Here is a 144,179-nt window from a genome sequence, read left to right as displayed (position 1 = left end):
CACCCATCATGTAAATATTGTGAAGATGGAGTAATAGTGTGACAAAAACAACTTCCTCCATTAATGATAAACAGATTACTAAACAAATCTACGAAGAATACGGCATCAACAATAAAACATTACATCAACGCATCATGATTGAGAAAAGCCTGTGTGTAGAATACGCAACAAGATGTGAAAAACCTACAGCCCTCAGATGCATCACTTAAAACCTGAATGCCCAGGGCATCAATTAAAACCTAAATTGGCCCAGGGCATTCCTATAGCCATCGTGTGCTTTCTTATATTCTCTCCCTACGTGAATCTATACGTCTGTGGGCTTATCAGGCAGTTTCTTACCAGCAATGAGTGAGTTTAAATGCAAACAGGCTATACAAAAAAAGAAAATGTGTATCTGTCACCTTAAGAATCTAATAAAACGCAGTAAGTATGTGGATGCGCCGCACGTGCGTATCGCTAGCTGTTTGCTTCCCTCTCTGCTGGATTCTTGTAATCCCCACTAATCTACAGTTTGTCCATGAAAGTGTCTCGAAGCATAAATGTGATCTCCAGTCTCTTTTCACGCATGTTGTTCTCACGCTGGGGTTTGAGAGCACATGAATCTCTGCCAATTAACGTATAGATCTATAAATCTCCGCCCGCACAGAGTAAAACCATATGCTGAAGAAACGGGCTCATTTTTCCAACTGTCTGCCAACGATACAAGAAAGACATCTAGGAGGAGGGAACAATGTTGCCACGGGGTGCCAAATTTGCAGGAGAAAACCCTATAGGCTGCTGTCACACAAACGTTTGACGAGTCTCGCCAAATGGCTTTGCAGGCTGCAGTGACTGGGCCCTTTGTGTTCCAGTAGAACGCTGCAGATGGAAAGGCTGCTGCTAGAATACGGGGAAAAATGTAACCGCTGGTTTCTCTGCATGAAATTTTACATACGCAAGAACTCAGCCTTCTCCCCATTTACAGCATGACAGATTCAGAGATTTAAAACAACATGTTATTGGAAGCTAAAGATGAGACAGAAGAATATTGCATTCTAAGATCTGGTGTAAACATTATATATAACACACTAATGATCACGTAAGATAGCATAGAACATCGTGGTTTACTGTTTCCGTATTTTTTTCCCCATTATGAGAATATTCATATGTATCTGAAGCGCTGAAGGATAAATAATGGAGAGTAGCACACAGTTTTATTTTGGGGCATAGAAGAGTACGAAGCAAAACCCCTCTGCCCTTTTTTCTTTGACACCGAGTTACAGATATGTGTATGCAATACATTTTGCTCAAATAATCACACATTTCATTAGCATGAACTCTCAGTGCTTAATACAGAGATAGGCAACAAGGCCTGTGGCTTTTAGCGAGCTGTCCACGTGGCGCAGATTAGGAGCTGCCACTAGCACGATAGGCTCATTGTTGGGCCCCTAACGCAGCATCTCAGTCACACACCCTGCACCTTTCCCAGACGGATCTTTGCCAAGCAGGGAACACCTTTAAACCTGCACCCTACAGATGGGCTTCCCCTAACTTCCAGAGCTCTTGCTAGAAGACACTACATGACGACTCTGGAGGTAAACTGGGGTAAAGCTCCCAGATACCGTCGTCTCATGACTGCTATCAACCCAACTCCGCAAGCAGATTATCGGTGCAAACCTTCAGCATATAAAAAAAATGGAACACTCACAAACTCAATTGCCTTTGAATAGTAAATAAGCGATTACAGAATGTATTCTGAGTGGGTTACACTCTACTCTACAAGAAAAAGATTACAAGTAATAATTCTTATATGTAAATGTTTTTAGATGATATGTCAACTTTAAAAGGCTCCACATTCAGCTAGTATACATATGGCTGGCTAAACTAACCCCATTGATTGCAAAAACTGAAGTACAACATAGCACCATATGCATTTCACTTAAAGCTGGAGTGTTCCTGTAACAACTGCCCCTTCAACAGCTATTCTCCTTACCTCAATCTTGTCCGTCTTGGCATCCCCCCAGTAGAGTTTACCCTCCTGTAGGTCCAAGGCAAGACCATTAGGCCAGCCTAAGGAAGAGTTTACGAGAACTGTCCTTTCTGTACCATCCAAGTAAGCAGATTCAATCTTAGGGTTTTCTCCCCAATCTGTCCAATACATGTATCTAAAGAAATAAAACAAAAATCTTTACTTTACCAAATATAACATTTGGATCACTATTTAATGCACAATGTAACAACAGAACTGGCCGCCCATATAGAATTCACCCACCACTGCTGGTAAAAATAAATAAACATAATACACCACTAACCCTTTACAGACAATGGATATGGATGGATACTCAAAGGCTACATAGGTGGCAGAAACTAGTAATAACTTAATAGGGGAAAAAATCATACATCCGTTGGGTACCAACTTGTCAGAACCCCTACGTAATTACATGCATAGTAGAGGAATAAGACGCAATGGTCGGATAAGCCCCCAAACCATTGTAAAACGGGAGTCCCTTTGGTACACACCTTAGGCTAGCAATGTCGTGCATCTCGCTTGTGTTACTGAAGAACAAAATACAGCATTTAACCTTCAACCCTACAGAATCATTGCCAGAAAACAATTACCAAAACGATAAAATATCTAATTGCTTTGACGTGATCACTGCAGACACGTGAATGGAGAAAGAATTCCATCACCCATTTTGCTGTTGAGTTTGGCTCAGCCTTGGATGCTGATGCCAGAACAATCAAGACAAGTAATCCTGATTGGAGTAAACTTACCCAGACAGTGGGTTCAACACTATGGCCCTTGGTTCATCCAGGTTTTCAGATATCAAAATCTTCCGAGATGTGCCATTTAACCTCGTAACCTCAATACGATCTGTCCCAGTGTCCGTCCAGTACAGATTACCAGCCACCCAATCCACTGCTATTCCATCTGGATGCTTGATCTCTGTAGTCACCAATGTTTGTGCTCCTGAGCCGTCCAGGAAGGCACGTCGAATAGCCCTGACTTCATCATCCGTCCAATAGATGTAGTTTCCCACTGGGTCGTAGTCTATAGCGATGGCATGCTTGATATCGTCTATCTGAAGGACAATATCAGTGAAGTCTGGCATGTCTAAGGAGATCCTCCTCAGGTCTGTCCTCCGTGCCAACAGAAGGACATCATCAGCACCTGGAACCAAGAAAACATTTACACATGAAAAATATGGACATCGAGTCTATGTCATGGTGTAGATTAGAACATCAGCAAAGTTATTTTTGTTTTTTATGGAAAAACCAAAGTCAAGGCGTTAATTGCTCATGTGTGATATCTATTATCTAAGGACATTAAAGTTATGTAACATCACAAGCCTCTAATAGCGTACCAGATTCTAAAAGGGGTAGGGAGCTACATAGACCATAAGAATGAATCCCAGATTCTTTTCACATTCTTCTTCTTCTTTAACCAAAAAATGTGCTTAAAAAAAGTAAAAACTTAGAGATTTCTACTTGAAGCATATTAATGAAAATAATCTCCTTGGCACTTATATAATACTGGAGGAGGAGGAGGTAGCGTCTAGACGTTATATCACTGCGCAAGGAAAACACAAGAGCCTGCTTAAGACGTGCAATGGATGGACCGGCTTCTAGCTTTTCAACGGCTAGAAGGAGCTGGAATTTATTTATATGCATTAACCTTTGCACAGCAGGATGGCCCGCAACACGATTCCATATTCAGGAGGCACAAGAGCGAAGGAATGTCTGGATGGGAAAGCTTATGCCCATCAAATCTTCTCCTGACAGCTGCTTATAATGGCCTGTCTGGGAAGATGTTTCTTCAACTCATGGCGACATGAACAAAATACAACATAACACAGCAACAGGCCAGACACCTCCGGTAGCCCAATACGTATTTAACGATTTGTAGGTGTACCATTAAAACGGTTATTAATATTCCACAGGCTTTACTATTCATAGGAATCATTTTTATACACAGCGTTTTGAAGGTGCTGTTTTATGCCAGACTACTGAATGATGCCCCAGCCATTCCAAGAAACAAATTCTTTTTGTATCCTGTAAAAGTTTGTCACAGAAACTTAATTTAAACAATTAAATCTTAAGAGGAAAGAATACAATGACATATAGGCGAGGGTTTATTAGCGTAACATGCTAGAGCACGCTATTAGGTGGAACAGCACCGTTATCCTTTAATATAATTGAGAAAGAGAAAAGAAATGACATTCCTCTGAATAATCTCTACAGTATTAAAGAAAACCAATGGGTTTGTGGAAAAAGTAAATTCTTTGGATTTCTCCAAAGGAAAAAAAAGAAGAGGAAATTTAGAAGACGGTGAGGGCCAAATAATAAAATGTTTTCACGTAAAGAGGAACTGCAAGTTTATATCCGACATTTAAGTTCCAAAGAAAAGAAATTGTGCAATCACAGTATTCTAATCCACTCGAGGTATTTACTGATGATTCTACTGATTTAAAGGGGAACCCTTAGATTTAGTTTCTTTTCTTAATTGTCTCATGGTTAATTAACGTGCAGGCCAATCACCACAAGAATATAGGTTATGGACAATAACTGACTGAGGTCAGGTCAATGAGAGAGCTGATCAGCAGTCCTCAGGTCTCATCATAAGATTAACAAAGCGATCTGTTTTTCCGATGGAGTCAGATGCGTGATCCAGGAAAAGTGATATCAGACTAACATGAAATATACATGTCCGGGGAGGGAGGGGGGAAATCGTTGTTAGAGGTGTGAGGATTAATTACATTTCGAGATACACAAAGCGCTGATCAAAGACTAAATTTACACATCGCATTTCCTGTCGGTGGCCACATAAAGAGGAGCACTGAATAAAATTGAATAGGATCTTTCCTGGCTGGATTATTAATTGCTAAATCTGGTGTTTAAACATAATGAATACATGAAAGAGTCAACAGAATGATTGACCGACATCAAAATGCTTGTGTAGATTTCACAAAGGCTCCCAAAATGAGGAAAATGTAATTCCCAAAGGCATACAATTAAAATGCATATCAGTCACCTGGAGATTAACAATCGTTATTAGAGGAAAACTATACTACCAAATATATGAAACAAGAAAAAAAAAAACAAACACACATACTGTTATCAGAAATCTTTTCCAAAAATAAAAAAAGTTTAAATATGTCCTATTTTATATTTGTTTACACATCTGGAATCTATCCAGATGCCCTCCCAAGAGCTTTCCCTCTTGATCTTTACCTAATGTAACGGTTCTCCTTAGTCTGTCAGTTCTAGTTCTGTCATACACTTGGAATGTATTTATTGTAAGAAGTGCTGCATACATAAAATAAAGATGATATAGGATCAGGTGGAACCGGATAGTTGGGGGGGGGGTCAGTCCTACCAAAAGATCATTTACCGCATTGGACTCCCAGGAACTATTATTGGCTGCCCCCCCCCACACACACAGAGCTCCAGGCCAATCTCTAAATTCAGGATTTATTGTGTTTAACCTGTTCTGAATTAGAAGACATACATACCATTATTTCCTTAAGCTTTGTTATCCTAATTCTAGAGTCTCACCGTGAGCAGGATTGAATCCATATGATGTTCCCTCACATTTACCATTGATGTTATCATGCTAAGGAGTGACAGATACATGTACATCGTAATATTATAATTGCATTTATTTAATGCCAAGATAATCTTAAATGAACTTTAAAAAAATAAAGAGGATTACAGAAAATGGGCGAGAAACCTATAAATATAATAAAACCAACAAAGGAAAGACACTAACTCTCTAGAACAATGTAGAGTTTAATGTAATGCCCCCAAAACACAATCAAGTTCACAATATCTTCCATCAAAAGTGGCAAATAGAGATTACAGTCATAATTAGAAAGGCATTTTCAGGAGTAAACATTGTCAACTTATTTTTAGGCAAGGGTCTTGCTCACAGCACCCGTCTTCAATGACCCTGCAGCCAGCGGGTCCGCACAGACAAAATGGCTGCCAGCCAAAACGCTCCCTGGCACAATAATGTGTACATTTAACAAGCTGTCAGAAAAATGCAGCACGTTTAGTGACTGAAACCAAACTACACGGAGAAGGAAGCAAATCGGGATCTCAGACAGTAAACATGTGCCTGTTTACAAACTCCATCCCAACCGCGTGAAGTCAATTAATACAGTTCTTCAATGTAGGCTGTACCCATGCAATACAGTACAGACTGCATGCAACTATACAAGGTCTATAGCCTTAGAGAGATCATTCCGGAATCTAACTTTTTTTTGCCCGTTTCTGAGAGACCCCGATAAATTCAATCTGGATGAAGCCTTGTTTCAAAGCAAATCAAACACTGTCGCACCAAAGCGAAATGGATTACTTCCCAAAACCCAAATGGCCGGGAAGGTCATACGATTGGAACATGGCTGAACATTTTGTATCAGTTCTGAATGCTGCAGCCCAAACTCTCTTGCTTGAAGAAGATAGCACCAAATACTCACAAAGAACTTTACATAAGAACCTCCAAGAAGTATTGAGAGGCCTGGAATTTGTACTGTGGAGGAATGAAGCAACAATGGCACTTTGAAGGTGTTGCACTGCTTTGCTGGTCTGACCCTGGCTGATACATTTGCAAGGCTTGATTCTCAATAAGATATCAGCCTAGAGAGTCGCATTAGTTGGCAAAAGAACTTATCCTTTCAGTTCTTCCCTTGATAAACCTTCTCCATTCTTGATACCAGGAGAATAATGGAATGGAAAAGCCATCAGCGTTGCGCGACCAGAAAGATGTGTATGATTTCACAAACACGCATGTGTAACAGTTGAGGAAGATAATCTTGGTACCGGACTGTGAGAAAGCACAAGTTGAAAAAGTTAAGCGCTCTTTTAAAACGTCACTCTTGTCCCCAATTAAAAACTCAAAAACAAAGCGTTTGAGGGAAAACATTTGCTTTAGAGAAGGAATGCATAAATTCTCCATGACAAAAAAAAACCCCATTCTGACATGTTCCCGTTTTGCTTGTAAATTCTAAGAGGGTAGCCACGGACAACTGTGGGGATAAAAGGGAGCGCTGCAGTAATTATACACCCTGACAAATGGTTGCAAGCCTCCCCATTCCACAATAACTCTGTTCATTTGTAAATGAGTGGCCCATGTTCTCGATCAAGGAGCCCTGATGGGCCAGGCATGGAAATTAGCGGTTTGATTTCTAAAGCAAATGTTTACTGCCCACAGACACCCTTAATAATGGCTTTGTGCCTCTCGGTGACCAGAGGTCTCGTATGAAAAAAGGGGTTTCAATGCAAGAGTCTTATTTCATTTGGGATCACTTCATGGCTATTCACGTATTGTAGCTTATTACTAAGCCATTTATTGGTGAAGCAAGATGAAACTTACGTGCAGGAATAATAGGCATAGGTATGACTTTAAATCAGAATGACACGTCCATAAAAGAGACAGAGACTGGGCATTCCACGGGCTGAGTGGGACTGCAATGTCCGAGTGCTGTGAGAGAACTCACGTGACATCAAGTGCTCTTTGGAGTGTTAGAAAGCACGATGACCATAAAATGCACTCAGCGCGGGTTACAGTGGTGTCGCTGCGCCTCCGGATCAGTCACATTACAGAATGCAACAAAAACTCCTAGAGAGGTTCAGGGGGTCTCTGGAATTCAACCCCAATATCAGAGGTATTATACAAACATCCATCCAGTCTCTGGTCATCCAGTCTCTGGTCATCCAGTCTCTGGTCATCCAGTCTCTGGTCATCCCACATTTTTCTTAGGCAATTCAACACACTGGCTTTTATCTTATAGGATCAGCTGATTTGTTCTAATGATGTGTCTTCAGGTCTCTGGAAGGTTTGTTTGGATGACAGTCCCTGCATATGTTCTATTCACAGTCTCTTTCCTTCTTGTCTCTCCTCCAGAAAAGGACTAAAGGAATCATGATCTTTTCTGATAAGCGGAGATGCCAGGATTGAACCCGGGCCCTCGTACATGCGCTCTACCACTGATGTACATCCCCCAATGCTTCATGCAACCTTCTCCATGCTAATCTTATCTGTATTCTTCCAGTTTTAGTACTAGTGATGCTGAAGCAGCAATGTGCCGCACAATCCGCTACCCAGCGCCTCTGCAGCAAATCTGCAGAAATCCCGAGTCGAGAATAATAAAATACCATTGCTTTACCTGTCTTGCAAGTTTTGCCATCCTGAGTCAGCTGCACTCCAGTGGGACAAGCACAGGCGTAAAAAGGTTCTCGTGGGGACAAAAGGCAAAGGTGGGAGCAGCCGCCATTATCATCATCACATGGTGAATAGACTAAGGGGGGAAAAAACAAGAATAAAGGTTTGAGTAACACCGTAGATTTACAAGCCAACAGCAATAAATGGAGAACACTGCCAATTTCATAATCTTAAAAAATCAGGTGTAACCCCTTGCCACTGCTCGCTCTCCGTGTCTAGATTCAGTGGGTGGAGGTGACCAGGAACCTGTGTAAATAATGGTCCAGCAGAGCAGCAGGTAACACCGCACAGGGCCCGGCTCGCAAGCTTACAATCTAGAGGGAATGGCGCATGTAGAGGCTCAAGGTATAGTTAAAGATGGTGCCATGGAGGACTGAGGCTGCGTTAGCAGCAGATAAGAAGGTTCTAACTAAAAAGATTGCAAACTTCTCTGAACTGGGTTTTGACTTTCTTCTTCACTGCTGAGTGTGAGAGTAAAAGATTAATTTAAATAATGCTACCATCGTGTTTTTCAACCAAATTCTGTATGCTGGAGAAATAGTTTTCACATTCTTATTTTAAAGCAGGTCACACTTATTAAATGCAGGATAAACACACAGTGGAAATTCGCTTTTATTAAATTCTTTAAAAAAAAATGTTAGTGTAGTTGAACAAAAACAAACGCTTTCACTTGGTTTATTTCATGAAGGTTCCGTAATTAAGTTGTAAAACTTCAAGAAAATGCAAACAATGTTCTCCTTTGTCATGGGAAAAAGAAAAGAATATGAAAGGGGGAAATGAGAACATTAAGAAAAAAGAAAATGAAAATAAACATAATAAAGGCTCATTTAAATGGCAAATTAAATTTTCAGAATTGTGAACCAGGACATGAAGTTTATATAAAGATTCCAGTAGTATATAATGTAACAAGGAAAAGAATATTTAAATACTAGGCTATTCTTATTTGTGAACACAGAGAGAACTTCTAAGGAGGTAAAGGCCAGTGATTTGGTTGAATTTTTTGGATGGTTGGCATAAAAAGCAAGAACAAAATTACTTGTTTGTTATGATTTCTGCTGAACGTGTGCCAAATATTTCCCATAAGGCAAGGGCACTGATAGGCAGACTTTGGCTCGTATGAGGTCCACTTGTCGACCAGCCCTGTCAAGCATGTTTCTAAAATATTCTCAAATCTGGCCCTTGGAAATGTCCATATCGTCTGCTGTGGTCAAACAGCTAAGAGCTTCCAGACAGAAACCCCATATCATCATATGTATAGAGCCATTTTTTGCTTGCCATGCGGGGTGTTGTCACAGCCAGCTCCGCCACGGGGGTATATATATATATTATATATATATATATATATATATATATATATATATATGCGCAGAAGGCACTCCCATTCAACGGCTGCTCTTCAATATCTCTAAGTTTAATGAATGCATATGAAGTACCTACAAAGTAAGTTAAGCTGTATGGGACACTATACTTTCCCGTTAATGAATGATCCACCACTGCAAGATTACATTTATTACACTGAAGTAGCCATAAGTAAACTGTAATGAAGCAAGGATTGTTTGAGTTTTATGACATAAAAAGAAATAAAGATTTTGAAACCAGATAAAAGTGTGATCTGCTCCGCAGCCCTTGACCCCAAATACTATAATGCAGACTTGCCAGTTTTAATTCAGTCTACAAGTCCAACAACAGAAATGAGTACGGATTTACTCACAATGCGGCTGGCGCTCCTGGCTGAACACTTGTATGTCCATGGGAGAGTAGAGCGAGCTGAGGATTTCTCTGCCTTTATCTCCGCTGTGTTTATTGCAGGCATGGATGGAGCGAGTCTGCCAGTCCGTCCAGTATAGGGTGTCACCCGCCACCGTCAGAGCAAACGGATGCGTGAGGCTTCCTTCAACCACCTTTTGCCTACATGGGGTAATACCAAAGAGGTCAATACAGAATCACCCGGTGACCCAAACAAGTTTGATCGGCACATAAAAGTAAAAGCATACGGTGACGCAGAGGGACAGTGCGGCGTTTTAGATCTGCACCCATGTCGCTAAAACCACAAACTGAAACAATAAGAAAGAAAGGCTGTGCTCGTAAAATCTCAGGACGTAAAGCGAGAAGATGTTCTACATGGAATGCACGTTTGAGTCTCATATTCTGGAACTTGGAGCCACAATCCATCAGCACACACGTTGGTTGTAACCGATGATCCACGGCTCCAGACATCCGACATAACTATAAAGAAACCATACCCCGCATATAAATGCAGCGTCGTTTAGAATTTCCCAGTCTACGCCATAGTGATAAAACATTAATAAAACATGCCAGTGCACGGATTATTAGAAATAATTGTGCAAAACGCCGTTTTCCGTATAGGTCCTGTATAAAGGATGCTCAATTGTCTTAATATGGATAAAAAAAATAAAAAAAAAGATGAAAACAAGCAATTACTTTTAAATCATGGTTAGCCTTTTAATCTCATACTGATTTCTATTATTATTTATTCTTTTATATAGCGCCATTTTATTAGAGATCGCTGCTAATAATGTTGCTTTAACACAGGAATCATCTCTCTCAGCCGACGCTAAACACGAGATGTTCTCTTTGGCACCGTTTTGCTTTCTGAAAGTGGAAAAATATCTTGCGAAATTCCACACTTTCGCAAACTAAACAAGCATGTTGACAATCGCTGGGAAAAGGTTACAGTCTGACCTCGTATGTAGACTAACAGTATATTTGGTTCTTTCCTTTAAAGTCTTTTTTTTTTTTTTTTTTGAACTACCCAAACCCCAGACATCGCTTTTTGGTTGTTGCTCTCTCAGGCATCACGCATTAGAATGCGCGTGAATTTAAAATCCTGCTAGAATTACTTTTAGGTCTTTGATAAAAGCCGCTTGCACATTTCAAATGACGGGTCTCCCATCAGACAGCAACGACTGTCTAAAAAATTGCACCTGATCTGTGACGGTCACTTACAAGCGAGATGGAAATCACTCGATTTACCCCGAGATAGTAGGTGTAGATCTAAACTAGATTTCCCCTAAAAGAAAAGCCCCATTCATTCACTTTCCTGATCATCAGGAGGTATGTGGTTATACTTCATGTATATTCTGTTGCCAGAGTAGATGGGGAGAAAATGTTCCATGGATTCGAAATGTCATTGTAATATGGTCAGAATACCTGAAGAATAACCATAAATTATTAAAATAAATGGCGGGGTACTTTAATACGGCAACCACAAGCTTTTGTACATAGCGATACCTGGCAAGGAGATCTGGAATGATTTTAGCCATTTCTTCAGTGACTAATGGCAGCCTTTCTGGGACCCTACGTGTTTAGCACATATACACCAGTGAATGGGTAGATTCAAAGGGACTAAATACATTCATCTCATTAATAGAATTTAATAATTGGCATAATAACTTGGCACCTGGATTTGATTGGCTCTATAGTACGACCATATATATTATCAATAAATAAAAATAAATAAGTAATAAGGTATTGATTTCCCACATGCACATTGATACAAAACGGGATACAAATATGAAAGTTGGTCCAGCATTTTGTTAGCGAAGCTGTGTCATCGTCATATTTATAACTAACTTATCTTTTGGGCTTATTTGATTTTTTTTTACTTATTTATAAACCGTTTTAGTATGTTAGAGAACTGGGTGTAACATAGGACCATTACTCATCTATTTAATGAGTAAAGTATATGATTAATCACTCTTGAGATAACATCACTATGCTCGTCACCTGGTGGTGCACACTATGCAAACAAATGGACATCTCTACAAGGAAGCAGAAAGAGAAGATTGCCACATAAAGACAATATACCACGATAAAGACAATAGATATGAGTGTGTTCGACATCTTATTTCAAAACTATGTCCATTAACATGGAGTTGTCAAGGCTTTCCAAAAGATTCTGGAGAGTTTCTGTGGGAACTTTTGCCCATTGATCCAGTCGATCTTTTGTGAGGTCAGACACTGATGTTGGATGAGAAGGTCTGGCTCGCAATCTCTGTTCCAGTTCATCGTAAAGGTGTTGGATGGGGTTGAGGTCAGGGCTGTGTGCGGCCGGTCAAGTTCTTCCACACCAAACTCATACAACCATGTCTTTATGGACCTTGCTTTGTGCACTGGGGTATATTCATGCTGTTATAGAAAAGGGCTTCCCCAAACAGTTCCCACAAAGTTGGACACATAGCATTGTCCAAAATGTCTTGGTATGCAACAGGATGAATTACTCTTCATCTAAGGGTCCTAAACCCTGAAAAACAGCCACACACTTTACAGCAGGCGCTACGCATTCCGGTAAGTAGTGTTCTCCTAATATCGGTCAAACCCTGGTTCATCCATCAGACTTCCAAATAGTGAAATGTCATCCATCACAACAGAGAACACATTTCCAGTGCTCCAGAGTCCAGCGGAGGTGGCTTTACGGCACTGCAGACGACACTTGGCATTGTGTATAGTTATCTTCGACTTGTGTGCAGCTGCTCCACCATTAAACTCCGGCACATAGGGTTTGTGCTGATGTTGCTTCCAGAGGCAGTTTGTAACTCTGTAGTGAGCGAGGTTAGAGAGGACTTCAGTCAGCGGCCCTGCTCTGTGAGTGTGAGTGCTCTATCACTCCAGGGCTGAGCTATTACTCCTGGACACTTTCACTCCACAATAATAGCAGAGAACACGGGCTGAAATGTCATGGCTTTCCATGACAGTGCCATGCTTAAAGTCAGTGAACTCTTCAGTACAACCCATTCTACTGCCGATGTTTGTCTATGGAGACGGCTGCCTTGATTTTATACACATTTGTAGTGTGACTGGAACACCAAAATGCAATTAGGAGGGTGCCCACGTACTTTTGGTGGTATATACTTGACTGTTAATAATCAAGTTTGTACATTAACGCAAAAACAAAAAAGAAACAGCAAAACACATACCTGTAAGAACCATCCAGATTGGCTCTGTGAATGAAACTCAGTTTGGCATCTGCCCAGTACAGCTTTAGCTCTTCCAGGTCAATAGTTAGCCCATTGGGCCAATAAATATTGCTATCGACGATAATTTTACGGCTGCCCCCATCCATTCCAGCACGCTCAATCCGTGGGGTTTCTCCCCAATCTGTCCAGTACATGTACCTGCAAAGAGAAAAGAAATCCATTCCTAATCTCAATCACAATTAGATCAGTGGTTTTTGTGTGTGTGTAAATATCATTAATATTTTATATTATGGTCGTTTTTAAATAAGACAGTTATACATACATTAATATTCTACCACTCTTGGAAAGAAAGACAAAGGAATGTTAATGACAATTAGTATGTAGATCATTTGGCTCATTTCATTATTTTTTTTTTATTATTATTATAAATGTCCTTAGCTATATAAACACTGAAAGAAAAAAAATGTGGCAAGGAGATAGGGTCATGGGAACATTTTTCTTTAATTATTATTATTATTATTAATGGGGGATTTAGTCATACTTGCCAATTTTCTATACTCCCACCGCAAGACACCACGAGTTGATGCCTCTCCTTATGCACAAACCAATGGCCGTCGCGGACAATATTTATGTGACAACTTGCAACAAACAGGACGTTGGCTGGGACAGCAACACATGGAACATAAGCCTGCTTCTGGAGAGTGACCGGGAAGTTTCAGGGATGCTGGCAGCTATGTTTCTACTTACGTTGGCACAAATGGGTGATGTGAATGGGGAAGTATGGAATAGTATATCAACACCTTGGGAGCTCACAGATCCCTCAAGGTGAAACACCCCACTTCAATTCTTGTTCAAACGACTTTTTTTTTTCTGGAGCTGCAGTGTTTCCTGAAGGTAAGTGCCTATTATTTTTTTCCCCTAGGTTTGAAGAATGTACATTAAAGTATGTATAAAATATTCTTCCCCACACACTGGAGTGTCTCTTTAAGACTCTTTGATCTGCCATGGCTCTATCATAAAAGCCCGGACAGCCAGAACTGTCAGTACCCCAAGGCTGCCTTTTATAAAGGGATACCACAGCGACAGCAACCCAGTGAACGCCGACCAAACAGACATGAAAGCGCAGAGGACAAAACAAATATTTACTTTAAATAGTAATTGAGTGAGCATTACACAACAGAAAAGTAATCAAAGACAAGCTGGTAAACACAACAGCAGCAGCTTGTTAAGGTCAAGATCACAAAGTACAAGAGGAGGAACCACAAAGACGATGGTGTAATGTGAAGGTAGGTGGTGTTCAGGACGACAATCGTTCGGATGGCTTTGTTTTTGCAAGGTTTCACAACACAAAACAAACACCAACATCTTCATAATAAAACAAAAACTTCTAAAGAGCAGTTTAGGCAATCTGTTATAGCGTGACTACTGGTCCCCCCAACTTAAAGGGTCGATTTACTGCCCCTGACACAAAAGGTTGCATTATTAAAGTACTTGCCCAAAGGTACAAGCTGCAGCTTCATAACTGCAGCCTCCCTTCTCCTCTGGGGTCTAACAGTTCTCAATTGCATCTTCTCTCGCTTCAGTCCGCACCAACAAAAAGGTGCCTCAACCACTCCTCACATACATCGACTTAACGTTAGGGGAAAGATTATCAAGCAGATCCTGAGAACGGGAATTTAAGACAGCCACCCCATGGTACACACATAAGGAAAGTTTGAATACATATATATATACACCGCTTACAAAACGTGACAACTATTTGAAAAGTGGCAGTATGGCTACCAGATGAGTATGGTGACAGAACAGGAAGGACAATTAAACATAAAAACTATATGTATAAAAAGAAACTCGATGATAATCTTGAACATAGAGGCATTAAAGCCAACAACGTACCCATGTGCAGGATCGAGAGCTATGGCTCTTGGTTGATCGAGATCTTGCCAAAAGAGGACTTTTCTGTACGTCCCATTGAGGTTGGCAACTTCTATTCTGTTGGTTTCGGAGTCTGTCCAGTATAGTTTTTTGCCAATCCAGTCACAAGCCAGACCGTCTGGAGAAACCAACCCAGATATGATGACATTCTGCAAGCTCCCGCTGTGATTATAAACAGTTTGTTTGATAGACTCTTCACTGACGTCTGTCCAGTAAATAATTCCTTTGGAGTAGTAGAAGTCCACAGCAGCAGCATCCTCCAAGCCGCTTACCACAACAGTAGACTCCAGCTTTGATCCTCCTGCATCAACCAATCTGACATCCCGACGGTTGGCGAAAAGCAATAAAGGGGCCGCTGGAGTAAAGAGGGAGAAAAAATAATGTATCAATATCAGGTATTCTTTAACAACGATACAACACAATTGCAGACCAATCCAGTTCATCCCTCCAACACATTTGGTGAAATCCCATACAAATGTTACACGGGATTTACGTGAGCAGGGCAGTCAACACACATGTAATCTGCAGGCATTCTGAAACATTGCTAACATTCTAACAAAAGTACGTCCTTCAAGCACCGGCAGGAAAGAATACTATCAGGATATCCTCAAGTGACCGTGAGGGAGCCGGTAGCTGTCACACTGACAGGTTCATCACAACTCTGGAAAGAATTTCAACAAAAAGTTGGCCTGGGGGCACCCGAGTGTTTTCACAGAACAGTTCAATCTCAGGACGACATATCAAGTCGTAAGAATACAATGTCTCGGGAGAGACTTCTATCCCTATTCACCATTATACTGGTATTATCACCCAACTCTCACCCAACCTGCCACTCCAGCGGCAGCGCGGGTGTCGCGGCGTGCGGCCAGCGGCTGGATACGCTCGGCCACATGATACGGCGGTATCAAAACTTAACATACGGCCCCTAAAAGTGCCAGGGCCGTCCCCTCGTCGCCAGTCCATCTGTGGATAATATTGACCATGTTCTAACACCGCCACAGGACAAAATCAGGAGGGTTGCTGGACACAACACAATTTATACAAAGATGTCAAACACATCTTCGGTATATAACGATTTTGTTCTCCTTGGAAGTTAAAATGGCTCTTCATGTGTTGTTGTTTTTTTAAACCCTTATATTGATTTAAATCTGTGAATTTACATTAAACTAGGATTTGTAGCCTCTTACGGTCATCCACTCTGTAATTATGGTTGAGTTTTGCATAAGGTCCCTGGCCTTACGGCATCATGTAAGTAGGTTTCCAAAGTATTAATAAAGCAGGCAAAGGAAGATACACAATGAGGTGTCTGAACTATCTGTTTTCATAAACCTTCGGCAAACGAAGCCGACACACGGAAATGCAAATAAATGAACAAGTATCGCCACCCACTTCAAAGCAAACACATTGAGAAAGGGTGCCTTGCATGGGCTCCTTCATGAACGTATTGTTTACCCAGCCAGCCGGCAGCAAAAGAAACAAAGTTCATGCAGAGACTGAAAAATACTGGTCAAGGACTAAACTACATTAAAAATGGAACTGGTGAGTGTACCTCACTCGTGCTCTAAATCTGCATTTTTAACCCCAGAAATAATATATTTATTAATAGTGGTGCAATTAAAGAGGTTCCTCTTTATTATTTGTAGACTTTCCAAACCAAACCCTTTAGCGGCTCCCTTAAAAAAAAGCACAAAATAATTTGCCAATATGACCCTTTTTGTTAAGATTAAGCCTTAGGGTCATTTCTGAAAAAGAAAAAAAAAAATAGCCTGCAATTTGTGTTTGTGCAATTAATAACAATTAGACATGTTTCACAGACAAATAAATGGCATCAGTGCAAGGATCAGAACTGACATTTAAGTAGAAAAAAAGGGATCCAGAATATAAATTTAGAAAAAAGAATCTCCTGCTGATGTTAACTCCATGGGAGACTCGCTGCTTCCTAATGCTTTAGAACAGGCGCGTCCAGTCTGCGGCCCTCCAGCTGCTGCAGGACCACATCTCCCATAATGCTCTTTCAGTTAAGGTGCTGGCTGAGGAGGATGGGAGATGTAGTCCTGCAGCAGCTGAAGGGCCGCAGTTTGGACGCCCCTGCTTTAGAAACATAGAACTACTGGCTCTAAGTCCCGTTAAAAGTAATAGCTTGAAGCTTGTAAGAACTTGGGGGGGGTGGGTAATTGCTCCCTTCTGATTCAGTCCATAGGGGCTTCAAAGTTTTTAGTCCCATGCCAAATTCATACTTCCAATTATCTGCACTATTGTGAAACAGTCCCTTTAAAAGCAAAAATCTAAGCTTTGATGAAAAGCCATTGGCAAAAAGCGCTGTCTCTGGTACGCCAAGAAAACAAGAGCGTGATCAAAGTCAATCCGCGCACGTGAGCGAGGTGATGTGCCAGTCCGTTGCTACACGAACCAAACATCTGGATCCGCCGAGCGAATAAAGCAAAAGCACAGCCTTATCTTTACTTTCATTAAAACATTTTACATTCTAAAACAGAAAAGTAGGTAGAGTTCCAACAGAACACACACACACTCATACACACACACTCACACATACACACACATACACACACAGACACACACATACATACACAAAAAAAAACCACCTTAAATATTTCAAGCAATGTACAGAATACACAAGCGTTCAGCATACTGATCTCCATTGTTCTATAGCTTCCTATAAGCACAGGTGGGTGACCGGATTCCTTGTAAGACACGCAACCTGGAAACAGCACATTTCACTTGAATGCCTCCTCCAAAGGCTTCTGGGAGAAAGACTTCTTCAAAGTCACAGAACAAACAAAAGTATCCAAACGCGTGCTCTCTTTTCAGGAACACAACGTGGAAAGGTTTATATAACAAACTAAAAACAAGCCAGCCCTAAAAAGCGAGCTCTGTAAGACACCTTTATGCATAGATTAGCACCTACGTATTTGCACAAACAACGTTAATAATATTACCTGCTGATACTTGTCAAAATACACCGGTTACGGTTGGAGTGTTAATAGTAACAAGACCGGCAATCAGTTTGATACATAAACTAAATGCCTTCAAAGAAATAAGGTTAAAAAAATAAAAAAGCGCAGTAATCCTAAAGTATCCTTAACTTCAACTACCTAAAGCTTGTGCTTTTTGTTTAGCATTCAGTGCAATTGTTTTCAGCTACATGTTTAACCCCGCGGAAGCCAAGATCAGAGTCTGAGAGTGGAAAGGACAGCATTCCCGAACCGGTTTCCTGAAGTTCTCTCTCTTCTCTCCTCTTATAAAGGCTGCCTGAGCCATCATCATCATCATCATCATCATCATCATCAACTTAACAAGAAAGCAGAGATAGCGTAATGGAATAATCCGGGGAAAGGGAAGCGATGATACGTCCGCACCCTTGGTATACACATACGGCGGGTTTTAATCTATATATCATGGGGTGGCGATCTTTCTCCAGCAATAATCTTCGGATACGGCGCTTATTGCGTCTAGTAACCGGTCACTATACCTAGAGTCCTGGCAGCCCATTGTAAAGGGACACTTTAATGCGTACGATAGCTGTGTGGCGCCTTTACATTTCCACGCCGTCTGTATGCGAATGTTTAAATAGCAGAGGCTACGCTACAGTAAATGCCAAGGCGTGAACGAGCTGGTGATTTACAGAGGTAAATGTATTGACAGATACAGGAAAACGGTTTCAAAAATAGACATGAGTAAATAATCATCTGAGAAGCTTATCAGGTTACCCGTTTATATATTGAGCTGACATCCGGAGATAAGGGAAAGGATTGTGTAACTAAATAAATGTACACTACCTATACCTACAGCTTGTGTTTTGTTGTTTTTTTTTATCAATCCGTGCTATCGCTTTGGCAATATCTAGAATTATAGTTCATAGAACAGAAGACTGGCAGCAGTCAGTGGCAAAGTCAGCATTATCTACATAATTTCCCATCCTTGGGGTTCTCTCCCTTCATCTCGCCCCCCAAACTCACATGCAAAGGCAGACATAAATGAATCAAAGATGTTAATATGCCTTTCCCAGCATTACATATGTAAGGGGGGGGTAAATGTATATATTGCTTATTTTAATCTGAAAACATTTACATGGACAAGTCTGCCTTAATCATCAAGAGCTACAAAATAATATTTTTAACAGAGCATAGATTATCTGTGCTAAATGACACTGTCACTAATAATATAGAATATATATATATATATATATATATACACACACACATATACATATTCACATACATATAAAATATATAATATATTACACACAGAATAAGAGAACATCCAGCTTCTTAGGTTACTTAAGTGGCTTAAGAGTCTGAGCCTCCGCATTCAGAAGCGAGAAACGGGCCCCAGCTGTTATTTATACATATGGAATGAAAGACTTGCTTAAATAAATATTTTCACAGCCCATATTAAGTCCCGATCCGATTATTCACCAAATACACACCAACTATGCCAGCATGCTCTGGAATACTCGGCACCATACCGTGATTCAGTCAGGGGCAAAGAATAAATGGCATTGATGCATATACCATTCGTTAGTTAGTTGACTGCTAAAGGAGTGTATTCACTAATATTATTGCAGACCTCTCTGTATGCATGACAAACACCCCGACTCCATTATTATTCCGCCTGTGATAACCAATAGAACATCTCAGTATTAATTGCCCAGCCATACACTCTGACTACTGAAAGATAAAGCCAGACGTTTGTAAACGCTAACCATATATCACTGTATACAGCGCGGGAGTTTTCATGCTCAGGTATATATGATAACGTATGCGCTTTAATATATATCCAAAACTAGACTTTCACGTATTGACGGTAGGAAGATAAATTACCAGCTAAACACAATATACTTCGCTATGTCTTGGCTTTGCTATTCATTAAAAGCGAGGAACAGGGACCCAACAATATAAAGTCTGTAAAGCATTCGCAAACTTTCCAAACAATATGCTAAGTGTAATTGTAATCGGCGCTTATTGACAGGGGTGTCTGCACTTTGTGAAAGAGGCTATTGTTCTAGACGGAGTTCAGAGCAGGTGAGAAGTGTCTATTGGAATCGCACATTCATCATTTCCCAAATCAGCCGTCTCCTGAATGCTTGTTCCGTGACCCAGACGGCCGGCCACAGGTGAAGCTTCGCGAGGACGCGCCCAGAGTCTGCTAGGGGAATCAAGAACCGAGTGCTGTTGTGTTTTGGCATCCTCATGCAGCACACAATATCTATTACTCCAAATCATGGCGTTAGAACTGAATGCCTGCCTTAAGACAGAAGACATCTACCGGTCGCAAAGGCTTGGGGGGGTAAAACATCTTCATACACACCTGAGTAAAAGGTACCTTGACACGTTGTCAGCTAATTGACGGCAAATGGGAACCAGATGATCTAGTTTACCTTCACTTTAATGATCTAGTCTCTTTAAAAGCTTTGAAGGGTAGAATGCAATCTGTGGGCTGAACCTCAAGTACAGGGTTAAGTGTATCCCGAGACCTTTTTGCGTCTTTCGAATAGAATATTCCTAGATATATAGAGCCAGTCAATACAATACAAATCAACTACACGCAGATGGTGGCTATAATCATATAGGTCCGTGGGGGAAAACGCGGGCTTGTAAAGGGGACATCGTCACGGCCCCAATTTGTTCTTAATGAAATCTGCAATATTTTATCATCAAGCATACACAAAGGACATATTATTGCACTATAATACAATCAAAGTTATCTTGGAATGGTTAAAATATTACACATAGTCTTAGAGACTTAAAGGCAACTTCATAAAGTCATAAAGGAGAAAAGCGACACTTTGTAAAAATCAGCTGCTTCCCAACACGGATTCCGGCGCGCACGCCTAAAGGGGACAAAGCGCAATATCTGAGTCCATTAACAAATAGATCTATTAAAAGAAACGTCTGTGTCCCAGAAAGTAAAACAGGATACCGCATTGTCTAAAAATACGCAGGACTCCGCAATGCCGCTGTGTTTATGCGCTTGTTAAACTAAACGGAGACAGGCTTTGTGCGTTGACACGCTGCCCATCTTAAATATGTGCTAGAATCCTCCCCGAGGAAACTTTGGTTCTCATTAGAACGCGCGTTGTAAGCCAGTAGAGGAATTCAGGTTTTTTTTTCTTTTTAGGCTGAAGCTGAAGACTGTAATGGAGTGTAAGAGCCCTTGTCTCCTTCTGTGCCAGTATATCACAATGTTATTATCCTTGTTGTTCATTTTCACTGTCCCCCTATTGTATGGAATCGGCTGGCGCTCTAGGAATCAAATCTCATTTAAAATACTACACTGAGAAGAGAAAAAAAATGAGAGCGGAATACAGTCCATCGTGAATGAACTAGCAACATTGTGAATGCACTAACAATATTGTGAATGAACTAGCTACAATCTCAAACGGAACAGGCATTTCCGTAAATAAAAGTAAGTAAAAGAAAGTTAAAGAAGTTATACAAAAGGTCTCTGTTGCTTTTGGAAACCTAGGACCAGACTGCTAAGAAAGAGGCGGCTCTGACACTTTTAAGGTCAGTGGCCGACTATGACGTAGATGCCGCATGCTATGTGGCCGAGCGTATCTGGTGGCCACACACTGTGGCCACTGGAGACCAGCTGTTAATGGAGCGATGACGGGCAGCGACCCAGAGGGCATTTCCTCAGAGTGCCAGATGGGCTACCCAGAGCCATACAAACCTGTGAATGCATAGGATGCTCAACGCACTTTAGGCCAGATGTATGGCTTATTCCCATGTCTGTTGCCCTTATATAAAAGTCTATAAATGTCCCACTCTGTTCTTAATGCATAAAAATACAAAAATACGGTTAAAAATAAATATATCGTGTCCAGTCTGTCCGTTATAAAAATGTCTAGAAGGTAAAAGTCATTTTTTTTAAAGTTTCATATGTCTCTAAATGGCTAATGTTGACATCCACAGACAAAAGGAGGTATGCTGAAACTATATGCAACAAAACCTCACACATGACGTATAACTTTGTATTTAATGCCCAAAGAAAAATATTTTTCTTCCTCTTTAAAAACGATACACAGAAATGATCACTTAACTTCTGCTTAGCCAGGTTTATAAACACAGACAAGGATAATGCCAGCAGTAATTAAAACCGTCGGATAACACGAGAGAAGAATTTACATAAAAAGAAAATGTGTTCTAATAACGAGAATGGGAACTAATCTCCGCTAGAACCGCGGGTATCGATGTATAATTAACTGAATCAGCCGCTTAATTTAGTTTTCATATATATATATATATATATATATATATATATATATATATATATATATATATATATATATATATATATATATATATATATGTATATATATATATATTACAGGATGAGGAAAAAGTATCTGAATGTCGCTCTCAGAGTATCTGCATGATTATTCCTCCCCATTGTCTCTATACATATAAAAGCCTTGTCACGGTCAGTGACGTATACACGGCATAGGGCGGCAGTCCCCCTGGTTCCTTTGAAACTATTAAAGTTTCCGATCATTATTGAGGCTCAGGTAGCCGCTGTAAGGGGAGGTGGAAATAACACAAAGTCTTAGAATCTGTGAAATAACTGACAAGCGCCGCAGCAACACAGTACCGAGGAGCGTTTGATGCGCTTCACACTTCAGGGAAATAGTTGAAAGGACCAGGCACCTGAAAGGCCGTATGATGCCACCGGCCAGCAGCGCTCCAAGCCCCTAAAAGTCAATGTGGGTACCTGTATGCTCCCGAGCAGATAACTGATAATAAGCATCTGGGAATGCCTGTCGAAGGCGATAGTGCTAGACTCAGACACGTAGTAATATACTGCTATTAATATATACATTTCAGACGAAACAAACAGTACTATGCTGCGCAGGAGAACATGATTGATGCAGCTCAGTACTTTTTGACAGGCGACACAGAAGGCACAGAATTGAAATCCACGCATCGCTGGAAATGAAATCGGTGTTTGAGACGGTAAAATAAACAGCTCTTTCATGGAAGAGATTTCTGGAGGTGCCAGAACAAGAGACCAGCAACGCATCCCCGGCAAAGCTTTTCCTGCCCAAACCTGCTTCCCATAAAGTGGACTCGCCGGCCGAGCATTTCTGTTCACATAAAGCGACTTCCTCCAAAAAATAAATAAAAAGCCCCAGAGATGACAACAATAACCCCCCCCCCAAGAAAATCCGGAATTTAATAATAAAGCAGTTTATTGTCAATGTACAGATTAGAGTCTTTTGGGACAAGTAGTGCGAAGAGAGGGACCGTTTCTCTCATCTGAATGATGGCTTGTAAGACAGTGACCCTGTAATCTGTACAAATAATAAAAACCTAATAGCTTTACAACATACAACGAATAATAAATATATATAATAAAAATGTTTCAGCCTGTCTGTTTTCCCCACATTGGCCGCCGACCTATATATAGTGGTCACCCTATGTATGGTGGTGTATGATTAACGTGCCCTTCTGTTCATAGGACTCTTATTACGTTCCTCATGGATCTAAATGCAAATAACATGGTTTTGATCATTTGTTTTAAAGATGCCAGAGAAATTTGGAACAACCATAAGTTACAGCCAAACATGTTCTAGGAAAATACCGAATATAACATGGCCTCAGCTGATATGAATGAATTAGGCCGCCACGGAATCAACAAGGACATAGCGGGCGATGAAGACTGAAGACCGTCTCATTCCTGTAAATCCAAGACTCACTGAAACAAGCTGAGAATCTCCCATCCTCCTTGAAACATTTTACACAGTTCTTATAGAAAAAAATGGAAGCTAAACATAAAACACAACATACAGATACTTTGTGTTAACACAATATGACACTTTGTAAGGTATTTGTGATAAGATATGTCTCCTCTACTGAGAAACACAACACAGATTTATAATCCTGGAGCAAACATTTAAAAAGTAGCAAAGGAACCAAAAGGTATCTGCATGCTGATTGGACCAAACCCAGGGTTGCTATGGTGATAAGACCACTACTGCACCTGAACATCTCACGGTCTGCAGTGGATCCCCCTTTCCAGATTCTACAGCTTTTAAAGTCTATATATATATATATATATATATATATATATATATGTTATTTTATACATGGCACTGGAAACAGGGCACGCTCAGTGCCCATAGATAAACATAAAGGGATACAACAGGGTACAAGAATTATTTTAAATAGGAAGAACAAGCAGTCGAAGACTAGAGGGTTAATGTAATGAAGCAAGAGGTTGGTGTATGGAACAGCCTTTCAGGAGAAGAGGTTCACACAACAGATGAAGCCTTGGGGGGTCTCCACAGCTCATCGAGCGTCCCATAAAGAACCAGGCAAAGCATTATCGCAAACAAAAATACACCGATCCCTCCGTGCCCCGTAGCACCGCGTGACCACGTGCCTCCACCGGAACTTGCTGGCTGTCAAATTCCTTTCAGAAAAGGCTTGCGCCGAGTCTTCGTGTTTAATAAAACTGCCGATCGCCCTCGTATGTAAAGCACAACAAAAACTTCAGAATGGAGAGAAAAAAAAAAAAAAGAGTTGGGTGCAGAGAATCTCTACCGTAAACTCGTCGCTCGTCACCTAACTGCTTACGCAATGTATTTAATAAAACCGCTTTGACAGATTTAAAGACTATATCTCCGCGGCAAAAAGTAGGAGAGGAGCCTAATTAAAATACAGCACCTGGCGATGAAGTACTAATCGCACACGGCACCGGAAGGCATTAGTAGGTATTAAGCGTGTATTTTATAAATAATAATTATAACATTAGAGTGGCTGATATTCACGCAAGTTCTTCCCGTTCCGACACGTGTCCTCATTAACACGAAAATGCAGGTTCTTCCTCTCGGGTAAGTTCATGGACTAGCCCTCCAGCAGAGGCGGTAGGTATTATGCACAAACAGTTAATAACAATAAGCTAAATGCATCCATACCTATTCGGTATAAGGTTGTTTTACATTGACAATCGCAATTTCTTTGATCTATGTTGTTATAATATATGTTATAAATTTGTGTTCTTAAAATTGTCTACTAATTTCTTGACATTACTCTCTGGTCCTGAGCCGAGCTGGAGGCAGGAGCACCGCAAGGACATCAAGCTCCCACGGCTCATCAAGCTCATTAAAAGTTCATTGCTTTCTCGAAGACCGTTCTGCGGTAAACGGGAACTTGTGTGGCAATCCGCACGGGTCTTAAAAGATGAAGCTGCATCTAAGACTGCATCTAAGACCTGAATGGCACAAGGCTTTTGTGGGTGTGGACCTCTTGGTGTCCAGCTAAAGGAATCAAGAGCTTTCTTCTTCATTAGGAGGCCGCATATTCTGTCACCAAGGTCACCGTGAACCGGTGTAAATATACTAAACGGAGACTGTATTGTAAGAGTTTCTGCCTAGACTTCCCGTGCATAAATAATGTAAATGATTTGAAAGGGCAAGCTGTAGATTTAGAAACCCTTGTGCAGAATCCCATCGTTTTAGCTCCTGGTCCACACAGTAAAGCTGAATGACCTTTCTCCCATTGAGTCAACAGTTTGACTGAGCATATGTTTGATGTAAAATCTGGATAATGCTAAAGTCCGACTACTATTCTCCATGTTAGGCAGATGTCACACTCCCTCCTACTCACTGACCTTCGCGCATAAACATGGTCGAGTCTCCCCGCTTTCAAAACGACAGCTCTTCTAATTACAGGTCATGTCTGGAAACTGGGTGGCCCAATGTGAAAGAAAACAGACCTTCTGGCAATGTTCTGAAAACATCGGTCGAAGAAGCAAATAGCAAAATGTTTCGAATACCTCGGGATTCCACTTGAGGAACACACAAAATGTTCATTGAAGAATTGCGTACAGGGGAAAAGCGACATGCTAATATGCCAAACTACATCTCCCATGATGCTTGGCGAGTCACACAAGGGCCCTCGTTACCAAATGTATTGGTTTGCCTTAGTCTGTGAATTCGATTTTTGTTATACGCTTTGAATGCATGTACTGTATGAACAGCTGCATGAATTGTTGTCGCTAAATCATAAATAATAATAATGTTGTTGCGCTACAATAGTACAAAACCAAAATAAAAGAAAATCAGAAGAAATCATATTATTGAGGAATTAGTTCTCGGTGGTTGAGTAGTACGAGGGCCTGTCGGCTGCCCAGAAACTCTCTGCTTCAAGTATTTTAATGATAAATCTCAAGAACAAGGGAAAAAAGAAATCGCAAAGTCCCTTTTATAATAACACTACAACATCAGGAATTATAAAAAGAAAGGCAACATCAGAAATATGTGAACCTAAAATGCAACATTATTACAAAAAAACTAGTAGAAAAAATAGTAAATTCTCCCAAGCCTGAACAGATTGACATTTGAAATGGTCAACTCAGTTTATTTTATTAAACCAGCAAGGGCTGCGCTCCTAGAGATTAACATAAACAGCATAAAAAGATGGTGGCGTTTCAGAATCCATGGAAAACCGGCTCGTCGGATTAGTCCACCCCCGTATAATTCTTCTTAAAAGGGAATCACCGTCGCAGATTTTTACATGAAGTCACTGATGTTGGGATTTTTTGGTTTCGCCCAATGAAAACAAAGACAGGAGGCAGCCTGTGGCAGAGCCAGCATTACCTCACCAATTTCCTTGGGCAAACGTATTACTCTTCTACTCACCCACCCCTCCAGAAGCTGTCTGTACAAGGGCCGATTGGGTCAACAGTTAAGAGATAGCTTGCTGGAAATGAGCAGATACATTAACCCATGATATACACACAAGACATTTTATTAACACATCAGATTCCTTTATTTTGTGCAGAGAAATGCAAAATGTAGGCTTTGGGAAAAGTACAGGATTTAGTAGCCATATCCACAGATTCCCAATTCCTGTGTGTCTTTTATTTACGGAAGAACAACCACCTACACAGAAGAACAACCACCTACCCACCTAACAGCTACCCGTAAGCATTTGATTGTGACGAGGGATCAGTGACACGCGGTGCAAAGTGCTACAGGGAATTGGGAAAATAAACATTAAAAAAAATAAAGTGTGCTTTTCCCGACCGCTTATAAAAAGGTAGTAGAAGTAAAAAAAAAAGTCAATGCACACGTAACACGACTCCGGCTATTCTCTCAATTCTTGCTTTATTCTAGAAAAAGAAGGAAAAATAATTCCACATTATTTGTCCATTCAAAGCCCCATAAGAACTTCCATCCTTCCCTGCGCAACGCGAGACACCATTAGATGCACCAGTCTTTCTACGGCTCAAATAACGATCCCTGTCCGCGAGTTATTCATCTACTGGGTCAGAGTTTGCCACATTCAAACCCGCTCCGGGAATGCTTCATTCTACCCCGTAGCCCGGAATAGCTGCCAAAAGTCTCAAACTTGCCAAGACAGCCTCGGCTACTGGACGTACATCCCATCTGCCTCCCAACATCTGGATACGGGACGAGGAAGAGTCACGACGCTTTGGCCATCAAAACATCTCACATGGTGCATGGAGTGAAGTATGACATCATACATGCAGAGCGGGACCTTGGAGGGCCAGCCAGTGCAGTCAGATGTTGCACGGAAAGGCTTTGCATTTCCAGGGGAAGAATAAAGTAAGCAATCTGTTTGTCCTAAAGGTTTGTTGAACCAAGTAGAGCTGCTTTCCTACCAACACTGTCTTTGGTTATATATATATTTATTAAAGGTGCATGCAGACGTAAATACGGTGCACCCCTATCTTCACCATTTGCTTATCCTCATGGTTTTTAGGGTTTTTTGTTGGATCAAGGCAGTCATTTCGTAAGTGCTGCTTACATTCTACGTCCTATATATAAACCAGACTACCAAAAATACGAAAGTGGAAACAGCTGCGCGTGTTCCCAAGCCACAAGAGCAGATCGTCTTCACCCGCTGTGAAAATCCAACACGTGCCCGGGTGTGCATGCATTCATCTAAAAAGGGGTATGCATATATTAAAGAGCATTTAACGCATACAATCACTCGGCGAAGAGCACAAGGACGGTGCATGGCTCACATATAAAACATACGGAACAAATTCAGGACCTTGACGGCGTTCCATAGCTGCGTAACTCACGTAGGTTGAGGAATCTCAAGGTTCAAAGGGATGCTTGAAAGGGTTTAGTAGAGTGAGAAACTTTGATTAATGCTGGAAAACAGAGGCCCCGTTTGCAAAAGTGTAAGAAAGAAATAAGAAAGAATAATCTCCAATGCCGCGCAGAATAACACGCCACTAATCCAAGTATAATGTTACCCGAATTCAATGGTGACAGACTGCAACTCTCAATGTGCCCAGCCGCCACGTTCGAGAATTTGCTAAATCACTGAAATCTTCATCCTTTACATACAGTACGTTTTAAAAACTAGCAAACGCTGCTGATTAATTGTAGTTCTCATACATACATATACACACAGCTCAAATGTTTGGGGTCACTTCATAATATATATAAATATACATATATATACATCTGTCTTCACAGGCGTACAGAGGCCCTTCACTCCTCTGTTCCAATGGCCCTTTATCAATCCCATCACTCCTGTGTCCCATTGGCCCTTTATCGCTCCCATCAGTCTTGTGTACCAATGGCGTGTTCTGTTACTTAATCTGACTTTAAGTTGAAAGGGCTAATTGATCATTAGAAAACCTTTTGCAGTCATGTTATACATATATATATATATATATATATATATTATATATATATATATATACATACACATATAGTTAACAACGGTGAAAGCTGTGGACAGCCTCATTCATTTTTGTCAGGAACACACAATTGTCATGTGACGAACGCAGGTACCGATAGGCTGTTGCTGTAGCCACAGGGAACAATAAAATGGGAGCTGCTAATGATTTGCTAAACATGGTGGATACATTTACTGTTTTGTTGCCGCCACAATAAAGATTCCAACAACATGATCGCAGAAATATATTTTCAAAATACCATTCGCTTTAGTACAAGTGCTTTAAAGGGTTTAACTACGCGGCATTGAAACAATAGTGCTGGTAGAATATTTAGTATGTATGTATAGTGTATAATCGTACTCTTATTACAGTGTAAAAAGATAGGCTTTAAATACAAATCTCTCCTTTTATGTCCATGCAGCTCAAGTACTTTGAAATCTTTACATCCCGGCCATTCGTCTTCCTTTATTTACCAAGCTTGTGTTCGCTCCAATTTCAAAGTAAGCTGCCTCGGGTTTCCAAACACTCCCTCTGCTGGGTCCCATCCTCCACGTGAGGCCGGCTCTGGAGTTTGTTTTGGCCGGCCATCCCTACAATGGGGAAGATCCCATGTATAGAACTATTGTTTGGGATTCCCCCCCTCAAAAAAAAAAAAAAAAAAAAAAGAGGGGGATCTCCCTCTGACATCACAGATCCCCATAGGCATTGCCAGCCATGCAACACCATTGTACAGCTCTAAGGAATTTGATGGCGCTAATAAAATAAATAAATAAATTAATAATAACAAAGCCCCGACTACATGTTTATGGGGCAAAAAGAGCGGGATGTATACATCAGCTGAGACTTAAAGGCCAGAGGAAAAAAAATATTGAAAATATTTGCTTTTCAAAGAAAAGAGCCCCAAAACTCACAATCTATCCCCATAATGCCACCAATCAATTGTGAACAAGTTGTTATAGATCTAACACTACATAGAAAGAACACACGTTATTATATATACACACACCTGGGAAAATGCCGGAGGGGTGAGGGACTACCCATCATAAGCTTCTGAAACCGAAAGACATTACATTTATTTTTATAGCACCAGCAGATTCCGTAGCGCTGTTACAAGAGTTAATAAGACAATCTAAAATCACACACGACAACAAACTGGTAGAAAAGGAGAAAAGGGCCCTGCTCTTCCGGGCTTACAATCGAGACAAAAGAAAAGCCATCTCCACAAAGCCAGAAACCCATAGCGTCTTTCTAAATAGCAATTAAAATGAGTACGTTTTGTCCTGTGCAACATACTATTTAAACCCCCGTCTTAATGGCTTCCCATACCATCCACACAAAATGCCCTCAGAATAAAAGTAATACCCCGGGGCATATAATATCGTGCTTATCCATTAATTGGTCTCAGCAGAAATAGGGTTAATAGCAATGACTTCAATATAAACCCAGCCAGCCTCACCATTTAATAGCCCCGGGACAGGCCATGATTTCCAGGACACATTGTTTTTACATGATGCTGACCAGCCCAGATAAAGTGCTGCCCTGCAGTATGGGTGACGTATAGGCTCATGGAAGGGAACCAATTAGTCAGATATACATCCTCCATACCGCAGGGCAGCATTTTATCTGGGCTGGTCAGCAATATAGAAAAATGATATGCGTCCTGGAAAACATGGCTGCTGCGGTCACCCTACTGCCGGGGAGCCCGGTTATCGGGGCACAGAGGGTCAGGCTAAGAGCGATGAGAGCTTACAGGATTTAGTCCGGCGTGGGTTAAAGGACAGGCGATTGTTACTGTTGTGTGTATGCAGGGAATGCTAGAAGTTGTATTGTCCTGGGGAAGGTAGTCTTTGCGAGCTTGGGACACCTTTGAGACAACAATCATATTAATGGTAAACTCATAGACCTCAAAGGTCCCTTGTTCGGATAGTTAAACGGAGCGTTGCATTGAAGAACAAGCTGTGAACCCAACGGCAGACAATCTGCGTCACAGCGATCGGCAAACCTGGAGTAACTAGAAATGGCGTTTAACGTCAGATTCGGGTTTCTGATCATTAGCTGGTGGTTTTGTGTTGCCGTAGTAACCAGCGCTTAACCCTTTCTAGAACACCAGATGTGGGGTCTGTCTGCAATAAGGAAAGAGATGATATCTGGTGCGAAGCACCGAGTACACCCAAGAGGGACTGTCAAAAGGACTCGGCTCTCAAATAAACCACAGAAACCAAGACGAGGTCTCTTCTCAGCCAGCTCTACAAGCCTGATATCTGCACGAGACGCTTTCATCAGTGACAGGGTTTTCCTCTTTCTATGCTTTACCCTGATAGACGTTACGAGGGGCTGTATTTATATACATTTAGTTTTCTATCGGCTCTTCTGTCTTGATAATGTATATATAAACAGATATTTATTGATGGCAGCGAGGTGTTAAAGACGTTAAACCGCCTGGGCGGATATGAAAAGGGCCGCGCCGGTCACAGCGGCTTCCCTCGCCAATGCGCCACGTTTTAGCAAAAACTGCTATTTACAACTTACAAGGAACCCAGAGTCCGGGGCTTGGTAAAAATGTGTTGCAAAGTTTTGGTGGGGGACAGAGCCGTATATCAGATCTGCATTAACGTACAGACCCCTCGCGCGCTCATCGCAGAACACAAACACAGAATTTGATCGGCAGAGTCATTCGGCCCGTCTAGTCAGCTCGTTCTTCCCGATGTAGAGACTCGGACCAGTTCATGGTCTCGTCTTTGGTTTAGAAGCCATAGGCCTGTCCAATGCATGTTTAAATGCCCTCACTGTATGAGCCTCTACCGCTCCTGTTGGGAGGCTGTTCCATTTATCTACCACCCCCTAGATAAAGTAAAACTTTACATTACATGTAAGCCTCTGACCCACTAGCATTAGATCATTACCTCTTGCAGAGAATTCCTAACATAACACCATTTATGGCACCAGCCAAAGAATAGTTTGTGAACTTTGCATTTATTTGCATATTATCGCTGTCGCCGCATCAGGGAAAGCGGGCGGACTAGACTTATCTGCCGCCGTCATATTCTACAGGTCTACGCACCATATGGTTGTCAAACTAAAACCTCAGCAAAAACATGGCGGGCAGGGCTGAACAAAACGTCATCACCGAAATTCATCACCTAGAGAATGTACACATTAATAACGGTTTACTCCGTCTCGCTACATCCACATAAAAAGCCACTCCATAGGCGTGTAATTAAATACCTATATATTATATATATATAGATCAGCATTTAAAATGATATATATATATATATACACACACACTGTATAGTATCTCTCTAAGCACATCTTCTCATATGTAAACACAAAATATATCCATAAGCTCCGTCTACAGTAAAAAAAAAAAAAAAAAAAAAAAAAGTAGGCGCCAGAAGCAAGCGTAACGTTAGAAGTCTCGCAAGCTGCTGGGATTTCTCCAGCCCGTCTCAAAACATATACGATATACAGACCGAAGAGGCCCTGACCTACTAAACAACGCGACAGCCGTCAACCCCAGGCTTGACACTTCAGCCATCACACCGTCCTGATAAAAGGCAGCAGATGACAGAGAGACAGACAGACAGAGATACCAGACCGACTCTGACATCACAGCAAAAAAAAAATGTTATTGAAATACATGTATCAAAAATGCCCAATTTCAAAACAGACACTAGTTTCAAGCAAATGTTTTGATACAAAGAACAAAAACAACAACACAAAACCATCTGGACAACAGGCACTTCCATTAACCCTTTAACCACCAGCATTCTAAAGAAGACAACGTCAGCTTTGGGAAGGTTTCTAGTAAATAAAATAAAAGAAAAAGAAAAGAAAAACAGCCCAGATTATACAAAAAGAAACAATTGCTGTGAGAAACCAAATCCTTACATTCAATACAGAAATGTCTTTAAACGCAAGAGAATAATCGTCAGAAACTGTGATCTCTTAATACGGTGATTGATAAAATAAAAATAAAAATCTGTCCTATGAGCTTGCAATCAGGAAAAATATAGGGAGCAGTCGCATATATGCTAAAAAACAGCATCAGAGACTGTAACACGGCTTAAAAATTGGGCTAATTTATAAATATTTTATTGCTGACAGCCTCCTACAGGCAGGAAGAAGAAAACTGTGTGGTCCTCAGAGCTTGCACTCTAATTCTGGTGGAGGGTCTAATTGTCACTCAAACGGCTTGAACTTTATTTAGCTGACACTGAAGCAGAAAGCATAACAGAGCAAAACAGCTGCCCCGGGCTTCACAGGGTTAAAAGGGCATAATATGACAGAGCTGTGCAGCGGAGAGCGGGGCGCAGACCCGGGACGGACCGGGTTTCAGGGAATATGGTGCAGAAGGAAGGATGGACATGGAGGAATATGCGGGAGTCGGTGGGATTCCGCAGCCCGTGCGCGGCGAACTTGTACAAAGTGACATTTTAACACAATAGCCCCAGCTAATGCCCCGCGGGAGCAGCCTGGGAGACACGGATGCGCATAGTTTACTTTTTATGGCCCTGTGCAGACAGCCCCTCTCTCACACACAGCCGCCGCCGACCTACCCCCGGCAGGCAGTCAGGGCAGGCAAAGTACACCCGGACAGCAACTCGCGCGAGAGGGGTAACAAAACTCACCCTGACCGGACACCAAGCAGCAGCAGCAGCAGAGCAACAGCGCGGCTCCAAGCGGAGCACCCATGTTCTTCTTCGCCGTGCGCTCCCCCCTGTCTACTCCGGGTCTCCTCTCAAGCAGCTCCCATGGCCTCGCACCCCCCTCCTCCTGTCCCGCCTTCCACTCCTTCGACTGCAACTCAGTCAGGACACGACACGCCCCTTCTCGCTGCACACCTTACCAGGCTCGCCCGCGTCCACACCTCTAGACACGCCCTCGCCCTGGCAAACTCGCCGGACACTACTGCTGTCAATCAACCTAGACTACGCCCACTGGACGCTCTACATGTTCTCTTTTTTGATACTGCCCCCATTGAGTGGCAGGCCCACCCACACTTCCAAGGATGCCTTTTCCCCCCTTGTAAAGTTATCGGGGGCGCGGCTATCGGCGTCAGAGCCAGCCCCTGGCAACATGGGGCGGTGCTCTTCATTCTTGAATGAAAGGCAGCGATTATAACTCAGTTCAAAGACAAGGCGAACGACGTAACAGTTTACGTGATATATATCTTATGAAACGTCATAATAATTCACTCAGACCATATTTTAAGACAAAACAATGTTGGGTTTCAATTTATTTCAACGTATTTGTACAACAAAAAAGGTGTCTGGAAAACTCCATGAATCACAAAAAATCGGTTTCATAAAAGAGAAGCAGTCGCATAACTCCCAAGTGTCTCTGTTCAGAAAGGGCAGTCTTTGAGTCTTTGGGACTCACAAAACAGCACAAAATGAAGAAAACACATCCATGCACACATACACACACTAACACACAAACTTTCCCTAACACTCCCTCACTCTAACATCATACACAATATCTTCCTTGCACCACTAACCCTAGACTCACCCCTGACACTAAGGGCTAGACTGGGATAAAGGGAAATATCCCAGTAGGGTGTCTGCCTTGGGGCTGGTCTTGCCCCTCAGGCTGCTACAAAGTTCTTAAAAAAGTCCAACTTGGACTGGCCCACTTGCGGAGGCAATATTACACATAAGTGTGTCTTTAAGCATGAGTGTGTGTTATCATGAGTGGTATGCGTATGTGTGTTTGCATGAGTATGTATGTATTAGTGTGTTAACATGAGTGTAAATGTGTTTGTGTTGGAGTGTGTGTTAGTACAAGTGTGTAGCATGAGTGTATATGTTTTTGTGTTGGAGTGTGTGTTAGTACAAGTGTGTAGCATGAGTGTATATGTGTTAGCATGAGTCTGTGTTAGGGCGTGTGAGTATATATGCGTGTGTAAGTGTGAGAGTGTGTGTATAGATATGTGTGCCATATGTGGTGCAACATGAAGTAAAAATGGAAGGGAATGGAAATTATGTCATCAAGAAATATGGTGGTTGGGAAATAAGACATGTAAGGGGGGATTTGAATGAATTATGAATTACTTAATATACTTGTACATGCATACATACATGCACCCAATTTAACACCTTACACATACATATATACATACATACATACACAGCCACTCTAACACCATATTTACACACACATACAGACACACCCACCCGCTGTAACACCATACACTTATACATACATTCACTCTAATACCATACACTTGCACATATAACATATGCACTCCCACTCAACGATCATACATTTACACATATACTGTATACACAGTTTCTCTCTTGTTTATTAATGCAGCTCACATACTTCCCCCTCCCCGTTTCATTTTTAGCTATAAAAGCTACAAGTTTTTAATTTTAACTGCTTATTATCTACCGTGTGTTTTCAATAAACTTGAAAATGGTTAAGATCACTCTTAAAATAAGTTTTCACATTATTCATACTATAATGTTTCTCTCCCAGTTGTCCCCATCCCGTTATATGATGTCATGGGCCACAGTCATATTAAGAACAGTGCTTTCATGTATAAAAAGTATGATTAACGTGCTCTTCAAAATTACTTACAAATGCATTGTTTGTCCCAATTCTGAACAAAAAAATATTGGAGCTGGGAGCCCACATGCATGCCATGTGTACTATAATGGCACCATGAAATATGGGGTTGGTATTCCATTATCCAGGGCAGGTATTCACTAATCTCCAGGGCTGGTTTGTATTCCCAGTGTGGCCCTGCTGACACATCATATGCTGACATACACACTTACGCTTACACCATAAACTTACACAGACACATGCTTTATCAGCAGAGAGGGAACATGTCATATCTATGTATTAACAGTCCACCGAAGTTGGAAGAACAAATCATAGTGAAAGGGAGCCAGAGATGTCAGTGACAACTAAGGTGCAATCTCTACAGCTGAGGACATGGATGGATATATGTTGGATACAAATAAAAGTAAGGTAAGTTAACGTAAATAACTATAAATAAGTAAGTACACTTTAACTTGGCACAGTCACTGTGAGTACTGGTGACAGGTAATGACTGGCCTCATCTGTGGTCTACCAACATCTTCAGAATTCTATACAAACAGGGGTCACATTTTCTAGTCCGCCATCTTGTCAGCTGGTCAGCACTGCCTCAGTTATCAGGATAACCTCTTTGGAGAAGGGCAGGGGGATCTTCCTCATCTGGGTGCCGGCTGGGTTGGGAGGCAGAGGTACCGGGGGTACCATTTTTTTCTTGCAGCCAGGCATCTCTGTTCTCAAGAGCAACCTTCCTCTTCTCCGGAATCTCCAGTGGCCAGGAGGCCATGTCAAGTTCAACAAGGCAGCAGCCTGGACAGTAGAAGAATCAGCTAATGTGACATAGTTGCAATGAGCTGACCATGAGGGGTCCTTGCTTAAGAAACTTCTTCTGCTACCTTCCCCGAGTGGTCATGCTCTTGGCTCTACAATTCGACACTACTAATGTTGCAAACAAAACACCCCCTTGGCATACTGTCCAAAAGAATCCCCCTAGCCTGGACCTAGTCATGGAACCCTTCCTGTTAATTCTTAAAATGAAATATTTCATTTACTCGATGTAAAACTGTAATTTCCAGCCAGTTTACGTCAGATTAAGTTAATGAGAAATAATTATAAGGTCTATTACAGAGAGGCATTGAATCAGCCCATGATTTGTCTCTTATTTTAATTAAGAACTAATGAAGGTTACATTTTAACCTCTCTATTTATATATCCCCCTAAAACTCAGATTGCTCAAATAAATTTAATCGTTTAGGGTTAGCCTTTGTTTGAGTAATGTATAGTGTGTGTACATCCAGTCATCATATCAGCCGAGAAACAACCAGCCTACAGTCCAATGTACAGACCTTTAAAGTTCTCGATTGGTTCCGGTGATCAAAAGTTCTACATAATCACAGCTGAAGAATGCTTTGAATGTGCCTTGATTTTAGTGGCATGGCCAACAATTACATTAAATAGTTGCCATATGTGCACATAAATGCTCAAGCCTATGCATATATTATTATACGTGCAATGGATGTAAAGCTGCATGGAGAATTTAAAATAGAAGTAAGGGTGATAGCAAAACAGTTCTGGAGCTGGAGGGTCAATGATCTTGACTTATATTTGATTTACTGGCTGCCCTTGTGATCAGAGCTGCCTAAGTATGTTGTAGTACTGTGCCAATATAAATCACGCCTCATATCATTTAAGAGAATACAGATCTGCTGCACGGATCCACCGATCTCCAGATCCTGGTCATAGGGTTCAATGAGACCTCCTCAGAGTCCTATTCACAAAGACAGGTATAACACTGAGAGAAAGGGGCTGACGTAGAGGATGGGTGAACTACAGCTGGACTACAGCCTTTAGACAAAGCCCGTGACAGAGGTTCAGAAGCCAGATCACCACTCATGGACAGCTCCTTCGTCCTTAATGGGAACCGATCAGCATGAGGTTACTGGCTTACTCCTGGAGGCTTGGATCAATACGAGAAGCACACACAACATCAGTAATGGTGGGGGTAAAGATGGACAACCTCTCTACTTAAAATAAGGGGGTAGCAGAGGCATTATTAAAAACCAACCTAAGGTCAGATTTTATCTTTTTTAAGTATTTTTTATGACAAAAGGATGTAGGCATGATGTAGGACCTGCGTAAAGCAGACACTGGTTCCACCAGTTTAATATCTCACACATTCATTTGAAAACCAACTGAATGCTCTTCTCTGTGCCAGTCCTAACGGAACGCCTCGGGAAATCTCACTCATCACTCCTGCCAAGCATTGTCTATAGACAAGGAGCAAAGAGAATGTGAGTGAGTTCTTTTGCATGCAAGTTTAATCCTCTCAGACCTATATTTTGGGATCAATGAAAGTATGACAGCTCCAGGCTGTCTTATGCTAGTGTGCAGTCTTGTCAATTTCCTTAGGAACCTGAAGAGCTGGCAAATCCCAAAACAAAATGCATTCTCTGTTGACGCACCTTAAAAAAAGTAGTCCCTCCAGTGGCCAAAAACTGAATTTTTCTAAACACTGTTTACATAATACTTATCTGTCATTTTTTCCAAAGCCTATATCGGGTACCATAGTTTTATAGTGGTCTAAATAAACGTATGTAACTGGGTTTAGATATTAAAATTAGCAATATAAATGTAATAAAACCAACACCATGTTTATTCCATGGAAATCACTGTCACAGTTTCCTTTTCTCAAGATCTGCATTATTATTCTTCCCCATCACCTGATATCGGCCCTAGTCTTAGTTGATGCTCCAGCACTCTTAGTAAATGTGAGATGAAGACAAGGGGCTCTGCCACAGTCTGCTGTCTATCTAGTTATTCCACACTCCACTCCAAAGATAACACCATGACATCATCAGTAGATTGTCAAAACATCGTTAAATATCTTAAATAGGATGTTAATGATATTTGTAATCTTGTTTTCTTTATGACATCATCAAAACATAAAATATCTTAATGTAAAGGGTGTAAATCAATAATTCCTTGTGTTGTAGCTTCAAATGAGATCATTGCCAGGCTGTCCCCTGTTTCAATTCTCTCACCGTATTAACCTCAGCTACTTGTGCTGGAAGGTTTTTCTCAGTAAAGTAAAACATCCTCATATTATATCTAAGCCATTGGCCCTCCGATAGTTTTAAGCTATGACATCTTGTGCTAATATATCAGCTGACAATCCATCACAAGGTGAGAAAAACTATTGTAAAGTTGGCTTTGGGCTCATCTCGATCCAATAGAGGCTCACAGAGCTACACAACCTTTAGGAGATGTTAAGAAGTAAAAGGCAATGTTATAAAGTTTGTAAGTAAGTACCTTTATAACACCTGCAAAAAATGTGTGTATTTCAAAATACATTTTCCTTTTCTATGACTTTCTTTGTAATCTTATCTCTATGATGGACAACCCAACATCTCCACGCTGGGTTGTCCATCATAGAGACAAGATTCTAAAGAAAGTCATAGAAAAGGAAAATTTCAGTGGAACTCAAATTGTTCCATGTACTCTCTGCCTTTAAATTAAAGCACAAAACGGCAAATGCATCGCACTGGAGACATAGCTAGAATACCAGCGTACCTAGTGTATGTTTGTATTACAGTATATATTGCCTTACAATTTATACTGTACTATAATGACTTACAGTTTTAATAACATTTACTAGAGTAGCAAGCAACCAAATGGGTTAAAAGTATATTTTTGTAACGTTATCAAGGAGCGTAAAAAAATAAACATTTACAGATTTTATAACAGTGCCAGTGCTGTTTTATGGGACATGGGTGTCTGGTTAAGACATGTTGTATTAATGGTAAACAGAGCTACCAAATATAATAATGATAAAACTTGTTTTTTTTAAATCCCAGAATATATACATATTTCCTCCTAAAAATTTGTTAGCTTATTGCTCTCAGGTGCAAACAGTTACATTATCCCACTGGAATGCATGTTTCATCTGATTCTGTGCTGGGTTTGCTTTTTAATGGCTGCAGGGATTTGAAGAAGGAATCTATCAGATTTACAAAGTTATTAAAGTTCAGAAGAAGTCGAAATGTGCTTCAGCCAAGGCTCTCAGAGGTTTGCCGGAGCTTGTATTTTAATGGAGAAGTGGAGATTTCTGTCAGTAAGGCTCATTTTATGAAATGCTATGTCTAGGAATTTGTAAGACTCTCAGAAAATCAAAATAGTTCACAGATCTCCAAACCGTAGGTACCCTTTGTCTGTGACTTTTGGGTATAATTGCACAGATAAAATAGAAGAATCCTGAACAATAAATACCAAATCCAGATTGTCTGTCCTGTGGAATAAACATACTAGACACCATAAATCCAATTTCTTGGTGTTTTCAAATAGACGGGTCGACCAATTATAAATATGTCTTAAGAAGAAACCTGTGAATTCCTGTGAAAGCTTGGGTCATTGACCTTGGGTCATTGCCAAGGATAGCCACCACTACTTCTGCTGGAACTATACCACTATCTCAGTAATAAAACTTCCTCATCCAATCTATAAGCCACCAAGGCCTGGACTGGCCACCTCACACACCAAATGTGGCCCAAAAACCATAGTATCCAGCCATCAGCCACACTTATGTCTTCAGGTGGCTGCTGGCCTTAAAGCACAATGGCTTCCATGTCATTGCCAGTCAAGCCCTTATGCCACCGATTCCCTTGTTTTAGGCCATGGCTTCTTGACCCAACATTTCTCCTTCTTGTACTATCCTCTTGTACTTTGTTGTTCCTGTATTTAAGTGTTTCACATCACAAAAAAGAAGCTGTTTTGTCAACCAGCTGCGACCCAGAAGAAAATCAGCAGTAGCGTGTTGTGGAAGAATCAACGTGAAACAGTTGGTCCAAATTGAGTGAGAATTGGTTTATTAAAAGGGCTTACAATGGAGTGATATACAAATAGACATGCACTTAGTGTAACCCGTGAGCGCGCTCCCCATCAAGACAATGAGGGGACTTATTATAGTCAAAATGACGTCAGCACCCATCACACGTAGTGACGCAAGTCTTCTTTTATCTCATGGACCAGCAGTCTGGGTGTAGTAGGCCTTCTTATCTTGTGTTCTTGTAGCTTGGGTGCAGTTCTCTGTACTTTGCAAAAATTATCTTATTGTTCAGCAAAATGTTTTATAGTATGTAAGCGAAATGCTGGAATTGTTTAATTTCTTTAACAAGTGCATGCAAAGGCATCACTGACCACGCTAACAAATAAGGAAAAAACCCACAAAATTAACAAATTTTGAGCAAACTTGCACAACTGAACATGCACAGGCAGCTTATTTAAACCTGTTTCATACTTCAATAAATTCAGGTAGACGAGGAGGAACATAACACTGAGCTTTTAGCTCCTCCAAAATGATTAAGCTATGAAATATGATACATCCTAGGAGTTTGCAGATATTTGCAGGTGAGTTAAACATTTTAGCTCCCTAATATGCATGACGAATGACAAAGGTTCTTGCAGGAAAAGCTCACTGGGGTTCATAATGCATAGTATAATGCACCGATAGCAATGCATGGCAAACTCCAGTGACTTTATTAGGTGACGGTGATCACAATACTAAAACAACTTTTGGTTATGGTATTTCTTTTCCCCCAAAAACCTCCAAGGATCCACCTAAAACAGACTAAACCGGCTGAAGCAGACATAACAGTGCGTCTCTCATCTGGGAGCATCGCATATCACTGCGTGCTTCTGGTACACAAAAGGGTGACTCACTAACGAGAGAACAGGCTCAAGATATCACTAGGAGTCCTACATGCTGGTTTTAATAAATACGACCAAACAAGAATTTCCTAGGAAGCCTTTCCTGAATCGCACCTACTCAGCCTGTCTGCTGTATATCCTTAGAGTCACTTTTGGAGAATATGTGGAAACGCACACCCACTCTGGAATAACAGAAATCCATTGATTAAGACCTCTGTGGGGATCTCCACCACATTCTCCACTCTTCTGCTATATATGTGATTTATTTATGAACTGTATGCTGATTTTAGCACTATTGTGCTTAATAAACAGTTTTCTATTTTTACATGTTTACATTTGGATATTTTTTTTCTTTGGTTTGAGTGCACTTCTGGCTTATTCTATCAACCCCTTCACATACCCTCCACAATCCCATGCAAATATCATGTGCATGAACCTGCTACATTCAAACAGGTAATATATGCTGTTTAGTAAAGCATCTGGATCTGCACGTGTGCAAACTTAGGGCCAAATATACATATGTACAAAGAATGTTCTGAGATGAAGCCATTTAGATTCAAAACAAGATAAATACATGGAACGGGACCCTCGACACAATAATAAAGTTTATATATCAACTTGTCATACCGTACGTAATAAATAAACATGATTTTGAGAATGGGTCTACTTACTGAAGGTTGTTAATAAAGTGACCTTTATTCTAGGAGCAGAAGAAATAAGGTTATTTGAAGTAAGTAATCTAATTTCTCCGTGTGATCAGGCAAAAACATGCCTATTGTAGTTATTTCATATACTCTCCCACTATAATTTACTGAAGTAAGAACACCTGCAGACAGAACAATGCGCAAACCTGTAAAACGATTACTGATTGCAAGGATTAGGGGACTATATTGCAGCAGGTTTTAGTAATGTAATTCCATGTTAGGTAATAGTGTTGTATACTTTGAAGAAGTATTTATTAATGATCCAAGCTAAGCTCAAAGGGTATTACTCAGGCGGTGTGAATAAAAAGGAAATTGAACTTTGGAGCCAGTTTGGCAAAGAAGTGTATTGACCACTTGAGCATGAAGGCTAGTTACCTGATATTCGAATTTTGATCAACTTGGTAAAAGCTGTCACTATATTTAAAAAAACCCCTAATATTTGTATTAAAATACTTCCTGGATTATTAATCTTAATAAATGAAGATGAGAAAGAAGAAACCAAAAAAGCTTATGTGGATTTTCATATTTTTTTTTAGGACTTTTTATGGCCAGATTTAGGTTGCAAGGTTTCCTAGCCAGAAAAATTAAAGGTGTCACCCACAATCCCAAAGTTATTTAAAAAATAATGTTGTGTTGGTGAAGCATAGATTGGAACTGTGTCCAGCATGCTGAGAAAGGCCTCTAGGTCCTATAATAAAGCTGCTCTGGTGGTACTGCAATAACAGGTCAATACGTGGAGTGGACAGAACAACCCTAAAGGTTGCTTGACCATGCATCTTGTCCCTTATGCTTCTCTTCATGCCTGAGTAGGAAGGATGGAGGTTTCCAGAGACCACAGTAGCTGGTTGCATTCACTTTTCTATTTGGTGTTGGAGTGTGTTCCACACAATGACAGGGTCTATAGGTAGCAGCCTGGTAACACTGAACTAAAATGTCTTTAAAGTGCCTGTGGTTCCCACATAAATATAACATCTCAGAACTTTCTGAAGCACATGAGTGAAACAGAAGATGTTTTCACAGCATCTTCTAGGCAGTCCTTTTTGCCAGTTTGGGAAGCATTCTGGAAAAAAGTGAAATGCAGCCTCATAATAACTAAATAAGAATGTGTCACGTTCTGCCCTGGCTGCGGAGCTGCATTTCTGTCCTGCTTTAGTTTCTCTGCTTTGCTTTGATCCATTCCTGGATTTCCTTTTGCTTTGTTCTATTTTCCATTCCTTGCTTCTGCTCCGGCTCTTTGCTTCAGCTCTGCTTCCTTTATTAGGTGTGCCCCACCTGTGTTCTGTTTGTCTCAGTCTGCAGTCTAAGGTATGTCTCTGTGCTGTTTGGTTTACATGTGTGGTTTGTTTTGTATCTTGTCTGCAGGGATTAGCGTTAGGACCCACCGTCATTGGAGTACTTTGGCGTAGTGGTGGGCTAAGCATACTATGGCCATATCATGTGACGAAATCTCCAATAGTTATCTTGTAGTCCTAGGCTAGTTTCTGTATTCATGTTTGTTTGTATCTTATGTACCTTTGCCCTTCTTCCTTGAATCATCTGAGGATTCCGGTTCCTCTCTCCTCTCCCCATGTCCCAGTTAAGATTTCCTATCCTTGCTTAAAGGAAGTAGCGTCCGAGGGTTCCGGCTCCTCACTCCTTCCCCTGTGTTCCTTGCCTTCTTCCCTGTCCTTTGTTGTGCCCTGTACCATGTATGTCTTGTCAGGTTATGTTTATTCCTTGTCTTGTGCCTGTTTATACTTTACGCTATTCATGTCATGTTTCTAGCCACTTCTCATGTATATCCTATATCATGTTTCTTGCCTGGTCTCCCTTTCCTTTGCTGTGTTATGTGTCTGCTACATTAACCCTTTGCTTAGTCTTCATTCTCCCAGCCTGCAGCATCCTGCTCGTGATCCATGTGATATGCTTCATGCCTGCTCCAGGGTGCCTGCAGGATTCGTTTGTTCTGGACTACATCTGCTGCCATATCAGGGTGCTGGTGTTTGGCTCTACTAACCTAGGTGCTCAACGCCTGGGCGAGTGTGGTCACCCTGCAACCAGGCCCTGCCCCAGACTCCACTGCTGCATCGTGACTCCTGCAAACAACCATCGGGCGCGCTGGGTCCTTCCAGCCATCAGCTTGGACCCAGTTCGTGACAGAATGTTTCATTATGTCCTCGGGCCACTACCTGTTGCAAAGCCCAATCTCTTGTTTTGGCATCATTTATTCTTGAGATTCGCATCTAAATACAGCCCATATGGAAACAGATGTGATGTCATCCTTCCATAACTTCATGCAAACACTTAACTGTTAATACCTGTTCCCAGAAGCAAATGTTATGCCAACTTAGCAAAAGTTATCCGCCTTATGGGCCAGTTTAGCGGCTTTAGAGCCTACAGCAGTGAAGCCAGAGAATCTACTTGCTCTGCCAGATTAAATATGTCTTGCTGTCTGTTTACTAATTAAATGTGTTGTTTATCTGGCAAAACTTTAGTGACTTTAGAAAGCATTATAAATTACTTTTCTGAGGCTTTGATCTTATACTTCGTTTGGATTGGCAAGGTTAAATATAACACTGTGTTTGCTAATAGAACAACAGAACGAGGTGATATAGCATGGGAACTGTTTATAAGTTCCTAAGCATTACAGTTATGGAAAAAGTTCTCTTCCTTGTAAGCTGCCAGAAGAGGCAAGTATAAAATATTTTCTTTATATTAATTCAACACAAAGACCGTTTACTCTACAATAAACAACTAAATGAGGAAGCTGATGATACCCTTGAAAGTCCTTAATACATACTTCCCAACTGTCTTGCTGAGCTGCGGCCAGGTAGGAAGAGCAGAAGATCTCCAAAGATCTCCAACGATCACCCACTGAGTGAAGAATTTGATCAAGGTATATGCTTTGTATTGAACAAGAGCACCAAGACACAACATCATATCCCCAGTTTGGCTTCAGTACATCACAAGGTCGCTGGATGGCTGAGGTAATTGGATGGATCTGCCCTGCCCCTCATACCTCCTCATCTTTAACCATGCATTCCAACAAAGATGTCCTGGTTTGTCAATCTGGAATCTTGGGAGGTATTCTAATAAACATATAATTTATATATATCATTTGAGATCATAAAGTCAGTCCATTAAAACACAGTTTTTGAATATAATTGATTACAGATCTGGTTTTATATTTCTTCTGTTGAGAAGATAATATTACCCAGCAACTACAACTTTACTTTCCTGAATATACCTTCGGTAATCATCTACACATGGGCTCATCAGAGACCCCAGCATGTTCTATATAGATCATGCAGAGTCTCTTGCCCACTGAGAAATGCTTCCTGCGGATTAAAGTTTGGCACTACCTGAATTTCTGTTCAGGCATTTAAGCATCAACAGTGTACACAGTGAGTATACTCAGAGCCCGGCTTAAGTGTTCTGGTGCCCTGTGCAGACTACTCCTCTGGCGCCCCCCATCCCAAAAAAAAGAAAGGAAAGAAATCTCCCCACTCTTGCCCCTTCTCACTGCCTTCCCCCCTCTGCCCCTTCTCACTGCCTCCCCCCTCTGCCCCTTCTCACTGCCTTCCCCCCTCTGCCCCTTCTCACTGCCCCTTCTCACTGCCCCTCCCCCTTCTCACTGCCTTCCCCCCTGCCCCTTCTCACTGAACCCCCCTGCCCCTTCCCACTGCCTATTTTTTAAGGATGGATATTAAAGTACTCAAAGAGTATTTTAATTTTCATTCATCTCTAGTGGCAGCTCACTTATTATCACAGACCCCAACATTACATTTCAACATAAAAACGTTCATTTAAACCTAAGCTAAATCAAGCATTTGCTAAACTCGCAATTTTTGCAAAGTATTGAGGGTGGGAAGTTCTCACCCTATTAAAGAATTATATTAGACAGCAGGACAGTCTCGCCATCTCACCAAACCGGTTCCTGATGGAGAGAGCTTAGAGAAATGTAAAACCGGTGCAATTCTAAATCCACTGATCACCGTGTAAACAGCAGTGTATGACTTAAGCAGCTCTTTATTGTTGGTGATACTATTACTTGGCAAGCATAGTCTTTTAAAACAAAGTTTACTTTATCATACTTGTGGTTTCCAATGACTGTCTCCAGCCTTCGTGTCTATAAAAAGGATTTTCTACTGTGATTGGGTGAGTATCCAAACCAAACCTAGTCTATAAGGAAGATGTCCAGCTGTTGTTAAACTGCATCACCCATGATCATACACATGAACTTCTTGGGTTAGGTTACCTGGCGCTCATTCTGTGTGGCTTCATGTAGGCTGGGGAGTAGGCAGGCATGAGTGCGGAGACAACATGACCACACTCAGCTCTCCTGCTCCCAGAAGAAGTTACTGATCCAGAGACACAGGGAAGCAGGGGTCTACCTAAAGACTCCTTGTCAAACCCGAAGCATTCCCAAGTAATTTTACTTTGATATGTGGATTCTTTATCATAAGTATAAGTTGTCATGCCAATAAACGTTAAGTTCCAATCAGTTACTGACCGTTGCATTGGCTCCTTTATAATGGTTTTTAGAGTCATTGGATGATGAGTTACTACCATTCCACCACTCCATCCTTTCATTTGGTATCAAACACCTTTTCAAATACAGTTTCAGCATCGATGGGATCGAACTTGCAGCATTTATCTAAAACACATAAGTAGTTCATTAACCATTTAATACCCTTAGGACATACTACTGGATTTTAATAAAGCATTTCAGAGAAGTTTTATCTTTTTTGTATCACATTTTATTAAAGTTTATTCCTGTGTTTTGCTTGGGCTAATACAGGTTCATCATACTGATCTTTTAATACGATCTGGTGTGGAATTCCTAATGTCTGTCTGAATAGCCAGGTTTGGGTATTGTTGGTTCTATTGCAAATATACAGTTAGGTAGATTGATTTGGATTTGTATGAATATAAGCACGTCATCTGGGAATGCCATTACATTTTTGTCTTAAGAATGCCTTCTGAATGGAACACCATATGGTTTTTTTAATGGTGGAATAATTGAGATAATAGTTGGCAGCACTGACACTTTATTTTACGTAACTGCTAAAAATAGTCAATAATTGTCAGTTTTTTGTGTTTACTTCTATAGTTGTTTTTGGTTATGTGGGCTTTTATAGAACTGTATAGCTTCTATAAGCATTTGATGAAATAGTCTCCAAATATTGTATTATTAGGTTGAAAAATAGATAAGGGTAGCCTGCCTCAAAACCGTGTCTAAATTTCAGGTACTGTGATAACATTTTATTGTTTGGTAGAGAAAAATGCCAATAATATGCTCAAGAACTTGTAGGCTGCCCTGGCCAACAAGGAGTTAAGATATATAAACAAAGTATGAGATTTTTTTAATGAGCTTTGTGTATTATCCATTGTGTATGTTCCTTCTTGAATCAAGACGAGTCTTTATATGAACTCCCTTCGCAAATATGAACAGGAGATCATAGCGGATGCCGGCAGCTGCGTTAATATTGAGGCATCCAATAATGCTTCTGGGGACACAGTATAATGAGACAGTTGGAAACACTTAATGAGCAGAGTATGAGAAAGTTAAATGAAGGAACATTGTCTTATGATTACATACCCAGTTTGTGTTATGGATCTGGCATTGGCTCTTTGCATGGGTATAACACTTAAGTTATGTTCTGCCAGGTATCAGCATCAAAGTCTAAGACTATTAAGACTAAAGGAAACTGGGATTTATTTACACTGTGACACTAATTAAAATTGTTGCAGTTTTCTGCCTTTCTTGTTCAATATATGTGCTCTATCCACTATGATTCTTCTAAACAGTTAAGTTAACAGATGGTTATATTACAACAATTCAAGTGATGAGAATGGCAGATCTATGTAAAACTGCAACAATGTGGTTGCTGCACAAGTATGTGAGCTGAATGCAAGCTGCACGATCAAAACGGTTTCTGCTTTAAATGGATTGGAGTCCATTTAAAATAGTATTGATGTGGCTGTTGATGTCAAAGCTTTGAATCCTCCTTAAAGAACTCTCTTAGACAAAAAAGGACATATTAAACTGGCCACAGTTTAGAATATAATGGCTCACTGATGATATCCTTTCACAGACATAATGGTGGCCCCTCTCACCTTGGGGGCCCACAACACCAGCTCCTCCAATCCCCAGGCTGGGCATCCTGCTAGGCCAGCAGGCCATGCTCCCTCGGTCCCAGCACGCTGAGTGTGTACGAGTAGTCATTGATAGGTGTGAAGGAGTCATATGTGAGGGGAGTGAGGTGTGATTATGGATTGAGGCTGCTGTTATTGTATGTGTTCTAGTGCATATATTACCAAGGGGCTGGGGGGCCACTCGGCTATACCTGCATCCCTGGGCCAGAAGTGCCAGCCCTCCCTGGTTAGTATGGTACTGTGTGTATAAGTACATATGTTAGTGTATGTGTAAGTATTTCTGCGTGTCAGTGTGTGTTAGTATGAGTGTATATGTATGTTACTGTGTGTGTCTGTGTAGAAGGAACTTGGGGACCTCAACTGTGTGTCTTGCATGGGGGGCCTGACGTTTATTGTTATACCACTGTGCCCTTTCATTTAAAAGTATCATAATTTCACACCGACGAGGCATGTTTTCCTAAATGATTGCAGATTTTATCAGCCTTTGCTTATGGACAACTGATGTTGCAAATGAAATAACAAAAAAAATATTCTAAAATGATCTAAGATTTATCAGAAGTATGAAGTTGCTTCCAAGCTCCGTTTACTTTAGTGGTCTACATATTCCAACACAAGATCTCGATGGAATAAGGTAAGATCCCGAATGGCATGGAATCCTGTCACGTCAAGATGGCATATTCAACTCTATTGATCTTAGGTTCACCATGATGGATATGGATGTGATAAATTTAAACATGTTAGCCAAAAACTACTAGCTAACTGTTAATATGAACCAGGTCCAGCAGATCTAATTTACCCTAAACAAACTTAAATATGTAAATCACCCTATAGCTTTACTAACAATTTTTATGCGTACGGTAAAAAAATGAGATGCAAAAGAATGAAAACGTACACATTATTCTCTGCAGACTTTGCCCAAACATAGCACAGCACATTTTAATACTGTTCACATCCTATGGCCTCTGGCAGTACCACATACGCTCGCCTTGATCTTTACCGTGCTGTGTGTTTTTTCAGGTGTTAATGTAACTATCCAAAGCAGGAACTGAACTTAAAAAGTTGTGTATTTAAGGACCTGTTTTTCAAAGCAACCATACTGCATGGCAAATGCTCTCCCTCCTGGTGGTTTTAGAGACTTAAAACAGAATCTAGATTTACAGCATTCCCAAATAGAACACTTTTTTGTCTGGTTGCAGGGCCCAGTTGGAGCAGAGCTTAGATCGGCTCATCATAAGAGGTGGTGAATGAGCAGGAGCTAAGTGGCTGAAACACCTCCACAACTTTTTTTTCTAGTATAATGAAAATTGTTGAATAGTTGTCTAGAAATTTAGAACTTCAGCACCAAGGATACATTAGGAAGTGTGTACCCAGAGTATTTGGTACCTGGGGGAGATCCTGTATTTGGCCCCTAGCCCCCTCACTTTAAAATATAAAAACACCCACACTCATATTCACACTCGCATTCTGTCACACTGGCTCTACCTTCTCCACGGACTGCTTCCTTCAAAATTTCAATTATATAATGTTTACATTTTCTTCAGGAGGAGGCCACATAACAAAAATCTATTTCCCTGGTTATGTCTCTGAAACCACATTTTAAGGATTCAAGCTTTGATTACCACACGCTGGTCAATAATTTCTAATAGGATTTTAGTCCCTGAACTGCTTCTAATAAGATTGTGTTCCAGTCTTGCAGAGATACGCTCGGGGAATTGTTGTATGGTCTTTTTATGGTTATATGCTATTTTTTTCTATTTTTAATACACACGCTGTTCTGCACATTGTCCTGCAGGCAAAGCTTTCTAATGTGCACACGAATACTGAATTCTCATTGTTCCAATCCCCAGCGATGGATGCTTGTATAATATCCATATATGAATGTAAATTTTATTTTTGGGTGGCACAGTTGGAAGTTTCCTGACTGGCTTTTATGGGGAAGAAAAGACAGGATTCTGAGAAACTCGCCAGCCAGAGGGAGTCTGGAAAGGATGCAAGAGTTCATACATATAAAATCAGATCGAGACAGGACCGAGTGAACACAAGTCATCGTTACTATTGGAAGTAGCCAGGGGTAGAGAGACTCCTTTGAGAAACTGACACAACTTTGACTTGAGGGTACAGCTCAAGTATTTTCTCTGAGCTGCCTGTGGTTTAGAATAGAATTACTCTTATAATTAAAATAAGAAGAGGTCTGCGCCATTAATATAGTCTTAAACATCTACAATGACATTAATATCCTCAGGTAATAGGAAACACAACCATTTGTGGAAATGAATTATCCGTTTTTCAGGCCAACCCTGGCGAGTTACTTCTTAAAGCTAGGTTCAATCGACTCTTCTGCTCTTATGCAGCCCACCATCAACCCTCCATTTAACCCAATGATATCCCACTCAAGAAAAGGTCTGAAAGAATTGTTCCTCCTAATGGCAGCATTCAAAGTAGCTTAATTAGGGTTTTTTGCCTTCTTTTGGATCAGGTTAGGTAGAAGGGTTGAACTTGATGGAAGCAGGTCTTTTTTTTCAACCTTATTTACTATGTAACTATGTAATTTTGTTTGCACAATTGTTCAACCAAGTGAAATAATATTACAGGCAATAAAAGGTACAGCAAATGTGGTAGACTGGTGTGCCATTTTGTTTTTGGTGTTTATTTTGCATTTGCCTTTTCTAAGACATTTAAGTAAAAAAATGGTATTTGACAAAAGCTGCGCACTGCATAGCCAGATTGTTCTGATAGAAAAATAATATGGACCCCTAGAAATACCCATAGTAGGGTAGAACTTGTGTATCCAAAAGATAAAAGATTACAATTTTCCCAGAAAAAAAAGGACTCACCTGGAATTTAGAGGAAAGGCTTTAACACTAAATACCAAATGTCATTAAAGAGCAGGAGACAAGAGGAGCAAATTGAATAAGGTAAATTGAGAAATTAAATTATTAAGTAATTTTCCAAATTAGTTTTGTGTGTTGAAGTGATGTCTAAAGGAACAATCATATTACATGTATAAAAAGATGGGAATGCAAGACCTTTTATGAAATCCCTAAAACCCTAGGTGAAAAAAAGAAAAAAATCATTTAAAGTCAGCCTACTTAAAATAAATAAACTTTGGTACAAATATTGAAGCGTCTGGCTAGTAGCTTTGAGTTCAGGTCCAAGCCAAGTCTGGAGGGCCAGTAAAACAGTAGGCCAAAACATATTTGGAAGTCTACATGTACAAAGCATGCTAATGTACAATTATCAAAAGGGACAGCAAAAGGTCATAACCAGTGGCTCAAGATCTTTAAGCAATCCTACTAGTCACCCCCTTATAACCATAAATGAGCTGGGGAGATCTAGAGAGCTTGAAATCTACAGCTAGGTCACAGACAGTAGAGGGCTCCTACTGGCTTGGTCACATCTGGCTCTTATGAGTAAGCAAAATTATTATTGTCTTTACTAATTTTAAATAACCACAGCTGTGTGCACCAATCATTGCTTTGTGTTAGTTAACCTAATTGCTTTTCATGATGCAATAACCAGGCTCACAAATGGTTAATATAAAGGACAAACTCGACTGTCGACACACCATCCGCAAGTCTCATCCTAAGCGGCAAAATTAAAGTTTTAGAACTTCAGCAAATTCAGACAAATAGATCATTAAAACCTCAGGACACAATAATAACAATTTGGAACAAGTTAAAACATTGTTATACATTTGATTAAATTTGGTGGTCACAAAAAAACAATTAAGGAAACATCGAAATATTAAAAAGGTGCAATCAGCCACCCAGTCATTTCCTGCGGGGAACACAGACAAGTGCCAGTCTTTTGATATTTTCCTTAATGGCACGTGGCCACCTTGTTTGTGAACAATTATAGGATATTCAGACAAATCTCCCCCATAATGAAACATTGTGGAATCAGAGTAAGGCTGTACCTAAATCACTGGGCAGAGTTCATCTTTCCAAAATTATTAATACATTGTGAGTATGCATCACTAATTAGAAGCTTTACTTATTATTAAATGATAAGTACACTGGTTTTGTTGCCCAATGTGAAAACGAGGATTAAGGAAAGGGTATGATTAAGAGGAGACATGGCCACAGGGCACCAGTCCGGAACTATAAAATGGATATGTATACAATAAAACTCTATGGCGACGTGATTAGTAACTTTTTAATTCATATTTACGTCTATCCTTCTCTCGATTTCCTAGCCTAGCACCATACGAGACATGCTGCCATGTTTCAGTTTGCCAGCTCTATTGACTCTGTTGCCCCTAGGGTGTCCACATCATCCATTTATCACACTTTAGGACACAAATTTGCTTCACAAGCTGCTGACCAGCACAAGTAAAGTGCTGTCCTGCCATATAGTTTACCATCAACTGCCCCAAGCCCTGACTCTACCGGCTAGACAATTAGGTGGCAAACAGACTATAAGTAACAGAGGGACAGTTTACCCACTCACCTTCAGAAATTTATACTTTGAAGTTTTTCCTGATCTTGGCTCTTAAGCAAAAGCATCGTAATCTTATGGTTGTCAAAGGGGTTAACTCCAAACCTTAACCCTGTGCAGATGAATTACTTCAAAATTAGTTTACATTAAATTGAAGGCGGCTCATCATTGTCAATTCCATTAAGGTCTATTCAATTCAGCTTCCCTTCATTCGATATGCCAGACTAAATATTTCCATTTAGAGTCCCAGAAATCCAATTATAATTTGAGAACAGTCATCGAAACATAAAGCAGATGATTAACTCTGATACAATCAGTACGCAGGTCATTTTAATACCGAAACGTTTTGTTTAACCCTTAAAATGGATCAGAAATGTTACATTTTACACTTTTAAACGCCAAATAAGCCTATGTGATTATTTTGACAGACGCATTAACGTGTAAACGATGTGAGCAGCCATCTTTATTTTGTTCCATTAAACTTACTTTGTCTGTAGAACTGGAGGCTGCCATTGGTAGCGTGACTTTCCCTGCCCCAACGCCACACAACTGATACTTTATGGCAATGCTAATGAAGTTTGTTTCTCCACAGGCATTTGGGCATTTTTTTTTTCGTACAAACTTTATTTTTTAAAGCAAATTGCCTGTTTCCTGCGTTCCTTCCCCTGTATCAACGAAAACAAGTGCAAAAGTACATGTCATTCGTCATGATTCGTAGCCACGTGTAGCCGCCGATATTACAAGCTGTTTCGGCACTCATTGATGAGGTAAAGTTGGAGGGACTGTGTATACGAGGGGGCATATCAATAACTGATAAGTAGAAGTAGCCACAAAAACGAGGGTGGTCTCATTGGTGGCAACGGCTGCGATTGATGGGTCCAACAGCCAGTGGGAGTTTTTCCTGTTTTCACTCTGGCCAATCAGCATTTAATCAATCAGCAGAGGCTGAGATTGATGCTCTTTCCTCATATACAATACTGCAAGTTAATTAATAAAGTAATAATAATTTTAGCGCCCAAAAAAAAAAAATTACTGGTGCGGGGTGGATTGGAGAAGCTGTAGTGTATGCATATAATAAATATATACCACTTTCCCCATTTAATGAAAGCCGACTGCTCCTCATCTGATGGGCATAAGAAAGTAACTTGTTTCATTAAAGCCAACATTGTTTTGCAGCTGAAAATATGGCTTATGAAAAAAAATTGTGTTAGTAGCTCTTGGAATTTTTCGTTGTTGTAGCAACGGTTAAAGAATTAAGTAGCCAGAGATTTAGTGGTTGATTTACAGTTATAACTAACACCGTCTTAATGATAGATCCATGCTTTATAATGGGAGGCACACCCTGCCGGTCTATGTCAGGCAAGCAAAAACTCATTTTTCCCATAGAGATGCACCACAGCTGGAGAGGCCCGACCAGTTTTTAAGGTCTGAGAACAATGTAATGATTTTATTTACCATGTATACGTCAAAATCTAAAGTGACTTGTGTTTACTTATAATCCAAGATAATCCAACAACATCTTGCTTGCCAAAATATCAAGAACATTGTTCGACAATTTATAAATCTGACAAAATCTAGAACATTAGCCTCACATTCTAGCCGCGGCAGCCATGTTGCAGACTACTAAAAACAGTTTAACTGTTTAATGAACAAAAACAATTTCCAATTGATCATTTTATTATAACAACGTTTCATTATTAGAGGGTTTTTTTTTTTTTTACCTTCATTTGTTCTTTTGTGGAATTTTGACCGGAAGAGTTAAAATTAATTATACAGAAATAATAAAAATTGATTTGTTAGACAACATACACAAGATGCCAAAAATACAGACCCACCTGGAGGAAAGTTGAAGGGCACCTATATTTTTATATAACAATTATTTTGTGGTTTTCAGTAACTAATAGATGTCAACAGTGTGCTAATTTCACTTTTTTTTTTTTTTTATTAACGTTAATATTTTTTTTTTAAAAAATAAACATTTGGAGCATATAAAAATGACAAATTTAATAATACATTCAATAATCAATCATTGGAGATTCATACACTGAGATGAGTTCTTAAAGAAATTGGACCCAAAGTGGAACTTGAGTGAACTCACAATGTTTTTTTATTTGGAGTATATAAAAATAACTTGTATGAAATAAATTGTATGAAATTAACAGAAGGATGAGCTGACCAACAAATTTAATAATACATGCAAATAATTAATAATTTGAGATACACTGTTCTTAAATATTTAATTGGACCAGAAAGCGGACCAGAAGTGGAACTTGAGTGAACTCACAATGTCTAAGAGATTTGTGAGGGTTTTGTAACTTGTGGAAACTCATCTTTTCTCCATGGGCTAGTGAAGGACCCAGGCAATGTTCCCCTGCTAGACCTCAGCACAGGGCTATTTACTTCAAAATAACATAATTTGATACAACTCCTAGTTGCCAATTAATGATGCTAATCCTACATTATAGAACAGACTACAGCCTGATTATAATGCCTCTTCTTATAGCTCTCCACAGCTTGAACAGCGAATACCACCAAAACAGCGAAGAGGAGGAGGATTCCCAGTAACAGTTTAGCCAACAAGAAACTGGTGTTCTGCTAAATCCTTTGTGACGTTTGGCATTTATAATTATTTTGATCTGCAGGTTGGTCTGAAGATTTTGAATCTACATTAGTGGAATCTGGTTTGACAGCTTCATTTACAGATGATGTACTAGGGAAGGCATTAATAGTGTTTGCAAAACTAGGCTCTTTGGTAGTAGTCATTGGGATTGAAGCTGGCAACAAGGTGGTGGTCATCACAGAGGTGTTTGGCTGGCAAAGGTGTTGTCTTTGTGGTGAACTGTGACTTTTTTGTACAACAAAGAATGAATATTAAAACAACTTTGTAAATATCATGCATTCTATATTATGCAAATAAAACAAAAATAAAAAAACATTTTTATAAACATATATTTTGTGGATTTGAACTAAGGAAATAATTTAAAAGTGACATTAAAAACATACTTTTGGGATTGGACCATTTTACATTAATCAACTGGGTATTAACATACTTTATGGAAAGTTTCCCAGTAGCTCCTAATTAATATATTTCTACTTAACTCCTAGAATGCCCGGCAACCACCCAATACCCTAATTCTAGCTAGCTAATCTTCTTTTCCTGATTGTGTATTTATTTATTGTAATTTTTTCCTTCTACATTCCTAGCATCATGGCTTTCAGGTAGGAACATTAAAACGTATATCTTGCTGCTACTGTTCCTTGGTAGGGATAGTCGAAAAACAAAGCCACGTAGCCATAGCACCTATATTTGTACTGCTGTAGACACTGCCGATCCTGACCTCAGGGGCACGTTTCTCCCTGGCTCCTAAATGTACTATTTGTCTGGTTCTCAAACGGTTAAGAAACCTGAGAATATGACATGGGTTAAAAATAGATAAAGCTGTCAAAAATGATTTAAAAATACCTAAACACAGTGTATAAGAGAAGATGGACGTTGTTCGCTGCCTAGTTGATATAAAGATTTTTGGAGCTCACAAAGTTCATTTTCACAAATATTGCCCAAGCAATGTCACATAGGACTAAAGGGACACGTTTAAAGAGGTAATGTGTCATAAAGTTCCTCTAAATCTCCATAAAAGTAAGAAAACGTACAGCTTCTAGGGCTGTAGCCAGAGGGCTTCACCTTACTATATTCTATGTGACTTTGTAACCTATTGATAGCTGTTTATACAACTACGCAAGATGTTTGTATAAATAAAAATGTTCTTTTATATCATTTTCATTTATAAACCACAATTACGCCATCTTTTACAAATTACTGTAAGTTTTCTACTCCAGCTCTCTTCTACTTTTTCCCATCTCCTTTCTTGCTAACGCCAGATGGGGGATATCCTGTATCAGTTACTCTTGCTACTTCCACATTTTGAAACATATGTTACTGTAAAATGTGTATGTGTATGGTAAAAGGGCCCTGTGGCTACATTATTCATGGGACAATAACCATAACACTTACAAACCAGCGGGACTTTGCTGGGTTTATGGAGTTAGACTAAAGTTGTGTACAGATTAACACTGTTTAACAGATAAACCAACGTTATATCACCATAAAATCTGTCCAGGCAGTGAGTTATCCCTAACGTAATTTCTTCAGGAGGTGGATAACCTAACCCCTAACCTGGACATGGGCTCTTAGCACATTGTACAACACTCCAGAATGTGCTGGCACCATATAGAGCGATAAATAATAAACACACATATCCCTGAAGTCCTGAAAAGCCAGCATCTGCATTTATTACAGACGTGAAATAACGCATTTATCTTAGAGCGCCATCTATCGATCTCCACAATACCTGAACGCACCAATTTCTCCCATCTTTATACACCATTACTAACCACAATCGATAACCACAAGGAATAAGCATCCTTGCCACATGGGATAGCTGCATTACCCAAATATAAGACAAATCAGGCATATAAAAAAACATTAAACCTAAAGACTATCCTGATGCACTAGGAAAAAAGGGGGAAACAAGAGTTGAGGATCTTAGCCCACCATTCTGGATGATATCACAATCAAGGGCAGCCAATAAACCAAGGCATAAGAAAAACCACAGGTCCTGCACATTAAATCCTTAATTTAGCAGACATTTCTTTATAATTCCTTCAAGTTTTTTCATTTTTCCATGTCCTTTGGAATAAGGGATGTTGGGGTCAATTGTGCTTAAATTCTTACATTATTAATCTATATATATAACATATATGAAATTGGTACTGTATATTATTATTTAGTTATATAAAACCAACAATTTACACAGCACTTCTTACAACACACATATTCAACATACATTCGAGGGGTATGACAAGACCAGCATTGACAGACTAAGACAAACCGATACATAAGGTGGAGAGAGTCCTGCATGCAGAACACATTACACACATTAAAACTCTTTTCACTGCAATATTGGGACTTCCATATTCATGATTTAATTTAACCTGCAGAACCCAATGCATAAATTATATATATATATATATATATATATATATATATATATATATATATATATATATATATATACACACACATACATACATACATACACAACCTATACAAGATGCCAAAAATACAGACCCACCTGGAGGAAAGTTAAAGGGCACCTACATTTTTATTTTTGTTTAGTTTTAAATGATTATTTTGTGGTTATCAGTAACTGATAGATGTCAACAAAAGCAGATTCTTTAAGTTGATAATTTAAGACAAAAACATAACTCCAATGAATAAAATGTTTCTATTCTTTTATTTGGAGCATATAAAAATACCTTGTATGACATTAACAGAAATATGAGCTGACCAACAAATTTAATGATATTTTCAATAATCAATCATTGGAGATCCATACACTGAGATTTAATTGGGGCCAGAAAGTGGACCAGAAGTGGAACTTGAGTGAACTCACAATGTCTAAGAGACATTGTAACTTGTGGAAACTCATCTTTTCTCCATGGGAAAGTGAAGGACCCAGGCAATGTTCCCCTGCTAGAACTTTAGAGTTGGCCCTTCAAATATTTCAATGAATCCTCCAATGTCATCATGACCCAAATAAACATTTAATGAAAACCCTATTAAAACCCGTAAAGATTAAAACATTTGTTCATTGCACTGGTAATGCAACTGATAAGCACTGGTTACAAACTTGGAAACATAATGTTCATTGCGATCGTATTTCGGAGTGCTGCTTATATGAAAATATTCTGCCCTACATGGACATCTTTTATACTGTTAAAGAGACTTTGACCACCAGGATGCTATTTAATAAGCATATTTAAGAGAAATATAAACCAGGAGTTAGAGAGGCTTCCTTCCCTGGAATAAAAAAAATATGCATTTTGAAGGTAGCCGTGTACTAGGCAGGGTTATCTCTGCTACTTGTTAAAGAATTATAACTCCCATTAGCCTCAGCACAGGGCACATTTACTTCAATAACACCCGATTCAGAATAGAGTGAAAAACAAAAGTACATTTTGTGTTTAAAAGCATTTTTCAGTCTACCCCAAACAAGGTTGCACTGAGGATATCTTACAGTTAGGCCTGATTTATTATAGTTCTGTTTCATCCAAAACATTCATTCATCACAACTTCTTAGCTTTAATTTGTACTGCACTCCACCAGATTTGTTACAAAAATTGTGACACCTCACATTTTGCTCTTTATCTTTCCATCTCCAACTAAATCAGAAAGAGGGAAAGGCTGAGGATAATTACAATAACACGAATTTTCAAATAAAATAAACATATACAAATTTAATACAGCTGTTGTCTAATCACATATTCCAGAACAGCATCATTAATTAGCAACCAGGAGTAACAGTACTGAAATATGCTTCTAGAATTCTATGAAGCGTTTTTCATTACTGTTGCACCAAAAACAGCCAATCATACCAATAATGGTCCAAAAATGTCCACTGATTAGGTGGCCATTGTAAAAGTCTAATCTGGGATTTACAGCTCCTCAGGTCTGGGGGGGGGTTTTGGGGGGAGGCATCTGTAAAACATTTCTAGACTGGAATGAGTCATGGCTAAATTACCTTAATGCACTTTAAATCACACAATCTTTGTTCTGTTTAAAAAAAACGAAAATGTACATTCACCAAAATGATAGACTTTATGCATAAGACAAATAGATCATGAAAGAAAAGTCACTCTCAACAAAGACTTTCTTTCCATGTTGTGCACCATGGTATGGAAGCTCTTGGTAAATATAAAGTCAGTTAAATTCTGCAAATTAGATGTCTTTCTTCTTGCAGTGTACTTATCATAAATTAACAAAATTGCACTGGGGGGAAGAAAACATGTAATTATTGGGAGTTTGCATGAAAACTGAACATTTCAATTCACTGATGGCACGACGCATTGTGAAGGTCCAATCTTAGCGAGCTTCACCTGCAGAGATCTCATGGCTAGATCTTGAAAACCATTTTTGGAAACACAAAAATTTGCACAGGCAGTGCACCTCGGTCACCGTATCTGAAAACTTCCCTGAAACATCATGAAAATAAAAGCACGGTTTATAACATAGAGTAATGTTTATTAAAGAATTATCTGTTAAGGTTGCTTACACAGTCTTTTAAATGTTATGTTGCAGTCATATTCATTTAGACGTGCAAATCGGTGCAAAGTTTACGGTGGAACGAATCAATGACAATTAAGGTAAATATTGCACTGTAGACATGTAAGTCCATATTGCCTCCCTGTGCGGCCAGCAATAACAAATTGTCACTCAACAGGAGTGTGTTGATGACTGTCCTTATTTCAGGAAATGTTATAGGCGACGTTCTAGTTGCCTAAAATGCACTGGAGGTGTTTAGAATTTTCGAAAAATTTAAAAGTAATTGTTCACTCAGAACAATATAAAAATTGCTAAAATCGTATCCCTTGATAATCCAGAGGGATTAGGTGGTAGGTTCCTGGGTTGTTGTCCCCAGTGTTGTGGCAGGTTCCTGGGTTGTGGTCCCCAGTGTTGTGGCAGGTCCCTGGGTTGTGGTCCCCAGTGTTGTGGCAGGTCTCTGGGTTGTGGTCCCCAGTGTTGTGGCAGGTTCCTGGGTTGTGGTCCCCAGTGTTGTGGCAGGTCTCTGGGTTGTGGTCCCCAGTGTTGTGGCAGGTTCCTGGGTTGTGGTCCCCAGTGTTGTGGCAGGTTCCTGGGTTGTGGTCCCCAGTGTCGTGGTAGTTTCTTATACAGTGGTAAATTGTATGGTTGTTGTTGGGATTGAAGCTGGCAACAAGGTGGTGATCATCACAGCGGTTTTTGGCTGCAAGGTCTTGGTTGGCAAAGTTGTTATCTTTGTGGTAGTAATCGGCGCGGTTGTTGGTTCCTGATTGGTCGTCCGTGGGGTTGTGGCAGGTTCCTGGGTTGTGGTCCCCAGTGTTGTGGCAAGTTCCTGGGTTGTGGTAGTTTCTTATACAGTTGTAAATTGTATGGTTGTTGTTGGCTCTAGTGGTAACCAGCATGAATTGTATTATTGGCTCTCTTGTAGTGGCCACCATGGTTATTGTTTTCTATGTGGTGGTCACCTGCATTGTCGTAGTCTCCGAAAGGGTGGTTGCCACTATAATTGTTGACTCTGAGGTGGCGGTTATTGTTGGTACCAAGGGGATGAAGAGTTTTTTTGGCAACTCTGAGGTGGTGGTAAGAAGGTTTTTGCTGTAGTCGCTGATGTTGTTTTTGGCTCTGTGGTGGTGTTGTGGTAGTAGTATTTAGCATGGTAACAGTTGTGGTCAGGGTCATTGTAATCTCAGTAGATGTTACAGCTGAGCATTCTGTGGGGAGCTGTGCTGCTTTATTAGCCGCTTTAGCTTGTGTCCACCTCAAATTATGAGGTCTGAGAAAGTAAGTCCTTTAAATGTTGAAGTCATATTCATTTTGAGATCATATCTTCTCTGCATATTGGTAAAAAAGTTTACGGTGAAACGCGTGAAATATGCAGAAGAACTTTGTTCAATTTAAATAGCAATTAAGGTAATAGACACGTACGTCCATATTGCTTTCCTTTGCGGTCAGCAATGAAAAAAGTCACTTAACAGAGTTGGTTGATTACTGTTAAAATTTCAAGAAGGTTGAAATACAATAGGTGTCTTTCAAGTCACCTACAAATGCACTGGAGGTGTTTAGAATCAATCATCAAAAAAAAGAAAAGTAATTGTTCACTGAGAACAATATAATACAACAACTCCTACCCCTTCAAAATCCAGAATCGGTGTACATGCCATTTATTAAATAATCAACCTGGTTATAATGCCTCTTCTTATAGCCCTCCACAGCTCGGACAGCAAGTACCACCAAAACCGCAAGGAAGAGGAGGCTTCCCAGTATCAGCATAGCCAACAAAAAACTAGTGTTCTGTATGCGTTTTCTTAAATCCTTTGTGACATCTGGTATTTCCAAGTTATTATTTTGATCTTTAGCTTGGTCTACATTAGTGGAATTTGGTTTGACAGCTTCATTTACAGTTGATGTACTAGGGAAGGCATTAATAGTGTTCACAAAACTAGGCTCTTTGGTAGAAGCCATTGGGATTGAAGCTGGCAACAAGGTGGTTGCCATCACAGCGGTTTTTGGCTGCAAGGTCTTGGTTGGCAAAGTTGTTATCTTTGTGGTAGTAATCGGCACGGTTGTTGGTTCCTGAGTGGTCGTCCGCAGGGTTGTGGTAGGTTCCTGGGTTGTGGTAGGTTCCTGGGTTGTGGTCCGCAGGGTTGTGGTAGGTTCCTGGGTTGTGGTCCCCAGTGTTGTGGTAGGTTCCTGGGTTGTGGTCCCCAGTGTTGTGGTAGGTTCCTGGGTTGTGGTAGGTTCCTGGGTTGTGGTCCCCTGGGTTGTGGTCCCCAGTGTTGTGGTAGGTTCCTGGGTTGTGGTAGGTTCCTGGGTTGTGGTCCCCAGTGTTGTGGTAGGTTCCTGGGTTGTGGTAGGTTCCTGGGTTGTGGTAGGTTCCTGGGTTGTGGTCCCCAGTGTTGTGGTCTGCAATGTAGTAGTTTCATGAACAGTAGTAACTGGTATGGATGTTGTTGGCTCTGTAGTGGTAACTGCCATGTATTTTGTTGTTGGCTCTGAAGCGGTGGTCACCATAGTCGTTGGCTTGGTCGTAGTGGCCACCGTGGTTGTTGTTTTCTCTGGAGTGGTCACCTGCATTGTTGTAGTTTCTGGAGGGGTGGTCGCCACTATGGTTATTGGCTCTGAGGTGGTTACCATTGTTGTTGTTCGTACCAAGGTGGTGCTGGTCATTAAGGTTGTTGAGGTGGTGAAGAGTTTTTTTCCGGTAGTCGATGCCATTGTTGTTTTTGGCTCTGTGGTGGGTGTCGTGGTAGTAGTTTTAAGCATAGTACTGGCTGCGGTCGGTGTCATTGTAATCTTCGTAGATATCATAGCTGAGGGTTCTGTTGGGATCTGTGCTGATTTTTTAGCTACTTTAGCGCCCAACGACCTCAAATTACGAGAAGGACTTTTGGTTTCCAAGAGTCCTGATTTCTGAGCAGCTCTTTTTCTTCTTTTCTGACTGATAGCTGTCAGGGAAAAAAAACAAAGTAAGAAGGATTCATGAGCAGGTGCACATCACATTTTTAACATGTTAAAATACTAAAAACATACACATGGTAGATAACATTTTATTGCACCATTATGCCTAATCCAGCAAAAGTAATGATTGTGGCAGTAGGAAGCGAGTAAAAACTATCTAAAACTTCACATTCCATTGTTTTTTGGGTCACTTAAAGGAATTTTGACAATGCAGTAAATTCCTTCTGTAACTGTCATTTTTCACTCTTGCTTTTCACCTTTTTATTTATGAATCAGTTATTAAACCACGCAGGAATCAAACATGTTTTTGCTTTCTCTCTAGGGGTCACGGTTCTTACCAATCATTCTGCTAATCATCTGAAGGTCAACGCCGTTTCGGCACAATCTCGGTTTGTGGCAATGAAGTAAGACACATCGGTTTTCAAATAATATGAACCAATTGCAGGCAAGATCTCCTAGAGTTAGTAATACAAGACACATCTTAACATCAAACATGATACACTCCGCAAAACATTCTATGCTTCTAAAAAAGAGGGACAGTTGGGTTTAGGTTCCAATGAGGGACAGTCGTGAGGTATACTTTTATCGTACAGAACATTGGGGTTGAGCTTGAGGCAAATGTTAGGTCAAGTTTTCTCCGGTTGTAAAATGTCCCTATGATTAGTACTCAAGGCAGCACATCTGGATAATCACATATGACTTCAGGGAACCTTTTCACATGCTACAAAAAAAATGAAGAGGTCCACCCTCTTAACCAGGAAGCCGCCAGGTTCATGTTACACGTTTGTTTTGGGTGTTATATTTCCCTTTTCACTGTTAAAACATTAGTTTACAAAACATCTGAGAGAATTGTAATTGAATACGTTGATAAAATGTAAACAAGTTATAAACCGATACATATAAATTATAGGATTACACAACTCACCCAAGGGCACTTGAGACAGACACTCTTGTCTACATTGTGTCTTATTGCTTATTCCGCCAATCGTCAGGACGGTGAATGCACTCTCTGTTGAAGGTCCTATCTGGTTTTCAGACAGGCACAGGCTCACTAGCCAGAGTAATATAATACTCCTCCACATTGTGGTTGCTGTGAGCGTTGTCCACGTTAAGTGATCATTTAAGTTGAGGCCGCTCTGGCGGGATCTACAAATATACAATTAAACATGAAAGATTTAGAATGCACATTTGTGAATAGAAAAAAAATCAAGAGGACACCTTGCAGTTCAAAATGTAATAATAATAATAATAAAAATAATAATAATAATAATAATATAAAACCACAGCAAAAGTTCTCCAGACTGGGACCACAAATTCAGAATCAAAATTGTCAAATTACGGACAATATACCTCAGTTCTCCGGAGAAGAGAACTCCATGATTAACAAAGAAAGAACCTGTTAATTCTCAATAAGATCTTACATCACTTCTAAAACTAATCTATAAGGTTTCACCCTTCAACATTTATTATTCAGTACCAAGTGCGGGCAATTGCTTTGTCTAAATGGAACATCATCTTTAATAACATATTGGAATCTGACAAATTGAACGTGTGGTCTCCTCATCGGCAGACAAGCTGCACCTCGGTAAAGGGTCTACATTATTCATGGGGCAATAACCGTAACACCGTTGGCTTAGCAAACCAGCGGGACTTTGCTGGGTTGATGGAGTTAGACTAAGGTTGTGCAACTATCTAGCTCAATATAGAATAACACTGTTTAACAGATAAACCTAAATTATATCACCATAAAATGTGTCCAGGCAGTGAGTTTGTCCCTTACTATTATCCCTAACGTAATTTCTTCAGGAGGTGGATAACCTAACCCCAAATATGTAAATACTGGACATGGGCTCTACCATGGGCTCTTAGCACATTGTACAATACTCCAGAATGTGCTGGCACCATATAGAGCGATAAATAATAAAACACATATATCCCTGAAGTCCTGAAAAGCCAGCATCTGCATTTATAACAGACATAAAATAACGGCATTTATCTTAGAGCGCCATCTATCGATCTCTCAGGAAAACGACCACAATTCCAATACAGGTTACTGCAGCCTACTGGCATAAGACTGCCGTCTTAATGAAGTCCTTGTCTGGCAGCCTCTGTTGGAACCAGAAATCATTAGAACCTGCAGTTCTGCTAAATGCGCAGATTTTTTTTTCTCATTACTTGGGAGATTATCTGAAACAATATAATGGACCCACAAGTCAGATAACTGCTTGAGCACAATGATTTTTTTTTTTTTTTTTTTTTTTGGATAGTTTCACCATAATTATATATGAAATCGGTATCATATACATCATATATATATATATATATATATATATATATATATATATTATATATATATATATTTTATTATTAATATATAAATTGGGGAAAACAGAAGCATGAGAAAGATTTTAGGGACTATGGAAGCCACAGGGTACCCCTGTTTTGCTGCTGTAGTTATTTTAATATAAATAGTCTATGTATGCGGGTAAAATGGATACATTTACATCCAGCAGACGCAAAGCACTGGAATTAAACTGAGCAAACATGGCTTGTCTCTGCTTGATGCACATATGCTGTGTTCTTCAGGCAAGGAATGAATATAAACCTATATTTACTCTAGCACTGATCACACCCATTACACGGACCCATTCCGCTACCTACAAGTCAAACAGAAAGATAATACCCACAGAAACATTTGGCAGTGTAATGGTTCTTGTTCTAAAACTTTTTTTTTTTTTTTCCAGTAAAATTCTCACACGGCTGTATTTGCTAAAGCAGGAGTATGCAGGGAAGAGATGGTTCTGTTTGTAGACAATATTTGGGGCATAAACTGTTTTACTAGAGGGTACAGAACGACCCTGCGTGAGAGAATGAAGAATTTTCTCCTCGACTGCCTACTTAGCCGTAGCTCTAGAAAAAGCGACAAACAATTGTCCCCGGACTAAATACGGGTCGGGACAAATATATTTCAACTTTATTTATAGCCTGACCCGGACGTTTGTTTCAGCTCATCGCAAAACATAAAAACGTACTGAGGGGCCAAACCTGTATCGCCGGCCGCTGGTTCTGCATCGTTTAGATTAAATGACCTTTGCACAGTATGTACCGACAACCAAAGTTTTTTTAGCCTAAAAGGCTAATCCCATATAATGCCAGAATAATTGGCTAAAACACTGATTACCAATTATAGTCATCGTGGGGTTTTTTTTATTTTTATTTATTTATTTATTTATTTTAAGGTAAGCAGGCGATTTGCCATTCATTTAGCGTTAAAAAGCAGGTAAACGTATTTTTATTTTGATACTAGTAATAAAAAAAGTGTTGCATAATCTAAAACGACAGTTAAGCAGCACATTCACAAGTACATCAGGTGATAAGCAGACTTTGGCTCTCTAATCTTATTAGTTAAAATACCTTTGGCCTGCGAAACAGAGTGTTACTCTAGAACCTTTAGTAGTTTGTGCCTTTGATATAACTACCCAAGGGAGCTACGAAAAAGGGGAGCTACCCCTAAAACATCTCCACCAGGCCACCGTCTTTGAGCTACTGTAGTTTGTCTGATGGATTTGACCACATGGGCCAGCCTTCGCCCCCCCCCCACACGCCTTGGCCGCCCATGACCCTGTCCCTGGTTCACCGCTTTTCCTTCCTTGGACCACTTGTGATACTGAGCACTTCAGACCAGGAACATCCCCACAAGAGCTGCAGTTTTGGAGATGCTCTGACCCAGTCGTCTCGTCAAAGTTGTGCAGATCCTTACTCTTGCCCATTTTTACTCCTGCTCCTAACACATCAACTTTGAGGAGGAAATGTTCACTTGGTGCTTAATATATCCAACCATCTGACAGGCACCATGATAACAAGACCATCAGTGTAATTCTACAGGATTTCTTGGCTCTTTGCTGTACGAAGCGTATCAGCCCAGCCCGAAATGAATCATAATTTATTAGCAAGAAGTAAAGTATGAATAATCCAGAGTCAGCGTAACTGCACCCGCTGGTCATGCTTTCTGTATCGTATTTTAAATAGCTATTTTAGGGGATAGTTAAGCCACTATAAAGTTTCCGAAGCCGGCTTCTATAAATTACAACACGCTGTGGACACAATCTCACCATTAGTTAGTCCATTTTGGAACATTTGGCTACAGAATTGGCCTACCATGCCACAGATGGGTCGGAGTAGTGTTCATTAAAAAATAAAATCAAATAACCAGATAAAGAGCTTCGGAAGTTGTGTCGACGGTATCAATCGGTCTAAGATCACCTTAAATGTATTTCTAATTCTCAGCCCACCAGAAACACCTCTTAAAATAAACATTTCTCCCCAACCTTTCCAAATGTTGGGAGCATCAATGTATGTACAGATGCTGTTTCTGGTGCAAATGCACGCTCCGGTAAGTGAGAACAAGCCTTCGGGGACACCTGAGAATGCAGGAGTGTCTTGTCAAAATATACGTGATAGTTCATCGCCAAACAGGCTTTCTTAGATTAGAACTAGAAGAACCGGGCAAGCAACTAAATATCCAGGAATTTAGTCTTTAAGATAAAAAAACCCAAAAAACGATGTAAAGCTACGTACATAGGCAACCTACAAGGCTTCACGACATACATGGCGTGACCATGGAGAGGTTAGAAAGTTAGTTTTACTAAATTTAGCAAATGTTTTTGCTGTCAATATCGAAAAGCCAAATGCATATTAATTGCCCCCAAAATATAGAGCCCGGGACAGAGCTCTTGATACGATGCTGAAAAACCAGACTGCACAGTAGACAAAGTAAACAATGTTAAGCTGTCTATATCTGGATTTCAATGTCCAGAACCACTCAGCCCATTGAATCTCTTAAAACGGCACATATCACGTTATTTTACTTATTATATAAATAAACCTGTGACACATCTTCACGCTATTATTATTATTTATAAAGTTTGCTATTTTATATAGCACCATCATATTCTGTAGTGCTGTATTAATTCTATATTATAAGCCTCATTGCTTTTAGTGATCACATGATTCAAGATACAGGGATTGGCAGTTGGCCCTGTTGCCAAGGCAACAACCAAAGCCAACTAAACATTTCAGTCAGCAAATGCACAGGATGTCGTCAATGGGGTACATGCGTGTACGCCAACATGCTAAGCAAGGTCATGCATGTAAAGTAGAGTCATACATAAACACTAAGTGTAGTATGCATAGATATATGTTATGTTGTTACATACAGCAAGTATTTGATAGAATAGAAGTGCAGCTTTACATTAAGTACAGCTTCACGTTAAGGTGATGCGATCCTTTATAGTGATCTTGTGCTTAAAATAACTATAGTCAAGATGACGATTCTCTGTCGCTTGTAACTTTTATTCCAATCATCTAAAAACACCCGGATCTGCGCGTACAATATAGGGAGATCGCAACCTGTAACCCTACACATCCACCGACACACCACTAGTGTCATTTCAATACAGCGATCTAGTGTGACGAAGCAAGGAAGGGCGAAACGCAAGTCGGGGGCTCGCTCGTATAAAAATGACAGAGAAAGAGCTTCCCCTACTTTATCGTTATCTGTTCTTTATATAGCGCCAACTACTTCAGTAGCGCTTCTTACAGTCCATTCATTGAAAGGGTCCGACAGAACTAGAAGTGACAGAATAAGACAAAGCGAGTGCCCGGCTCACAGAGCTTGCACTCTAGGGGATAAGATTGTATTGGATTAGTATATGACATTCATGCATAAGTGTTCAATCTCTACGGCACCCCTCATCAGCACATAGTTATACTGAATCGATTATAGCCAGTCAGCGGAGATCGCTCACAGCCCAGCTCCTGTGACTCGGAACTTGCACCACAACCATCTAATGGTGTTTAATATCTTAAGAAACAGGAGGGTCAAAGGTTGCCTGTGAGAAATATCCGTCCACGAGCTAAGTGGGCAGAAAGGAAGTTAACCTACGCCGTATAAAGTGACAGGAACAGAACCCTCGGACTCACCCTGCAGAGGTGTGATGTTGGAGACGTGAGAAAGCACACAAGGATCCAGCAAATCACGTATCAGGGGGCAAAACTGCACTGCGAAGAGATCAACGGGGCAGATTCACACTCAATGGCAAAAGTAAAAACCGCCGCGCAACGTCACCAAACGCCTGTGCGGTCAGAGAAGAGCGTGGCTTATAGCCACGCCCACTTCCCCATTCCTCCGCTCAATTGGGAAGGGGGAGGGGCAGCAGTGGCTACGTCACGTCAAGGGCTGGGTTGCTTTAGGGTGCGCTAAATTTAAACCCGCCTGCGACATGCTGGAGGCTGATTTATCTGTCTAAATAACACCTGGAATTCGCCACCAACACAGGAACATGTATGTAGATAGATACATATTCAATAAAATAGAGGAACACGTATGTACATACGGTATATATTCAATAAAAGGGAACATGTATGTAAATATATATTCAATGAAATAGGATCATATATGTGCATATATATATTCCATAAAAGAGGATATTTATGTAAATACCGTATATATTCATTGAAAATGGATCGTGTATGTACATATATATATATATTCAAGAAAAAAGGAACATGTAGATAGATATTCAATTTTAAAAAAACATGAACATGTATGTAGATATATATATTCAATAAAAGGGAACATGTATGTAAATATATATTCAATAAAAAAGGAACATGTACATATATATATATATATATATATATACCGTATATGCAATAAAAAAAACAGGAACATGTATGTAGATATATATTCAATAAAAAAGGGAAAATGTATGCAAATATATATTCAATAAAAAATGGAACATGTATGTAGATATATATTCAATAAAAAAAGGAACCTGTACATATATATATATATTCAATTAAAAAAAAACAGACATATTAATTTAGTTTGAACATTTAAGACTTTATGAGAACAGGTGTGTGTATTTCTTTATCTGAGCAAATGAATATCAATAACCGAATAACACTAAACGTGATAACAACTGATAGATCGATGAATTTGATGTCTAGATCTGGAAGATCTGTGACACCCACCCTTCTGTCTCTAGCCAAACACACGTCCACATCTTCTTTTCTTTTGTTCAACTTTCAAAATGTACTGTATATTAAAGTACTTTCATATGCATTAATTGTTTAGGGGGTTTCCTGGGACATTGCCTCTAATACAAACATTTTGAGTTGACTACCCCCCTGTTGATTTTATTAACAGCAACTTCCCAAAGTTTCCTCCTGCAAGGATTACATTTTTACTGTTGTCCTCTACAGGAAAGAATCTATCTACATTTCAGGTATATCATTCCCCCAATTTCCTTATCAACAATGTAGTTACATGCATATATTTCAGGTGTTTAATGTTTGGCACTTCACACAGCAGGAACTCCTGCAGATGGCTGGCATTTTATTCTGATGATTTATCAGCACCAACAATTTGTGACGTTACGCGGTATGACAAGCTCAAATTGACACTGATCAATCCATGAGATAAAATAGGACATGCTTTCTTTGATACCTAGCAATATTTGTCTCACACTATCACAAAAAGATGTAAAGTACACATAGTTGCAGGAAAAAGTATGCAAACCTTTTGGTCAAGTCTGGAGTTAAGTCAAATAGATGGAGGTGTTGGTCTGAGCTGCCATGCCCTACTAAAAACACTTACACAGTTTGGATTAGCCATTCGCAAGAGGCATTGCATGATGTAAACCATGACTTGAACAAAAGAGATCTCTGAAGACCAAACATTAACAATTGTTGTCTTGGATAAAGCTGGAAAAGTTTAAAACATATCTCTAAAAGACTTGATGATCACCAGACCATGGTAAGATAAATTGTCTATCGATGGAGAAAGTTTGGCACTGTTGCTACCCTCTTTAGGACTGTGCATCTTGCAAAGATAACTGCAAGAGTGCAGTGCAGAATGCTCAATGAAGTCCTAAAATGCTAAAATCTCAGTTGAGGAGTTTAGCATGCGTAAGACAATGAACAACAATGGTGTTTAACTGTAAAGTATGGTGGAGGGGCATCGTGGTTTGGGTCTGCTTTGCTGCCTCAGGGCCTGGACAGCTTACTATCATCGACAGAATAATGAATCTCCAAGTTTATAAAAACATTTTGGTGAAGAATGTAAGGCTATACTTCTGCAAATTGTTTAGGGGGTTTCCTGGGACACTGGAGACCCATCAGAAGTTGGGTGATGGCATCGACCCAAAGCACAAGAGCACATCAACAACAGAATGGTTTCAACAGAAGGAGACTTCTCAATTGGTCTAGTTCTGACCTCAATTGAGATGCTCTGGCATGACCTCAAGAGAGCGATTCACATCAAACATCCCAAGAATGCTGAAATGAAACAGTTTAAAAAAGAAATGGTCAAAAATTCTGCAGGTCTGATCCACAACTACTGAAAATATTTGGTTAAATGAATTGCTGCCAAAGGAGGGCAAACCAGCAATCAAATCTAAGGGTTCACATACATTTACACCCTGCAGTGTGAGAATTTGATGAAAAATAAATGAGACTTAGAATTGTTATTAGTGGAAGCAGACTGTTTGTCTATTGTTGTAACTTAAGTGATCCTAATTAAATGACCGATAAGTCCAGGTTAATCTAAAGTTTTCAGACTTTTTACTGCAACTGTATATGGTATGTTATACAATACAATCAAAGTTTAGGAGACGTGTTCGGCAAAAAACGTACACGTTTTATACTTACCTCCAGAAATCTATGTTTATGGCACCCACCCATGAGCCTCAGGTGCTGCTGAAGCTTGTTCTCGCAACCTGGAAGCATCCAGAGAAACCAGAACAATACACCGATTACATCACACGCAATGTAACGTGCAACATGATTGTGTAAATATGGATACCACAAATGGTGTCTGACTTCCATATGCAAGTCATTTACAAAATAATTTGAAATAGCAACATAATTTGGCTTTATTTTCTAAATATGTGGTTTCAAGAAAGGTGAGTCTGATAGCAGCACTTCTACTTAATGTATTAAACAAGCCTGGAAAAATATCCTTAGACTTACTAGTCAGGGGGGAAACTCTGTTTTTTTATGTCTGGACCACACTATATCAAACTTTTACCCTAACTCTGTTACTCCCATGTGACATAATTACCATCACATACAATAAAAAACTTTTTACATTGAACCTTAAAAAACACTTCAACCATCATATGCACTTTAATGCATATGATAGCTGAGATGTGACTTTACATAACAACATTTACATTGTGGTAGAATTACAATTTAGATTGGGGTTACAAAAAGACGTGGAGATGCCGGGGATTGAACCCGGGGCCTCATACATGCGAAGCATGCGCTCTACCACTGAGCTACATCCCCAACTGGTGAGATGCATGAAGTGTCAAGTGTCACGGTGTTTCAATCCCTATGCTACACAACCAAAGGCAGAATACTGTGGCATGATCAGGTTCACCAGTATGTTGCTGCTCAGTGGGCCAGCCCAATGGAAGTATGTCAGCACAGCCTCGATATGCAATACCTGGAATCACGTGCCATTAAGTGACAGAGAGCCAGGGTGTCAAGGTTTTCTGGTGGGCCAGCCCAGCGGCACTTGGGAGGGGCTGATGTTTATGTGGCTCAACAGCTACCTAAAGAGGGACTGCAGTTTACTGCTGTGGCGCTCGCACACTGTCCGAGGAAATTCTTATTTCCTGCCCAGGGGATGCAGGGGCAAAGATGGCTAAGGCAGGCTGTTTAGGGGTAGAGGCAGCACAGGTAAGATGTTTAGGGGAAAGGGTTGACACAGTCAGGCTGTTTAGGGGTAGAGGTTGCACAGGCAGGCTGTTTGGGGTTACAAACAAGCTGTTTGGGGACAAAGGTGGCACAGACAAGCTATCTTGTGGCAAAGATGAAGTGTGGGAAAAGTTGCTTGTAAAGCTGGGGTGAAAATTACCCTGGGGCCCTGTGGTTTCTAGTTACGCCCCTTGCGTGACATGTAGGGTCATGAGCTTGACCACACAATAAAATATATGGGGCTGGCATCCAAATATTTCCAGAGATGCTTTTTATTCTCAGTCTGGCCCTGTAGGATATGACATCCTAGCTTAGCAGTGAGGATGGCAGTTGGGGAGGAGACAGTGCCCCACATTAAGTCTAGGGGAGCCCCTAAGGGAACTACCTCGCTGATTTTAGTACAGATTTCCTGTGACCTCCTGCATGTATATGGGTAGGAACAATGACTCCTCATATTAATCTTGATTTAAAATTATTATAGTGGATCTTTAACCTAATGTAGTTTTATAATCACTACATCTTAAAAGGAGAAGAAAGCTCTCAAGTCCCGAAATCTCTTTAAATCTTTCTTGATGTTGACCTGACAAATAGTATCAATTTTGACCAAAGAACAATTTTTATCATGGTGAATAGAGAATTTCAATATTGTGCCAAATTTACCTTTTGTATTCAAAAATGTTAGTATATTTTTGTGATCTCTAGCATTCAAATTTTTTGGCATGTTGGTGTATATTCTTCATTTGGGGAGGCAGAGAAAAGTGGAGATGCCGGGGATTGAACCCGGGGCCTCATACATGCAAAGCATGCGCTCTACCACTGAGCTACATCCCCTACATACAACCCCCCCTACTGGGTGATCCAATTGGGTGGCACACCCCTAACTGACTGCAAGTAGCCCAGTTAGGGAATCAAGCCTCCTGGTGTGTAGCTAGTTAAGAGGCTCATTACAAGGGACATTCCTGATCTCTCCAACTGGCCCATTTTAAGGATTGTTGCCAGTTATCATAGCAGTATGGACAGACATGCCTCTAGGGACCACTGGAATATGTTTTTATGCCAGTGATGTTTTTTTATTAAATAAAAAGAACCCCCCTCACTTCCTGTCTTCCCCCTGCACTCATCACGCTGTAATCACCAAGCAAGTCAATGCATGCGATCAGTCCGTAGACGGAGAGAGACCCTGCTGGAGATATACTGTCCTAAGCTGGCCTTCTGGTTGACATAAACAGTGACAACTCCCAGAAGGGAATGCCCAACTGCGGAATCATGTATTCCGTATGCAACAGCTTACCTGCGCTTGTGTCGGCAGCCATTACAAATAATTGGTCAGCAGGAAGACAGCGATGCTGACAGAGGGGAGTCCTGCCTGATCTCCCGTGCAGCGGCAGGGAGATGTCCTTGCTACTGCAAGACAGTCAGGACATACCCTACGTACTAAAATGCTTTATTGAATGCCTTTTAAGGACATACAGGTACGTCCATAGGGGACTGAAGTGGTTAAAATGGTTATTCTGGCTCTTTCATCTAAGAGAGTCTTGTTATTATTACTACATCTTGAAAAAGAAAAGAAACCTGTGTGGTCCCAAAACCTTTAAATCTTTAAATGTGACTTTAAATCTTTGTTTGTGATGGCCCTACAACACTTTGACCAAAGAACAAATTTTTCTTATCATAGTGATTAGACAATTTTCATACTGGGCCAGAATTACCATCCAGATTTCCATTTTTCAACACGTTGGTAGAATTACACTTCGACTGCAGAAAAGTGGAGATGCCGGGGATTGAACCCGGGGCCTCATACATGCAAAGCATGCGCTCTACCACTGAGCTACATCCCCAATTAAGGACCCACCTGCAGTGAGGTCCAGTGGGGTGGTAGTCTCTCTGCTGTGTAACCAACTGTGTAACCTCTGCTGTCTGTCCCATGATATGCCTTTTAACCCCCTATATGCCAGATTGGCATATAGGGGGTATAAGGCATTTCTGGAGGCAGAGTGGCATATAGGGGGCATAAGGCATTTCTGGAGGCAGAGTGGCATATAGGGGGTTAAAATGCATATCATGGGACAGAGTGGCATATAGGGGGGTATAAGGCAAGCCGGGGGGCAGAGTGGCAAGCCTGGGGGCAGATGTGCATAACTGGATGGGCAGGTTGGCAAATAAAAGGAAATAAAAACAAAAATTTCTCAATCATAGGTTTTATTAAATATAAAAAAATAGTTTACATTAATTAATAAGGAAATAAATGTTTCTTACAATAATATTGTGAAGAATAATGTGATCACTGTTTTGTTCCAAAATCAAAGGGCAGTGTACGTGTATATGTGTGCATGTAAGGGCAGTGTATGTGTCTATGTGTGCCTGTAAGGGCAATGTATGTGTATATGTGTGTGTAAAGGCAGTGTATGTGTATATGTGTGTTTATGGGCAGGTGTGTGCAAAGGCAGTGTGTGTAGGGGTCCTGGGAGGGAGGCTAACATCAGCCTTTTTTAATTAAAAAAAAATCTCTGCTGCTGTGGACTACTCTTCCAATGATGCTCAGCCAGTATTATGGTGGACACCTGGCTGAGAATCATGGGAATCTTTGTCCCTCTTTCACATTTTGAAATGTTGGGAGGTATGTAGAAGATATGTAGTAACTTCCATCCATGGTAAAACCATTGTCTTGATCTTTCCCTGCAGAAAGAGGGAGCACTGAAGTGATCAAAATGGATGCTGGAGCCAATAGGTCAACCCACATCCCTCAACAAAAAGCCAAGTCTCCCATGGGACCAGGGTCTACTGTGGCATTTTCAGAGCATGCAGTTCTATGCAAATAAACTCAATCAATAAATAATGTTTTGTATGTCTATTGTGACTCTAACCAGTAGGTGGCAGTCTAACAACAAATAATACCAATCATCAAGCATGGCCCAGCCATTGGTTGAAGCTCCTACTATTGCAATGTGAAGTGTAAAAAATCAAATACCTGAACTACCGTGTTTCCCCGAAAATAAGACATACCCATAAAATAAGCCGTAGCCGGATTCCTAAGTATTTGCACACTATATGAGCCATACACCGAAAATAAGACATATTGATAGGCAGGGCCGGCAGATCAACCTTCAAACAGCCGCTGAGCGGCTGTGAGCGGGATTGAAAGCGGCACCCGGACTGCCTCCTCCCGTCCCCGGCGCCTAATATGAAGTTAAAGGGGCCGGTGTTGACACCTCAGTACTTCGTCCCACGTTTTAAAAGGTGTGGGACGAAGAGCTGAGGCTCGGCCATTGGGCAGGGCCGTGCGTGAACACCGGCCAGGGGCGGGCTGGGCCGGGGGGGCAATTGCCCCCCAGGCCGCCCTGAATCTACATTAAACGGCCGCCCATTTAAGTGGCCGATCCAGCCACGCCAGGGCCGTCTTTAATGCCTGCAGCATCCGCGGTGGGCCGGCCAAACTGGCAGGCACACCGAGATGCCATTGCAGCCAGTGCCGCCAGTGTCCTGTTCCATGTGACTCCGCCCCCTTGAGCGGCACGTCACATCGTCAATGTGATGGACCGCTCAAGGGGGCGGAGTCACACGGAACAGTTCCTCGTGACAGCAAGAAGAGCACGTTGGAGGACAGCAGCAGTGAAGGATGGCAGCAAAAACGTAAGTATTAAAAAAAAAAAAAAATAGTTGGGGTAATAGGCAGAAGGGGAGCCATATTTAAAGGGGGGGCTGCATTGGGACAACAATTAAATACAAAATGGGGGTGGCTAGGGGGTCTAAGTACATAACAGGGTGGTTGGGGCACCACATAAATCAATACACATAGGTGGGTGGATGGGTTCAATATACATGGGTCATTAACAATGTGGGTCTCTCTCATTGTTGTACCATACTTAATAAAAATAAGACATCCCCTTAAAATAAGCCATAGTGTGTCTTCTTGAGGAAAAATAAATATAAGACAGTGTCTTATTTTTGGGGAAACACGGTATATGGATGTAATAAGTGAGTTTTGGAAAGTTACTACTAATATACTCAACAATGAGTAGGCAACTCAAAGGGCTAGAACAAAAGATTTTGCCCCAGGCAACAGTACAAAGTAGCCAGGGGCATAACTACAGGGCCCTGGTGCGACAATTGCCTCAGCACCCCCAACAGCTGGTATGTGCCATCATTGCCCCCAAACAACTTGTCTGTGCCTTCTTTGCCCCTTGTCCCTCCTTCCAACATAAACTCTGGTACATATATGCAGACACGCTTACACAAATTTACACTCACTTACTCTCAACACATACATTCACATACACATAATTATATATGCCTGCTCACACACAATTACACATCCATGCTCACACATACAATTAGACATCCATGCTAACAAACATACATGCAAACAAACATACCTACATGCATTCCCATCCCCGCTTCCCTCTTACCGCTCCTGCAGCTTTCTATCTGGCTGCCTGCTCATAATGTGCAAGCAGCCTCGGTTTCACTGCGGGGTCAGATGACCCCGATTCACTTCTGTCTCCCTGACCTGGATCAGTGTGGTCCAGGTCGGAAGGGCCGTTTCTATTGTTATTATTATTATTATCTTTTATTTATATAGTGCCAACAGTTTATGCAGCGCTTAATACAATACATAAATTAAAGGGATATGACAAGACGAAAATTGACAGACTAAGACAAACCGATAAATTTGGTGGAGAGAGCCCGGCTTGCAAGCTTACAATCTAGAGGGAAATGGGGTGACAAACATAAGGCATAGAGAAGGGGTGAGAGGTAGTGTGGTGGTTGCATCAATGACAAAGAAGTTCGAGCAGCTAAGATGGTGCGGCTTCTCTGAAGAAGTGGGTTTTTAGATGTTTCTTGAATGTCGGGAGGGAGGGTGAATGCTGAAGGTTCCTTGGGAGTAGATTCCAGAGATATGGGGCAGCTCGAGTGAAATCTTGTAGACGGGAAAAGGAAGAGGTGATAAGTGAGGAGGAGAGCCTTAGCCCATGAGAAGAACGTAGGGATCGAGTAGGAGAGTATTTGCTAATGAGGTCCGAAATGTATGGAGGAGCAGTATTATGGATGGCCTTATATGTCAGTACCAGGATTTTAAATTTAATTCTAAAGATAACTGGGAGCCAGTGGAGGGTTTCACAGAGGGGGGAAGCAGAAGAGAAGTGAAGTGCAAGGAAGATGAGCCGAGACAGTGGAGTGCCAACCAGAAGAGTGTTGCAGTAGTCAAGACGGGAAATGATAAGTAAATGAACCAGAGTTTTTGTGGATTCTTGGGTGAGGAATGGGCGGATACGAGAGATGTTTTTTAGGTGTAAGCGGCAGGATCTGGCAAGGGACTGAATGTGAGGGATGAAGGAGAGGTTTGAGTCAAGGATGACCCCAAGGCATCGGGCCTGGTTAGTAGGAGAGATAGTCGTGTTGTTAATGGTGATCGAGAATTCAGGTAGTGGAGTGGAGATGGAGGGAGGGAAGATAATGAGTTCAGTTTTAGAAAGATTAAGTGTCAGGTAGCGTTGTGACATCCATGAAGAAATAGCAGACAAGCAATTGGTAATACGGGACATGAGAGATGTAGAGAGATCAGGAGAAGACAGGTAGATTTGGGTATCATCTGCATATAGATGATACTGGAGGCCAAATTAGTTGATTAGTTTGCCAAGAGAGGAAGTATAAAGAGAGAACAGCAGAGGGCCAAGGACTGAACCTTGGGGGACACCAACCGAAAGTGGAAGGGGCGATGATGTCTTGCCAGAGAAGTTGACAGAGAAGGAACGGTTAGACAGATATGGTTAAACTATTTTGTACTGGCACGAGGAGACACAAACAAGGGCACGGTGCCTAAAGGCACGGGCCCCGTTGCAGCTGCAACCGCTGCAACCCTTGTAGTTCCGCCAGTGAAAGTAGCCTGTGATCACACTGACAAAAGCCACATAGTACTCTGTAGCCTCCTAAGCAGCAGAGTAAGCCCTGCAACCAAATCTAGGTCATTCTGACGGGAGACACAATACATGCTGGAATGTAGAGCAATTACCATGCTTGGGAGATCATGGAAACACCCATTAGATCAGTGCAGTCTAACACTGTACATTCATGTAGGTCTCTCTGGAGCAATAGCCATGGATCATCTAGTTCATGCCCGAAAATTAAGGTTCCTTTTATTGCACAGAATAATTGGTGCTGCTATTTAAACATTTCTGGGGAAAAAACATCAATAAACTATCAATAAAAACTGTTACAAAAATGACAAGTGTTGTCAAATTCTAAATATTTCACCGTAAGCTTGGGAACGCTAGAATCATATTGATGAACTAATGCAGGGGTTTTTTTCTACTACTCCCTTCTCACATTACCCTCCTTAGCCCTGCAGAGTGTTTCTAAGTGAGGTATGCAAAGCCACTTGGAGCTACATATCGAGTTGCCCAGGATGAACCAATTCTATTTTCACAAGACATAGAATATCTAACCTTGATTTGATGCTTACCCGAATAAGCATCAAAACCAAATCAAATTATAACTTGGTTCCGATCTTTAAATATCTAGTCCCTTCGGGTTCGGAACCTAATGGGCTGTTAGAAGGCTAGTATGCCTTATCACTAAGTGGATGCTGGTAGGGTTCAATCCTGAACCCATTAGAACACCCAACACTGCTTACTGCCAGGATCTATCTTTGATAACCATGGCAAATTTGGTAGAGATGATTGGCTAATTTATTGGCTGAAAAACCTAACAAGCATTTTTCTCCTGAAAAAAAAAACCTGCTAGGTAAGAGAATGACATCAGTAAAATGTACTTGCCTTTCTGATGTCATGGGATTGGCGTAAAAGTAATCCTGAACCTAAGACAAGACCAAGGACTGATTAAGGTCTGGGTCTCTACATCAGGAGAAATAGGCAGATAAGATGGGCTGAATGGTTCTTATCTGTTGTCAGATTCTATGTTGTGATGTTTCTATTAGTGCTCTATTATTAAGATAACTATGAAAAATGAAATATCAGTATTTCTGCGTGCAGGCAATTTATTGATTAGAATAAAAGAATCCACTTGCATATTAAACCTAGCCTTCCTGTGTACCCATAGTTAATAACTGCTAATAATATTTGTTGCACAATATTACTTTACTTGGGGGTTTATTACTCATCTTTATTTCCGAATGTGCAGCCAATCCAATGTTTTAGTGTGTGTGGCTGCTGGCTGAATACATGCGGCTGCACAGATGTCATTGCCAAGTGTCAGGGACAGCTTTCATCCCAGTCTGTTCCCACACACCTCCCAAGTAGTGAGTCTACAGAACTGAAGTACCTGTCTCTTATTTCACTACTGATGTACCTCTTGCTTGCTTGGCGCCTAACAGGGACCTGGCCCCAGTACAGTTCCAAGAATTTGCAGATAGGTGCCCAATGACAATTGGAACTGCCTCCGTTGTGGGCCACACTCGGAGGTGGTTACAGAGAGGTAGTTCATCTGGGAACCCTGGTTTTATAGCCAATATTTAGGACCAGGGTTTACCTAGACGTGGCTATGGAACTACGGCCCGTCTACCGCGAGGACTATTCCCAGGGAGGTTTCTGACGATGTCGCTCAGGGTCCAAATGTTGGATCAAGTCGCTTTTTGCAAGATAACATCCTCGGACGAGTCTTTAATTGACACCAGGAGTTGCGATTTTGTAATTACTCACCCATTTAAAAAAAACATTGATCTTGTATAAAAAAACAACAACAACAGGAAGAACAGCAGCCACACCTAAAACCTGCAAATGAAGATTCTAACAAACTGTTGTCATTGGTTTCAAATTATGATCTTTGAGGAAGCAACCCTGAGGGACATGCGCACTTTATAGAAGTTCTATTGTTAAAATCAAAGCGTTTACTAAAGGTTTGCAGAGAAGGTTTGCTAAGACAGTTCCATGCTGGGTAAAGCCTCTTAAAATAATAAGTTATTAAGCAGTAAAATAACACTTTAAGACAAAAATGTCCCAATTAAAGATTCCCCTATGGGGCAATTTGTCAAATATCACCGAAAGCTTTGCTTGAAGGTACAGTGGATTAAGTAAAAGAACCATGATGCATATGAAATGGGGAAAAAGGATTATTAATACCATTTGCTAGAGGATAATTCAAATTATGTTAAGGATTATTCTCCATAGGGTAGTATTTATTTTGATACTGATCGTGCTTTATGTCTATTCTATCCATTTTATCCAATTAACAATGGGGCATTTGCCCCAGGGCCTCTGAAGATGGTGATCGTGAGTACTGTGGATGCTTTCAAGAAGGGGAAGCATCATGGATGTTTGTTTTAATTGAAATGGTGGTCGGTCCAGGAATAAATCAGACTACCTTTGTCAAAAGAGTCTTTTGTTTTTCACACCAGGATATGGACAGTGATTAATAATTGGAAAGATGATGGGGAACCCACCTTTCGACATTACTAGACTATTTCAATCACACAACAGCAGCATGATATAAACCAAAAAGGGAAAGGAAATCAACAGGGTTGTTAAGCAAGCACTTTTCCATCATGAAGTGGCGGTTCTTTTTTCACAAAATAGTAAAATTATACAATGTATGTAGCATTAGAGTCCAGCAGATAAAGATATCCATGCTGTACATATTGAAAGTGACACATTTTTATTAGTCCTCTTATATATGTCCTCTGTATGATTACTTAGGTTAGTAGTAGTTAGTACTGACATCCAGAAAGGAAAAGCAAAGCAAGAACAGACAACATATTTTTACGAGACACCCCTCTTCCCCACTTATGCGCCACTCATGTAATCAGTATGATGTAATTCCATCAGCGTGTCAGAGTTTGTTATACGGTGTCATGTATCAGCATCTAGTACTACTGGGGGACTACCCAATAAGAGAGGATAATTACACCAAGGTATTCTGGAAAATCTTTTTGATTTGATGGTGGACGTATTATCCAACATTTATTAGTATGGGTCCTAGAGCCCCAGAAATATGTGTGATTTATCTAACTTGGTTTTGAAAAGAGTTAAGAGAGGTGGTAATGGAATTGAGTAATAATGGCGGGCACACCATGGGCAAATACAATACAATAGGGGCTTTTCTTCCATCAAGTCAGATAGATGGGTGTGTAGAAGCTGAGCAACTTAATTAAATGAATTCTGCCCATAAATGTTAAGTGGAGCAGGTTCCATGTTTTTAATTAATTGAACAATTCACAGATAATATAGGAGAAGTTTATACTGTATAAATCCTGTGGCTTTTTTTTTGTAGTTTGATACCCAGGTAGTCATGGTGAAAATGTGCCTATATAAAATTAAAATGTGGGATAGTAGGGGTTCCTACCAAATCTACCTAAATATAATGCCTCAGACTTCCTGAAATGTATACATAAATAATGATGATGTCTATTTTAAGCCCTAAGTAGTCTTAAAAAGGGGCTTTAAAGCCAAAGGATATCAGAAAGAGGGCTTTATTCACCAAAGTGAGAATTTGTCATGAGAACTTGTGAGTTGTGCTTTTAAATCTCTCTTCATTATTTAATATAAAGGGCCAGCACTGGCAGGTTTCTCCAGAAGTGCACAATGCATACCTGAATGTGTGTGGAGACTTTATTCTTCTTACTGACTAGACTGTTCATTGTCACCGCCAGGTAAGATCTCATCAGAGTTAACCTTTTATAATGTATAGTGAAGTCAATGAGCTGAAACACAGCTTTCTTGCAAACTCTCCCTTTAGTAAATAAGCCACATTATGAATCCCTGGCATACTCCTCACCATTACTGGCCCAGTCTCCAGGCCATTTATTATGAGATATGCATCAAAAGCAGTGTACACATCACAAACCAAATGTACAAATTAACAGCATTTTAGTATTTAAAATAAATATGACTGTGCCACTGTATGAAACAATTTGTCAGTGTTCAATCTAAGTAGAATATGGGGATCATTGTTGTTTCCTACGTCACCACTTCTGCTAGTAATGCCTTCACCTGGAATTAATACATAAGGATGGTGCCAATGGCCTCTATGGAGGTCACCAGGGTCCCATCCTATGATGTTATTTTATCAATGTTATGTCTAGGTTACGAGTGTTGCCTTCTTTGCCAGAGTTTTCTCTGATTTATTTGCTTTTAGCATATTCTAATCTCAGTTGAGACTCATCCTGTAGAAAAAGTCTCAATAGTCCAAGTACTGTGATTTGTTATCTGCTGGGAGAGTAGTACAGAATACTTGAAAAACTTGTGTAGGAGCACAATAGAGCTCTCTGAATGTATTCCACCAATCTCATTTAATATAATATTACCTGGCTCCTTAATACTTCCTTTGAGGTCTCCCAAAAACAATAGAGTATTATCTAAATGTCCTAGACGGTCATACATAAAACATGCCCATGAGAGAATAATTTAATATATGTTTTGCTATTGGCCAAATCTGTGGGAAAACACCAAAGATTTGTTGTCATGTGAATGAAAGGCATGTCCACATGTGGGGCAGGGTCTCATACGACAATATTTAATACGGGAATAAAAATGTAGTCTAGTCACTATTTACCTTTTGTTGGGTGAATAAGTAAGGTCCAATATGATCCAGTACAGGGACCAAAACCATGTTAGTATTGCCTCCTATAATCAAAACAAATAAGACTTGATTAGATACCAAAATAATGAAACAAAAAAGGCAGAGTTTGGGCAATTAGAATATATATTGCCACTAGTGCCGTTTACCCATATTCCATTATATCCAGCATTTATCTCCCAAGATATGGATAGTGGAGAAGGCTCCTATCCAGTAAAATGACCACCATGGGCTACCAAATCTCTTGTGAGAGAAGCATATCACTGTTTTTGTGTAAATAAAAGGCGATCCTATACTTTTTAAGAGTTTACGCCTGCCACATTCCAGGATGTCAACCCAAAAAGTTAAGATACCTCAATTTTATGCACATAAGATTAGTATTATTTGTTGATTTGGGTCCCTAGTACAAAAATATTGCTCATTTCAATTTATAATCTGTAAACATAATTACGAGTTAACTTAGTATTTCTAGAGATACGTATAAATGTAATACTGTGCATTTGTTGATCGTGTTGTTTATGAGGTATTGTATGTCAAGACACCTGCATGCCACACGTGTCTTGTGTACTTGACCTTTATATGCATGTTTTTGTTGGTGCATGATTTTTCACCTCCATTCTTATATTGTTGTATTAATATTCAGACCATTATACAGTTAAATTGTGTCATTTTATCGTGATTACAGTGTACACAAAGTAGCCATGCCAGCAGTTAAGTGTCCCTTGTGTGGTATATAGTGTGTATTGTGTACTGGCTGGCTCTTGCCATATTGAATAGTATGAGGAGCAGTCATATTGCGTGTATGAGTTTGTGTCACGCCCTGTTTTGTTGTGTGGCATCACACTGTTGAGTTAGGTGTACTCCCCTGGCACATCACACTGTGTTGTGTACTTGTCACATTGTGCATCTCTGTGGGTGGGAGCCTCTCTCGCTTTCCCCGGCCGGTCCTACATCACGGATCCATCCGCGCGCTCTCCGGTTAAGACACGGAAAATCAGCCGCACTCCTGGACAGGCGGAAGCGACCAGCGCCCGGCATCAAGCTGCGGTCGCATGGAGGCACTATAAAAAAAAGACTACCGGTAATAACCGTGACTTACTCTAGTTTTATACCTTCCACCTTTCTTCGCCAACTTTCCCTTTTGGCCGTGAGCTGCCAGCCGCGGCGGAAGGACACATCATGTGAGGGACTACTTGCCATGGAAGTCGTGCTGCGGCCTCGGCCCCGCCGCCATCTTGAATGTTAATGTTTCCCAACAAATATATATATATTTATATATATAAAAATTTCCCCCCCATTCCTGGGCCATCATTTGGGGCATTAACCCTTCCCTTCTCTTCCCCTTATATACCATGTAATACCCACAAATCACGCCTCACTTGGTATTATTCCGAAGTATATCCAAAGTAAAATAGCATTATATTTTTAGTTTTCCTAATGAGTCTATAATTGTAGGCAACTCTGCGGCTTGCTGGACCCGTCTGAAGAGAGAGGTGACCCCCTAAACAACCTCCATCCCAAGGTACTATTTTCTTTTTATGAGTGTATTTTCGTACATTTCCCGGAAAGTGTGATGTATACGTGCGTTTCCCTATTGTTTGCGTTGGGACTGTATTGGGCAAAGTGAATTGTGGCTGTGATTGATCTATACCGTACTTGTTTCGTATTGTTTATATGGTGTGGCCCCTGGATGAGGCCTCGCTCCCCTGTCCATTACCCTGCTCTATAATGGGGTCCAGGCCTTATTTTATATCCTTAGGGGTGATTGGTGAAACCCTGATACCTGATCTGTTAGTAAACACTCCTTATGTGAGACCTGCCAGGTTTAAAGGTCCCAGCCGTGAATGTAGTTCCTAGCTTTACAAATACAAGTTATAAATGCATCATCTAGTATGGATTTACCTATTATAGTAAAAAACTTACTTCCCCTGAGTTATATGTAGCATATAGAATTTAACCCCCCCCCCCCGATAGTTAGTCTGATCCATGTTACTTGTGATTTATATGCCCTGTGCTTACAGATGTTCTTCCTAAAACTCATTGGTCCTCTTATTGTACAGGGGGGTAATTTGCCAGTACTTAAACATATAGGTTCCCTAGTATAAAATACCTGTATCTTATTAAATACCTGTATATTTATCCCCCTTAGATCTAAGCTTCCTTCCCCAGTTTCAGCAGCGGGATTTACATGGTCCTTTTTCATAGTGATTCCAAGGCAGCTAACCTTTACCTGTCAATCAAACCTATACAAAAGTTTGATTTTCAAATGTATCTCAAGTTTCTTTTTATTATTTTGTTGTCAAATAAATCGCTTGCATCCTGTGATCCTGTAACATTGTACATTGTATATTTCAAAATACCCTTCGCTAAACAGCCACAGTTTGTTGGATCTTAGCATTTGTTTCCAGTATGGGAAAGACATAAAGCCCACTAATAATGGTCACATCATCAGATCAAATAAGATTGTGGGTTTATTTATATACCTGGCTTACTGATTTATGAAATAGCTGTAAACCGGCTAAAAGGAATCCACACTGTTTGAGGACATTAGTACCGGGGGGGGGGGATATTTAAGTGCTGAAAATAACATTACAAGTGGCTGGCCCCCTGTTGAAACCTAATCAGCCATTTTTTTTTAAAAAAACATATACTTAGCCTTGGGAGTGGTGTCTGATATTTATATAGAGGGCACCGTTTAGTCTGATGCCAGTGGTAAGTTTGGGTAATGTACTGATCATAGGAGATACGCTTGGAATGTAAAGGGTTAATTTCTTTCCCGATAATTGTGCAGTTGATTTGGGGCGGTATCTGTCAAACACCGGCATCTTACAAGGATGCAGCCGTGAACATCTGGGTGTGTCATTTCTGGGCATTTAAACTGTCTTTGTAACGGTCGCTGTGATTGGCTGTTAGATACCGGGGCTGATTCATTTTTTTTTTCTTTTTCTGAACGCATCACAGGCCGGATACAGTATATGTGTTTAGCTTCCTAGTGGTAAAGGTTGGAAGGATTTTTAAAAGGCTGATTCCCCGCCCCGGCCACTATCTAAGAGAATGCACTGCTTTTCACTGACTTTAACGATCGCATGTCACACGGTTAAACGTGGACCGAAACGGAATGATTTTCTAGCGTTTGCGTTCTATTCAGTGTTGTGATTTCTCTTTAAAATTCTATATGCCCTTGTTTTCAGAAACACTTTTTATGAAGTTAAACGTTCCTAGTAAAAATCACAACATTTTAGGACTTGCTGCTCACTGATGGAGAGTTTACCTACATCAGACATTTAATATCTTTCCAAAGCATTAAGCTTGTGTTTTGCCAAGATGACTTCTTCCCCCCCCCCCCCCCGAACATCCAATGCACATAATTGCTAATGTATTTGTATATCAATTTGTATAACTGGTGTCTTGAAGATAGCATTTGGTCATCAATCATTAAGGCATAAAATATCTTTGTATGGAAATCAATGCTGGCGAGAAGGACACGTCTTTAAGAAAACAGGCAGAAGTAAGCAGCCAAAAAAAGCCATGTTTACAATGATTAAAATCAGATGTTAGTTGGATAGTTCTGTTAATGATGTATTCTTCTGTATCATCTGCAGGTGCAGCTACTCTTCTTGACCTGTTCCCGTGGGGCTATTTAGAGGGTGACTCAATGCGACAGGGCCAGTTTGTATGTTGGAATGAAGTGGTTGGGCGAATCCAAGAACATGGTAGTGAATGGACGGAGACATGGAAGCAGACATTCTACTGAGAGCCAGCAGAGCCAGACCGGTTCCGGAAGAGAAAATCTGAGGGCCAGTAAAAATGTTTCTGATAGAAGATCCAGCAGGTGTAAGTATGTCTCTGCATATATTTCTACTGGGATTAAAAAATGTTTTACAGTTATGTTTAATACTTAAAGTCACCGGTATGTCATACCACTGTATTTGATCTAAGGCTTTTTGTTCGTTTTTTTTCTTCTATAAGCATTATTATTAGTTTTGTCACTTTAAAATTGCTATCTTTCTCGTTTATTTTTATTTAATAAACAGGTAGTGGAACAGGTTCTGCGTTTGAAAGCCAAAGTCGCTATGTGCCATCATCAGGAATGTCTGCCAAGGAACTGTGTGAAAATGATGATCTTGCAACCAGTTTGGTTTTGGATCCCTACTTAGGATTTCAGACTCACAAAATGAATACTAGGTAACTTGTACTAGATGTCCACTAGTTTTCTGCTGTTCAAGGAACATATACCACAAGGGATTGGATTCAAAGCATATCAATAGAACACAAACAATCCAGTCAGGGTGTAAATCATTCCTATAATGTTGTAACTCTAGACACTACGCTGGAATTATGTGGAATATCTACTAACATACGTAAAAAGGCTTTAGGTAATGACCCCAAATCCAAACAGCCCGTAAGGCAAGTGGCCTTCTGCTTCCCTTGCCAGATCTCGCCAGATTGGGGTGAAAGTACCAGATCTAGAATAGGCTGCTATCTATCTACTAAGTATCACTGTAATTAAGGGGCTTTGGATTTTGCTTAACAGACTCTTCGAGTAATAATTACACATCGTTGTCCCTCAATAAAAGTATAGATCATACATGTTGTATTTACTGTGCTTCGCTTGGCCTGCCTTGCTTGTATAATAAAGTGGATTCCGTTAAGCTATATTTGACGCATGTTATTTGGTTTTTCAGGTTTCGGCCAATAAAAGGAAGACAGGAGGAACTCAAGGAAGTGATAGAAAATTTCAAGAAAAATGAACATTTAGAAAAGACATTTAAAAACCTGACAGCGGGCGATTGGGCACGGCACTATTTTCTTAACAAGAACAAAATGCAGGAAAAACTTTTCAAGGAGCACGTGGGTTATTTATTTATTACTGTGTATAACCATCATACTTCTAGGTTGTTAAATTACATGGAACAGGTTGCATTTCCATCCTCCTACATTGCTATGCACAATAATACAAGTCTTAAAATTAATACTGTGACAATGGGACATGACTTAGTACATCTCAGCCTTGGGGATCTGAAACTCTGAGAGGCAACAATGAAACAGCCCCTCTTTTTGGAGAAATATGAGTCTTCAGCCCAGAAGTGACATGAGTTTCGGGTTTTGAAGGTCATAAGAACAACTAGCGTAGACATAGAAGGGTTAGACGTTTTATATTCTTGTTTAGAATTTCACTCTGTCATTTGGTGAAAGGTACAGACCAGCACCGCTTAACGATGCAGACCTATCCACATTTAACCAACATGAGCCGTGAGAAGAGAAGTGCCTGCATAACTTTCTGCTCATCGAAGGCTGAAAACAATACCGGGCCACCCAAAAGAATCTTCCTCCAACGTACATGCAGAGTCTTACACCTTTTCTAGATTAATCTGGAGATCCATGGCTTTGTGTACAAGAGGCCTGTCAGATATACAAAGCAGTATGTTGTGTTCGCTTATAAGAATGAATTCAGCTAAAGCACGTATAATATTGTATGTGTTCCTGAGTGACTAATGTCTGAACGGCGATTTATTTCCACAGGTGTTTATCTACTTGAGAATGTTTGCACCTTCTAGCGGATTTGAAATCTTGCCTTGCAATAGATATTCCTCTGAGAACAATGGAGCCAAAATAGTTGCAACTAAAGACTGGTATGTATATCCGCACACGTTTTACGAGCGTTCATCTTAAAAACATCCCTAAATTGAATTTAAAGCTCGATTGATGTCCCGTTGTCCATCCAGTGTGTGCTGCTAAAAGAACAGTTATAACGTAGGCATGTAAGAAAGGATAAGTGTTTGTTTCAGCTGCCTCACTTCACAATGGCAAGTTTCTCCCGCAAGAAGGGCTTTAGAAAACCTAGAATACTCTCTGGTTTAATCACCTGTTCTACAGGACCAGCCTAGCTCTTCCTGCAGCAGAAACCCATGGAAGTTGACCCTTTGCAATGTATAGTGAAGTCAAGGAGTTGAAACCACGACACTCCTTCAGACTCCCCCTCTAGTGAATCCTTATGAGCCAAGCCAAGAGTTTCCTTCTCTGACCAGTCATAAAAAATGGCCTTGACTAATCCATTACCATAGCTATATTACAACACCTAGTATTTCTTATTTACCTTGTTTTTCCTTTCTTTTACATCTGAAAGTAGTTAGGATTTTTCCAAACAATGGCAGTATGCCTGCTGTGGTGTGGCATTAAGTTTGAAAGTGTTTATTTCTGTCCAGGAAACGAAATGACAAAATTGAACTTCTAGTAGGCTGCATTGCCGAACTTTCTGAAGCGGAAGAAAACATGCTCCTGCGTCATGGGGAAAATGACTTCAGTGTCATGTATTCCACAAGGAAAAACTGTGCTCAGCTTTGGCTTGGACCTGCTGCCTTTATAAACCACGGTAAGCGTGCGGGATGCTTCGTCGTGTGTCTAAGGGCCGCTCTTACACAGCGTTACTTGTTATTTTCACAGGAACAAGTTGCAGTGACGCGTTTGATTTGCCTGTTTTCTATGTGTATGTGTGTGTTGATATTAGTTTTCTCATATGGTAATTTCTTTTCTTTCCCAGATTGCAGACCTAACTGTAAGGTAAGGTTTTTGAGATACTTAATACATTTGCGTTTTACTGCCAAAATGCCCCAAACAATATGTACATGTAAAGCACGATGTAGGTCTTGTTCTTGCAGAATTACATCCATTGCATAAGAGGATAAGGGGTTAAGTGTGCCTGTTGCTTAGAGGAAAAATAAGAAAAGCAGTTTTTCCTGCAGGAATATGGTTTGCCAACATAAAGTGTCTTTCAGAGCAATATGATATAAATGCAAGTGATTTCATAAAGATATCAAATGCAAAGTACAGAACATGCCACTGATTACCAACTGTGCTGATTTGTAATAATTCAATTATATGAAATAGTTTCATAACTGGCATAGAAAATCGAAAGTGTAGGTTTAATATTAAAACATCCGGAGCATTTTTATTCTTTGGTGGCTTTGGATTTTAAGATGTTCTCTTAATAGGGATATAATGATTCTTATGTCAGCCTTGCTTAGATCTTGTTTTTATTACTTGTCACAGTTTGTATCGACTGGCCGTGACACTGCTTGCGTGAAAGCTCTGCGCGACATTGAGCCAGGAGAAGAAATTTCCTGCTATTATGGGGATGGCTTTTTTGCAGAGAACAATGAATTTTGTGAATGTTATACATGTGAAAGGTGAGTTGTAAAGCATTCATTCGCAGTATCTAAACTCTTATAAACCAGTGGCCCCCCAAGGCTAGTGACTCAAAGCCCAACACCTATTTAGGAATGATTACTGGAGTTGGATGTCATTGTTATAAGGATGGTTTTGGGTTCAAGACACATTCTTCAAACACTTCGAGGTGTAAGAATAACTTTTAGTAAATCTATCCATGGGTTTACTTTTATAGAAGAACCTGATGGCGTACCTCGATGTATCATACCGAATTTACTTTTACATCCCAAGCATTCTTTGAATTCTCTACTGAGCTCCGGAGATGAGTACATCTCCGAGGTTTAAGTCGGAAAACAACTCATTACCTGTTATTTCAGTTTTAAAGCAGACTGCGCAATCTTAAACTAATTGCAAGCTGCTTTATATTTTTTTTCTGCATATTATTGGATTTCCCTTCCTTCTATTACAGTTGTGAAAACATTAAGTCTGGGCCTCCAGAGGATTTTATGTGCCCTTTATGCCCAGTGAGAGGAAGTTGAGAGTCCAAATTCCTTTCTTGGGTTTCTTGCAAATTCACCAGTTTACTTTGCGTTAATGTGGAAACTGGTACATATGTAGATTGGTTGGAAAAGGGTTAAGCTTCTTATAGGAAAGGAGGAACATATGTTCTAGTTCTACCTTTAACGAAGCAGGTGTTTATAGCGAGTATCAAAGACACACTTCAATGCAAACAGTAACATTGGTGCTTCATTTATCAGACGGGGAACGGGTGCATTTAAATCTCGAAATGGACTACATGAACCAGGACCTGTGATCAACAGCAAGTATGGGCTGAGGGAAACAGACAAGCGCTTAAACAGACTCAAAAAGCTCGGGGACAGCAGCAAAAACTCTGACAGCCAGTCAGTCAGCTCCAACACGGATGCAGACACATCTCAGGAAAAATCCAACACTTGTAAGCTAGAGTTCTTTGAAACTCATTTATGTATCTTTTTCATAGACCAACCCATAAATGTACTTTTGGTATTTTTATTTAATGTAGACAGGACCAAGCACAATACCCCGCACAAACACCCCCCCCCCAGTAACTCCCTGTTATCAAATGTATCTCTTATATTCACAAAAGCATGTTTTGTTAATGTTCATCCTTATTTGTGTTTTGCAGCAACAAACAAGAGGTCTTCTGCTGGCGCTAAAAAGAATAGCAAACGTAGAACACTGAGAAGACAGTCAATGTCAAGAATTCCAGTTTCATCCACTTCTACCTCATCCAAGCCTACTCATATAAATAATTCCAGGGTACCAAAGAGACTGAGAAAGCCTGCAAAGCCTTTACATTTGAGAACTAAAACCAGAAACCCATACAGAAGAGCAGAACAGAAAAACACCTCTAAAAAGCTTGAAGTAGGGAACTTGGTTCTTAAAGAACCTAAAGTAGTTCTGTATAAAAGTGTTTCCATAAAAAGGGATAAAGAGGGCGAGGGACCAGTTAAAGTAAATGGAACCACTGGTTGTTTAACAAGACATGCAGCAAGAGAAAATAAACTTAATTCATTCAAAGGTGCTCAAGGGCATGAGGAGTCTTCAACGTGTACATATATCACTCGGAGTTCAATGAAAACAAGGAACTCCATGGACATATCTGATGCTAAGCTTCAACCAAATACAGTGGATAGTTACAGAAGCAGTCGTGGGACTAGTATACATTTAGACAGGACTGAGCCACATGGTCAATCGATTCATAAAAATAGACATCATCCAGAAACTCCAAAAAGACGGGACAGCAGATGTTCAAAAAATGGCTTTTGTAAGTCTAGAAGAAAGTCATGGCAGGCCAGGCACACGAAAGAGACCTCCAAGACAGAAATATCAACATCTGGTTATGACACATCAAAGAACGATAAGGCCATGACAGATTTAGTAAGTTCTCTTTGTGACTCTGGTGAAAGAAATTCCATTAAAGATAAATCAATTGATTATAAAGACCTCAGATCATCCTCGGATGAGTGCCCCATGGTCAGTTCGGAAACCGTAAGGGCAAAAGAAACCATTCGAACTGTCAAAAATAAAAAAAGTAGGCGAATCACTAGATACGATGCACAACTAATTCTTGAAAACAGCACTGGAATTCCAAAGCTAACTCTTCGTAGGCGCCATGACAGTAACAGCAGTAAAACAGACAAAGAGAATGATGGGATGAGTTCATCGAAAATTAGCATTAAGTTAAGCAAAGATCATGAAAAGGACAAGAACAGTTTATACGTAGCAAAACTTAACAATGGTTTTAACTCAGGATCAGGGAGTAGTTCAACAAAATTAAAGATACAACTGAAGAGAGAAGAGGAGAAAAGAATGTCTTTTCCTGAGGAACTCCACGAAAATGGAGTATACTGTGGCGACACTTTGTCTCTTTTGGGAACAAGAATGGAAGTGGATGAATATGATCATTATGAGGAAGAGAGCATCGAAGAGTCTACTAGTGAAGAGGAAAGAGAAGAAGATGACTATGATGATGAATTTGAAGATGACTTTATTCCTCTCCCACCAGCAAAACGTTTGAGACTTATTGTTGGAAAGGACTCGATAGACATTGATATTTCTTCCAGGCGGAGAGAAGATCAGTCTTTAAGACTCAATGCGTGAAGCATCTGTTTTTAAACTGACCATAACCCTCATTTGTACTCATTACTTATGAAATAAGATCTTATTCCATTGAATTATTCCTAAACTGAACTTTCTGTAAATTTTAGAGACAGCACTTCTGTATTGTTAGTCCATTCGAAATTGAAATTGTAGAAATTGTACAGTATACCGACTTCAATTTTTGATTTTTTTTTATTGTACTTTAAGTCTTTTACGTGCAATTTTGAGTTAGAAAAAAAAGATGGGTAAAGAAAAGTCAAACGACTCTCTAGTAGATCACAGGAGGTATATGTACATAACTGTCCATGCAAGCCAATAGTCCGATAATGTGGCTACCCAATCGTACTTATTTTAACCCATAGTAACTTTACAGTATCATAGATCACATTAACAGGAATCACAGTGAAGACATAACACAATTTTTCTAGTAGGTTATTATCACCAGCAATGATTTTACAGCTTTCAAAATTGATTTGCTAGATGTCTTGTCCTCCTCAACTTCTTCTGTCAGAAGTCTGTCTTATACTGTAAGGCTATCCTGAAAGTACTGTCTGTGGCCTTTGTTGGTAGGAAACTTCAGTTCGAAGTCAAATGAACTGCTTGGAAAGAGAGCGCATTAATTTGATAGTAAAAGATCCTATGTTTGCTATTCCTTTTAGCACATTATGTACAGGGGCTAGAATAAAAGTTTGGATATGGTGTATTTATTGCTTGTTATATAAATTAAAGACAAAAAAACATCTTGTATTTAACACTTTTCGACAATTTCTAGATAAAAAAAAAAAACGTTCTTTGCAAGAATAATCGGTGCTTAAATTTCTTTTTTTTCATGGAAAAATGCTGTGAAATAAAAATGTGACAAGGTAAAAATGTACCCATTTCAATGCAGCTGTCAGAACTTTTTGTTTAATTTTTTTTTTTCTGTTGCACTTTACAAAGCTACAACAGAATTTAAAATGTACTGGCAGTATGTCATGTTGTTCACCTTTGTATAGACTTACAACTGTATATACTAATGTAAATAAGTGTGTTGTGAGGATTTTTATGTTTTTCTTTTCCTGTTTTTCCATAAAGAACTGATTTACCATACTAGAAAAAAAAAAGTTTTTAAGTTAAATACTCATGCCAATAAAATAGGAAATTGTAAACCTACATTAAACTAAGATGTTTTTGTTACTGCCTGTCTCTTTCATGATTAGTTATGTTCTCTTACCCTTTTTTGAATTAAATAATTACTCCTAAAATGGTACCAGTTAAACTCTGGGGGGGGGAGCACACTGCAATACTGTGCCTACAAAGATGAAATTTACTTTGTCCTGATATCATATAAAGGGGGAAAGGGGATTTTCACTCCAGTAATGCTATTCTCTCAGCTGAATTAATGAGGTGGCAGTTACCGCTCTCCAGGTAGGTAGTACCTTTGTAAGTATTGCACTTGGTCACTTACAGGTGCTAGGAGGACTAGGAAGCCTAATGTACCATGAATTGAAAACTGGGAAGCCAAGCAACTCTGTGGTGCAGGGGTCTCCAACCTGCAGCCCTCCAGCTGCTGCAGGACTACATCTCCCATAATGCTCTTTCAGCTAAGGACCTGGGAGTTGTAGTCCTGCAGCAGCCGGAGGGCTGCAAGTTGGACACCCCTGCTGTAGTGTGTTTCACACAGGGTGCCCAGAACATAGGGAGACAGATAATTGTGTTTTGTGTGTCCGGACAGCAGTTTTCTCTTGCTCACGCTTATTTTACAGCTGCTGTGCAAAATTCCTGATATTTCCCACAGCTGGAAAAATCTGCTGTGATGTCATCCACATGCAGGAATGCAAAATAATCCCTCTGTTCCATCATACCATAAGCCACTTTCCTTTATAATAAAAAAAAAAAAACATTTAAAATGGGCTTAACATGAAGCACAGCAGTGCTCAATTCAATCAGAAGTGGATCATTTTACCCAGCTGTTAAGAAACAAAGTTTAAAGCCTGCTTCTTCCTGCTACAATACCTGCTTACAATATGTAATTGTATACAAAGTCACCGCAGATACAGTGCGTTCATATTTTTCATACTTTCTGGGGCTCGTTTTGTTTATATCACAAGAACCCCTGCTCAATGCGAGTCTCTACTAATGTCACTGAAATAAAAGAAAATAAGCTAATGGCCCGTACGGGGATCGAACCCGCGACCTTGGCGTTATTAGCACCACGCTCTAACCAACTGAGCTAACCGGCCATTTGTTAATGCATGCAACGTGAATGTAACTACAGTATTTGGGTAGACGGGAATTGTAGTTCATGGTTGTCAAAGGCTTTCTTCCTACAAATAGTCATAAAATAGACTTATAGGCAGGGGGTTTGGTTTTTAATGCTCTTCCACCCAGAAACCCGCTATTGCTTGTTCTTGGTTAAGAAGAGCGTTGACATGACAACACACAAGTACTATTTGTGTCTACACAAAGTTTGTGATTGATGCAAGATTATTGTTAGTTTGTTTCACATCCCAAGCTTCCTCAGCCAATCCTCGTTAGTATAGTGGTGAGTATCCCCGCCTGTCACGCGGGAGACCGGGGTTCGATTCCCCGACGGGGAGGTGTATTTTTTTTTATATTAAACATGCATCAGGAATATAGCTGTATGACTTTTTAAGGTTCAAGACTTCAAAACAGGAAAATGAGACAGATGAAAGGGGTTGTTTGTGATAATTATGTCTTTCTAAGGGTGATGTTCTGTCACATTTATTGGTATGTCTGTTGCATTTCTTTTGTTTTTGGAGTCAAATCCAATTTCAATAAATATTTACTTTATACAGTTCCCTCTTACAGCACAGATAATGTACATGAAGAATGAGGGCACTGGAATTTTGGCAGAATATAAATTGCATTATATATAGTGGGTTACATACAGAGACTCAATGCTTTAGCCCCAGCTTTGGGAGTTTTATCAAGAGGACACAAAATGTTGAGTTGCGGTTTGTAACCCAGTATATAATTTTTCTGTGAAAATCCTAGTGTGTTCATTTTTATATGTATACAGTTAGTGTTTTATTATCATTTACAAACTTTACTTTGTTGTGAGAAGTCATATGATATTTAGCAGCTAAGCCTCTTTCACTGCCTGTACTAATCCATCATAACTTCAGATTCTAATGCTTCCTGATTAACTGATTACTCCCCTTTTATGGTGGGTCTTGTTAAGTTTGGTGGATGAAGATCAGGAAACGAATGGATACAAGTGTATTCTCAGCTTTCGTGACATCAATACAGAATATCAGCCATTCCTCGTTAGTATAGTGGTGAGTATCCCCGCCTGTCACGCGGGAGACCGGGGTTCGATTCCCCGACGGGGAGGTCATGTTTTTTTTTTTAAATGTATTTTTTATTAAAGCGAGAGTACAGGGGCCAGCGAGAGTACAGCAACAGTGCCTGCTACCAGAAATACACAACAAATTTAATCTGCAAATACAAGAACCAGCACAGTGAATACATAAGAACATACAAGACTTATCACATGGCCAGGCTGAACAGTATAGAGTAACCTGAAGAAAACTCAAGAGGGCCGGTTGGTACGTGGAACAGCCTCCTAGAAGAAGCAGTAGGAGACCAACAGAGTAAACTAGTGAATGTAGCTTGTATGCTGATTGTTATCCACAAATGAGCGGTTGTCAAAGTGGAAAGGGTAACAAATTCATACACAAACCACGTGACCTGACTAATGAGATGCTCTCTGCACCATGCAGCTCAGGATACAATATACCATCATATTCAAGTTCCCAGTAGTTATGGAATTTGATGTGTACAGGAAATAATTGGAATTAAGTATAATTTCAAAGTACTCCAACAACAGCCAATGTAATTGACCAGCTGTAACCTACAATGAGTAACTCCAAGAACGATATAGCGAGCGACTGTGAATACGCTTGGATAAGGAAATGAACCTCCGTAAAAGTGCAGACATAGTAACATGAGCTCAACAGTATAAAAGCATGACGGAAAGAGAGCGTGCTTAATGAAGTGTAGCGCAGGACTAGCGGTATCCAACAGGTATTGGTAGTAAAAGGGTTAAACAGGCTTAGTAACATTTGAGTATGAGAAGTGGACCTGTGTGGCCATGCATACATATAAACAATCTGAATCAAGAAAAGTACCCAGCATAGCTCCAGTGAACTGCTATGTTCGTAAAAGAAACATATAGAGATAACGAAGAAAGTAAAAACATGCTTGGGAAGGTTTATGTTTGATTAACAGCACCTGCGCAGCACCCTGCACACGCAAAGCAGTCTGTACCAACAACAAAACCCCACATAGACCCCGTAGATGAGATAAACAACCAAGCAAGCAATGAGAAAACAAAGTATAACCGGAAGGGGGGTGTCCCCTCTCGAATAACCCCGAAAAAACCTGATTTGCAGGAATCCTGAAGCGCAGACATCCCGCACTGCCAATACTAGCCGAAAACCGCAATATTCCTTCCTGAAGTTCCGTGACATCACTTCCTGTATAGCATCAGCCAACGTTAGGCGCTGTAACATAGCTGCGGAAGGGAGAGGCGTTGGTTAAATAACCATAGCCCCTCCCACAACTACAGGCTAATATACATCAGCCTTCACATTTATTATTTTATATAACCTCAAGCAGGGACATATCTAGCAGAAGCTGACTGATGAAATTTGGTGGACATAGAACAGGATATGATAGTCTTGTCACATCTAAAGTTCAAGTTTCTCTCAGCCAATCCTCGTTAGTATAGTGGTAAGTATCCCCGCCTGTCACGCGGGAGACCGGGGTTCGATTCCCCGACGGGGAGGTCCTGTTTTTTTTTTTTTAAATGTATTTTTTATTAAAGCGAGAGTACAGGGGCCAGCGAGAGTACAGCAACAGTGCCTACTACCAGAAATACACAACAAATTTAATCTGCAAATACAAGAACCAGCACAGTGAATACATAAGAACATACAAGACTTATCACATGGCCAGGCTGAACAGTATAGAGTAACCTGAAGAAAATTCAAGAGGGCCGGTTGGTACGTGGAACAGCCTCCTAGCAGAAGCAGTAGGAGACCAACAGAGTAAACTAGTGAATGTAGCTTGTATGCTGATTGTTATCCACAAATGAGCGGTTGTCAAAGTGGAAAGGGTAACAAATTCATACACAAACCACGTGACCTGACTAATGAGATGCTCTCTGCACCATGCAGCTCAGGATACAATATACCATCATATTCAAGTTCCCAGTAGTTATGGAATTTGATGTGTACAGGAAATAATTGGAATTAAGTATAATTTGAAAGTACTCCAACAACAGCCAATGTAATTGACCAGCTGTAACATTCAATGAGTAACTCCAAGAACGATATAGCGAGCAACTGTAAATACGCTTGGATAAGGAACTGAAGCTCTGTAGAAGCGCAGACATAGTAAAATGAGCTCAACAGTATAAAAGCATGACGGAAAGAGAGCGTGCTTAATGATGTGTAGCGCAGGACTAGAGGTATCCAACAGGTATCGGTAGTAAAAGGGTTAAACAGGCTTAGTAACATTTGAGTATGAGAAGTGCACCTGTGTGGCCATGCATACATATAAACAATCTGAATCAATAAAAGTACCCAGCATAGCTCCAGTGAACTGCTATGTTCGTAAAAGAAACATATAGAGATAACGAAGAAAGTAAAAACATGCTTGGGAAGGTTTATGTTTGATTAGCAGCACCTGCGCAGCACCTTGCACACGCAAAGCAGTCTGTACCAACAACAAAACCCCACATAGACCCCGTAAATGAGATAATAAACGACCAAGCAAGCAATGAGAAAATAAAGTATAACCGGAAGGGGGGTGTCCCCTCTCGAATAACCCCGAAAAAACCTGATTTGCAGGAGTCCTGAAACGCAGACATCCCACGCTGCCAATACTAGCCGAAAACCGCAATATTCCTTCCTGAAGCTCCGTGACATCACTTCCTGTATAGCATCTGCCAACGTTAGGCGCTGTAACATAGCTGCGGAAGGGAGAGGTGTTGGTTAAATAACCATAGCCCCTCCCACAACTACAGGCTAATATACATCAGCCTTCACATTTATTATTTTATATAACCTCAAGCAGGGACATATCTAGCAGAAGCTGACTGATAAAATTTGGTGTATATAGAACAGGATATGATAGTCTTGTCACATCTAAAGGTCAGGCTTCTCTCAGCCAATCCTCGTTAGTATAGTGGTGAGTATCCCCGCCTGTCACGCGGGAGACCGGGGTTCGATTCCCCGACGGGGAGGTATAAGTTTTTTTTTTTTTAATAAACATGCAATAGAAATATGGCTGTATGACTTTTTAAGGTTTAAGACTTTAAAACAGGAAAATGAGTCAGATGAGAGGGGTTGTTTGTGATTATTATGTCTGGGGAGATGCATATGCTTTTTTAAACATGCATTGCATATGTATATGGCTGGATGAGACCAAACACTGATAAAGATTGAAGGCTTTTATGCGGAAAAATGCATTAAATTGCGATTAAGAAAACATGTAATTCTTATATTATAGCACCAGGGGACACTGTTCTACCAAGTATTCCATCCAACACATTGTCACACCATAATTTGAAATTATAAATAAAAAACACCCATTGCAAGGCCCCAAGATTTCTGATGGTAGCCCTGCCTAATAGGACTGGTGATGATTTCCACAGTCTGGCAGAGGGGGTATGTATTGGGCATTCCATTAGGGGTCAGTAATCGAAAAAAGGGTAGGAACCCTTCCTTGAGTGACTGCATGACAGCTGATTACCAGGAATTGGTATAGCCTTTTGCTCTGTGGGCAGGAGCATAGGCAGATTAAAAAGGGCCAAATGGGTTTTCACCTTAGGACATCTAGTGGCAAGAGGCCCATTAAGGCAGCTTACTTGCTATTATATAGTTATAGAAAGAAAAGAAAAAATACACCTTTTCAATTTCTAAAGTAACACTGAATTTCTTTTTTAGTTTTAACTATTAAAAGGAAAATTTGCACAACCTGTTAAGAATTAAAAAAACAAAACAAAAACACTTTTATCTTGTTCACTTCCACCTTCATGCCTTTGCTGTGCTCTTCTGCGCATGAGTACAGAAGCCAGCTGTGCCCATAAAGCACCACTTAACAGTGAGAGCTCTGCCACAAAATTACATGCGTCATTGGATAAAGTTACAATAGCAGCTGTGACATCAATTTCACCAAAAACTTTAAAGATTTTTTCAGTTTCTATGACATCAACTTCTCAGTACCTGCTTTTGGGACCTTTATTCCCAGCAAACATTATGACTGAAGCAAAATTAGTATTTCTTGGTGTCTCTCAGGAGTGGGATTGCTCAGATACTGTGACTTTAAATTCAGGTTAAATTCATGTATTTATTTTCTAAAATAGTTTGATTAAGAAAGAAAAAAAGCGATCAGTTTAAAGGTTAGTTCCACGTAGGAACAAAATGACCTCATAGCAGAAGTATGTTTATTGAGTGAAAAGTTCATTCTAAATAAGACCAAAGTGACCCATTAGCTGTGTCAAATAGGTTAGATGGCCAGGCTCCAAAAGAAAGGGCTTTCAGAGAATAACTGAAACTAAACTGATTCCATGCCTTGTTTCTATCAGGTTTTGTAAGCATACAAGCTTTAGCTCTAACAAAAAGTGTCTTTCCAAGTTATGGTACAAGAGAGGATTTATCGCTCGTTATTCTAGAATCATATACATGCGATACTTTACTTAAGCTCATATCGCCATACCCCCCCCCCCCCAAATTTCAGGGGCAGATACAATACCACCTCTTCGTAAGTGGTAGTAGATTTTCTCCGCCCCACCACCACACACAAAAAACTAACTAATATTTATACATCAGTTGTGGTACTTTATATTGCTTGTTGGCTTACCTTTTCAATCATAGATATGCTTTGAAATCACCCTTATTGTCTCTCATTGGACCCTTAGACTCAATTGTTTGGAACATTGGCGTTGGCCAATTAAGAAAGTTACGTGTCTGGATTCATTGAGGTCAAAGTGCAAGCAAAATGTATACAATCATTACACCAAGTTAAAACCGGTATTATCTTTAACATTGCAGCATATCAAAGTGTAAGAGACATGTGGCAAGATAGGTGATTTGTGCAGAGGATGTGTCAAAGTACGTAGGACTAAGGAATGAGAAGAAAGTCACAATTTTCTCCAGTAAAAGAAACCTTTGGAACCAATTACACGGCTCACTCACATGAAAAAAATGTTATGAACATGTGTTTGATGGAATGTTATGGCGCCGAGAAACATGTGAGTGTTAAGGGGTTAAACAAACTTTGCTCACACTAACAGTTGTGTTTGACATTGGAGAACTTTGATACATATTTGTTTTGTGAACTATGGACAGTTAGATTCTATAGTTGCAGTGGAAAAATACTATCTCCCATAAACAGGTCATGGGAGAAATCTATTAATTAGGGCACTGGTACCTTACTGGAAAATTATATTAAAGCTGACTGAAGAGGCAAGTATGATAATAAACAGGGAGGAGAAAGTGGTTGGAATTGGGGCATTTGCATCTATTGTCAAGTCTAGTCTCTTCATTAGGTGCCACATGGACTCCTAGGACCCTGGTTAGATAATAGCATTCAGATATTTTCAGACATTCGAGAGAATATCTTTTCCTCGTTATCTAGAAAAAAACATTAATTATAAGTGAGATGCCATATAACATTTGATCCCTTTGCTATACAGACCCTAATCTCCAAAACCATCAATGAAAAACCATTGTGGTACATTGACATAGTCGCAGCTAAGCAATATGTGGCTATATAGTGTAATGGAATCCCTCAATATTTATGCCTTAGATGCTTTGTGTTGTGTTTATTAGTAAAAACTCCATCCTTGGTTCTTCTTGCATCATAAAAATGTTAAGTCTTATAAGGCTTTGCTGAGAGATCAGACCACAGAGAATCAACAGATGCCACCCAAGAATTATATTTTACTTTTTTTATTTATTAAGGATTACAAGATAAATACAATCATAGTTGAAATGTTAGAGGATATTGTTCTAATTCATTATGAAACCAACAGCTCCAGATTTTAGGGCCTACCAGGATTACCCACAATTACAAAAATCAATACTTTCCATCACATATGCGTGTATGCATTATTGAAAGCATATCGGAAAAAAGTATCAGAGTAACAATACTATAAGAGCACTGTTATGGAAAGCTGATCACAAGGTTCTTGTAATAAATAATAATAATAATAATAGAAAATCAACCAATAACCTAACATGAAAATGCAGAACATGCAGAATTTGGAAAGCTTGCTATATCCGCAGCCTTTTTGTTCTGCTTTCTAATAGTATAAATGGGCATTGATGCACGTGGAGTGCGGGAGGCTGGCCCGTGTGGTCAAATCCAAAGGACGAGCTACAGTAGCTCAAATTGCTGAAGAAATAAATGCTGGTTCTGATAGTAAGGTGTCAGAACACACAGTGCAACCCAGTTTTGTTGCGTATGGTTCTGCGTAGCGTCTAGTAGTTTAGCATTGAAGAAAAAAGGCTACTTTTTATCTTTCTCCCAAAAAACTCCATTCATTCTACTACAGGTTGTAAGCGAAAGGGAGGCAGACTAATTGCTATTATGTCTGTGTCTACAACGTAGCCAGTAAGTACACCTCACATGCATTATAAACTCATACATATACTATTAACTTCAGTAAATGCTTATGTTATTGAGCAAACAAAACATCACGTTTGATTCTTTTATTGGACATTACTGTAAGTACATATAAAACAAAGCCCTGGAGATGCCGGGGATTGAACCCGGGGCCTCATACATGCAAAGCATGCGCTCTACCACTGAGCTACATCCCCTGTATTAGGAAATACCACACACCCTCTGTTAGGTAAATATATTATCCCCTGACCTCCCTGTAAGAAACCATCTAAGACACGTGTAGGTGGGATTTATTCTCCCCTGTTTTACCTCACTTTCCAAAAGCTTTTTTGCTTCTTCTCACCCCCTGACACACCGGGGTCTTTGATTGATTGATTCAGTAAGTAAAGGAGCAGCTGTGAATGGGCCCCTAAGAATGTTTGGTCCCTAGGTGGCTGCCCTATTCGCCTTTTGGTAGTTACCGCCCTGTCGGCAATACAAACATGGAATTAAATCAGACACAATCTTAAGAACACACTGTTAATCAACATGACATTAGTCATCACGCTTGCGTGGGTACTTCCACTGGCCACAAACATGGGTTCCACTGGCATTTCCATAAGTCTATTTTTGCACATTCCAATTCAATGGGTAATTATTTAGTATTGTTGTTTAGGAAGCGGCCTATGGCTTCATTATGGTTTATTCATTGTTTGTGTTTTCTTCAAATGCCAGCTTCTATTTGTAATTAGCCAGACACACAGCCATGTCTATTTGTTCGACATCCGTGGGGTCTGGTTACAATTGCAGTCGGATCCTTGGCACACATTAGTTGGTAACTATGGCAACTGCAGCAGCAGCCTCTTAAACCACTTTTTATGCAATACCAGCGGCGGCCACACGTGTCACCAGAGCAACCATCAATCGCTGCCCTAAAGATTCGGCTTTGAATGCTGAAGCCGTCGGCCAATCACAGCCCTCCCCTCATGGGAGGCTATATCTCGGCAATGGCCTTTGTGACGTAGGAAAGGATTCTATAAAAGGCAGCAGCCAGCAGTATGTGTCATAGACGTACGTTGTCTGCGGAATAAACTGTATAATTTGTTGAGTTGCGGCTGCGACAGCTTCGGTCTCGGATAAAGAACGAATATACGGTTTAGACAATTTAAAAGCCCCGAGTGTTCCACGAATCCAGCCAAATCCCCCGTTTCGTTAATATAGTTTTATATATATATATATATTGTGCACCGTTCATTCATCAGGATGAAGACCAAGTTCTCTTGCGGGGATGAGCTGCCCAATACCCTGGAGCTGCTCATAAGCTCTGCCGGGGGTCTGATGACCGCACAGCGGCCCGCGGTGACGGATGAAGTAGAAACCCGTGAGAAGGAGGAGAGCTGTCGGGCGCAAGACGAGGAGCCGGATGCCCGCACTAGGCGTAAGGCGTACCGCTGGTGCAAAGAGTTCCTAGCGGGGGCTTGGAGACACCTAGAGGAGGATCGCTTCCAGATCACTGTTATACGGTCAGTGCCGGGGTTGCATAGACCCACCAGCTTCTGCCATCCGTAGGCGATCAGCCCCTAAGCTTGTGTTAATGCCCCTCTCTGAGGATGAGTAGCATTTGCCTGAGTTCTATTTTATTGATCCCACTCATTAAAATCTGCGACATAACCTTCTACTTTCTATTAGCATCTTTCTTCTTTATATTTTGTTGATCCCACTCATTAAAATCAGTATTACTGAAGCCCCTTATAAGAATCTGGGTTTCTCGAGCACTTACATCCACTCTCAGTATGATGGGTGTCCCCACCCGTGGGCTCATAAATGTTCACGTTTCCTCCGCCCTTTGCCTATAATCCTGCGCATAGCCTTGAACTGATCACAAAACTCAGCCTTCTACAGGCTCCCCCAGACTCCTTCACCATCCAATTAAATGACTTTTGGTGTTGGATCACAATTACATTGTACAGATTTTGGGATTGTGATGCAGCCTTGAGATGTCAGTGTCTTGGTTGTGGGGTTTGCTGGTATTTGTTCTGTAAATAGTAATTATCCCATACCTCTCACCTTTCTATTTAGATTGCAAGGTCTTCTTTTGTTGTACATTTTTAAATCCAATCTCTTTGGGCTCACCGCCCCTACTATGCCTGCGATATTTACATTTCAATACAGAACCTTGGGCATCTTTTATTCTTACCACACACAAGAATGTGATATCTGCCACAATTTGTTTGTTAACTAGCCTTCAGCATTTGCATTCAAATGAGTCAGATAAGGTGTCTATCTTTGAAATGGTGCAAATGGTAAAATTGGGACATTTCCCCTGAATTGACTCATTTGGATGACTGTTAACATCTATTTCTTTCGTCATTTATAATAAGAAATGCGGGTAATGGAAAATATTCTGTTGGGTTACATTGAACATTTCTATCTGCTTAATAGGAAGCTTTCTGGTACTCATCCAGAAACACTAAATACCAATCTTCTTGAGCAGGGATTCTGTTCCCAATATTCCTATTGTGAGAAGTTCTTGCTACCACTCCCTTTCTCCAAGGGATATGGCTTGTCCATTAAAGACTAGTCCCCCGAAGATTAATCCAGAAAAGAATTGGGGAAAGCCAAATATAAAATCATGGGAGATCCTGAGACAGCTCAAACCCTTCTAGAAAATCAGGTTCCCCAGATGTATTGCTGAGATCTTTCAATTACATCAACTGGCCTGGTCCAGCATACTAATGAAACTCAATAGTAAACAGTGAAACGTGCCTAAAGGATCAGTATTTTTCTTTTAACCCCAAGGAACAAAGGTCCCTTTTTTGTGGCTCTACCTAAAGGACAAGGACAATCAATTTCTAAAGACACATCTGTTTTGGCAAAAGGCTGGATATATCAAGGGCTACCCTGTGGCAATGAAATATCCCTGCTGGTTGTCACACTTTTAGAACTTTGCACCACAATTGTGCTTTTTTTTGGTATAGCACTTTCTGTCTAAAAAAAAAGTGGATCTGGGCTAAGATCAGACCTAAGATCTAAGATCAGACATATTGTAAATAAGCAACAGATCAAATGAAATTATTCAGTGTGTTATGTTTGGAGTGTGAAGTGTTATGAATATAAATTATAAATATTATATTAACAAATTGTTCATTAAATGAATGGACCGGGTGACCACAATGTATCTTCTTCTGTTGAACAAATTCCTGATCATAAATATGTTTCTTGGGTTATATCATTTTGTTTTGTTATTTTTCTTTACTTTGTTAAAGATGGTGTTTCCAGAAATCTAGATCTGCTTTCTGTTTGGCTTTGGGCTTGGAGGAGTACAACAAGACAATGATTAATTTAAATGTATATAAGATTATCAGGGGCAAGGCAAAAGTATCTACATACTACATACACAAACATAGACCAACTATGCAGAATAAATTATTTAAATCACATTTGTGTTGATATTTGAATACCCCTAAGAAGGAACTATATGTCTTTGTGCAAATAGGAGATTCATTGTGTATTTGTATTGATTTAATTTAAAATGTGGCACAGTACATGAGCTCCAGACACTGTAAGTCTCTGGTGTCACTCCTGCAGTGTAATGGTCTTGTGATTAGTTGAAAATATGCCAAGGATCACAGTTTGTAAAATTCTGAAGTTGGGAAATGGCCTTGTCACATCCTCTACTCTTGGCTCCACATCACATTGTAGTTCCTCTTTCAAACGCTGACCTCTTTACCCTGGGAGTTTATTATATTCCATTCAGTTTAGGGTTTATTTTTAATTGTCCTCGTTAACGCTATTTGCGGCATAGCCTGGTAAGAAGCCCATTAAAAGAATTGCTTTATTTCATCCTTAGTGAAATTGTCCTAGAAGATGATCTCCTTTAGTTTAAGGTGATACCTTTAATTGGGTCAACATAGAAAACCATTTCCTCAGAGGACTCTTGTCCATCTTTTTCCATGTTGGCCCAATAAACCTCCAAGAGATCAAGTATAGCCCGTTTTATCGTTTCTCAATTAAAGTCCATCACTGAATTCTTTTTATTTTTGCTTTAATATAATTCAGAGGTGGGTTGAGCAACATGCTGTTCCGTTGCGCTTTACCTGAAGATGTAAAGCTGGTGGCTAATGAACCCAGATGTGTCCTGCTTCGATTATATGGAGCCATCTTACAGGTGGGTGAGCTTGAAATGTTCCATTATCCTTGTTATCCTTATCCTGTAGCAAAGGTGCATTAGCAGGATCCTTGTGCAATTGTTCCCAACATGGTAAAGTGCTTTCTATTTTTGTCTCTTTTGGTAGCCAGAGGAGATTGAATTACACTGTTTGAATAAAGTGATCTAGTGCTCGGTTTGTTGTACACAGTGACTTTCAAGGTTCAGTCATCCGCGGAAAAAACATTGTTTGGAAAGATTCAGTCACCTTTCAATGAAAATGTAACCCTAAACAGGGAAGGAGTTGTACTGATCTGTAAAAAGCATGTCATTAAAGTTAATGATGTAAAGGTGACTCCAGAGGACAATAAAAATAACTTATTGGAAGGCAGTGTTTGTAGAAATCAGGAGTAACTTCTTTGTGCCAAGGTTATCATCCGATGTATCTATTTGACAAATATCGCGTGAGGCCAGGGCGACTAGATATTGCTGCAGAGATCAAAGGGACTTTTGATTACAGCTTTCTGCATTTTTATTATAGTTTAAATGTAGAAGATAAGACTCTTCTTGAAGTCCAGAACCCACATAGACCTCAAGGCCAGTTGGTGTAATTTATGGGGAATGCTGCTGCTGGGACTGGTTTGTGCAGCTTTAGTCTTACCGGCTGTGAAATGTTTCAGGTAGCCAATGTGTAGTTCTCAATGCGTGGTAAAACTACAGTGCTCATAATGCTCAGACAACATAGTTATTGTAGGCAAACATCCAGTTAGACACATGTAGATGACCCCTGCCTTATCCTGATGACTACTCTTTGAACTATGTACAAGAATATTAATAGAACTTGAGACAGAATAGAGCAGCCAAATCAGAGTAGCCAAGTTCAGATTATGTGGTTATGGATTGTCAAAGAGGACGTGTTCACAATTTTGTAGGCTCGAGAATGCCCTTAAATGTGTTAGAGATGCAGTTCTCTAAGGAAAAGGGAGGCCATGACCCACGTGATAGGAGAGACCTAAGTATTCTCACTTCAACTTACTTTAAGTTGGTATTACAGTGGACAGCGTAACAGTATCACAGGAGCAGAACTTGGTCCTCGTGGATTCCCTTTTAACAAGCCTTTCCTGCGTGTAGCTGTAATGTATGTAAAGCAGCAGGCTATTTTCTGAAGCATGTGAAGCTGGTTTCCGGTTTCAGTGTCTCACAGCTCACTGTAGTCTGTTTTGGCAGCTTCTGTATTTGCTTTGCAGGGCTTTTTCTGGTCAAAGTCCAGGAGCAAAGTCCTGCCAGGTACAGGAGTGTCCTGGACTTTGAGACAATGAGATATATCTTTGCTGCAATGGCGTCTGCTGCCAACTTGGCATTTATCTGAGAATTGCACCTGGTGAGAGGCGTTTATAAACTCCCAGAATCCTAGTGTTGTTAAGCTGCAGCTACCGTAATACAAAGACGTTTGCTCAACCATAACCCGCGTGGCCCTTAACCAACTATATTAACTGTTACTGTAAAAGCAAAAACAAAACCCAACAAACCTTTAGGCTGTATAAACATTCAGCGTTCGGTTAGTAACGGTCATTAACAATGTAATTCCACGCAGAGCGTTTACTGATTAGAGGATATAAAAGTCACGAGAAAGGAGTACAGTGAAGGGGATCACAAACATTTTCCTTCCTCGTCGGCTTCCTGCCATTGTTTTCATAACCCTTTAAGTGCAGATGGAGTAGAGTAGAACGTTGAACATGTTCACGAGAATGGTGATTGAATCTTTTGACACAAACATGTCCAAATTGTTAAATGTAACAGTTATTGTGATTGATCCTTGAACAGTAACTGCTGGAAACAATAAAAAATCTAATACTCAACAGGTAATTTATGGCCATCAAGCTGTTTTGGGACTAGAATTCCCATCATCCTTAGCTGTATTTATTTTAACAGCTCGAGCCTGATGATGCTCTTTACTTGATTATGCATAACTTGTCATACAATGCTGTAGATTTAGGGCACAAAATGAAATGTTCTGTACATACTTTATCGGTGCTTATAATATTAAACCATGCACATTCAATGCTTTTGCTTTAAATCAACTATCCTGATTGTATTTACCTTCTGGATTACTCTTATTTGCCTAAAAACGTACCGTAGTACAATTTGGCTGCCATGTTATGATCCAAAGGGATAGCTTTTAACTCTTAAAAGCTCAGTCAGTCATTTTGTCTGCTTGTAAGTAAAATGGGTTTCCTTTTGCAGAGAATACTTGCTATTTGGTCTTTGCTTTAACCTCTAAGACTGAGATTTACCAAAAAAATTGAAATCTGTAGGAATAAATGCCTTCAATTTTATGCAGCCAGAGACAGTTCTGGATCCAAAGATACCATAGACTTCACTAGTTTGATACCCCTACTTCTGACCTTTTTGCAAACTTACCCCACCCCCAATCTCTAAATCGATTCCTTGAAATCAGAACATGGCTGACAAATATTAATAACACTACTCTCTTCCATTTGCAAAAGCTGACATTATTATAATGTCATAATTATTGTGGCTGCTATATTAATTATCCACAAACGTGTAATGTTCCCAAAAAAAATTCCTAATTACAGTATACAGGGAAGACTATAATTTTGTATAAAATGTTATTTTGTTATGGGAGGCGAGCGTGAACTTGTGTCTTCCTTATGGGAGGGTTGTGTGCGGGTGGAGATTAATCATTGCTGGGGTGGGTGTTATACCTTTTTAGTTGTATGTGCATGTGTTCTTTGCTGCAGGCGTACCCATGCGATCGTGCCTTGCACACTCTGGTTTCCAGGTGACAGACACGATACACGGTATAGTATGTGACCTCTGAAGTCGGAGCATTCTATCAAGCTTTAAAATGTTAATATTGTTATTAACTATCAATTATTATGCATGCAATGTAGTCTGCTTTATGATGTTCTTAAATGGGCCGACATGCTTAGGACCAAGATGGACTAATGTGACATCAACATCGGTGGTCTTACACGGACTGTAGGTTATCCCAAACAAATATTTGCCATGTTATCTCAACAATTTAATCTATTTCACTATTCTTTTATAATAAAGTAAAAAATAATTCTGGGTAAACATTTCCAGCCATTCCATTGCGGTGACATTTTTATCCACTGATAAGCACTGATTATTAATCATTTCCATTATTACAACGTGACCAGTTTAATTAGGATTGTCCAGAATGGACTCTGTGTGTTATGCGCTCAACAAAGTAGCGAGTCTGCAGACGGGCACTTAAAGGGATAGTAAATCCACCACTACATTTTCTACCGTTAGGTTCGTTTCTAAGGGCCGAATCATTATTTGCAAAGATTACAAAGTTTATTTCTCCATCAAGTAGAATCTACAAGAGACTTGGGTAATGCTCTTTGCATACGGGACTTTACAGTAAGTGAAGGGAGTCACATAGTTCTGAGTTGGCACTATAAATTAGGCATTTTAAAGTGTCTCCTAATAATCATAGCCTAAAATTCTTAATTAACACTATCTCCTTGTCAAAGATTACCAAACCAACTTAATCAAGCAAGCTATATTTTTGCTTGATGGCCCAAAAGAACCACGTCCATTAGTTCATTTTGGTCTGGCATGGGGCTGATCACCATATGGTAAGTGACACAACACAGGACCCACTTTTCCAATAATAACATTGCAAGGTTTTTTTGTGCTTTATAGCATTGGGAGAATTTAGAGGAAAGACATGATATTAAGGACCATATGGCCTTTACACAGCATGATATGTAGTCATATCCTCTGCCGAAAGATATAACGCTTCCGAGGCAAATAACAGCTAAAACAATGCTTTGCTGCTAATTTGTTAAGCATGCATATAACTGGAATAGTACATTTATTTTGCAGACATCACCAGGGATGTCTTGTCCATATGGCACCTGACAGCTGCTTGCTTGGGGAGTGTCAATGTCATGCATCCCAAATACAGAAGACCTCAATGATGAGCGATGTGGTGGCTGGTCCTGAAAACCACAAGTTCTCAAAATATTTAGTGCATACGTTTATAAATTGCAGGGTACAGGTTTCCCAATATTTCAAACAGATTAAATCCTTTATGGTTCATGGTGGAGTTAACTGCTCCCAGAACCTTTCAATAAATTGAATTTGAATTAAAGGGGATTAGATTTAAAAACTAGTCTTTACGTTTCCATGTTTTTATATTCCTTTAGATCAATACATTCATAAAATAAACTTTAGTTGTTTATTATAAAATGTAACTGTATCTGTTGTAGAATTTTCCAAAGAACATGTTTTTCTACCTTGAGTTGTCAAACAAATTTGTAACAAAGGGGCTTGTTGCATCATTTTAATACGGTATGTAAAGTTATTATGGAAACCTGGTTTCTGATTTCACTACCTATAAAGCTGGTTTGATATTTTGGGTCCTTTACCGGGTTATAAGAACTGTTGTTCTCTGCGTGCTCTCTTTAACTTCATGTTTCCATACAGGGGTTTTGGTAAACTCATGTAACAGGTATGTTCATCAATAAAAGCTTTGTGTTGGCATTGAAAATTAAGTTTACAAAGTGAAAATAATGAAATAGGTCCTGTGTTTGTCTTGTGACTGTGTGTGCAGGGAATCGCAGATGGAATTTGCTTCTGTCCTACTGAGATCTGGCCGTAGTGCTACAAAGTGGCATTGTTCTGTGTTAAACAAGATGAGCTCAACTCTGCTCCTCCGTGGTTTTCTGTGGCAGCTGGACATGCACTAGACATCTGTGGGTTCTGCAGATGACCAGGACAAGCAGTTAACATTTTAAAATGTATCAATCAGTGTACATTTCACTTTTATTCATTAGCACTTGAATAAGAGTAAAGACACTGTGCTATAATGGTAGAAGTAAAATGTATTGAGGCCTTCAAGGTCTAAACAAACTACATGGCTGCCACCGTTCAGCTGTGTAGTCATACTTCTGTTAAACACTTTACTACATTGACAGCGTTTTATGATACAACATAATGTCTGTAGAAATCCCATCTAGGCGGCACTCGGTCTGTAGCACAACAGTGCAGATATAAGCTATGTACAAAATGTCAGAAGATAATGTTAAACTTCACATAGACATAGTTGCTCAGTTCACATTCTTCCCATTTACTGCTTAACCACAAATGTCAGTTCAAATAACACAGTTTTAAGTGTTAAGGTCCATCAGACCTTCACTTCTTCCATTATGGACCCTTTCTGTTTAGCAATGCCCCATAGGTTTGTTTTCATCAACATGATCAGTCTGATGCTATGTTCTAGGACATGTCTTCTTAGACCACATTGTATGCTCTGCAATGAGTGAGTGTGATACACAGGTCTAGTGTGGTATGTTTACGTTTCTGATGAAGTTGTCCAAAGTGTAGTTAAACAGTCTGTAAAAAAATATGTTTTTATGTCCTCAATAGATGTCTTGTAACAAGGGTGAAAACCAAGAAACGCAGAGAGAGAGTTTCTTTCAAGTAAGTAAACCATTTCAATCATCCCTTTACATACAGGATTTTCTTGGTAGCACGGTGTGTAGATCGTTTGTGTGTCCTACGTACATGCTATAAATAGTGTTTAGGCAATATAGTGCTCTACTGAGAAATACTAAGAATTTTCTACCTTGGTACTGAGATGGAAAAATGTAGTTGGTAGAACTGGATGAGTTGGCGGGTAGACGTGGTATATTGACACAGCACCTGGCTCTGTCCATCACTGGCTCCACTTGTGCCATGCAACTGGTTAGCTTGTCCGCCTAGTCTTTAGGATGCTGAATCTCACACTTCTGCAATTAAATACAGCATTATAAACTACATTTCGAGTATTGAAAGCCCAACCCCTTCCAAGAAGTAATTCCATAACAAGTAATATTTTGAATCATGAAGTCAGGCTTGTGTCGCAAGACACCACGTGAATCTGGTTTAAAAAAATGAGGAAAAAGTAATCCAATTAGAGGAACATACTGCCTGTATTTTTACTAGCGATCTCTTCGGTTCTGGTTGATAGATTTCTAGGCAACCGTGCCTTTGCAAACCTGCCAGGAACAGTAAATCTTTAACCAAACATGTTACTTAATAGTTGGGAATGGTGATTTGAATACAAAATAAACACTGATTACATAAAACAAAGAGGCAAGTCTTGTTTAGATGGGGACAACTACAGGGAGTGACGCTTTTACCTATACAATTCACCTTTCCTCTATATTGAGCCCAGTAAATGCTGGTCATTGAGTTAGAGGTGGCATTGGCAATCCAGTTAGTGGCAGGTTTCGTCTATTAGTCATGCTCTGCCTACTCCGTTCCTCCTTGGAGCTAAAATTAATGTTGCGGAGTTACACCATTTGTATGAGCCAAGACTTGGGAATGAATTATGATGTACATTTATTCTGATGTTCCCAGAAACTATGTGTTGAGTAATGTAATGCAGTTTTGGCACAAAACCCAGCTTGGCCAATGCGAAATCACGCAGGCGGGTTTTTCATTTTGCAGTACAGTGGCTGAGAGCAGAAACATGAAACAAATGTTATAACCTAAATGGAAAATCCCAGCAACTTAGACACCTTTTAGTTGTAACCCTTTTGTCTACAATTTACATTGGGTATGATTACAGCCCTTAATGGCCTCTGACCTGGATTAGTTCACAACACAGCCCAGACAGAGAACATGCAGAGTGAAGATAACGCATGCCCAGTATATGGAGGTTAATACTCTTGTTAATTCTCCGTGTCTGTAGACTGACACATCTGCTGCGTTCTGAGCTGCTCTGCAGTTTAATGGATTAACATAAGTGGACTAGCTGCTTCATTGATCAGTTTAGATGTCTTACTGGGCAACTTGCTGTCGGAGATGAGTTCAGTGTCCTCCCTACCAGAGCAACTTGGAAAAACGTACTTGAAAGGGTCGCTTATAGAATGATGTTAATGTAATTAACACATTAACAATATTGCAGAACATAAAATGTTCAGTCTATCTTAACTATATTCTTGTAACATGCTGTCCCACAGGGTGCAGAAGCTATGGTCATGGAGAGTGTAATGTTTGCTATCCTAGCAGAGCGATCCTTAGGTCCCAAGCTGTATGGGATCTTCCCACAAGGACGTCTAGAGCAGTACATCCCGGTAAGACATGGTTGTAGCAATGAATGGAGTGGATTAAATGTTTGAATTGTGCTATTCAAGCTATAGCTGTCCGTGTGCATGATTGTTACATTTACTTTTTTTGGCCAACCACTTAACAGCTGCCAGAAACAAAGTAGTGGGACGTTTACTGAATCAACTACCTGAAGACAGTGCTCAAAATATAGGTGTAAAGGTCATAGGGTCACTTGAAAAATGCTAGTGATGTTAGTTTCAAACCATTGGTTACACTTAAGAGATTAGATCTAATTACTAGAGTCCATCTGAAGTGTAACTTGATTTTCTAGAGGCTAGCTTGGGTGAAGTTCAGCCCTGTCCATTGTTGATTAACAGAAGTATTTAGCAAAATTTGAAATGTGGCAGGTTCCCCATTAACCTGTTTCTCTCGATTCTCTAGAGCCGGAAGCTGGAGACTGAAGAGCTGGGCTTACCAGATATGTCGGCGGAAATAGCTGAGAAAATGGCCCGCTTTCACGGCATGAGCATGCCTTTCAACAAGGAGCCCAAGTGGCTCTTTGGGACTATGGAGAAGTAGGCTCCTTTTTATTTACTTAAGTTCTACAAAAACATCTACTGTTGCAGTGTTATGGTTTGCTAATAAATATATATCACTACAGTAACACATTGTAACGTATCAAAGCACCTGTGCTTTATATTTATATATATATATATATATTCTGTATATTCATATCAATAGTCATGACATGGAAAGAATTGATGATGCATAATCTGAGAATAAAAACTAGTGGTTTAATCACCATACTCTCGCCCCCACGTTTCTAAATATACTTGTCATCAATACCACGTAGCTGTTCCTGTCACATCTTTTCTAAGTTTGGGTAAGTTCACTTAAATAAGAAACGGTGAGAAAGATTCCTTATGTGAATCATTTAAAGAAACACTTTCCCGTTCAATATGGGTTCAGCATCATTGAACCTGGAGGGCAGACATAATAGGTTGGCAGCGTGAGTGAAGAAGAAGTGTTCAGCCACCCTGCACCTTCCCGTAATGTGCTGCGATCCAGGGAAAGTTAGGAGGAATAATATAATTAAGAGAATAAAATCTAATATTTAAATATCGCTGTAGAGATTTCAATGGCACATGTTGAACTGATGATCCTTAAGATATTTGCTTGCATCTGTCTTGTTTATTTAGGTACCTTAAGCAGGTGCTGAAAATTAAGTTCACTCGGGAATCACATGCCCGCAAGCTGAATAAGTTTTTGAGTTACAACCTCCCCAAGGAAATGGCTAATCTAAGGTAAGTGATTATACACCAGACATAATAAGTATGTTTTGTAGTTGTCTTATGTATTCTGTTCAAGCGCGACTGCCGAAAGCTTGAAATAGCAACACTAGACAGGTTTATTGTACACAGTCCACGCTATCCCCGCAATAAGTGAAGATTTATGCTTGGCTATAAACCAACTAACATTTTCACAAACTTTATTTTATTATTTAAACAGTCCTGTTTTCAAGGGAAATCATCTTCGCTAAAATGAATTGTAAATATTTCTTAATATCCATGGGAGCAAGATAGATTACCGGCCAACAGGACTATATGCGTGTCAAGTCATTTTTTAACTTTTGCATTGGTAAAAACTATTTAAAAAAAGTTTATTTCCTAAATCCTTTTCTTATAGAACCTTAAATTATAGCATAGGTTGGGGTTCTTGAACACACACTTTGTGTGGATTGTTATAATACACTGCGGACTTCTCCGTGCTATCCATATAACTGCTACAGTTTTGGAATCCTATAATATAATACATTTTACAAGTTCAGTGTTAATTCCCCCCCCCCCCAAATAAAACAGAAGAAAAGCGTTAACCTAAAGCCAAATAGTTTAATTTAAAACCTGTCTTGTCTTCTAGGGCTCTGCTGGAGGGCACACCTTCCCCTGTTGTGTTTTGTCACAATGATTGTCAGGAAGGTAAGTTTGTGGGGGGTTTTTTATGGGCCTTCGGGTCTCCTATAGACATAGGAATGTGTGGTGTAATGTGATACAGCTTGAGGTATTCAGAATAACCTATACATCATATGTCATGTCTGTTGTGCATGGTTTTCCTTGGAGGTTTGGTACAGCTGAACATAGTATTTGAATATGGGGCCCATGTGTTATGATTTATCCTGGGATTTCAAAAGTTCATATTTTGGAACATTGAATACTGAAAATATTGGAACGTTTATTTTTTTCTTACGTACGTGCTGCATTAGTTTAAAGAAGAGTCTTATAAACAATTTCTGCGCTCTATGGTGAGCTCTCTAGCATGAAATAGAAATACTGCATAGGAAATCGTATCATTATGGAAAATCTATGTAGCTTGTTTGGGTACAACTCACAATATCAGCCACCATTAGTGATGGGACTTCTAGGCCAAAAGTTGGAAGGCTGTTATTATTCGGCCCTCAGTTATGCTAGTTGAGCTGAAAATCTGGTTTAACTGGCCATGCGGAGAACATACCTTCTGCAATAACATGTTCATTAAAACACATGTTGTTCTTTCAGGTAACATCCTACTGCTGGAAGGGAGTGAGAATTCAGAGAAGCAGTCCCTCATGCTGATAGACTTTGAATACAGCAGCTACAATTACAGGTAAAGAGTGTACCGTCGTAGCTGCCTGTGTGTATATATGTGTATGTGTGTGTATATGGATCATGGGTATTGTAGCCTTGGGTTATTGAAAATTCACGAGTAACATTCTCAAAACTTTTACTTAGTTTATAAGAAATTGCATAATCTGTATCTTATAAACGAGTGTTCACGGGACAATACTTGTAAGTGATACCCCAAGGCAGGGAATATGATACATATGGACAGGGTTGAGAGTATCTGTACATGAACACACAGTCAGTCTTGTAGGAATCTGCTTCTGAAACCCTACCCCGATCAAAGAGTCAGTCAGGGACTTGGGGAATTGGAAGAGACTTTGAGAGAGAGTGAAAGTAGTGGGGGAGGAAGAAGAGAGCGGGCTATAAAAAGAGCTCTGATGAAATCTGTAGCAGTTACTGTAGAAACATTGTTTGGATTGTTTCTGATCAAATCAAATATTTACTTTGCTTGTTCATTTGTTTGACTCTTTTAGTATTGCTTGATAAACATAGATCAAAATACCAATCATTGTATGGTATATTATGGCAATGAACTGTAATAAAAGCAATTTGATCCTAAAGGATAAATGGCAGTGCCAGCCGGGAGTGCAGTGGATTGTAAATCAATGTATTTCATACTTATGTGGAAGTTAGAGTTTAAAAGGAGCTGCTATTTAGTTCGCAGATTTGCAATAAATGCTTGTCATGGGAACATAGATTACGGTTTTACACATTTGATTAGGATTAGAAGACGTCACGGCTGCATGACATCAGCAGACCCTATAATCCTTGGACTCGTGCAGAGGCTTGGCTCACAGTATAAATGAACCTGGCTGCTGATCCAGTTCAGGAGTTGATCCAGTTTACTGAGCTGGCTCAGCTTAATTAACTGAATAGAAAAAACTGTAATCAATAGTATCTATGTTTATGAAATCTGTTTCTCTTCATTTCTTGGCTCTCTATTTCTCGGGGGGATAGTAGACATGTCATTCACACGTGTAACAAGAAGCAGCAGTTTCCTGTGAATGAATAGATAATGGGCTTATTGAGTGATGTATTGGTGTTGGGATACATTATGTGTATTGGCCCCCCATATTGAGTAGGTAGGGGCTTTACCGTAATGGTTTGAGATGGAACACTGGTCTTCCTTGCATGGACCCATCTCTACATACCTAAAACAAGGCTAGATATTGAGTATGTTTTTACATAACTACAAAGACAGGTGCATCCATAACTTTACTAGAGCGCCAACTAATTAGGGGGTACTACCTTTCCAATCCACAGTGCGGTAAAGAAGCCTTATTTAAAGCAACAGGGCTTTGACCGAAGGTTTAGTAGACCTCCTTCTTTTGATACATTTAACGCCCCTGTGCCGTATTCTGCATGCATGCTCATTTCTGACCACAATTTTGTCACTGTTGGTTACAAAGTTGAAAAGCTGTTGGGTCTGAACACTGAGACCAGTTACTGGAGGCATCAATTAGGCTTCAGATTACTGTGTCATGGAACAGGACACCTTGAGTGCTTCGACGCAAGTCAGGAGTCTGCAGGACGGAAAAGGGAGGCAGTTGTTTAAAAATGAAACAAATGCCTCTTTGTGCCAAGGAAAGGGCAGCGTCTGAATTGCTCATCTGCTCACGTACTCCTTATGTACTCCTTATTTAAAGCAACTTGAATAGATAATATATAGAGCTATATAAATATTGTTTACCTTGCACTTTGTTGGGTATTAGAAACTTACAGTTACAGTTTTGTTTATTTCAGGGGATTTGACATTGGGAATCATTTCTGCGAATGGATGTATGATTACACCTATGAGAAATTCCCCTTCTTTAAAGGAAGTTTTTCAAAGTATCCTACAAGAAAGCAGCAGGTAAGGACACCTTCTGCCACATTAAAGAAAGATACAAAATAATATATATAATCCTTTGCAGACACATTTACATTAACACTGTATTGCAGCTTCACTTCATATCCAGCTACATGGCAGAGTTTTATCCTGGATTTGAAAACCTCAGTAATGAAGAAAGGAGCAAAGTGGAGACTGAAATGTTAACTGAAGTTAACAGGTAAGCGCTACCGTCAAAAGAAACATTTTAGCTCCAGTGCTAGGTTATTTAGGCTGCCTCAAGGTACTGCCAGGTCCTGGGTCAGATTGTCTTTGAAGTTTAGGACTCTCCTACCTTATCAAAGCAGGGACACTTGACAAGCAAATAATTGCTTGTCAAGTAGTTTGGTTTTGTGTAATAACAAAGATGTCATGCAGGCAAATTCCTAACCAGTGTCATATTTCTCTTCTGCACTGCCCTATGCCTGACCCAGGCAGCAGCCTCAGCAAGCCCCTCTGCATCCCCGTCCCTTTCTGCCGAGTGCCATGATATGACATCATATAGTTATGGAAATAGGATGTTTGCCCATATGTATACAATGAAATATGCTTATGTGTTTTATAGGTTTGCTCTTGCATCCCACTTCTTCTGGGGTCTGTGGTCCATTGTGCAGGCTAAAATCTCCTCTATTGAGTTTGGTTATATGGTGAGTATTCTCAGCACTCATTGTTCAAGGTCATCTTAAAGGCCCAAACAAAAGTAGAAAATGTCATTGTTAATAGAGCATTCATACACGGACCAGAAGGAAATCCTCTTTTTGTACAGTTTGTGACTCTACCAGAGCCTTAAATTGGACCAGTGAGACTATAGTCGAGTATTGTAGCTGCTTCTTCATCTTAAAATATCCTGGGGGTTCACCAGTGGTCTTGGTGTTATTCTGGGGTACTCCATAATTCCAGGACTGTTGGTCCATATGGGATAGGGTCTTCTCCAAATGCAGACAGTGCTCGAGATATGTTAACTTCCACCAGTCTTTCAGCATTTGTAAAGAGACTACTCTTTGGTTTCTAGCAAAAGGGCCAACATGTGTAATATATACTATCATTTTTCATTTAGGAGTACGCCTCAGCAAGATTTGATGCCTATTTCCAACAGAAGAGACGGTTAGGACTGTGAAAATCTTTTTATGCTAAAGTCCACCATTCCAGATTTTACATGTCGCTGTTTTGAATGTAAATTTTAACTGTGAAACTACAGTTTACTGCTTAGAAAGGCCTCGGTGTTAGTCAATTAATTTGGCTTTCATATGGCTTGGCTTCTTTCCATTTGTAAACTTTGGTTTGAAGGTCATGAAAACTGACTTAAGTGTTATTTCACACAAATGTGAATGTACATATTGTATCATTTTAATTGTTGACTTTTTTGTGATATCAACTAATTACCATTTGATATGATTGTATTTCTCTATAATTCTTACCGAGCAGTTTTCTTCATGTAAGATGTTCTCACTGACCTGCAACCGATCTTATATCCTTAGAGCTCTCAGACAGGGTCATTTGCTATGAACGTTCTTGCTTGTTGATGTAGATATGGCATGGGTAATCTCAGCACTTCATTCACATGAACATAACGGATTTTTCGGATATCTCTGCTTGAGTTCACACGAAACATTAGCCTATTCATTTTGATCTACCTGTAATCAGTTTGGGGAAATCCTTAAAACCATGCCTGCTGGCAGCACTTAAACGTATCTCCCCATCACTGCAATCAACCCGCATGGTACGTGGCTTCGGCCTGCTGCCCCTCAGAAGGAAATAGATGACACCAAACACAAGCAGTGTGGAGCGTCTCTATCTGAAGCATAGCCTGAAATTTTATTCTACATCTCATCAACCAACATGTCATAGGTTTTTGTCTACAAGCCTAACTTACAAGCTGAATTATTATTATACATTTTTTTTACTGACTTGAAAAACAAAGTTAAAACTCTGCTGTATACCCTAGTGAAATATGGGGTGACGTACTGCTTATCTATTGAAGTTGTTTAATTTCATAGTGTACCTCAGTGTGTGAAACAAGTATTGCTGGGTTTATTCTGTTTCAGACCTTGAACATAATCGTCTGAGCTTTTCCTGGTCAGTTTCTAAATAGCCTGACTGTGAAGGCGTTAGTAACAAAGTACAAGAGAAGGTGTTTACCAAGGCCATTCCTATGGGCCGCAGTATATGGACAGCACTGTCGTTTCTAGTAGCAAACTTTACTGTTATCTATATGTACACTATTTCTATTAGTGTTATACAAATTGTATTTACGTCATGACGTCATGTTTATTTACAGGTGCATTCGATTTTCGAGGGAATTTCAATTGGTATTTTTTTCTTCCTGGTCTCTGAAAAGGTTCTGACACCTCAAGGACTGGTTTTTAAGCCCATAATTAATGATTTGTAATACTACATAAGTTATACCCATGGGGAAAATGCATGCTATTTAGCGGCATCATCAATCATTTCGGCAGATTTTTTTTTACATTTATTTATTTTTGTTTGTTTTTTCGATGCCATCTAAATCTATTTACAATGTTTAAAACAAAATTTTAATGTTACATTTCTCCTGCTTAAAAAAAAAAAAAAAGTTGACTTTTATGGAATACATGAGAACAGGTAACCCCCCCATTTCCCTCAAATGCAACAAAATAAATGAAGAAGCCATCAACACAAACAAAAGATCTCCTCTAATCCTCCTACATGGATTGGACAGGGAGAACTATCACAATCGTCCAATCAGATTTGCACCTTAGCAACGATTACACATGAAAAAGTTACGTAACTGGCATGATGTGGACACATTGCATCTTTCATGTTATATAGTTTGGCTTTGGGGGAAAAAAAAAGGAAAAACAAAACATTTTTTTCCCCAATTTTTCCAGGTTTTTTCCAGACCATGCCATCTCTAGGAGGGTCACAGGTTTTTATTTTATTTTTTTTTCTAGAAAATCCCCTAATTACCTAAAACCCCCCTGATTGGGAGACAACCCATCAAGCTGAGTTTTTTTTTTTTTTTACCAATAAAAACATTTGGTCAGAACCTGTCCCGATAGTCCTCTTGTAATCAAAACCGAGCCCTTGTGTATTTTGCAGTGTTATGTAACCCAATGACTCATCTGTATATATTTCATTTAAAAATGTGAAGGATATTTACGACGCATCTTTTATAGAAGGGAGAGTTCAAACATTACCTTTTGTGAAATAGTTTAATGTGTATGGCGTAACAAAACTGACCTAAATGTGTGCACTTAATTTTATATTTTATATATAAAATGCTTAATATAAAGCTAAGTTTTTTTGAATTTTCTAACCTTGCATGTGACAAATGTTTTAAATGCTATTATTTTAAGAACTTTAACTGCTGGTTGGGAGAATTGCTTATCTCTGGCACTTTGAGGGTTATTTAAAAATTAAATATACATATGTGCTTTTTTTTTTTTAACTTGCTAAATACAAAATTTAAATTGTATTTCTTTTGTTGGCTTCTCTCAAGGCTAAAGCTTTTTTGTTTTCGTATTGAAAGTGGTATGATTCTGTTTGCCTCTTATGTAAACTTTCCTGGGAAATAATCAATTAAAAAACATTATGTCAAGATTTACACAATATTTTGTATTGATTGGTTAAAAAAAAAACACCAATGTCATTTATGTATAAATATATTTTTATGATGATTCTCATGGTTAAGATTTGTGAAACTCCTTTATCTGTAATGGCACCTTTTTTATTTTACATGAGTTGTAAATACTTGTATTTTTATATTAAAATAAAGTGAGAATTTAGTTTTTTGTTAGTTTGGTTTTTTCCCCTCAAATATCTCAGATGTTCATATGTCATACCAACAAATCCTACATTACTTTCTTTATTATGCATAATTTAATTGTAAGTGCTCTCGATATGGCCACATATTTATTCCCACACTATGTACAATGGCATAACACAGAAGGCTTGTATGTGTACTTTGGATCTTAATGGTTGTGTCTATGAGCCCATTTCATCAGTACGCAATTATAGTTATGTCGCATGATAACAAACCCCATTATGGGATGAAGGAGTAACATGACTGAGTTATTCTTCTACTTTGCATTTCCCTGGGTTTCGGCGTAAGACTTTTTGCTCAATGACTTCAAGGGAAATCCGCTCTGGAGTGGCCTCTAAACAATTGCCCTACTGCGGTGCGGAATTCCAGGAATGTAACACATGCCTGACATATCCCATAGCAGAGAGGCCATACTGTTCTTGTCTAGGGATTCCTGAGCTGGGCAAAGTTTCAAAATGAAAGATATCCCTTTCACTTTTTTCTTGGGGATGCTTGCACAAACTACATTGTAGAACAGTATTATGGATTAGAAAATATGCCTATATTGAAATTATCTGACAAGGTGAGATTTAATGTTCCCAACTTTACTCTATATAATGAAATGCCCACAAGAATGGCTGCATTATTCTAGCACAACGCTTAATTCATTGATAAACAGCAACCGCCCCAAGCTTCATTCTACGTCATATATGGTGGCTATAGTCTATGGAGCTAGGTGAGCCCAATGTATGGCTCTGGATGGTACTGGTGTGTGCGCATAAATGCTTGCCAGGACCCATATAGTCAGAGGCAGAATCCAGGTCATCTGGGCAAGGGATTGATAAACCAGATTCTGTCTGTATTAGCCAGTCTGCCCACATTAAAAAGATCAAATGTTTCCACTCACTTTGTGGCCTCCTAATGCATTTGCAATATATGCGGGTCAGGCCTAAACTCAACACGTTTTATGCCACCACTTAGCGCTCCCACTATAGTCTACTCAGTGGTAGCAATTTGCATACTACAAACAATTAGCATATTGTTTTAGGAATGTAAATGAGCAACACTTGGTAATCCTAGCGTGAGGTATAATGCCACTGATAGGCATTATAGCTCAGACAGCACATATAGGCCCATTACCTGTCGCTTATAAGTTTGGAGTAAATAAATAAAGCCAAAGTATAAAACCTCATTTTATGACTAATATCGCGTAACTAGTATTTTGCTGCTTTTCAGTTTTTCAGTTGAGTTTTTAGTAATGTTTTCAGACAGCTGCATATTAGCCATTTGTACGTGTTTTAGTTCTGTTATCTTAGCCCAAGACAAGCACCCTCGTTTCTTATCATACTGTTTGTGGTAAACAATAGAATGGCTCAGTCTCAGTTACAAATTCTGTCGCTCTGACTAATAAAAGTCCATTGGAGGAAGGGTTTAAGGGGAAGGGGGACATTTGCATTGCCATAAAGAATCCGCTCTGTGTGGTGTCTGAGCAGGTAATGTTACCCAAAATATCACCTGACCATACCTGGGAACTTCATTCTGCCTTCCCTTGTGGGACACGGCCAGGACTGCCAACTGACGTCAGCAGTGGTCCATTTTAAGGGCAAATGGGCAAGGAGCGGGACGTGTCAAGACACCGCTCCCGTGACCCAGAAGATTCGGGTTTTGACCCAGAGAAGTGGTGCTTCACCCGGAGATCTCCGGGTAAAACCTGGAGAGTTTCCAGGTATACACATGACTGACAACAATGTTGTCCTCAAGGTCTGTAGATGAAGACAGTATTTTCGAACATAAAAAGGTAAAAAAAACATTATACAGCACTGTTCAAAGAAGAAAATATGTTTTTTTTCTGTGGGACTCCACCTTCATTTGAGAGATAGTGCTCACTTTTGACTTTACACAGGCGTAGGGTTGGAGTCACGGAGTAGATATATTTTGGTATAATGGAATCATTCCTCTCACAAGACAGATAACATTATATATATAGTCATGCATGTGAAGCATTGTGGGAATGGAATTCTAGCCTCAGACAACACCATTTAACTACAAGCATTAACTAATCCCAACAGGCCTTTTATTAATGCCACATAATTCAAATATTTGGATATTATATAATTTTCTCAGACACAATCTTGACAACTTTAAATTCTGCCCTTCATAGTTTTATGCTGACCTTCGCCCAGTTTAATCTGAAACATTTTTAAGATACCTGTTCATTCTTGCCAAAGATTATACTGCATTCTTTTTGATTTTACCAGTTGTACAATCCCCAGGACATTTATTAATAAGATTATTTCATTAACATGGTTATTCGCTGTCAATAATCCTTCACTGGAAGAATATATTAATTAGAAAACCAAGGTAGATCTCAATGATTGCTTTTGGTAGGAATGACTTTATCTGTGAACATTGTTTTTCTTTGCAGGAGACTTGTGGTTTCAACTCTCCAACTGCTGTATGCATAATGAAGGACTCATACCGGTGTGTTTCTTATGTAAGAACAGTTTGGTTGGGCCCGGATAATGCATGTTTATTTCAGAGATCCCTTAATCAATGTTTGAAGAATGTATTATGCAGGGCCAATTCAGCCCTTTCCCAGGGGAAACTTCTCGGTTTGATCAATGTTTCCATATGCATGAAGAATGTTTTGTATTGTTGCCATTTTGATATTACCGTATTTGCTCGATTATAAGACAAGGTTTTTTTCAGAGCAAATGCTCTGAAAACTAACCCTCGTCTTGTAATCGGGGTCGTCTTCTAATCAGACCTCAAATGAGGTCTGACTATTAGACTAAGATCCAGATCCCCCGCATCGCTGCAGGGGACCTGGATCCTCCTGTATGGTAACCTCAGCTGCTGCCGGCGTCTATCACCGAGCGCCGGCGAAAGTGCCGGCAGCAGCCGAGGTTGCATAAGCGCATACCTTCCCGGGATAGCCCGCCCACTGTGGGGAAGCAGAGCCGGTTGGGGAGATTCCTCCAGAAGACCGGAACCCGGCGGTACTGCGCTGTCCCTGCACAGACCTCTTCAATTTTCTGGAGGAGGCGGGGCCTAGCGGGGTCACACAGCGTCATGCTGTAATCCCGCGGGAGCTGCAGCAAGCGCCTGCTGAGGCATCACGGTGAGTGAAGTGCCTGAGTGGGTAGTTAAGTGTCTGGGTGGGTAGGTAAGTGTAAGTGTAAGTGTCTGGGTGGGTAGGTAAGTGTCTGGGTGGGTAGGTAAGTGTAAGTAGGGTGGGTAGGGAAGTGTAAGTGTCTCAGTGGGTAGGTAAGTGTCTGGGTGGGTAGGGAAGTGTAAGTGTCTCAGTGGGTAGGTAAGTGTCTGGGTGGGTAGGTAAGTGTAAGTGTCTCAGTGGGTAGGTAAGTGTCTGGGTGGGTAGGTAAGTGTCTGAGTGGGTAGTGTCTGAGTATGTAAGTGTCCCCCTATATGCCACTCTGTCCCATGATATGCCTTTTAACCCCCTAAATGCCAGAGTGGCATATAGGGGGTTAAAAGGCATATCATGGGACAGAGTGGCATATAGGAGGGTATAAGGCATGCCTGGGGGCAGATGTGCATAACTGGAGGGCAGGTTGGTAAATAAAAGGAAATTAAAAACAAACAAATAGTTTACATGAATTATTATTTATTTACTAGTAAAACTTTTTTCCTATGGGGTCGTCTTATAATCAGGCTTTTTCTTTTTTTCCTAAATTAATATTCAGATTTTGGGGGGTCGTCTTATAATCGGGGTCGTCTTATAATCGAGCAAATACGGTAAATTTAAATGGAAAGTCGCACCATTTTTCTAATTACTAGCATTATATTAAAAATATGTTTCAAAAATATTATGCTATTTGTTTTTTAAATCAGTTCTAGTTTTTTTTGAATAATATAATGTTTCCACGCAGCTACATTTTTGCCATTTTTATGTGTTATCTTAGCACCATCTACTAGGCATCCCCAGTTCCTCACTCATTAGCATTGCCATAAAGAATCATCTTATTATGGCGATTGAAGAGAGAAAGTGACCCCATCTATCGCATGATTGACAACAATGGCAGCCTCCAGGTCTGGAGATATATCATTGGTGTTTGCCAATGGTAACCTAAAGTACTACATGCATCACTGAATTTTATGCTTAAGGTCCATGGGACTTCCTTGTTAAGTCGGCCACCTTAGCTCCATAACCAACCCCCAAAAAGAAGATATATAAGGAATAAGAGTCTGACATATTTTTTTAAGGAAACTTGCCAATTCTTGAGATCCACAAACTGTGGAACTCTTGAAGGTATGGAGTACAGACTGTTGCCTTATATGAAGGTTGTATGTATTTGGAGGACTAATTGTATGTTCTCTGAATGTGGGATTTTAGTCAACATTTAAAGTTAGAATAAATAGGGGAGCATTTGACAGATTGAGCTAAACAATTCTATAGAATGTGTACACCAACAATAGCAAACAGAATCCTCCATTAGTGCTACAATGACACTTTTCATCAACAAATCACTACACTAGGCTCCTTTGTTTACAAAATAATGAAATAAAATAACTCAGATGCAGTTGAAATGGGATAGGAAGATATCACTTGGAAGTAACAGTACATGTGGTAGTAGGTAACTTCATTCAGTGGCATATAATTTGGTGTAGGAGTGGAGTGGCTTCTTTTTTTCTGCTATAGTCCATGTTTTGCATTTAATGATAAATTGTCAAGATCAAAAACAACATGGGTTTTCCTCAGGAAGATCATGCCAAACTAATTTTATTGATTTTTTTGATTGGGCATTTGATCAAGGTGGTGCAGTAGACATTGCGTATCTGGATTTCAGTAAGGCTTTTGACACTGTGCCACATAGAAGACTTATAAATAAACTGCAATCTCTGGGTCTCCATTGTTGAATGGATTAAGGAGTGGCTGAGTGACAGACAATGGAAGGTAGTAGTCAATGGCATATATTCAGAACAAGGTCTTGTTACCAGTGGGATACCTCAGGGATCTGTACTTGGACCCATTCTCTTTAATATTTTTATTAGTTATATTGCAGAAGGTCTTGATGGAAAGGTATGTTTATTTGCTGACGACACAAAAATTTGCAACAGGGTTGATGTTCCTGGAGGGAGAGGCCAAATGGCAAACGATCTAGGTAAGCTGGAAAAATGGTCAGAGCTGTGGCAACTGGCATTTAATGTGGATAAATGCAAAGTAATGCACCTGGGGCATAAAAACCCAAGGGCAGAGTATAGAATATTTGATACTGTCCTAACCTCAACGTGTGAGGAAAGGGATTTAGGGGTAATTATTTCTGAGGTTTTAAAGGTAGGCAGACAATGCAGTAGAGCAGCAGGTAATGCTAGCAGAATGCTAGGTTGTATAGGGAGCGGTATTAGCAGTAGATAGGGAAGAGCTCATGCGGTTGTACAGATCACTGGTGAGACCTGTGTACATAAGGATATAGAAAATTACAAGATAAACCTTACCAGGACAGGTTAAAGGATCTTAACCTATATAGCCTGGAAGAAAGACGTGACAAGGGGGATATGATAGAAACATTTAAATACTTAAAGGGAATCAACAAGGTAAAGGAAGAAAGTTTATTTAAAAGGAGAAATACTACCACAACAAAAGGACATAGCCATAAGCTAGAGGGGCAAAGGGGCAAAAATGTTAATGGTAACATCAGAAAATATTACTTTATGGAAAGGGTAGTGGATGCATGGAATAGCCTTCCAGCAGAAGTGGTAGAAGTTAATACAGTAAAGGCATTTAAGCAAGCATGGGATAGGTATAAGGCCAAGCTAGATATAGGATAAGGGCAGGTACTAAAGGAAAGTACTCAGAGGTTGGGCAGACTGGATGGGCCTTCTGGTTCTTATCTGCCGTCACTTTCTATGTTGCTATACTATTTTCCTCTCTGTACATGTACTGGCTATTTTAGCTTTCTATTCTGCTTTAATGTCTTTAATTCTTTAGTTGAATTCACCTCCAAGTTTTGACATGACAAGCTCTAAGAGAGTTTTTAAATTCCAGTGATTTTCCAAAGCGTGAGAAAAGTCACGGTAGTATCCTGTTATCAGAGAAGATAAGGCTGTAGACATTGTTGCTCCTACTATTGTAACCAGAGATCTGCAGCGTTCACAAAGGACAACATGAACACACACACAAAGTTCTCCCACACTTTGGGAAAACCTGAGCCAGTGACTCTGTAGTGACATAGTAATTTTGGGAATTCAGTTATTTTTTGAATATCCTTGAGAGATTCTCATTTCACATGCTACTAGCAAGTTAACCTACATACAATATATCTGCAGGTGTATGCAGAGCTTTGACATAGTCATGATTTGAGCAATTATGTTTATGGTATGTGTGTTCACCATTGGGGTAAAGGCGCATTATGAAAGGCTAGTCTTGGTGATTTGTTTCCTGCAAGGGGGTCCAAATCACCTGTTTGTCAATCCATACTAAATGGTAAAATGTCTTTAATTCTCATAAATTAAGTTGTGAAAGGGATAAAGCGATTCTCAGTGGAGAGACTCATTAGAAGTTGACCCTTCGTGATGTGTTGATGAGTTGAATTTTTTCATTTCACCTCAATTCATGGATTATTAAAGACCTTACTGTTCCGACTTCTGCATGTGATTTAGAAGAACATATATAATTAAATTGACTCCTATAAATGCATTTTTACCTCTCTGTGTATTTACTTTTACACCCTGAACTGAGGGTGTCTTTGTTGGGAATGTTAAGAGAGCTTTGGATCTGTTTAAAGATTTTGAAGATGTCATAAAGTCCTTCCCAAAAAGGCCTGTCTTTTTTTAGGTTTTGGGTGGGGGGCACTTCAATAAGTGGAATCCATCATTAGAGATCAAAACAAAAGGGGGGGGCTTACATATATATTAGGCACCCACCATGTATGTATACCAATGGGCAGGCCCAGACGGCAAACTAGGAAAGTACCTGTCCAACAGCACCCCATGTTCACCTGATCTGGCATTAGAGCAACGTATTGGGTGCTGCAGTGTGCAGCCTCCAACCAGTTTAAGTTTCCTAATGTAGTATAAAATACTGCCATGCTTTCTGCCTCAGTACCTCTTTTTGAAATTACAAGTACAACAGACTCTTATTATCAAGGAACTGCAGCTCTCAGCTTTGTACTGTAAGAATCACTTCTGGGGAAGCTACAATATTTGCTTGAACAAGGTAACCACTTTAATATCAGCTGACTTCAACACTACTCATAAGATAAATACATATTTAGAGAAGGCTGGTAACACTTAGATAACACAATCTCTTAATTATTATCACTGTAATACATTTAAATACAAACATCTTGAGTAATACTGAAATCTAGGCATTTGTTTAATGATTTAGAAATATCTCCTTTCTTGCGTAATATTAAGCAAACCTAAATTCACTTAAATGGCTCCTTTAAAGCACCAGCATGAGCTGTAGCTGATTTTATGGGGAGCAGCAATGCTTGGGAGCAATGTTTGTGTTTTTGGGGTGTTAGTCCCAATTCAAGCTGAGGGAATAATATTACAGGTTGGCAATTTGAATTATTATTATTATTCCGTAGCACTGTACATTTGTTTTATCTATTTAAAATGCATGGGTACATTGAAGGTACCAGTGGCCACCAGCCCATCAGGCATTTGGCTTGTTTGCCTATTGCCAGGATGAGTTTGCACCCAGGAAAACATGAAAACGGCTTCCCAATAAACTTAGAATTGTCACATACACATTGACCTAACAATAGAATTGTCACATACACATTGACCTAAAACATTCCATTTTTCGACTGCAACACACGGCTAATCCTCGTTAGTATAGTGGTAAGTATCCCCGCCTGTCACGCGGGAGACCGGGGTTCGATTCCCCGACGGGGAGGCAATATTTTTTGTTTATGTCTTATTTGCGTTAAGAAGAAAATTCAACTATATGCTACATAAATCTATATACTTATTCAAAAATGTGATCAGTGCTCATTCAGTTGATAAAGTGTATCCTGTCTTAAACAGTGAGTTATCCGTTTACTTTTTAGGTGTAATTTCAGGCACTGCCTTTTGTAAGCAATCTAATCAATTAAAAACCTTTCCTCACATCTTTAGTATTACATTTCACAGAGAGCTCTGATGTTTACATTTTCATTGGCAATACAGTATGTCTGTCACCCTGCAAACACTATAACCATCTCCACCACGTCTACTTACATAACAGGACTGATTTAAGTTCCAGCTACCAATGGTATATCACATTCCACCACGTGCAAAGACGTGACGTGTCAGTCCTCGTTAGTATAGTGGTAAGTATCCCCGCCTGTCACGCGGGAGACCGGGGTTCGATTCCCCGACGGGGAGACAAGTTTTTTTTATATAAATTAATCATGTAAGATATCTAATTTGGGACATTGACTCTGTAATAAAATAATTACCGTATTTTTACATATGACGTAAATAATGTTCCCTAAACTACGTTTATACACATAGGAATATCTATTGCTAAGACATGAGCAGCCAATCCTCGTTAGTATAGTGGTAAGTATCCCCGCCTGTCACGCGGGAGACCGGGGTTCGATTCCCCGACGGGGAGGCTAATGTACTTTTTTTTTTTTGTTCCTTCTTAGCGTGCGTTCTATAAAGGGAGGAGTATACAAAAATCTACAAATCTCTTACGGAAAAAAGTTATTATCTTCAGTGTATATTCTTACTGAAACAGTGTTTTTACAGATGCCAAGCTGTCACTCAATGACCTCTAATACTTCCAACTAGTTTTGTTATGAGTTGCAGCAACATAATGTAGAAGCGAAAGAAAAAAAAATGAAATTGCCTTCTTTAACAAATGTTGTGAATAGTGGACACAACAAGTGGTTGTACTGGATAAGTTTGCGTTTACACTAGGTGTCTTAGATAGTGCCGAGACAAATTTAAACTTTAACTGAGATGTTTGTTCTTAAACATAAATTGATATTGCACCGTTCTACGCTTCTATCATGCGGCTATTCCTGCTGTCATTGCAATAAACTGTATTATTTAATAAAACCCTTTTCAAAAAATCACAAATGTACAATGAAATCCTAAATGTACAGATTTGACTCTTGGAGAGAAAAGGCTTCTTGATGAAAACATTATTATTCTATGAGAATATTTGCTATCTGAGTTTCTGTTCTCTGTTCAGATTTTTTTTTTCAAGGTCACATGAACATCACCTTAAAAGAATGCACAAATATTTGTTATGGCATTTCCTATGGTATTCCCATATGATATACACTTCATTCAGTGTTCTGAAAGTTTTTTACCCCATAGATAAGTGAAATTATTTAAATTAAAAAATAATAATCAAAACACTACAAAAGCATATTTTGGGTGTCACAGGTTCCAAGAGTGAACCGTATTAATGTGGAAAACAGTAATATATCTAATATATTTTGAAAGAGGAGGGATGGCACATTTTGGCTTGGGTGGTGGGGCAAGTAACCCACCCCTCTCCACAGTACTTATGTGTTTATTTTGGCATGGTGGACGTGGGAGGTAGTCCAAAAACCACCATTGAAAGATAAACACACACTCGCTGTACACTCCCTCACTGACTTTAAATGTGGCACTACAGAGTTCCGAACTGCCTCAGGAAGCAACATCAACACAAGCACTGTACATCTGGAGCTTCATGAAGTAGATTTCCATGGCCAAGCAGCTGGTTTTCTTATGTCAATCCTCGTTAGTATAGTGGTGAGTATCCCCGCCTGTCACGCGGGAGACCGGGGTTCGATTCCCCGACGGGGAGGCACATTATTATTTATTGTTTTATATAGCGCTATCAAATTCCGTAGTGCTGTACAATGTATTTACACAATAGGTAAAAGTGCCGTCGTTAGGGATGGACCAGCCACAAAGTATTGAAGGAGAGTGACTAGGAAAGGTGAACTAAAGGGATATGGGAGGGCATTAATGTGCATTGTTTTAAGTGTCCTTAAAGAAGTAGGTCTTGAGGGATTTTTTTAAGGAAAAAAGGCACAGAGAAAGACCGGGGGAGAGCATTCCAGAGGAGGGACGTGCATGAGAGCAAGAAATCAAAGGAGAGGATAGAAGGAGAGACTGGTGTAGAGTGTATTTAGAGATGAGTGATGAGATGCAGGTAGGGGAACTGCTGTGAAGGGCTTTGAAAGTAAGAGTAAGGATTTTGAAATGAATTCTGAAGCGCACAGGCAGTGAAGAGACTGACAGAGGGGAGAGGTGTTAGTGAAGCGATGGGAGAGGAAGACAAGTCTGGCAGCAGCATTCATGGTGGATTGTAGAGGGGTGAGACGGTTAAGAGGGAGACCAGTTAAGACAGAGTTACAATAATCAAGGCGCGAGATAATAAGGGCATGGACGAGAGCCTTAGTGGCATGCTGTGCTAGGAAGGGACGGATGCGGCCAATGTTTTTAAGATGAGACAGCAGTTTTTAGAGACAGGCTGAATGTCATGAATTGAGTCCATACAGACGACTGAAATGACCCAGAGCGCCCAAAGATGGTGTTCAGGAGTTACTGCGCAGTAGTGAAGATGGACAGGGCTGACATAGCAGCAGATGATGTCCAGAACAAAACAAAGTGATAACCTGCAAGCACCCCGGAGCAGGCATGAGACATAGCACTGGAATCATGTGCAGGATGCTGCAGGCTGGGAGTATGGAAGCTAAGCAGAATAATAGTAGAGACATAGCAAGCAAGGGGGACAGAGCGAGCAAGAAACATAACCGGGGAACAGAACAGGACACCCCTCTACCGGGGCTTCAGGACAGTACGCCAAAGGCTGACAAGACTGACCAGGCTACAAATGACAAGACTACACAGATACCACAGGACTAGCCTAGGACTATAAGATAACAATTGGAGATTCTGTCACATCTTATGGCCATAGTATGCTTAGCCCACCACTACGCCAAAGTATTCCAACATACGGCGGGTTCCTACAGGAACTAGAAAAGAGCAGAGGTGCCATTAACTGAGAGATGTTCCATTGTTTTACTTTTTTAAACCTGCTGGTATCAATAAGAGTGTTCATAGAGGTTCCCCTTTCTGGGAGTGCGTTCCGTAATTGACTTAAATAATAGCCTGTAATCAATCCTTGGTTTTGTCTTATCATTTTGACTTACTATAATTCTGAATTACTAATAAACTAAAAACATTGAATTACTGAATTACTAATAAACTAAACATTGAATCCAAACACAAACCCAAGGAGGACATACCTTTAGACTGCTGACTGAGACAAACAGAACACACGGGTGGGGCTCACCTTATAAAGGAAACAGAGCTGAAGCAAAGAGCAAGACTGGAATCAAGGAATCAGAAGCACAGAACAGAGCATATGGAAATCCAGGAATGGACCACAGCAAAGGGGAAACTCTAATGAGATGGGGGGAACACGAGAAGCAGCTCCGCAGCCTGAACGGAGCCTGACACTGAATGTGGGGGGTGCATGAAAGGTCGGAGTCAAGGGTGACACCAAGACAGTGGGCATTGAGGGAAACTGATGGGGGAATCTTAGCATTGGAGGGAGTGAAGATGAAAAGTTTGGTTTTGGAGGGATTGAGTTTCAGGAAACATGCAGACATCCAGGTAGAGATGGAGGCGAGAGAGTTGGTTACATGATCTAAGACAGAAGGAGAGAGATCAGGAGAATATAGCTAGATCTGGGTGTCAGCAGCATACAGGTGGTATTGAAAGCCAAAGGATGCGATTAGTTTGCTAAGTGAGGAAGTGTAGAGAGAGAACAGAAGGGGTCCTAGAACTGAGCCTTGGGGTACCCCCACTGAGAGGGGGAGGGGAAGTGTTACCGGAGACAGAGACACTGAAGGTACGATCAAAGAGGCAGGAAGTGAACCAGGAGAGAGCAGTGTCATGGAGACCAAGAGCATGAAGAGTTTGAAGGAGAAGAGGGTGATCCACAGTGTCAAAAGCAGCAGAAAGGTCCAGTAGGATTAGCATGGAGTAGTGGCCTAGTTAGAAGGTCATTTGTAACTTTAGTAAGGGCGGTCTCAGTAGAGTGTCGAGGGTGAAAGAGGGTCAAGTAGGGAGTTAGAATAAAGAAATTTAGTCAATTGTGTATAAACAATTCTTTCAAGAAGCTTAGAGGTGAGAGTAAGTAGAGAGATGGGACGGTAATTGGACAGATCAGTCGGGTCAAGGGAGGGTTTTTTTCAAGATTGGAGTAATGGTAGCATGCTTGAAGGAGGATGGGACAGATCCAGTAGAGAGGGAGAGGTAGAAGATGTAAGCTAGAGTAGGGACAAGAGTAGATGAAAGAGAATGGGTGAGATGGGAAGGGATCGGGTCAAAGGGGAATGTGGTCAGACAAGAGGAAAGAAAAAGAGAACATACCTCCTCTTCAGTGACAGCAGAGAAAGGCACATCTTTTACGTGTATATGATCAAACGCATCTTACGCGATTGTTGGTGACAGATACATTTATTCGATTCCCCAACAGGGAATTGGACCAAGGGCAAACATGTCCCACACACGTCAAAATGATGCAATATCCTTAAATTAAATCCGCTATAACATAATCACATTCATATATTTTGAAATGTATTTACCTGTATCACATTGACTCTAGAGGTAATTGTTATAACAGAGGCTTGGAAATATGTCAGATATTGCACCTGCACCTTTCAGGTTTTTTTGTTTTCAGTACGTGTGCTTTTTGGTTTCGAAGTGAGTTAAGCACCATTGGGTCGCCAAAAGTCACAGTAGAACTGAAGCCCTGAAGACTCTGGTTTTGGTAGGGGCGTGGATTGTGCCTTCTGGTCCCCTCTCCCCCTTAAAGACACTTCAGTTTATAGACTTCAGTGGGTCTCATCTAGGGGAGATGCTAGAAGATTCAGCCCAACCAAGGCTTATGCCTGGAGGGAAGGGGCTGCACTCACCCAAGCCCCAGAAGATGAAGATGGGGGACGTGGCTCCACTGTTGCCCTTCCACTGTTTAGAGCACCGATCAGCTTTTTTTCACTGCCACAGTTGTAGACTAAAAAAGAGCACAGATCCTCTGGCTCTCAAAAAAAACAACAGATGCTACCTATGGAGTTTAACTTGTAAATTCTCTGGGGCTCATTTCTAAAATGGAATGAATGCTCTGCATTAGTAACTTCAACCTTCTCTTAATGTTTACATTGAAAAGGAACGGAATGTACAGTATTTGACGAGAGGTCAAATACAGGGTCATTTCTGAAATCTGGGGGAGAAAAACACTGTGAAATATACTCAAAATATGTTTTTAAGCTTAATGTATTCCAAATGTGTTGCAATTTAATATTATATTTTTATGTTATTACAATTGCAATTTTTTTTTCCTATAAGGAATGTATAATTTTCTATGTATGTGAGAACAGATATAGGAAAAAGTAGATGCATCTGTTGTGTAACTTTATTCATTGGTCAATGCAGAAGAGAGGCTAAGCAGTTGTTGTTACTCGTTTCATGTTTAGAGGCCCATTCACTCTGGACCCAATTTGATGTTGGCTTTTTCCATGGGCACTGACTGCAAAAGGGTCCAGTTCTAAACCATGTACCTAGCGAATTTCAAAAGTATCGTTGTGCATGCAAAATAAATGTCCTGACATGGCATTGCGTGAACCACATACTGTCACAGGGGTGTGAATGGAGATCTCATGTCATCAGTTTTATGAGGAAGTGAAGACGTCATCTGTGCTTTTGAAGCTCACATCTCCAACAGAGCAGCTGCTCTCCACCTTCTAAGGACCGCATAGAAACCTAGAACTTGACTGCAGGTAAGACCAATTTGATCCATCTAGTGTTACTGTTTTTGCTGGCGCAAAGAGTCAGAATGATAAGACAAGACCAAGGATTGATTACAGTCTATTATTTAAGTCGACCAATTAAAAACCTAAATAGGGACCCCTCAGGACAATACGGAACCCACTCCCAGGAAGGGGAACCTCTATGAACACTCTTATTGACACCCTACCAGCAGGTTAAAAAAGTAAAACAATGGAAGATCTCTCAGTTAATGGCACCTCTGCTCTTTTCTAGTGCCTGTAGGAACCAGAGTGAAGGAGGACCAGTCCACTGTCTCTCCATGGGCTTGGAGACGCTGAATTACTGCAGAGTGTTACTAGTATTATATCTACCAGCAGCAAGTTCACACTGTATATTTTCCACTTTTAGACTTTTCTCACATGCATTATTATGTATCTGAGGGCATTTCTTAACAAGGTTAATAAGATGCAGATCAGTAGCAAAGGACTGTATGTTATGTGCTCATGTGGAGAAACTAAGAGGTTTAGCTTTATTACCAGTGAATGAACCTGTATGTGGTAGTAATAGGTCAGATTTACAACAGTTCATAATGTAAAGGCTTAGCAATTCAAAATGAAAACCAAATCACCTACAGGGAGAGAAGTGGCTGATACATTCTGCCCCACAGGGCAGGCAAAGCCAAGTGACCCTTTTCTCTGGGGCAGATCCAGAGCCTGATAACTAACACATTGGCGCACATATTTACACACACTATCATACCTACAAGCATTTACAAGCACATGCTAACACACATATGTACACTAACACACACTTACACATACTGTAACACACACACTTGCTCTCACACATACACATAAGCACATACACTACTTCTCACACATTGTCACGGACTGGGTCCAAGCTGATGACTGGAAGGACCCAGTGCGCCCGATGGTTGTATGCAGGAGTCACGATGCAGCAGTGGAGTCTGGGGCAGGGCCTGGTTGCAGGGTGACCACACTCGCCCAGGCGTTGAGCACCTAGGTTAGTGCAGCCAAACACCAGCGCCCTGATATGGCAGCAGATGTAGTCCAGAACAAAACGAATCCTGCAGGCACCCTGGAGCAGGCATGAAGCATATCACATGGATCACAAGCAGGATGCTGCAGGCTGGGAGAATGAAGGCTAAGCAAAGGGTTAATATAGCAGACACATAACACAGCAAGGGAAAGGGAGACCAGGCAAGAAACATGACATAGGATATACACGAGAAGTGGCAAGAAACATGACATGAATAGCGTAAAGTATAAACAGGCACAAGACAAGGAATAAACATAACCTGACAAGACATACATGGTACAGGGCACAACAAAGGACAGGGAAGAAGGCAAGGAACACAGGGGAAGGAGTGAGGAGCCGGAACCCTCGGACGCTTCTTCCTTTAAGCAAGGATAGGAAATCTTAACTGGGACATGGGGAGAGGAGAGAGGAACCGGAATCCTCAGATGATTCAAGGAAGAAGGGCAAAGGTACATAAGAGACAGACAAACATGAATACAGAAACTAGCCTAGGACTACAAGATAACTATTGGAGATTTCGTCACATGATATGGCCATAGTATGCTTAGCCCACCACTACGCCAAAGTACTCCAATGACGGTGGGTCCTAACGCTAATCCCTGCAGACAAAGATACAAAACAAACTACACATGTAAACCAAACACATAGCACAGAGACATACCTTAGACTACAGACTGAGACAAACAGAACACACGGGTGGGGCACACCTAATAAAGGAAGCAGAGCTGAAGCAAAGAGCCGGAGCAGAAGCAAGGAATGGAAAATAGAACAAAGCAAAAGGAAATCCAGGAATGGATCAAAGCAAAGCAGAGAAACTACAGCAGGACAGATATGCAGCTCCGCAGCCTGGGCAGAACGTGACACACATACACACTCTAACACATACTCCCTCTCAGATCTACACAGACACAATCACACTAAGACATACACACTCTGCATACATACTGTTAAAAAAAAATGAAATAGCCCAATACTTACCTGATACCAATTGTAAAAATAGACTCTACTAGCTTTCAGATCTGGGTAGTAAGCACCCCCCCCCCTCTCCTGCCACACTACATTGAATTCTATGTGTCGTTTTGCTCAGATATGCTTTAGACTTGAGAAAGGGAGAAGAGCTCCCGAAAGCTTGTCATTCTAAAATTCTGTTAGTCCAATAAAAAAGGTATTATCACAAGATACTTATTCCATCTGTTATTTGATATTGACACCACTGGACTAATACGGCTACAACCTTTACTCTATATATATATATATATATATATATATATATATATCAAGGCCCCATGCTTCCTAATTACGCCCCGGACGCCTTTACATTTGTTAGTTTGTAGACCCCAAATACTAAATACAAATACTAAATACAAGAAAAAAAATATATTTAAATCATTTGATGCCTTTCAAGAGGGCGTTTTGGATTTCAAATCCCAAGGACACATGAGATTCCCAGGAAAATATTATTAGTCTGTAATCTCCCATGTTCTTTGTTTTAATCACTGTTTACTGCTCACATACAAAAAGGCGTATTACTTATAGTAATATTTCCCATGAGATAAAGATAAAGGTTCCTTGTTCTTTGTTTTTCAGTGATCATTTTGGTTGTTTTTCCCTTCTGTGTGAAATACTGTATGTTTCAGAAGCAATCGATAAACTACAACACTGTGAAGGTTTATTAAAGTACCTATATCGAATAAATAAAAATAAGTAAAAATTGCCCACTTCCTCCTTAATAACCTATCATTTCTTACGGTTAATTTATTGCCCAGGATTTCAAGCTATTAAACAAGACAAACTCTTGTTAGCCTTTAGAACATCCTTTGCATATCCTTAGGCCAGATTAAGGAGCTCTGGGCCCTGGAGGAATTACACAAGAAGGGACACTTCTATGAATCTCCTTTCCCCATTTTTTTCTGCTTCCTCCCTCTTGTGGTCTTTTTCCTTTATTAAATTATTATTTATTGTTTTATTTAGCCCCATCATATTCTCTGTGCAATAGGTAAACAAAACAGACCCTTTGGTACAAGAGTACCGTATTTCCCCATGTATAAGATGCAAAAATTGGGTTCTAAAAATTGGGTGCGTCTTATACAGTGGTGGTAGATTATTTTTTTTAAACTAACTGCTGCTTACCTTCATCCGCTGCGGCTGCACAGGAACCTGGTGGAGTCACGTGAATGCAGATCGCATCACATGACTCCGCTCAGTTCCTGTTCCTGTGCAGCCGCGTCGAGCAAGGCAGAGGGGAGACAGCGGCCCCCATGGAAGTCAGCGAGCGGCAGCAGAAGATCTGCAGTTCAAGTAAGGTTGGGGAGTAAATTGTATTTATGTATGTATGTATGTTAGCATGGATCTGTGTGTAGGGGGCACAGGGAGGCTGAAAGTGATGTGCCTGTACTGGCTGCGTGAGCGATTGCTAACAGTTGCTAGCAGCCAACATCAATCACACTCAAATCATGCCCAGGCAGCCAGTACAATAACTTTATGTAATATTGTTTTTTTAAAATTTTGGCCCCCAAAAATGGGGGTGCATTTTATACAAGGGAGCGTCCTATACTTGGGGAAATACGGTATATGAGGAGCCCCCCCCCCTGCATTTTTCTACTTATGGACAAATTTTTTTCTTTTTTTTTCTTTATCCTGCTTTATCAGACATATGGGCAATCATGTCACACTTACTCACATATGTTTGGTTTCATAGTGTAGTGGTTATCACGTCTGCTTTACACGCAGAAGGTCCTGGGTTCGATCCCCAGTGAAACCATTTTCTTGAATAGCGGTCATGCTAGTATCCATAAGGGTATAATCAAAGTGGAAAAAGTTGCTCACTGAACACTCTTAAAACAAATATTTTATTTATTTTATCAGAACAAGCTTACATATTACTTGCACACAAAATAAAGGATTTATAATCTAAGGTAGCATTTTCACCAGGACAAACTAATATTAACCTTACAAGTGTATCTCAGTGTTTTACAGCAGTTTGTATATAAAATGTTCTTCCTTTAAATCTCTTACTTTGACACATTAAAAGCAATCATTAGCTTAGTGTGCTGTGGTTTCGATTGGGATGTCCTCATGTATTTGACAATGGTTTTCTATATGGTTCCATGGTGTAATGGTTAGCACTCTGGACTTTGAATCCAGCGATCCGAGTTCAAATCTCGGTGGAACCTGCTATTTTTAATCTTGATCTTTTGATACTGTATTAAAGTCTATTAACCATTTTAACACAGCTTGGAAATTTAAGCGTATATGAAAGTATATATATATATATATATATATATATATGCCATATATGCCATCTCCAAAGAGCCTGATGGATCTCTCATTAGGTTTTAATTGTCAAGCATATATCTATATATATATCTCTATATATATCTATCTATATCTATCTATATATATATATATATATATATATATATAGATCTATATATATCTCTATATCTATCTATCTATCTATCTATCTATCTATCTATATATATATATATATATAGATCTATATATATATATTATTTGCCATCTATATGCCATCTCCAAAGAGCCTGATGGATCTCTCATTAGGTTTTAATTGTCAAGCATATATCTATTTATATATCTATATATATCTATATCTATATATATATAGATCTATATATATATATATATCTATATATATATATAGATCTATATATATATCTATATATAGATCTGTATATAGATCTATATATCTATATATATATAGATCTATATATCTATATATATATAGATATAATATATAGATATATGCTTGACAATTAAGACCTAATGAGAGATCCATCAGGCTCTTTGGAAAGACTTTGCATATCTGTCAGGATGGCCGAGCGGTCTAAGGCGCTGCGTTCAGGTCGCAGTCTCCTCTGGAGGCGTGGGTTCGAATCCCACTTCTGACAGTACATTTTGATGAGTGATTTCCCAAGGATCAAAACAACAACATAATTTGTCATACAATCGAAAAGCTTGGCCTATTCTGGTTTTAAAACTAAAAACCTATAAAGACTGCATAATGCAAAAAATGAACCAACTAGCTTTGCTTTTTATTCAGGTAGTAACATTATGCCAATCAGAGTACACGATGTACATGTTTTCAATCCTAGAAACACCACGAAATGTAAAGAGTCATCATACAAAATACTGGAAGGCATTTAAAAAACAAGCCTATATATTCACGATGTTACCACATACTTAGCAGAACCAAAACAGCTAGGGTTCCATGGTGTAATGGTTAGCACTCTGGACTCTGAATCCAGCGATCCGAGTTCAAATCTCGGTGGAACCTTTAGTCTTTAGTCGCACCCCCACGACTTCCTTTTGTAAGTTTTAAATTGTGTGCATGTATTTTGAAGTATATGGTTTAGGAGTAGCTGTGCTCACATTTAAAGTTACTTTGAGTGGTTGTGTATAACATATATGCTTAAACACATAGCCACATTATACTCTTACATATACTTATATGTAAGGAGCAGGCAGGCATCATATGTCCATGAGGAGTATGAGAGCCCAGCAACCTTGCGGCACAAAGGTTCGGGGGAACTATCCACTATAAGCAGGCTTGCCTTCAACTGTATGTAAGTATATAAGGCATTGATGTCTTCAATTGTGCTTCTTGGATTTGACCCTCAGGCTGAATGTTGCCAGTTATTTATTTATTTATTTATTTAACCCCTTAAGGACAATGGGCGGTCCCTAAACCCATTGAAAACAAGGCATTTTGAGCCCGTACATATACGGGCTTTGTCCTTAGGGGGTTAAGAATGGCATCAGAATCTTCAGTTTGTGAAAAAAAAATGCATTTTGTTTTCTCTAAAATGTTTTATTAATATTTGCTATGGTGTCAGTGAATATCACAGCAAATTCTATATTTACAGTTTGTGGACCATTGTATAAATGTAACAATCAAAAAATTTTCAATATACAAAATTACAGATATACAGAAATATGCTTGCATTTTCAATCAAGGACATGTAAATAGGCCAAATTTAATCACAAATAAAAAATAAACAATGGTGTCACAGATATTGTTTACAGGTCAATACAGATGACAGTTTTAACTTTTACGTTTGTGTCTAATTTGCACCAAATTTACAAGAGGAGCCAAAAGTTTTAGGATGCAATGCTGTCCAACAGGACTGAGTAATTTTCCAGAGAATCAAAACATTCTGAAAAATTGGAAAAACATTTAACAGAACCACATTTTGGAGAAAAATTTGTAACATTATCATGGTCCTTCTATATTGTCAGATTGTATTTTTTGTTAATTTCAGGATGGCATGCTTAAGTAAAATAGACAATTGTTTACAAGAAGCCTAATACTCATGTCAATTAGAATGCTCTTGCCTGTGGCCAGCCAATGAATCGCCTGATGAAAATTAGAAAAAATATCTAGATATTACAAGAATTCATAAATCACAATTGTAATATTTACAATCTAAATTCTAGAATGCTGCGTACATATATATTTTCATGTTTTCTTCTAATTTAGCATCATTCTTCATTATTTTGCATTGTTCTTCAAAAAGGCAAAGCCAATGTTATTTTAACTCTAAAATTTCTGAGTGCATCCAGAAGTGACTACTTGCAGGCAGTCACTAATCCCCTAAATATTTTTTTTTAACACAGATTGGAGGCAATCAATATTTTGAAGAAAATGCTTTTTTTTTTTTTTTTTTTTTTTTTTTTTTAAACAGAGCCACCAGTATCTAAAACTCTGGGTTTAGTGGAAAAAGCCCATAGTCTATCATGTAGCATTAAATTATCCTGCACACAGCTTCAGTTATTTGCAAAACTGCCAACTTTTATTCACCAAGACATTAAAAAAATACTTAAAATACTACAAAATCTCGACTATGCAACATATTCATTTATCAAACAAATTCTATATATGCAGGACAGTATGAGTGTTGTCAACCTTGATTGTTAGACTACAGACACTACTCTGTAAGGGCCCCATATGCTCCAGAATAGCCGAGTGGTAAAATGCTGTTTCCATGTTGGGGTATTCACTAATGAGTCACAAAGAACAGGTCTACCTTTCTAGAAGGGGAAATACACTGGGGTCTCTCACTATCTTAGAAGTCAGACATTTAAAAAAAAAAAACTTGCAATGTTAACATTTCTTCCTTGAAATTTAATATGACAATAATGTTGCTAAGAAAAACAAAAAACAAATATAGATAGATAAATAAATACATATGAAAACCAAAATATTAAAAAAAAAACCCTTTGGATTTCTGTTAAAATATCTTTAAAAAAAGTAAATAAATATGTTGCAAATCATTATTGCAGGAACACTGAAAAACATATCTGCTGGTTATTTTGCCCATATGGCAAAATGTGTAATTATAATACTGATGATATATCCAGAATATTGGTGGATATTGCATAGCTTCTACAAGGGGTGGACCAAAGCTAATATTTCTAATTAAAAAGTAATGTTTTACTTATAATAGAAATTATATGGATTTGTTGTAAACAATGCAAGCTATATATTATTTTCACCACAGTTATGCAATTCCGTAACAACATTTTAAAAAGGTATGGGAAAAAATAAAGCGGACATGGGTTCATTATGACATGGGGTCAATGACATATTTGCACCCTAGACTGAATTGATTTGAAGATTTGCCAAAAACAGAACTTTCATTTCTTTTTTTAATCATTTTTGTTTGTGTTTTACTTCTAATATTGACATTAGACAGAATGTACCTTGATTGGATTTTTTCTGTGCTCCTTTTTGCATTCATCCTTTTGCTGCATGTTTGTTGGACAGGAATGCATAACGTGGAGGTGATCCAAGGTAGTTGTCATGCAAATGTGTCTTGAACATCTTAATTACTGGGCTGTTTCCCCATAGGTGAATGTTACCTGTCCTTCTCTGATGAATTTTACTTACCTATTGTGCCTTCCTTAAAATACCATCGGACCACCTTTTGCTGGAAAAGTTTAAGGAACCAAAAAATTAGAGTTGCGAGGAATAATAAGAAGTGCTGGTAAAATGGAGAGGTTCCATACACAAGTAGACAATACCACTGTTAATTTGATTTTGTTTAAGTAAATGCAAGAGAAGATAACAATGTTTTATCACTTTGTCCCTTGTATAGACGCTTCACTTCTGGAAATGCTTTTTCAGACCAGACAGCAAAAAAATATTTTCAATAAACTTGCTGTCAGTACAAAAACCATTCTCACCCATAGACTATATTGAGCATATGACTTGTTGCGCATATTCTCAATATAAGCAAGATTTTATATTAGTCTTTTAGACAACCAATACACGATAATAGAAAAAAAAAAGAAAGCACTTTGTGATTCGTTTATATAAAACAAATAAAAACAAAACAAAAAAAGAGTCCAGCCAGACAAACCAGCGCAGCTGAACAACCTCCATTTGGGCCAAAAATTAAGTTCTTATGCAATGGATCACACCTATATTTTTATGTCCTGCATAAAAAATGGCTCCCACAATGCACAGCACAATGAAATACAGATAAAATGCAATGTCAGGCACCACCTCATGTGAACTCTTCAGAATGTCACCGACTTTGACATGTGTGTCATGATTTGATGTCCCGACATGAAATTGTTCTCTGAATTGGCTTTTTGAACGGACGGGTATTTTGCTGGCACCTTCGGCTTGGAGCTCTGCGGGGGAGGCGGGGGCTTTTTTGTGAAGTCTGACAGACCATTCCTGTTAGTAACTGGAGAGTTGGTATCTATCTCGTCAGATTTTCCAGGTTTATTATGATTGAGCAACAAAAGAACTTGTTCTGA

General features: G+C 39.8%; 5 protein-coding genes, 1 long non-coding RNA gene and 8 other non-coding genes across 15 annotated transcripts in view; 7 read left to right on the top strand and 7 right to left on the bottom strand.

The window, feature by feature from the left end:
* Positions 1–33,512, bottom strand: part of LRP5 (LDL receptor related protein 5) — a 70,211-nt gene extending 36,699 nt beyond the window's left edge. Inside the window, exons 1-7 of the mRNA XM_053449679.1 lie at positions 33,387–33,512; positions 15,034–15,427; positions 13,141–13,338; positions 9,915–10,111; positions 8,148–8,279; positions 2,755–3,151; positions 1,973–2,144 (exon numbers count right to left, since the gene is read on the bottom strand). Of these exons, the coding sequence (XP_053305654.1) occupies positions 1,973–2,144; positions 2,755–3,151; positions 8,148–8,279; positions 9,915–10,111; positions 13,141–13,338; positions 15,034–15,427; positions 33,387–33,450 (1,554 nt within the window). The 5' untranslated portion in view covers positions 33,451–33,512. The remainder of the gene's footprint in view (positions 1–1,972; positions 2,145–2,754; positions 3,152–8,147; positions 8,280–9,914; positions 10,112–13,140; positions 13,339–15,033; positions 15,428–33,386) is intronic.
* Positions 33,513–54,276: 20,764 nt separating this feature from the next.
* On the top strand, positions 54,277–57,897 carry LOC128467955 (uncharacterized). The gene is made up of 2 exons (XR_008345773.1): positions 54,277–54,333; positions 57,699–57,897. It is a non-coding gene; the product is annotated as an uncharacterized LOC128467955 (long non-coding RNA).
* Positions 57,898–60,767: 2,870 nt separating this feature from the next.
* C10H11orf24 (chromosome 10 C11orf24 homolog) lies at positions 60,768–68,472 on the bottom strand. The gene is made up of 4 exons (XM_053449781.1): positions 68,320–68,472; positions 63,263–63,483; positions 62,676–62,792; positions 60,768–62,324 (listed from the first exon to the last, which is right to left on the bottom strand). Exons 2-4 carry the CDS (start codon positions 63,417–63,419, stop codon positions 61,012–61,014), a joined length of 1,587 nt encoding a protein of 528 aa, XP_053305756.1. The 5' UTR covers positions 63,420–63,483; positions 68,320–68,472; the 3' UTR covers positions 60,768–61,011.
* Positions 68,473–71,616: 3,144 nt separating this feature from the next.
* TRNAA-CGC (transfer RNA alanine (anticodon CGC)) lies at positions 71,617–71,688 on the bottom strand. The gene has a single exon. It is a non-coding gene; the product is annotated as a tRNA-Ala (tRNA).
* A 1,173-nt stretch (positions 71,689–72,861) lies between these two features.
* On the bottom strand, positions 72,862–72,933 carry TRNAA-UGC (transfer RNA alanine (anticodon UGC)). Its single transcript has one exon. It is a non-coding gene; the product is annotated as a tRNA-Ala (tRNA).
* A 935-nt stretch (positions 72,934–73,868) lies between these two features.
* On the bottom strand, positions 73,869–73,940 carry TRNAA-UGC (transfer RNA alanine (anticodon UGC)). Its single transcript has one exon. It is a non-coding gene; the product is annotated as a tRNA-Ala (tRNA).
* Positions 73,941–83,535: 9,595 nt separating this feature from the next.
* KMT5B (lysine methyltransferase 5B) lies at positions 83,536–93,598 on the top strand. 2 transcript variants are annotated; one of them, XM_053449683.1, is made up of 11 exons: positions 83,536–83,710; positions 84,085–84,151; positions 86,232–86,463; positions 86,664–86,814; positions 87,315–87,480; positions 88,153–88,262; positions 88,836–89,002; positions 89,171–89,190; positions 89,680–89,816; positions 90,555–90,751; positions 90,962–93,598. In XM_053449683.1, the coding sequence occupies exons 3-11, from the start codon at positions 86,313–86,315 to the stop codon at positions 92,437–92,439; spliced, it is 2,577 nt and encodes an 858-aa protein (XP_053305658.1). In that variant the 5' UTR covers positions 83,536–83,710; positions 84,085–84,151; positions 86,232–86,312; the 3' UTR covers positions 92,440–93,598. The 2 variants fall into 2 exon arrangements, with proteins under 2 accessions (XP_053305658.1, XP_053305657.1); XM_053449682.1 differs by lacking the exon at positions 83,536–83,710 and having other exon boundaries at positions 83,853–84,151.
* Positions 93,599–102,203: 8,605 nt separating this feature from the next.
* TRNAA-UGC (transfer RNA alanine (anticodon UGC)) lies at positions 102,204–102,275 on the bottom strand. The gene has a single exon. It is a non-coding gene; the product is annotated as a tRNA-Ala (tRNA).
* Positions 102,276–103,107: 832 nt separating this feature from the next.
* CHKA (choline kinase alpha) lies at positions 103,108–119,546 on the top strand. The gene is made up of 12 exons (XM_053449687.1): positions 103,108–103,580; positions 106,117–106,225; positions 111,629–111,682; positions 113,209–113,322; positions 113,738–113,871; positions 114,496–114,600; positions 115,214–115,272; positions 115,849–115,936; positions 117,697–117,805; positions 117,895–118,001; positions 118,386–118,467; positions 118,878–119,546. Exons 1-12 carry the CDS (start codon positions 103,321–103,323, stop codon positions 118,935–118,937), a joined length of 1,281 nt encoding a protein of 426 aa, XP_053305662.1. The 5' UTR covers positions 103,108–103,320; the 3' UTR covers positions 118,938–119,546.
* Positions 119,547–139,082: 19,536 nt separating this feature from the next.
* On the top strand, positions 139,083–139,155 carry TRNAV-UAC (transfer RNA valine (anticodon UAC)). Its single transcript has one exon. It is a non-coding gene; the product is annotated as a tRNA-Val (tRNA).
* Positions 139,156–139,495: 340 nt separating this feature from the next.
* TRNAQ-UUG (transfer RNA glutamine (anticodon UUG)) lies at positions 139,496–139,567 on the top strand. The gene has a single exon. It is a non-coding gene; the product is annotated as a tRNA-Gln (tRNA).
* Positions 139,568–140,219: 652 nt separating this feature from the next.
* TRNAL-CAG (transfer RNA leucine (anticodon CAG)) lies at positions 140,220–140,302 on the top strand. Its single transcript has one exon. It is a non-coding gene; the product is annotated as a tRNA-Leu (tRNA).
* A 314-nt stretch (positions 140,303–140,616) lies between these two features.
* On the top strand, positions 140,617–140,688 carry TRNAQ-CUG (transfer RNA glutamine (anticodon CUG)). The gene has a single exon. It is a non-coding gene; the product is annotated as a tRNA-Gln (tRNA).
* Positions 140,689–143,067: 2,379 nt separating this feature from the next.
* The window catches only part of LOC128467933 (ubiquitin carboxyl-terminal hydrolase 6-like), a 25,927-nt gene continuing 24,815 nt past the window's right edge, over positions 143,068–144,179 (bottom strand). The window contains exon 15 of the mRNA XM_053449680.1: positions 143,068–144,179. This exon is cut by the window's right edge and continues 1,280 nt beyond it. Coding sequence (XP_053305655.1) covers positions 143,934–144,179 — 246 coding nt within the window. The 3' untranslated portion in view covers positions 143,068–143,933.

This window comes from Spea bombifrons, chromosome 10 (assembly GCF_027358695.1).
Source record: "Spea bombifrons isolate aSpeBom1 chromosome 10, aSpeBom1.2.pri, whole genome shotgun sequence".
Classification (NCBI taxonomy): domain Eukaryota; kingdom Metazoa; phylum Chordata; class Amphibia; order Anura; family Pelobatidae; genus Spea; species Spea bombifrons.
Note: the sequence above shows the minus strand (reverse complement) of the source record. Positions and strands in the feature narration are given on the sequence as shown.

What these genes read in the sequence shown, in the direction of transcription:
- KMT5B (XM_053449683.1), top strand. Translation starts at nt 86,313, where the DNA reads ATGAAGTGGTTGGGCGAATCCAAGAACATGGTAGTGAATGGACGGAGA. An exon ending in TGATAGAAGATCCAGCAGGT is followed by an intron (nt 86,464 to 86,663) that starts GTAAGTATGTCT and finishes TTTAATAAACAG; the next exon opens with GTAGTGGAACAGGTTCTGCG. An exon ending in GAATGTTATACATGTGAAAG is followed by an intron (nt 89,817 to 90,554) that starts GTGAGTTGTAAA and finishes TTCATTTATCAG; the next exon opens with ACGGGGAACGGGTGCATTTA.
- C10H11orf24 (XM_053449781.1), bottom strand. Translation starts at nt 63,419, where the DNA reads ATGTGGAGGAGTATTATATTACTCTGGCTAGTGAGCCTGTGCCTGTCT. An exon ending in TCTGTCTCAAGTGCCCTTGG is followed by an intron (nt 62,793 to 63,262) that starts GTGAGTTGTGTA and finishes TACTAACTCTAG; the next exon opens with GAGATCTTGCCTGCAATTGG. An exon ending in GATGATTAGCAGAATGATTG is followed by an intron (nt 62,325 to 62,675) that starts GTAAGAACCGTG and finishes TTTCCCTGACAG; the next exon opens with CTATCAGTCAGAAAAGAAGA.
- CHKA (XM_053449687.1), top strand. Translation starts at nt 103,321, where the DNA reads ATGAAGACCAAGTTCTCTTGCGGGGATGAGCTGCCCAATACCCTGGAG. An exon ending in TACAGCAGCTACAATTACAG is followed by an intron (nt 115,937 to 117,696) that starts GTAAAGAGTGTA and finishes TGTTTATTTCAG; the next exon opens with GGGATTTGACATTGGGAATC. An exon ending in ATCCTACAAGAAAGCAGCAG is followed by an intron (nt 117,806 to 117,894) that starts GTAAGGACACCT and finishes ACTGTATTGCAG; the next exon opens with CTTCACTTCATATCCAGCTA.